Genomic DNA, 143,152 nt, shown 5'->3' on the forward strand with positions numbered 1-143,152 from the left:
GGTGATGATATCATGAAAAGAATCACATCAAATTGTGGGTCGGGTGCAAATATGCGAATTTAATCGAGTTTGATTTGATGTTGTTAGCGTTTTTGTAAGGGGGAATCGAATATTAATGTAGTTTGGCATGTGTAGAATCCAATGACTTTTTTTTTTTTCTTGTATTTCTGAAAATTAAAGGTGTTTCACAACCAAAAGGGAATTAGCCTGGATTAATAAACGTGGATACGATTATGATTCTCATGTTGCCAGTGGGGTTTATCTAGACTGGTTATTTGTGGGAATTAACAGTGCTTAGTATTCATCATCAGTAACTAAGATAAATTTGTTAATGGTTTCATTTCTAATTTTTGATGCATGAAACTCAGAACATTGAAATAATTTCGATCATCATACGCACAATACACCAATACCTTTTTGGAATATAAAATATATGAGATGTTTACAGAAAAGATGTGGCATCAGAAATCCTCCCACTGTAACAAAAATTGTGGAGGTTTCTGTTCTAATATGATGAGATCAGAGATCAGTCAGTACTAAATTCTAAGAAGTTTCTGTTGCTCAATCAATTGCTTTGCGGTGTTATAAAGAGATAAGGCAAGAAATGTGGATGATTAGATTCTGTCACAAGCAAATGTTTCCCTATTGAGCTTACAGCTTCTACCACTGTTGAAGACTTCTTCCATCTCTTCTTTATTAAGGAGGCATATTCTATTGGCTTTCAAGTTTCATCGCAGTTAGACAATTTGGCAGTAAGTTTATTCCTACATGAAACTACTCCAATAGCTGCACGCATCTTCCTTTCTAAGATGCTTTAATTGCTGTAAAGAACAACTCAGGATAATCAAAAGCTGGAGGAGCCAAAAGGGGGCCAGCAGCTGCACATTTCGTTTCTCAATTAGTATGATTCATATCCTTACATAGGAACTTAGCTAACCTCCTATATATATATACAAGGGTTCCATAAGGGAGGCATCCATAGAAGGCATAGAAGCCAACCTTACAAGAAATGAATAATCTTCGAGCGAGCAATGTACGCAAATTGCATAAACGTTCGGTATATCACCTCAACAATTTTTACCTAAATGAGACGGTTTCCATAGAATTTTGGCTACCTAATAGGATTGGTACATTTTTTTGTACAAAATCTTGATCCCTAAAATAGATATGATTTGATTCAATTTTGTTTTCTTACACATCAACCCCATGTGGAGGGAGTGTACCATTATTATAATTATTACGAAAACTATTTTCTTTGCGTGAAAAACTTCTGCTATTATACAATTATGTTCTTGGAGCTTCTAAGATTTTGCCCTGAAAGCAACATAACTCGGTCTGATTGTATTCCTAAATCTTTCTTATCATAATTTTTTGACAGAAGAAACCAAGTGAATTAGAGCCCCACAAGTCCCACATCGGCTTGGAGGGTTTGGGGTTAGGATATTAGTCTCCTCAGGAACCACATAAATTACCGGTTTTTGTGATTTTCTGTGGATTAAGGTTAGTAAACTACTGTAAAAGTCTTTATGCTTTGGTAAAAAAAAAAAAATTAGAGCCCCACAAGTCCTTGGTACTTCCCGAAATTGGATCCAACATGGCTAGATCAATAATCATGGAGCAACAACAAAATGGCCCCAATTTGACATCACCCCATCTCCAAGTGCATTGATTCATTTCATGTCCTGTTGTTCTCAGCTCTCGTGTCTCAGCATCCTAGTCATCCACTCACCATTAATTAAATACAACTAAATTCTTAGTCATCTGCATACAGCTTTTGGTTCTGTTCTGTATATATAGCCCCTCAACAAACATCCCGCAGATGTAAAAAGGCCAATTTTCTTCTGATGAAATTTTCATCTGCAAATTGTAAAGCCTGGAACGGTTTCCAAAGGCCATTCGACGGTTACCTGTCACAAAGGAGAGCTTAATAATCGGAGATTGTGGCGGGATGGGTGAGGGCTAAGAAGCTTTTATGGCGGGCCGTTTTGCTTCACGACATAACGCATGTAACACCGTCTGTAAAGACATCAAGCGGTTACCAAGATTTGATGTCATCTTGCTATTTTCTAGTAGTATTTTTTTCGCAACTCTCCATCACGCTGTTTTGCATGGCTGCTTAGGCTCTGCAAATTTTTGTCCTGATTCCCTTGTTGCATTTCCGATAATTGTAAACTGCTCTCCGTCTTTTTTATTTTGGACGTACCCATGCACGGATTTGAAAGAGGATCCAGAACAAATACTGAAATGAAAAAAAAAATGAAATTTTCTGGCTTGAATTTGTAATGATTGAGACCAATTGGGGCATAAAATGGTTCCAGATTCCAATTTTCCATTCACGTCAGGCATTTTTACCTTAACCATCAGTTCTTTCATCTCTGAAATTGTATGAATCATGCATGCAGATGTTAGGAAAGTTAACCAAGTGATGTCAAAGAAGGCTGCAATATACGGCAATTATTAAAATGGAAGTCGTTGTTGTGATTCTAAAAGTTACAGACCGCTCTCCACTACTTTTTTTTTTTTTTTAATATTATCATTTTCCTATCTCCACTGCTGATTTGTAAATACTAGTGCAAATTTTTTTAAATAAAAAAAAAATTTTTAATCGATGTTACTAACGTTGGAGGGAGTGTTATATACATTATCTAGCTACAATATGAATCTGATATGACTTGAGCCCATAATTTTTTTTTCTCTCTCTCTCAAAAACTCTGATTCCAATATGTCTTTTCTAGTTGCGCATCTATTTTTAGGTTATGAAAAATAACATGCATCTCATTTTTAATATTCCCACGTCTATCCCATTATCCCACCTATATCCCCCGAGTGAAGAACAGATACTTAAGGAGTATCTTCGCATGAAAGTTACAGGAAATCTAATCCAAGGCTCCGAGCTTATATTCTAAAACTAAAAGAAGAAACAGATGAGCCACCTTTCCCACATTATAGCATTTACAAATGAAATTTCATGATAAAGCTTGATCACGTATGATCATCTCGAGGTGGTCTGGATTATTACACAACTTGAGAGAATGGAAAATGGGACCCCTGAAAAACTATGCGATTCTTTCAATGTCCCCTCCACTATAACCATTGCATTTTACTACTACAAAAATAACAAACAGTAGTACGAAGCAGCCAGCCAGCTTGTGTTGTTTACAAAATCAACAAAAACCACCCCCTATCCCTGCGAACAAATTTGTGATCATTTCAACGGTGCGGGCCCTTGAGGTTTGAACTAGTACTCAAAGCAAATTGACCCCACATCCATTTCAGCTCGGGGGATCCCCACATCACATCGTCGATTCGTCACCCTCCACCATTTCGCACTTCCACCACCCCTACGTACACGCCAAGGACAATTGGATATTCTTTTGGCTACGAAAGGTTATCCAAGCCCTGGTTACTTAGTTGGATTCTTGGAGCTTAAACCTTACTATTTTCTATCCAATTTATAATTTCTATAAGAATAAAATAAAATTCCGATACCTGTATCATATTAAACCTCAAATGCAGCAAATGAATAAGTTGTTACTTTTTAGCTACCAGAAATTGGCATTTTGGATCACTTGTGATGTATACCTCAAACTATGACTGCATTTGTTGTTTTTCCATTAATTTCTGGCAAAGTGATTTTCTTAAAAAATACCACTCATAATTTGAATTCTTCTCAAACATAACTCCCATAACTTGATTTCTCAAGTGTACGTGCGTAATAACATTGAACCAAATCGACTCACATTCGATTAAATCCTTCTCTACTATCATCATATTCAGGTTCAAATTTTGTGTCTAACAGTTAGGGATTGGAATGGCGCAGGAGAGGTGGGAAGTGTAAAGCAAATGACAAAGGTACCCTACGATGCAGCATATATCAATTTCCTTTGCGTGTACTAAAATTCAAATCTGTCCCTTTTTGCATTAACATCTCGTACTATAAGATTACATGGTACAATCAATTGAAGGAAAAAATTTTTAGCGACACGTGGAAGCTGTGAGTGTGACTACGCAACACCACAAACCATAAAAATAACTTACTCGAAGAAAAATAAGAATATATTTTTCATCAGTTCATACTGAATCCCACTCACTTGTATATTTAAAGCTTTAAACGAAATTGAATGAGACTAATCTCGAGTTAAATATAGCCTAGCCTAGGGCTTACTTTTCCTTTTCCCGCCTTATCGTTTTGTCCTAGTTAAAGCGGCCTAGGCTTGCAAATTATTGCTTTGTCCGAGTTAATACTACGAATGTGTACCATGTAATAAGAATCCAAGAATAGTGTGAAAAGAGAGATAAGACTTTAATTGTGGATAATTACGTAGATATTCAATTTACACCAACTGGATTTTTTTTCTTCTTTTTGGGAAGCTATGTAGTACCCACTAATAATGAAGTGGGGTACCGCCAATTGGTTATTATTTTGGCTGCTGTCTTTTCTTAAGTAGCTTTTAGTCAGAATAATTAAGGCTAAATAATAGCAAATGAAAAGTTTGTTAAAGCTCAAAGTAAAATAATAGGATCGTGAACTTTGTAATGAATAAACAATTCCTGTGCTGAAGATACTGTGGGCAGAGCACCAATTGTTTGAGTGACTTTCAGGTGGTAGTGATTGGAATGGCTTGTTTCTTGATCTTTTACATATAATGGCCTGGGCATAGTGAAGCACCTAGTATGAGTGTACAAAGGAAAGGAAAATGTTGGAATCTACAGAAAATGCTAAAGAAAGAAAGAAAAAGAGAAGAAGACTGGGAAAGAATAGTCTGATCATCAAATGCTCCCTACTTTGGTGGATGTATTGCTTGTTGCTGCTCATTATTGTGTGCATATTAAGCCATAATTAATTGAGTCGTCTCTTATCTCAATCCTTTCCTTAGTGCTTTAATAAAGGATTGAAAATAAGGTCTAAGTGAAAAGAGCAGGATACTATTGAGTATTGTAGTATGAGGAATCCCATATTCAACATTTGTTAGAGGTTGATCATTGAAGGATGTTGCCAAATAAAGGATTGAAACAAGACGTCACTATCTTACACATCACATAAGTACATTTGATAGAGCCACTACAAAGCCTAAGGTAAATTACATTCATATCAACATATAATCATCTCTTTCTTGAGGTTTTCTGTAAGTATGAAATTTTTACTAATTTAGTTATATATAGATAGTAGAGTTTACCTTTTCGAAATCTCATAGTAACTCACTTAAGCAATTTCTATGTGCTGATGACAACCTACAGAGAGGTGGATTTTTAAGCTATTTGGGTGTACTTACTGATGATGATATTGATTTCTTTTTTTTTTTTTTGTTGGTAAGCAGGAGATCTTAAATTTAAGATTTCTTACTTACAATTTCTCTTACTTTACCGTGGAACCCAACTCTCTCCCAATATTGATTTCTGTTATGCATTAATTAACAAAAAAATTAGACGTCCACGCATGATCAATACTAAATTTGGCACATAGACTTTCCGCACAGCCTAATAACTAATCACTAAATTGACTCTTTAAAGTAATTTTTTAATGGTAAATTACGGAACTATTGCCTCTAGTCAATCTCCATTAGCATCGGAAGTGCTTTACTCAACCTCCATTAATAACAGTAACACAACTAGGAAATTTCATGCACGCAAGCATTTTTGATTGAGCTGTTAATAAAGTTGGTACTACTAACTCGTTCACGTTTCAACTTTCGGTTTGGGCCATTTGGCACTTTGAGATTTAGAGTCCGGAAATGACAAATGATCGATCACGCTTTACAGATATTGTAGAATAATTGGAGTTTTTATTAGAACAAAAGATGAATCTGACCGTTCGAGATGCGTCTAGTTTTGTGATTAATTGATGTTTAATTTTGATATGACTTGTCTAGGTGTGACGTACGTAGCAGTTACTAGGTTTTGTTAGATGGATTTGTCAATTATCATTGCTTGACTAGGTAGCCAGATGCATGGAGAATGCAAAAACAAGCTTTTTTTTTTTTTTTTTTTTCCTTATCATCAAAAGTTTATGAACTTAGAAATGGGTTCCTAACTCATTTATGATGTCAATCCTTCAATAAACCAAGTCCATGCTCACTCGTCACTGAGAGCGAATGATTTCAAGTCAACTGATTCTCTAACGAGCATAAATAATTAATTTCGAAAAGACATGTAAAACATTTTTCTATAACTTTCACAGGTAAAATCCATTGCGCGCGGAAAGAGACTGCCTATCTATAAACCATACAGATTGCTATGGCCATCGCGAAACAGAAGAAAACATAAAACCATAACGTACGTGTTCTTTGTCCAGTAATGGTGGGTGACAAACACAAAGCATTTTTTCTCAAAGACTGAAACCATAAACACATGAACTGGAAGAGTCACGTATATATATATATAGTACAGCGGTGTTGGGGCCGACGAGGAACAGCATATGTCCAAATTATCCTTGCCTGGCACTTATGTGAACAGCATGATATATTCTTGATGTTGGTCCAAGGCCCCCCCAAAATTCGTCCCGTGATTGATTCAACGCAATATATTTCGAAAATGATTTAAATTCGAAATATATTTCCAATCGTTTCCTGGTACTTGATTTCATTCAACAAAGAGAAAAAATATATATATATATAGAATCATCAGGCTGCCAACCAGATGAATAAATTGATTCAACGCAAAGTTGGCTGTGGCATTATACGTAACATGGGTTCATCTCAGACGGTACTGAATGTATGGTGGGCGCATCGCGCATAAGAGATATTTTCTTGGTCTCCCATTTGTTAGATTCTTGACTTGACAGAGACAACCGTCCTCAGGTTGTCAACTATTGTTTGAACGATTTGGTTGTCTGATATTTGGATAATGGATTAAACTAGCCTTTGGTCCTCACTCGAAACAGGACAGAACTGTAGATACTAAAAGGAAGAAGAAGAAGAAGAAGAAAGATCTACCAAAGACGAAATCTTTAAGCCAATTTTTTAGTTGAAATTTTGTTTTTTTTTTTTAATCCCTTAAACTATATTCTTTAAGCATTTGTTGACTTTGATGTGTTTGAGAACTTATGCATTAGTATATGAATTTACTTTTCTTTTTTCAGTAGGATGGGGTTTGGGAAGTTAACTGAGAGAGGGAATCAGAAATTCGAATCCAATACCTCTTATTTTTAGAGTTTTGACTTCAGCTGCCAAATCAAAACTTTCTCTGAGTTATTTCTGTGCTTTTGTTTATCATCACTCTTCTTCAATGCATGACACAAGAAGCAGGCTTGAAATATGCAGTTTCTTTTAGGCAAACTGGTAACTTCAATTCATGATTAGGCATAGAATCAATTTACGCTTCGTAGGGGAACATCCCACGGTCATATATAACTGAAGTTACCATGGGATATTGGATCATTTATCACGTTGAATAGAATATATTTGATAAAGAACATTCAATATTAGAGTGGCGGATCTATTATTTTCTTATTAGTAACGTTCTAAAACGCGGGAGGGGAAAAGGCATTTAAATAAGAACTATTGATGATAAAGATTCCCAAAGTTTGCTTAAGAACCACGACCGCACGGGCCACCAGCACCAACAGCACGCGTGCGTATAACACACCTAATTAAAATTATTAATGACATCTTTGTATGTTTCTGTCTTGGCCTGATGCTCAAATACCTTATATTCGATTTCTAGCACCTGCGTTTTTTTTTTCCTTTTTCTTCTATGAATATGGACGTATCATCATCATCACCATCACTCAAAATCTTCTTAAATTTGAAAGTTTCAAGAGGAAAATATTCTCTATGTATCAAATTGTCGCTAAGAAAAGGATAAAAATAGTTGGGCCGTTACCATTTAAGTTATAGCCGAATCTCAAATTAATCTCTCATCTCTATGTTTCAACTTCTTGACATATCTTTTCCATTATACTTCTCAACTAAGACAAATTTAACACGTGAAATGGCAATTTTATACTTAAAACTAGAGGTGACAATTTGTCCCAAGTCCCAATGGGCTTTGGCTACTCACGTTCAAAGGAACTTTGGGCGGAATGGGTATTGTAATTTAATATTGGGTTCATACCACCCTCAGAAATCCCCGCAGGTATTTCATCCTCATATCCCTTCCTTCCTAATTTACTCCTCGGTTTTCTTGTTTATATTTGGGTATTTTTTTTTATAATTTGTTTCTTTCCCTTTAATACAATAATTGATTTTTTGCCTACTGTCAATTGGCTGTTTCCTATTTGATGTAGTGGGAATTGCTGTAAATGTGTTGTGAAGGATGAGAAAGCTAGACTTTGAACGGGGAAACAATTTGTGTAGCAGATGAATGCTTGTGTTCCATATGCGAATGCATGATATAGTTTAATATAAAGGTTCACATCTTCAGCCAAAGCTAAAGAGTGGCTTAAATGTGGGTTCCAATAACCAAAAACTTTGGTTTGGTTGATTATTTGAAATAATTTTTTGAAAAAAAAAAATTGTAGAGTGTAAAATGAATTTCTGAAAATATAAATTCACAATAAGACTAAAAGAAATTTAATAAATAAAAAATATTAAAGTTATTTAAAAAATAAAAAATGAATTAAAGGAAAAAAATATGTGAAAAATAGATTTGGGTATTGGGCGGGATCAATTTAAACTCATTTCAAAGTGATCCAGCCAAAATTAGTCCCAAAACACATATGGGTAAGGTTAAACCCAAACCCATATGACTCGATTCTATCTTAAATCCAAGCAAATCCCATCCATCCCATCCATGTTACAACCTCTACTTAAAACTTCATGCACGCAATAATTCAAGCGAGTTATGATGAAAACAAATTGTGATGGTTTGCAAAAAACACTAGAGGCTTAATGTGTTCAACTAGAACACGAAAGGTAAACTACTAAAACCAGTCAATTATACTTCCAAGGGGTAATGAACTCTCCGTGTCTAGATCGGTCCGGTTGACGTGATTTTTATATTTTTTGGGTATAATCTCATATAATTTTGACATAATCGTACTTTATAATGAGTTGATAAATTCATATATATATATACACACACACACAAAAATTACATTAATTTGTGATTAATATTCTAATAATTATATAATTTAATAGAATTGGACAAAAGTTCGATCGGAGATTAAGTCTCAATGATGAATGATATTGCTTCCCATAGGTTAAAAACAGGACCTACAACTTGCTACCTAACCATATAGGAACAGAACCCCACAATGTATACAGTCCACCGCGCCCTGGGTCCTATATTTCCCCTCCAATGTCACTTTCTTCATGCACCCTCAGGGGCTGCCCTCCTTTATCGGTCATGCCAAAGCTTTTTCAGTCCACTTTTACTAGTGGATAAACTCTCTCTACATCACCTAGTTGAAATTACCAATTTCAATCATTTTGTACCCAAGAATAGAAATGCAACTTGCATTTCATTTGTTTTGGACTTGTTTACGCCAAAGCTGAATACAAACTTACGCTTCCCACAGCTGATTGTTAAGTGCTGGCAACATCTTCTTCCCGGATACGTGAATATGCAGAAGCTAGCTGATTGTTAAGTCCAAGTGGACCATTTAGTTTGTTGATTAATGAGTTGAAAAACGTCAACTGAAGATCAGAATCATCATCATCAACTTGGAGCACTCATAGATATATTGTTTTCGCAAATCTGGCATCAATATCCATGACGGCTGATGCTAAGCAATATTCCAGCACCAACCTCTGTTGTGACATGTATTTGACAGAACGTCCCAATATTCCATACAAAGAATCTGATGCAAATATAGAGTCAATTCACAGTTAACTTGACAAAAATTTCATCAACCATCCCCTTATCAAGATAGATATAGGCTATGAGTGATGTATTAACTTCGTCCTTACTGTGATGAGTAACAGGCGGCCTAGCTCATTGTTGCATGTCAAGCTGTATATCTGCAACCCCAAAGTTGTATATCTACAACCCTAAAGTCTTACACACCCACCCACCCCCCCCCCCCAAAAAAACAACACAAAAAAAAACCCTAAATCAAGAGTCAATGATATGGCCTAGGAAGCAGAATTCGGTATCGGGGAGAAGCTGCTGAGGACAAAAGTTGGTGTACCCCTTTATCCAACAAGACAAGGAAAAAAAATGTCTACAAAAAAAAAGTTGGTCAATTTTCAACAAAATAATAATCAAAATAACATTAATAATAAGGAGGGAGTGGAGAGGATTGGGTTGGGTGGTGGAGGGAGGGATTGCAAGTAAAATATCTTGGATTTAAGGTATCTCACTTATAAAGAAAAAAAAATTTAATGATAATGATTATAGTTCCTACATCTTGGGGTTGTTTTGTGATATTGTAAATTTTGCAAAAGGCTGAATACTTGAAATTACAAAAGCTACTTTTGGAAAAATTCTTGACTTTAACCTTTTTGCCAACTGAAAATTTTAAATTAGCATTTTTTTTTTTTTTTGTGAAATCATAAGCTAAGATCATATGAGATAATCAAATGAGAGGGCCCCTCCCCCTTGTCTTGAACAAGGAATGATCCTTGGATTCTCATTTTTATTATCTGATGATGTATGGAACAATTATCCCGGGTCGGCATTTTGTTAAAGCCCACATGGTCTAATAAGGAGAACAGCAAATGATCAAGCCCAAAGAACACGAAGAAGGTAGCCCATTTTGTAAGGCTTATTGGTCAGTGGGAAAACCCATGTCACTTATCTGTCAAGAGCTCTCCTTCACCATTCCTTGACATCGCCAATATTTTTCAAAAATAAAATTAAAACAGATTCTCGGCAGTACTTTTTCAATTTTACCAAATTGAGGATAATTTGGCTAAAGAAAGGTCATCATTAATCACGTACTACATTTTTGAAAAGCTATTAGAAAAGTGAACACAAGATGGATATAGCCATATAGGCAAAGAGGAAAAAATGAACAAGAATTAAGTGTAGACTGCAGTATTCCTGATGAGTTGAATATAAGTATTGCATGTTAGGACGGCTTGCATCACCTCTATGATTTAGAGTAGGTTTTTATCCATAGATCTAAGTGTAAAATAAAAAAATGTGGTGTACGTCTATGCCTCTATACCTCTAAAATATTATTGTTTGGACAGTAAATCTATCCCAAATAATATTTTGCTTGCATCATAAACACAATTTTAAATCCATTTTTTTTTATATTTTTAACAATCTTTTTATCTCACATACATCACATCATAAAAAATACTACAGAAATTATTTCAAAAATATAGTGTACATCTATGCCTCTATACCTCTAAAATATTGTTTGGATAGTGACTCTATCCCAAATAATAATAATATTTTGCTTGCATCATAAGCATAATTTCAAATTCACCTTTTTATATTTTCAACTATTTTTTTATCTCATGTACATCACATCATAAAATGTACTATAATAATTATTCTAAATAATATTCAATCCAAACAATCCCGGCCCGCGGAGTATTTGGACGCAAACCAGGAAAAGCAGTAGGTGGGGACTGGGGAGGCAGAGAGATGGCTGATAGGGTGGCTTCTATTGTAGACTGTCACCGTTTGCCCCTGATCCATTTGCAGGTTTGTTGCCCATTTACGCAAAGGGTTTAAATATGATGAATCCACTACTGGCAGGGTGGCGGAATCTATCTAGATGTAAACAGTGCAATGTTTGCCTATACATTTTTCTGTTGGTGGTTATATATTAAATTTAGAAAATCCTATTTTAAAGTCATATACGATTTATATGATAGCACTTACATCGCGTTTTTAAAATCATCTTTTCTAATTTTTTTTTTAACAAGAAGGGATAAGGTGAATTTTAATTCACGAAAACTCAACTTTATTCGCTAAATCGAAACTTCTCTACAACTTTTAAAATCATTTTTTTTTGGTAGGTAAACTCATTTATTTAAAATGTAGTGTGTACATTGTTGTGATCAATTTGAATTACCAATTGTTAATACTCTTTATCTCCTCATCCCATCCCCATTTATAAAAAAAAAATTAACCACCACCATTACAGCTTCTGACATTTTTTTTCCCCCCTTAAAATAATACCCGACTATATGCATTTTATGCGGATGAATACTAACTACATCCTAACAATCAACTCGATCCATTGGCATGAATCAAGAAAAGGTCATTACAAATATTGCAAGTCAATGTCTGAAATTTTTTTGAGTAGACTCAATCAATGGCCGTATACAGATAGACTTCAGAAAAACAATCGAGTAGTATTACTTAAACCAAAATAATACGTGCATGTAGTCCAGGTTTACATAACAAAATCCAGATCACAAAAATTGAAGACTGTGTGTTGTAAGTAGGGCTGCAAACGAATCGAGCCGCTCGCGAGCGGCTCGAGTCAAGCTCGAGTCGAGTTCGATGTTAATCGAACTCGAGTCGAGCTCGAGCTCAGAATATTAAGCTCGTTAGCTCGCGAGCCGGCTCGCGAGCTTAGGTATATATATATTTTTTTTATTTTTATTTTTATTTAATAATAAAATTACGTATATTATATATATATATTTTTTTATTTTTTATTTTCATAGTAAAATTACGTATATGTCCTTAATATTTTATTATTTATTAAGAAAAAAATATTATTTTATTTATTTATTTTTTATTTTTTTTCGAGCTCGGCTCGACTTGATTCGAGTCGAGCTCGAGCTCGAAATTTGCCGGCTCATCGAGCTCGAGTTCGAGCTCGAGCTTGATAAAATTTAGTCGAGACTCGGCTCGATTAGCTCAAAACTCGACTCGACTCGACTCGACTCGTTTGCAACCCTAGTGGTAAGCTATATGCTATGTGCTATATGCTGCTGTGGTCATCCCCGCCGCAAAAATGATAATAAACTGCTTATGCCCATCAGCCTATGCACGGCAACTTGTGTTCGTGACTATGTACCTATTTGTCTCGTAAAAGTAAAGCTAACTACCAGCAAATATCACAAATTGTCACCCAACTATTTAAAATCTTCTCAATTGGCCACTGAACTTTGTTATTTAGCCAAAATGATCATCCAACTAATTAGAAATACATTTGTGACCCAAATGTATATGTTATCATTAGTTGATGAGTGGGTAAAAGTGAAAGTTCTTGTTAGTTGAGGAACCAAACATTTGCTTTCTTATTAGTTAAGCTTAATTTGGCTAAACAAAAAGTTTAGAGTAGTGACCAAAATTTTTTTTAAAAAAAATTCTAAATAGTTTAGTGGCTATTTTTATTATGTACTCGATATTTATTTCCACCAAAAAAAAAAAAACAAACAAATGCCAACTTGAATATATATGTATTGTTACAGTTTCGTCATCTGTTTGTTGCACAAGTGGAATAGTGATGGCTAACCTCTCGGGAATCAATGTGAGGTGGCATTTCGGTCCCAAGCTCAGTAAGGAAGTCAAAAATGGCACGCCAAAACTAGGGCATGCAACGATTAAGATCCCTCCTTTGGGTGCAACTATAAAATACGTTACGATTCAAGAATCGCCATAGCATCAGAAAAGCAAATCCGGGCATGCAATTTAAACAATAGATAGGAATTAGAAGCAGCATGGCCCCCGGTTTCACTTTCTTCTACTCATCTCTGTTGATTGGTTCATACATCTCAGTTGCTGCAACTGCAAGCCGGCGCAATTTTGTGTGTCCTTTCGACTCTTTATACCAGTTTGGAGATTCAATTTCAGACACTGGCAACGTAATCCGGGTACCAGGTGTTGGTCCTACCCTTCCAGCCGCCCGTTTCCCCTATGGACAAACTATTGGCAGACCCACTGGTCGATGGTCCGATGGCCTCCTCATTATAGATTTTACTGGTATCTTTGCTAATTTTAGCGACCCCTCTACCCAAAATTTATCACTACAATACTATTCAGTTCAGTTACTGGTTATAAATAAGTTGTCACATTGTCTCAGATTCTTATGGCCTGCTTGAAAGTTTATATATATGTTCCCCGTACCAAATTAATATCCGTCTGTAGCTGTTCATTTGCATTTCTTAGTGAACACTTCAGCTAGCATGCGGCAACAAATAACTGATATGGATCTTCCTCTCTCTGACTCTTTTTTTTTTTTTTTTTGTTGGCCTGTGGGGCTGCAGCTATGGATCTTCACCTACCCCTGCTTAATCCCTACCTGGACAGAAATGCATCCTTCAACAATGGCGTCAACTTTGCAGTGGCCGGAAGCACAGCCCTGGACTTTGCTTTCTTCACGGCACGAGGAATCGCGGTTCCAATCGTTACATCACCCCTCGGCGTCCAAGTTAATTCGTTTAAACAATACCTCAGCTCTATATGTTGCTCACCAACAGGTTTTTCTTTCCCTTTTCTCTTTTAATAAGGTAAAAACTCGTGCACGGTTGGGGCTCCTACAATCGCAGTTCTGACTGTAGGATGCAAATAACGGTGAGGATGAACTAGATTTGAAATTTGAGTGGATAAGTTGATTGTAGGACATAATATATATTTGTTCTATTTTTATATATTACAGTATTATTTTTGTGCTATTGTCTACACATCAACTGTATGGATGTCTACATTGCACTATACAATTAAAAGACCGGAGATCATAGAAGCTCCGGTTCCCACATGCATACGTAAAATGAGCCCTCAAATGTTCCTTGCCGACCAACATTTTATTAACTCTAAATATGTAATATAGGCATACGACTATACATTTTTATCATCAAAGCGTCAATCTTTTGACATATTTACATTGTATACATTATTAAAAGTTAATCTTTGTGCATACGTGTAAAACTTGAACTTTAAATTCGAATTAAATTAGTTGTCATATATTCAGACGTACTCTGTAGTATGTAAATGATGGCTAAGAGTATAGAAGATTAATGCATACATTATTTGTAATGATTTTAAACTGTCTTACATAAAAATATCAGAATGTTCGACAAAGCTTAGGCAGTCTCTTTTCTGGGTGGGTGAGATTGGAGGCAATGATATCAACTATGCGTTCACACAAGGCAAATCCCTTCAAGAGATTCGAACTTACATCCCATCCATAACTCAAGCAATCATTAATAACACAAGAGTAAGTTTTTTTTTCTTTTAACACAAGAAGAGTAAGTAAATTAATTAGCTACAACCTTACAAATATTCTCATGACGCAAATGAAAGAATTTCTCGTATATGTACATGAAAAGATCTATTATTCATCTCTATCCATTGATATCTGATGCAGCAAATTATCCAGCTAGGCGCAAAACGTATAGTGGTTCCTGGAAATTTTCCACTTGGTTGCATCCCCGTCGCTTTAAACTTTGTTTCCAATGCTAGTTCTCAGGAGTTTGACGAATTTGGGTGCTCAAGAAGTTTCAATGATCTTGCTAGGTATCAAAACAGTTATCTACAAAATGCTTTGAACTCGCTCAGGAAGGAATTCCCAGATGCTGTCATAGTCTATGCTGACTTTTACGGCTCTTTTCGATCGGTTCTCACTCGGGCAAGCTTTCTTGGTGAAACACCCCACTGGCACTGCTCCTCTCTAATTCTTGTCAGATCTTTCCTACATAGTTCTGAATTTCTCTTAATCTTGGTGATTCTGGGGGGCAGCAAACATGCATCACTAGAAATTGCACGACAAGAATAGTTCACTATTACCATATTTACCATGTGGAAAAAAAAAATTAGTGTATGCGTTTGCATTAATCATTTAAATGCGCACGTAATCTACGTTTATCCGGAATAAAATTAAATTATACAGCTAATTATCAAATATTGTGTAGTAGTCCAGGACGTCTACAACTCATGTAGTTGTCCAATGAGTTAAGCTTTTTTTGGGGGGTTGGAGGTGTTAATTGCACTTTACACCCTTAAACTATTCATTTATGGCACTTTGCCCCCTAAACTATCAATTGCACGACCATGATACCTCAAAAAAAAAATTTATTTTTTTGGCACTACTGTGCAGTAACTTTGACATAGATCAAATTTTACTATTCTTTCATGTGCATAAAACCAGAAAGAAGCCTTCATCTTTTGAATAACGTAAGTTACCACCTTCTCAGACAACAACTAGACAAGATTTTTTTTTTTTTTCTTATGAGTTTAATTCCTATTTATTTTATATTAAGAGATAAATATCAAATCAAGATAAAAAATAAAAAAAAAAAAAGAAAACTGTACTTGAAGGGCCGTCTTTGACAAAGCGAATCAACTAAGCAATTTATTGTCTTTTTGATTGTGAAGTCTTGCCAAATTCCAGCATAAATTTGGTTATTGAACTATATTCTCTACATCAAATTGAAAAGTTTGATGCTTTACATCGTTACACTTCATAGCTTAGTGAGCAAATTGCTAATGGCTAATAGTTTCGGGGCGCAAATTACAACTAACCCATTATGTTAAGCAGCTTTTCCTATATTACTAATTTGACTTATTGGTGTCAGTCATCTGATGGAAATTCCCCTCCCTTGCATATATTGCTGAAGGTTTTGACGCTGGATCGCTACTGAAAGCTTGCTGTGGAATTGGAGGACCATACAACTATGACATGAACAGAGCGTGTGGATCTCCAGGAGTACCCGTTTGCCCAAACCCACGACGATTTATCCACTGGGACGGCCTCCATCTCACGCAGCAGGCTTACCGTCGCATCTCGGAATTCCTCATTCCTGACATACTCTCAAGAATTCAGTGCTTTTAGACTTTGATTTGCTTTGTTTAATTTCAGCCAAGATCTTAGATTGGCAAAGAAATAAATGCAACTTGTATTTTCCCCAGTTGTACGCTGCTGAAAGATTGACGTAGTGTAGCATTCTAGCTATCTATGGCGAAATTCAGCCAAGAGAACTGCAATCAATAGCTGAAGCTCGTATAATTAAGCGACCTAATACATTTAGCAGCATCTATCTCCTGTTCATGATCATCCTGGATTATTTACAGCGTCAAAAGTTGTCATCTTGGATGCTAAGGAGAATGTTAGATTGCTCATTTGTGAAAAAAAATTGTGTTGAAACATCAGTGTTTTCAGGGTCACATTGCTGAACTTCATGAATGGAATTTCCTTGATTCCGTTCATTAGTTCGACTATGTCTAGCCGTATTAGTGATTTGGTTTCTGAAATTAGTTCACACATTTTCATCACGCTGAGCCAGTTAAGATGAAACAGAATACAACTTTTAGGCTACAAAAAGGGTGATTTAGAATTTGTAATTTGTTACACCATTATGGCCTAATTACATCCACAATCTTCGGACATCTGCGTAATGCAACTAAAATCATTTTATCCAACTTGTCTAACTCAAGCATTTTCACTACTGCTTGACTCAGGTTGCTGCATATTGCTTGATTCAGATAGCTGAATTTCACTAGTACCAGATGAAGCAGCATTCTCGTTTGTCCTGTTGGATTCATGAACTTCACCTTGTCTCGCTGAAATATCTGCAACATCAACTTCAGCTTCGCGAACTTCCCCAGGTCCATGTGACACATTTCTGTTGTTCTCCTCTGACTCATTAGCCTCTTCACTGGGTGAATCTCCTGTGGCATCTCTGTGGCTTAACGAGTGAACTCTTGATTCTTTGCCACTAGAATTCAGAAATCTTGAACATCTGTGGCAACAATTTGATATCATGGCAGTGAATCTTTGTCCAATCGAGGTCTTAGAGCAGAATAATGCAATCATGGAAGCTGAGAGTATGATTATGAAGAGGCCTCCAAAATTATAAGCTGTAAGACTAGGGCTCTCTTGACTGATTGAATCTTGATCAGCACGGTCCAAAATTTTTTTGCTCAATCACATTCATGGTTGCACCTTGTGTTACGTTAAGGATTGCTCTTGAGAAGTAACTAACCAGTGGTGAGCCCATAGGGAATGCCTAAATGAAAGTAGATTAATTTAGGCATTGTGAATTACTAATGCACCATAAATGTTTACTGCAGAATTTCGTCTTTCCAAAGACAATAAATATGAATTCATGCGAAAGAACTATTGACTGTACATTCATCAAAGATTCTGTCAAACTATTTAGTGATATAGCGGATGCGAAGTCCGAAGACTTCGACATTGAATCTGTGATATCAGTGAAGAGCACAAGTCCTCTATTGCAGGTTCTCTCTCTTTTTTTCTTAAAATTTTCCTAGCCTGAATAAAAACCTTCGAGCATTGTGGCAGTAGATAAATGTTTATTTCAAGGTAGTTGATGTTGCAATAAACTGATCTCCAACTGAAGTGCTTATATGTCAACTCAAGTCTGTCAAAATTCATGCAAACTCTAATACTTCAACAAGGATTTAGGCATTAACTCTCCTCAAGTACGGAAGCCAAGTAACATAAGTTTTATGGAAATTTTAATGTTTCTGACATACCAAGTGAGAATGGCTATAGAAAGTTGAGAAAGAAAAAACTCACAAAACCAAAGCCATCCGTTTTGTGTGTTGGCCCTACAATTCTGTACTCCGAACCATATCTGTTAATCAGGAGCTTCATGTAAGGGATCTCGCCATAGATGGCGTCAATGCCTCCTTTTTTGCCACCTCGACACATAGCATCATGGTATTCCTCAATGGTTGAGTAACTCCTCAACTTTGAGGCATCCAAGTGGAGCTCATTAATCAAAAATTCATGAACAAAAGAAGCATGTTGGTAACCGACATAATAGTCCTTAGAAAATGCAAAATTCAGCTGATCAACTGTGAAAATTGCTGATAGTTTAGCTGTATAGCTCTGCATCAATATGTATGTCACGAATAGCCATACAACCAAGACAAACATTGACCATTTGTTTGCCACCATATTCCCTGTCAACAGTAAGATACATCTGGTGAATTAAGTACTGTGTTGTTGGCTGAAAAAGAGGTAATTATCTTGATCCTGTTCTATTCGTTTAGGAGTGCAAGGTTAAGGGAAAGGCTATGAAGTACTAAGAAATTGTAACAGGAATTTTACATACTCTCAGGGAAGGCAAGAGCTGCAATAGGGAACCAAAAGAATAACCCAAATGGCTGTTCATTCGGTGTCAAAGAGCCAGTATTAGTGTTGTTTCTCTGATGCTCCAACATTCTGACAACAAATCCTATGAAAATGCAGGCCAAGACTATAGTCAGCCATAGGTCCCATCTTAAAGGCTTCAGGAATATCCACATGTCTATGTTCTTTTTGTTTTTCACAACCATAACAACTCCTGATTCAGTATATGGGAGGGTAAAATCGATGAATGTGGATCGATTTGCCAAAATTGTTACATCTCCAACCACAAAATCATAAGTCTTCCTTATTCAAGAGAAACGAAAAGATGTGTCAGTAGATGCCAATCTACATAAACAGAAAAATTATAGAAGCATAGTATAAAGAGAACATATGTACGAGACAAGACAGACCTTGTCAAGTATTTTGTGAAGCATGTGATCATAGCTCCCGTTAAGGCCTGTACTCGTGTTCAGATAAGGAATAAACTCATAATCAAGCTTGAAAGGTAACAGCTTCAAAGAAGCAAGAAATACATCTATAGACAACCCACTGAAATTGAATTGATTTGTCACAGGATCTTTTTGAATATTTGTGAACTCAGTGAACTCACTTTTCTTTGGAACCCCAACTTTAATCTTTCCAGTAGTGGGAATAGACCAACCCTTGGGGGTTACTATTGTATCTCCAGGCCACATAATAGCTCTAAGTTCTTTTGTGGAGGTTGAGTATGTTGACTCACCTGTTGAAGCTAATTTGCCGGATATTCCTCCATCAGGACTCCAGTAACCAACTGTCCTATATCCTGTTCCAATCAAATTAATTATCTCAAAGGCTGAGGTCTGTAGTTGCCCATCAACCAACTTGAATTCTCCACACAGGCCTGTAAATTTAGTATACAAGAGTTCTGCCAATATCCTACTGCCAAACTGAGAGATCGTTATATTTGAAATATCACTTCTGTCATCTCCTTGACTTGACTTCAGCAAATCAGAATCAGGGGAGAGACTTTTTTCGATGGCCAATGCAAGGGCCCAAACTGTGTCATATGCCCACAGACCATAGACATTTAACTCCATTATTTCACTTTGAGGTTTCCTCAAGAGTGCATTTCTCTTCCACTTTGCCCTGAAATTGTTTAGGTTCTTGGACTTGGGTACATGAGGCCTCAACCCCAAAACACCTTCCATCGAAGCAGTATCCACAGAAGATAAAGAGTTGGACAAACTATCGGTAATGAGCCAGGCATATCCTTCACTCATCATTCCGGCTTTTCTTGCAAGGTTAAAGAGCCTGTTCCCAAGTAAAATATTCATGTGCACCAGGAATACCCTGGTTTGTTTTGTCATCAGCTTGTTGAGTTCTTTTGTAATATAAACGTCCTCAGCTGATGTGGATATTGCACTTATGTATGAGAGCTGAATATCAACTTCTTGGAATGCTTTACTTAGCTTAGAAAAAAATAGATTTCCATACTCTGTGTCCTCGTATAGAATAACTACTTCGTGCCACTCAAATCCTTGGCAAATGGCCGTGAGACTTTTGACTTGGTACAAGTCATCTGGCGTTGTCCGAACAAAGTAAGGGCTCGGTGAATGAGAAAAAGCACGGTTTTTCGCTGTGAAGGAAATAACAGGTACATGAGCCCTTGCTCCAAGTTCTACAACAAACGTAGCTTCCTTTGACCATTCCGGCCCCAGGACACCATGCACTTCTTGATTCTTCAGCATTTCTAGAACTGCATTGTATTCACACAAAGCAGAAGCTATATATAAGGTCATTAATTCATGTCCATGCCAATTCTAAACCTGAGTTGCGTAGATTGAAATATAAGCCCTCTGTTCAAATGAAAGAAACCATGAGGTTTAAGTAAGTTTAAGCTAGTATAATTTGGATTCATGTAGCACTTTTGCTTCCGACTCAAGGACAATTTCAGTCATAGTGAAAATAAAACTGAATGGTGGTAAAACAAGTTCTTTCAATAGAAATAGCGGACACCATTATGGTGTTTGGAACTAGAAGTGTGCCGCAGACACCAAAATAGCACTAAGTCAATCAGAATACATGTTGCAGGAATCATTTGAAAAGTAAATGTTAATCTTGTCACGACTTTATGCACGACTTCTGCATTCTTTGGCCTTACTAGTAAGTATCATTAGGAGACATAGACTTCCTCTAGAAACTTTATAATCAATGAGGAACATGGTAAGCAAGAAAGAACATGTTGTTGAAGATAACTGTAATATGACTTTCAAGTAATCAGCAACGACGTCAAAGAGGCATTTCATAATTGGAATGGGCATAAATTTCACCTGCAGAAGCCACGTCTAGCTCCTCCTCAGCACTCTCAGTGTGGAGAAATAGCCTTGTTTTGTAATTTGAATGAATTGAATAGAAATCTGACAGTGCCATGGACATGCATAAATCTATCATGGTGCCCATGGGTGAATTTAAATCAAGAACTGCACCAATGTTGATGGAGGAATAAGTTGACCGGGCAGTTGCATGGATTTCACTACTTGCAGCAACTGATTGGGCTCTAAACATGAGGGAGAGCAAAGTGAACAAGAAGAACATATGACGGTCGTTCTTGATACTTTGCATTTCTGACTCCCCTGAACAGTACTAGTAAGTATGCCCTTTATATTGAGCTTTGCGGGGGAATTTAGATATGTGCAAAAAGTCAGCTATTGATGCTTAGTTACAGGTCCTTTTAATTGCCGCGGTCTCCCTATAACACTTTATTAGGAGAAAGGCAAAATGTGGGGCGCTTCAGAAATAAAATTAAGTATTATCAACCACACGCGAGCGCAAAGGGATTGAAGACCATGAGGCACAAATGGGAAATTTTAAGGTCAAAATACATCAGAAACTTATCTCTGCAAATTTTGTTAAAATCTTAATCTATTCTGTACGCTAATGTCAAACTATGCTGGAAGACTTTGTTAAAGAATTAGATGGTGTTTTGAGCCTTGAAATGACTTGAACTAGTCATTTCAGTAGTATCACACATCAGTAATTTACAATTACTGGTACACATTGAAGTGGACAGGAAATCTTGAATATGTACATGTCAAAAATCCAAAGAAGTTTCGAGGAAGTGATTTAGATCAGAAGCATGATTCGTAAGCACCAAGTAAAGCCATAGCTGCAAATAAGTAGAACCAAATTCCTTCTAGCTTTAAAACATAACTTAACCTTTGAGGTAAACCCATTTTTTACCTCAACTTGATGGTGGAAATGCAGTCAAATCTAGAATCAAGATGTAGTGATCTAAATCATCTGTTTCGCTATCTAAATCCGCAATCAAAAAACTTGCATTATGCGTTCTTTTATCTTCGGATTAAAAGCGCACATGAATCATGATGTTTATATCTGCTCACGATATCTTAAGGATAAGACAAATTAAGTGTTGAAAATTCTACGGACACGACCCTTGGCAAGACCATTGCATTCGCCACACCTCAATTTCTCAGGAATTTCCAGCTCCCTCCGTCCTTAAAACCACTAGTTAACGCATTGAAACACAAATATGACCCATCGCCCCTGTTAGAAATTTCTCTTCTTTTACTGTTGCGTGAGAATTGGCTTAATATTTCCGTTGTCTTCTCCTTCACAACCAAACATCTTGTTCTTGCTTGCCCCTTTTTCCTTGTCTTTCCTGTCTTTCAGATACAGCTGAATCTTGACAGTTTACTTCAAAACAAATACTACTCCAAAATGGGGGCCATTGAGCCATTGGCTGATGACCGCTAGTATGCTAATCCAGGTCAACTTACTAAATACGTTAGAATGTTCTGTTGGCACATATGTCCAATATTACTACATCATTTGATAGACACTCCTGTACTTATAATTTTGCATTTAACTGGTTGGCAAAATGTTTTAAGCTCGAAGAATGTCAAAATCGATGGCTTCAACTCTCGTGCTCCCATCAAGGTAGTTGAGTTAATCTCTTAATTTAAAAAAAAAAAAAAAAAAACACAGAGAAATTTTCACTAGAAAGGCGCAGATTTTTTATTTAATTTTTAAGTTTCTCGATTCAACTAATGAACACAAAATTCCTCATTCAAACTTTAACAGCATCTTAGCAAGACAAGAAAGCCCTTAAATTCCAATATTACTGGTCTTTTCAGCTGTCACGTTCTTCGTCCAAGCCATAAACCGGTCCTGCAATCTTGTTGCTTTCAACACATAGATGAGCCGAAAAAATTAGGTGAACTAACCCATTTGTTTAGATAGATTATTATTTGAAACAATTACTGTATCACTTTTTATGAAGCGTTATATATAAGATAAAATAATGATTAAGAATATTAAAAAATAAATTAAAAAATATATTTATAATAAAAATGAAATATTATTTAAAATAATCTGCTATCCAAACACTCGCTCATAATTGATTATTCAAGCCGTGCATTGATTCGGTCCAACAATCCCAAGTCGACGACCCCTGACTTTACATCTATCTAATGTCAACGCCCATGTGTGCCCGTGACGCTTTGTCAAGTGTGTGTAGCCAAAAATGAAGTTGGGCTGAGTCGCACCTGTGCAAATCAAGTTGGGCTGATTATTAATTACTCATGTCAGATTCCCAAGCTTAATTATTCTAGCTTTTTTTTTTTGTGTTTTTTCCGAAAGAGGCTAATTGGAAAAGTTTAAGAATGAAAAGAAGATTTGAACGAGTGTTTATTGCTAAATATGGCAATTTGGTCCTCTTACTCGTCTTCTCCTCGTTTGATTTTTTTGTATTGTCCTTTCATTTCGTCAGGTCAAACACCAAAAATTGACAGAAGGATCAAAAACTTATGCAGCAAATTGTTAAAGGGCTTAAGTATTGATACAAAGTATAGTTTAGGAGCCAAAAATGCATAAAAGTAATAGTTTAGGGACTGATTGGACAATTTACTCTAGAATTAATTATTGCGCAGCTGAAAAGGAAAAAAAAAAAAAAGGGACAAGCAAATCGGATTCGTAGGGACCAAGGAAGGAAGCTATCTCCTATAGGTGGCTTGTGTGCACATGTCCAGATATGCAGGACTGAATTTAGATACTTACTAGGGATTTTTTTTTTTTTTTTTTTTTTTGGGGTAGAAATGCTAGAAAAAAGTTGCAATCTACTTGTTTACTTTGTGTTGATGATGCTCCGCATTTTCTGATTCAGATACATCGAACCGACTAAGTCGTTCTTGTCACTGTTCCATTAACATTTTTGCTGCATGAAGATATACAGAACATTTGAAACTTTTGATAATCTTTAATTTATTGCTGCAGTCTCTCTGCAGAACTTTAAAAGGAGAGACAGAGAGTTTCCATGTTGGATGCCTTCTGATTTGAATATACCATAAGCTTTAATCAAAGAGAGAAAGAGAAACTTCCTTCCTGGAGCCAAGAAGATAGCTTTAGAAAATGAAAAACTTGATTAGCAAGATACCATCAGTGACGGCTGACGCTAAATACATAAAGACCACGCCAAAATCCATTGTTAGTATCCAAAATAGTTGACAGAAGAAAAGATTAATTTCAGGTATATATATATATATATCCACATTCTACAGATGTGAACTGGCTTAAAACAATATAGTGAACGGCATATCTTGGCTCTTGGCCCTGAGTTTGACAGGAAAGTCAAATTTTTACGTTCTCAAAACTTCAACTCCCTGAGTCATTTCCTGGAAAAAATCCATGCTAATGCACGAAAGGAAAAAAAATTTTGTTTACAGTGGCTGAAATTGTATAACAATATTCATGTTGTACCTTTAGAGTACAAGAACGTCGGCCACTTCAGGGCTGAGCTTCTACAATTCTATGGTATGTCGTTTTAGGATAGCATGTTCGTCGGCAACAGAATAGCGTTCCTGTTGCTTAGGAATTGCTTTGAATTTGTTCGATTCCCAAACCCTTTTATAGTCTTAATATTGGAATGAATAATAGTAAAATAGATGGTTCCTTCCACAGCGTACCGGTCCATCATGTTTGTCTGTTTATTGCTTGTGTTTGTATGATAGCACGCAACTGGGAAATCTTCTCGTTAGATGGCATGCATGCAAGCGGTAGATGAGTGGAAATTAACGATTGATTCCTAGTCAATGTAGAACATTGGAATCATTCGATGTGAGTATGTGCCAAGTGTGTGTTTGATTGCATTGTAATTAAATTTCCTAAGTAGTAATTAACGCTAATAAGACTGGATTGATAACCATGAAAATTAACACTTAAAGTGACAGCGTAAGTAATTTATAACTTTCAGTCATTTGAGTTCAACAAGTGTGTCTCATAAATTGTGTATTTTACTCCATCTCGGGGGTATATTAATAATTTTATATTTTATTATACCATTTTTCAACTCAGTTAAACACACCGCATTTAAATTTTTGTGACGCCATTTTCCAATCCAATTATACCAAAAGCCAAACTTGATCGAAAATGGAATTTGTGAGGCCCCCCATCCATCCGCGTAGTTTCGGTTTCAAGCCTTTTCCGAACGCACTTTTCCGAATGAGTTAATCTTGACAAGATCCGATACTTTATTCATCAGCCAGCGAATACAATTCCGAACGAAAAGTCTCTGCATTGGATCTTTCTATATATTAATTCACACACAATCTCCTGTTCACATAGAGCAGGTTCATTTGTTGTTTATGATATAGCACATAAATTGTTGTGTACTGTAATAGCCAAGATATAGTACGTAATAGTTTCATAGACAGTTTGTCGGCAATTTCCTAAATTGTTGGCTAGCAACCAAGATTGGCACAAAGTGTCGTGGGATCAGGCCAACCACATCCAAACACTTGTATCTATATTAAAAAGGATCGAAGTCGCAAAATTCTTGTTATCGTGTCTGGCTAAAAAGTAGTAAAAACAACACGGTGTTCTATAATAAAGGGGTCCATGACAATTCTGGCATGAAGCCATTTTGTCCTAGCTTGGCCAAAAGCAAGCAACTGGTAATTGTGCTAGAAAGTTCATATTCATATTGTTAACTGGAAATCAAAATCGCCCATCCATCCAGGGCCAGGTCTCTTGTGCACGTACTGATAGCAAAATTAATCTCAACATGCAGTTTCAAAGTTCCATTTCGTCGTGATCAGATAGGTTTTCTAGCGATCACAAGTGCGAAAGCATGAGAGAGTGAAGGGTGGCGATAGGGTCAGATAGGTTCTTTGGATGATGACACAGGAGATGTAAGAGGGGAGCTAAATTGGGAGCAAAATCATCTAATCCAAGGAACTTGAAGAACGCCAATCTTCTAAACCAAATTACTTAATTTCCACAGACAACCTCAGCTCGGGTGAGCTGCATGCATAGACAATTCCAATTCCTACATGCTGCAGGAAAAATCATTTTACTTGTAGTCCTTGTTTGTTTGTGTTGCACTTGCACCTAAAATCCTTAAATGTACAAATGATATAACCATCGTTCTTGCATTTTTCAGTAACTAAGTTAATATCAGCATTCCCCATCAAGCATTTCAGTCTTTGCAAGATCAGTCAAATCTGTGTCGTTTTGACTCTACTTTTGCTTTTCTGAGAACAATTACAGTACCATTTACATCCGCATGCATCGTTCAGCTTACGATCTGATTACTCAATTCAGATGTTCATGTTTGTGTCGGTGGATTCAGGAACTTCCAACTTCTCCCGCTGAAACATCTTCACTGCTGCTCTCAAGTACCTCAACTTCCTCTGGTCTGTCAGACGTATTTGTTTTGCTCTCCTGAATTTCATTAGCTTCTTCACTGGAGGACTCACCTGAGGCATCTGTATCACTTACTGAATGAACACTTGATTCTTTGCCTCTAAAAATTGGAAAACTGCAACAACATCTTTGACCATAATGTGATGCCGTAGTAGTAAATCTTTGTCCAACTGAGGTCTCTGAGCAGAATAGTGAAAATATGGCTGCTGAACAGATGATTATGAAGAGGCCTCCAAAATTATATGCTGTAAGATTTGGATCGTCTCGATCAACTGAATCAGAGGGATATCCAGGTCCAAGGTTTTTCTGCTCAATTGTAGTCATGTTGGGACCTTGGGTTATGTCAAGGATTGCCCTTGAGAAATAACTAACCAGTGGAGAACCAATTGGGAAAGCCTAAATTCAGAAGAACAATATGTAATTCCATGTCAACTAAATGATATCATATACATAACTCACACAATGGCATAAAGAATGCTCGTACGTGTTTAGAAGTTTTAGATATTCAGCAAGAAATTAGATGTGATCACTAATTAAATGGAGCCAATGGTATCAGAGATGGGGGCATTTCCAAGACCTCTGGATTAGCGTAAGCAAAAGGGGTCATACATAGAAATAGGGAACAAGGAAACTCACGAAGCCAAAGCCTTGTGTTTTGTATGTTCGCCCTACCATCCTGTACTCAGAACCGTACCTGTTCAGGAAAAGCTTCATGTAAGGGGTCTCACCAACAATGGCATCGATACCACCCTTCCTGCTACCTCGAGACATAGCATCATGATAGTCCTCGAATCTTGTGTAGCTCCTCAACTTTGACTCATTCAGGTGCAGTTCATTAATCAAAAAATCTCTGGTGAAAGAACCATGCTGGTGACCGACATAATACTCCTCCGAAAATGAAAATTCCAACTGATCAACAGTGAAAATTGACGATAATTTCGCTGTGTAACTCTGCATCAATATGAATGCCACAAATAGCCATACAACTAACACAAACCTTGACCAGTTGTTAGAAACCATGTTCCCTGTCAACATCACAATATATGGCCTGGTGATTAAAGCATTTAAGAATTGGTTCATCATCTATTTGTTTATAGAAGTGTAAGGGAAAGCAAAAAGCTTGGAAAGAATTTAGTTACATTGGAAGATAGTCTTACTTTCAGGAAATGCAAGAGCTGCAATAGGAAAAACGAACAAGCCAACTTGCTGCCCGCGGGGCATTGAAGAGCCAGCATCAGTGCTGTTTCTTTCACGCTCCATTAATCTGGGAACAACTTCTATGAAGATACATGCTACAATGATGGCCAGCCAAAGATCCCACCTTAAAGGCTTTAAGAAAATCCACATATCTATGCTCATTTTGTTTTTGACAACCATAACAACTCCTGATTCAGTATATGGGAGGGTAAAATCAACATATGCAGCTCGATCAGCCAGAATTGTTATGTCTCCCACCACAAAATCATAGCTCTGCCTTATCAAAAGAAATGGAGGAATGTTTCAGATTGTTTCCAATGTTATTCCTAACAAAAAAAAAAAGCATCACTGTTTAAACACTAAGATATTAACAGCATGAACCACACAAACCTGATCAAGTATCCTATGAAGCAGATCAGCGTAGCTCCCATTACGATGTCCACTTGCATTCATAAAAGGCACAAACTCATAATCGAGCTTGAAAGGTAATAGCTGCAATGAAGCAATGAACACATCTATAGAAAATCCACTTACTTGAGGCTGATTTGTTAAGGGATCTACTTGTACTTTCACAAATTCAGTGAAACCTTCTTTCTTAGGTACCCCAACTTTAAGTTTTCCATTTGAAGGAATAGCCCAACCTCTTGGTGGTACTAATGTATCTCCTGGCCACATAATTACTTTGAGTTCTTTTGCGGAAATTGAACCTAATATTTTGGAAATTCCTCTACTTGGAGTCCAGTATCCAACTGTCCTATCTCCTGTTCCAATCACATTGAATATCTCAAATGCTAAAGGTTTCAGTTCACCATCAACCAGTTCGAATTTCCCACTCAGGCCTGTGAATTTTGTATGGGAGAGTTCGGTCAAAAGCTTCTGGCCAATCTTGGAGATTCCTAAATTGGAAATCTCACGTTCATTTTCTCCATGGCTTAGCTGTAGGAGATCAGAGCTCACAGGCAGAAGTTTTTCAATTGCCATTGCTAAGGCCCAGACTGTGTCGTATGCCCACAAACCATAGATATTTAGATCCATCACTGTAATTTCCGGGTTTCATCAATAATGCATTCTTTGTCCACCTTTCTTGGAAATCCTTGAGCTTCTTGGACTTAGGTACACAATGCCTTATGCCCAATACACCTTCCAAAGAAGAAGAATCCTCAGAATTTAGGAAGTTGGAGAAACTATCAGTAATGAGCCAGGCATACCCTTCTGTCATCATTCCAGCTTTTCTTGCAAGGTGAAAAAGCCTACATCCGAGTAATGTATTCATGTGCACCAGGAATACCCTGGTTTGCATGGTCATCAACTTGTTTAGTCCTTTTGTAATGTAAACATCATCAGCTGATGTAGAGACAGCACTCGAGTATCCTACACGAATATCAACTTCTTGGAATTCTTTATTTAGCTTAGACATGAATACATTTCCATGGCGACTGTCTTCATAGATAACGACTATGTTATGCCATCCAAATTGTTGGCAAATGGCCGCGAGACCTTTGATTTGGTACAAGTCATCTGGAGACATTCGAACAAAGTAAGAGCTCTTAGTATGGGAAAAGCCTTGGCTCTCTGCAGTAAAGGATATAACAGGCACATGAGCCCTTGCTCCAAGTTCTGCAACAAATGCAGATTCAGTCAACGACTCTCGCCCCAAAACACCATGCACTTCCTCATTCTTCAGCAATTCTAGAACTGCAATTAATTCACAAACAGAAATTCTAAAGCTGCATTTTATTCACAAAAATCAGTTTCTATCCATACGTTTAGTAAACACTATTCTAAAATTGGATTTCATACTTCGAATAGATTGTTGATTATGTTCAATCAAGGGCAGAAAACAAACCTCTGATATTCTTTGTTTGTTTACCTATCTGTTGTTTTTGCACTTCATCACCAGTTTTAGAAGAAAACAAACCAATTTGTGACATTACATCCATCAACTGTGTCCTGAAATTGCTGTGAAAACCAATTATAAATATGATCTAAATTCTGCCTAATGAATGAGCTTCTTACATGAAGAGAACTCTAGAAAGATAGCTGGCATGGACACCGTGACCGATATAGGAAGTCAAGTAAAAGCCGCATTGAAATGATTATCCATAACGACTATATTACAGAAAATTTTGAAATAAAATGCAAAAAGGATTTGGGACAGGATTTGCATCTTTTTTAGTCAGTGGCATACTATCTTTAAAATGGACAAGACTTCACGATTTGAAAAAACTTACTTAATTTGTCTTCTGAGGGTCACTATAGCTTGAGTCAGTTACTTCCCACCTCACTGGTGGAAACGAAACAAATGGTGAGCAAGCAACATCTTTTAACAAGCTAAGTAAGAAATCTTTTATTAACCTGAAAGATTCAACCGCTGGCAATAATTCAAAATTCAAAGAAAATGAACTAGTACCACCTGCAGACCCCACTCCAAACTGCCCCTTGGCATTCTTGCGGTGGAGAGATAACCTTGTTTGATAATTTGAATGAACTGAATAGAAGTCTGAATGTGCCATAGACAAGCACAAGTCTAACATGGCTCCCATGGGTGAATCCAAATCAAGAACTACACCAATGCGGATGGAAGAATGAGTTGATGACAGTCCAGTTTCATCCGTATCATTTCTCGAATCAACTAGAGACGTGAGGGAAAGCAAGAAAACAAGGGCAAACAAAAGAAGGCTTTTAATAGCCGTTGCTGGAAGCATCTTAAAGGAATGCATGCTCTGAGCTATTAAAAGGATTCTGAAGAGAAACTTCATGGCAGCAAAAGATGGCAAGGGAAGACTTGAGTAGCAAGATAAGCAGAAAATATCTCAAGATTGAAGCTATTTATACACCGAGGGACAATATCAAATCAAAAACCATATTTTAGTCCCAGTGTTCTACTGTAAACTAAACTGGAAAGGAATTCAACAATGTATGGAAACTCTAAAGCTTGAAATGGTCATTGAAATTGTACATGAAGGTGACAGGAAAGGATAAATATGTCTATGGTTAAAACTTATGCTCAAGGGGGATTTCCAGGAAATACCCAGCCAAGAAGCTTATTTACTACTCAGTACCGTATCAAAGAGGGAGCTAGGTAGCTAGACAATGAAAAGGTAAAACGATTTAACAATACAGCCAAGTTTATTTGAGCTTTTAGAATAAAATAACACCCAAATCAGTGTGAACCGTAGTAAATGATTCAAGTGGTGGTTTTGGTGCCATACTATATCTGTTTTTTATTAGCATCCAAAATGTCTAGGCATTACATTGGAAGTATCAGCGTTCATACTCTATCTGTGGAGAATATTCCCAACTCGATCTCCTTTGGCCTAGCTCACGGACTAACTCTTGATACATAGAAGATTCTCCTTCTCCTTGTCCTTCTTTATATAAGACAGATCCAAGAACTTAGGTTCTCCTGCAGAATCCGACATCTCCATCTCCTAGTGAAGTTTCTTTTATGTATTCCTTGTCTTTCCGCTTTTGTTATCAATAGTAGCATGAGTGCAACTGGCGGATCAATAGATTAGTAATCAAACTAGCTAAGCGCAGAATAGCCGGATCATTTGCAAGCCCATCATTGAAATCCCATTTTACCATTCAAAGAACCTTGATTTTATGAATATAGTAATGAGCATTGTAACCATTATTAACCCGACCTTCCTTTCTGCAGTTGGCACAGACATGTTAGTAATTAATTTCTTGTATCTTGTAGTATTTGTTACCACCATTCAAAAGAATTTCTCCCATTGTTAGTCATGTCAAAACTAGAATAACAACAAAATCATCGAAGGCAACAATGGCATTTTTATTGCCCGAGCTCTGGACTGTTGTGGACTAAATAAATCACCAAAGTTTGACTTAACGGAATAAGGTAGTTTGTCACAATTCTTTACTTAAAAGTAGATGTCATACCACATCAACCTTCTTGTATCTTTCCCTGTATTTCACGAATTGACTAGCCAAATTTTTTTCTTAATCTAAATGCTAAGAGTCTCTATTAAGCAAAATGTACTTTTGCGTGAAAACTAAGTCTAAAATCTTGGAGTTAACCTGGCCACCAAAACCAAGCTCAAGATTTGCCTTGCTCCCATAAACCATAGACCTCTTTCTTCGTGACACTGAAGACGGACAATTTTCCAGCTTCCACAATGATGTATTCTTGACATGGTTGATGGAGAGGAAGAGAATCCAAGACTAGAGAGATGGAGGAGGAGGAGGAGGGGAGGGGCGAGATGCTGAAGAAAGGAAAAAAAGTTAAAAACAAAGTGGGTGCTTCAAGGGCGTGACTTATATCGGACAGGTGAGCTAGCGCCTTCATGTTTCAGTGGAAGAAGCCGTCGTCACATTACATGGTTGAGTATAACGCCTTTTAGTGAGTACTTTATGAGACCCCAATTTTGGAGTCCGTACATCTTGACAAATCAGAAAATTTTCCTGTGTACCAATAGGTGCACTTCTACATTCCTTTAAAGAAGGACGCCCCAACCTTTGCATGATTATTTGGTATTAAAGGAACAGCATCCATGTTTTTTGACATAAAAAATGCTTGGACGCTTTCCTAGATCATATGTGAATCAGTATGGATTTTCTGCATAGAATAGGGAAAAAATGAAAGACTAGATAAAGTAAATTTACAACTAGGAGCTGGAATATGAATCAACTTAATCTACAATATGTTGCTGTTGTTAAACAAATAATCGAACCCAAATAAACAAAAAATTAACAATCATGCAGATCCCCTCATCGATTCACAGACAGGCGAACCAAAGCTTAGTAACTAGCTAAAATAAAAATCGATGAACCATAAGGAATAGCTTCATGCAACATGTTCAGCCCTCTAAGTTGTGACTTGAATAACTTTTTGCTCAAAAAGCACCAAAGAAGCCTGAGACAAATATTCAGATTATATCCTACTTGCTGAAATATTTACATGCTTCTAGTACTTCATGAACTGATCTGTCTTGCAGAAACAGCAATGTCTTTTTGCTCAGACTCAGATTCATTTGCTTGACCATCTTTAGCTGAAATGTCCGCATTTCCTTGCTCAGATTCACGGGCAGGTGTGCCTGGTCCAGACGAATCATCTAAATTTAGCCTATCAGAGACATCAGGCCCTTTTTCTTTTTCACTGGATGAATCTCCACTACGATCAGGATTGACTGTCGAGTTAACTTTTGGTTCGTTCCCCCTGAATGATAGGAAAACGGAACATCTGTGGTGATAGTACCTGACCCTTTCAGTCAGCTTTTGACCAACTGAGGTCTCAGAGCAGAACAATGCAAATAACAGAGCTGAGGCTACTAGAATAAAAAGTCCTCCAAAATCAAAAGCTGTTAAACTGGGGCTTTGCTTGTTGACTGAATCACTTTGATTAAAAGGGGAATACTTAGGTCCAAAATTCCTTTGCTCAATTGCACTCATATTTTCATCTTCTGTCACAGATAGGATTGCTCTTGAGAAGTTAACAACTAGTGGAGACTTCAAAGGGAATGCCTGGAGAAACATTGTATGACATTTTCAAGTATAAATATAGAAGTTGTTGTACAGAAATAAAGAAACACGTGTCAATGCACACAATTGCAATTTTCTCAAGCAATAAAATCTGTATTTAAAAGTTCACATCTTATATTGTACAAATGTTTCCGAGCATGTGACTGTGTTGAAGCGTGCTCATATACTGTCCTATTATACCTGAATGGAACACACAAAGAGGGAGGGAGAACTTACAAAGCCAAATCCATCTGTCCTGAATGTAGTGCCAACTATTTTATAGTCGGAGTCGTATTGATCAAGAAACAGCTTCATATAAGGGATTTCATCAAAGATGGCATCAATTCCTCCATTTTCGCTCCCCTTATTCATGGCATAATGATATTCCTTAATAGTTGAGTATTCCTTGATCTTTGACTCATTAACATGGAGACGATCTACCAAGAAATCTTTTGTAAAGCTACCTTTTTGGATGCCAATGTAATAGTCATTTGAAAATCTGAAATCTAGCTGATCTACTGTGAAAATTGCTGATAGATTTGCGGTGTAGCTCTGCATCATGATATAAGCCATTAACAACCACACTACCAACACAAACCTCGACCAGTGGCTGGCAACCATGTTTTCTGTTAGCAGCAGAACAGATAATATTACTTGAGTTGATAGCTCAATACTTACTATTCATTTATATGTAGAAGATAGGGAAATACTAATCTCTGCAACTTCTACAACATTTATACTGGTCAAGGAGCAGCACGTTTAGTAATTTCATTAGAAAACGTGTCAAGGAGAACTTACTTTCAGGGAAAGCAAGAATAGAAATTGGAAACCAAAAGAGAAATTCAAATTTCTGATTATTTGTTCCAGCAGAATCAGACTTCTCATTTTCTCTATGCTCCAAAAGCCTGAGGACTATCCCAATGAAAATGCAGGTACTGATAATTGTCAGCCAAAGATCCCACCTAAAAGGTTTTACAAAACTCCACATGTCTTTCCCCTTTTTATTTTTTACCACCAAAACAGTTCCTGATTCAGAGTATGGCAATGTAAAGTCAACATATCCTGCTCGGTCAGCCAAAATCGTTATGTCTCCCACAGCTATATCAAAAGCCTATTGCAGCGTCAAAAGAAAGAGAAAGCAATATCAGATTGATGCTACACTGGTTCTCTGTAAGTCTGTCACCAAGCAAACAGTTCTTAAAAGCAAAGAGAAAATCTAGAAACAAAGACACAGAAATGAGAAGAAACCAACCTTGCCTACATTGTGAAGAAGATCATTGTAAGTTCCATTACTGAATCCACTTTCATTTGTAAAAGGGATGATCTCATAATAATCAACACTAAAATTCAGCTGCGCCATTACAGCGTGGAATATATCTAGTGAATAACCAGTGATCTTAGTCTGGTTTGTGTGAAGATTGTCTGGAACATTGACAAATTGAGTGAAACCATATTTCTTGGGGACCCCTACTCTTAATTTCTGAATAGCCACTCCTTTTGGCTGTTTTACTGAATCTCCAGGCCATATAATGGTCTTTAGTTCCTTTATGGAAGTTGAATATGATTGTCTAGTGCTCGAAGAAAATTTTGGCATAATTCCTTGATCAGATGTCCAGTAACCAATCGTTTTATCCCCTGTTTCAAACACATTGAATATCTCCCAGGATGAAGCCTTCGGCTGCCCATCAATTAAGTAGAACTCCCCAGTCAAGCCTTGAAATGTTATATTCTGGAGTTCTCTTACAAGTTTTGGGCCAATTTGAGAGATTTGTACACCGAACATGTCACTTCCACTCTTGCTGTTGTTGATATCCAAGAAGTCAGGGTTTACTGGTCCAATATTTTCTACTGCCATTGCCAGTGCCCAAACTGTATCATATGCCCACAAACCATACACATTTAGCTCTCTCCCTGTACTGTCAGGTTTCATCAGAAGCATATTCTTTTTCCACCTGTTTCTGAAATTGTCTAGATTCTTTGTCTTAGGTACATGAGCCCTTAGACCTAAAACACCTTCCATGCATTCAATGGCGGCAGAATCTATAGAGTTCAAGGAGTTGCCCAAGCTATGAGTGACAAGCCAGGCATATCCTTCACTCATCATGTCAGCCTTTTTGGCAAGAATAAATAGCCTAGACCCAAGTACGGCATTCATATGCACTAAGAAGACCCTAGTTTGCATTTTCTTCAATTTTTTCAGTTCGTTCATGATGTGACGGTCTTCAGCTAATGTTGAGATGGCAACCACGTGTGCAAGCCGGATATCAGCATCTTGGAATGCTTTATTCAGCATAGACAGAAACCGAGTAGCATAATTAGTATCTTGATACAAAACGACTGCTTCATGCCATTCAAATCCTTGGCAGATGGAAGCAAAAGCTTTTGCTTGGTCTAAGTCATTTGGTGCAGGTCGAATGAAGTAAGGGCTTGGTGTATAGGAAAGAGAACCGCCTCTATCAGTAAAGGATATTACAGGGACATGAGCTTTCCCTCCAAGTTCCGGTACTAATTTACCTTCTGTCCATGTTTGAGGCCCTAGAATACTATGCACTTCTTCATTCTTTATCAGTTCAAGGACTGCATTGCATTTGAAGAAAACAAAAAATTAGTCATCGTGATCTTAATTTCTTGGCCATAATAGTATTTTACCTTTTTATTGATACTAACTTTGATCTAAATAGCCACCCCTGCCATTATCATCTTTTTCACACTTTTCAGTTGTAGTGTTATCTATAAATTTCACACTCACAATAATATTGACCATGACATTGAAGATGCCATTTAAAAATACTTAAATCAGCAAATAAATATGTTACAAGGGGACATTAGATTTGACTTTTTGATTATCAGCATCAGAAAGGACCTTCAATGCATATTCTTCTACCTTAAGCAGTATATTACAGCAGTAAAAGAAAAGAAGGATATATGACAGGAAGATGATACAGACCACAATTTACTTTGCATGTGCTACATGGAGAGTTCTAGCGGAAATGATGTAACAGCAAATTTTAAAAACGAAATGCACATAGATAAAACCTGCAGACGTCATATCGAAATCATTGTGAGCATATTTCCTGTGGATATCCAGTCTTGTTCGATAATCTGCATGCGTGGCATAGAAATCCCAACGTGCCATTGAAATACATACATCTATCATGGCCCCCATGAAAGAATTGGAATCAAGAACAGCACCAATGCGGACTGAGTAATGCGTTGGTGCTACTGTTCCATTTGACCCATCTCCAGCTGCAGCAGCAGCGCCCATTTTCCACGCAAGGTAGAAAAGGAAGCAAGCAACAGAAACAAACCCTTGAATTCTAATCATTGTGAATTTGTAATTCCTCTTAAGTCCTAACACGGTAGGCTATTCTGAACTCCTGGCCAGTTTAATAGCTGTTTCTCTTTTGATCTAGGTATCTGATACCAAAATGTAGTAGCCCTGTAAAGGATAATGGTTTACCTAATAGTAGCTATATTTATTTGAAGAAATTTGACTTTGAAAGATTGTATACTTTTCCTTGAGGAAGAATGACTGAGTAAAATAGTCATGGATTACATGGATCTATGAGAAGTTTGATTAGTCCAACTTGACTGCAAGAAGCAAATGAGAGCAGCACAATGACGAAGCTACTTAGAAACTGATTGCTTAGCAAACACAAAGTTGCTTAGAACATTCAGAGAGTCAGGTCAGGACCTGGGAAAGTAAATTGGTCAGATAAATTGCTAACATGAATCAAGAACAAGTTAATTTAACGGGACGGATAAATGCTGTATATAAAATCTTGAATTCTTGGAAACCACTAGCCAAGAGATATCTCAGGTTGTTGAGAAGCCCTTAATCTAGTGACTAAGATTGAAAATCTTGAGATTTTAGAAATTAAAGGCCTTGGATTCAATTCCCCTCTCCTCCCACCTCGCTTCTTAAATCCGCGTAATAATACGTCCCACCAATCAAATTTTGCACAGTAACACGCAACCTTGCTTGAAGAGTTGCTATATAAGATATTTTCTCTATCTTTCTGTGGAAATTCACCATAGAATTAATTGAGGTTGAGAGATGATATTGAAGTAAATTATGAAGGATGCCATGATCTTCACATAGTAAATTCATTCATTCAGACTAAGTGATAAGACAGGGTATCAAAGTTGATTCTAGTGATTGTATCCAAAATTTTGTTCCGGCCGCCACGCCAAAAAAAAAAAAAAAAAAACCTCAATATCAAGTCTCCAGTAGTTCTGCGGGTACAGTTCTGCAGGTGGATACCTAATAATTAGCTACCGACGACAGAAGCAAAAAGTTAAACACCTGCTTGCAGTTGACTTAATAATCTTGCTTCTTGTCAACTTTGATTTCCTGGGTAAAAGTGGAGCTAAGCGAGTAATGGAAAAGAAACTTTCAAAGTAACTAATGGTAGTGTGTGTTTTACGTACAGTTACCTTCTTTTTAAGTATTTATTATCTTCATGTTGTCTCTACATAGTAATATTTATTTTTACTTATTTTCCACTCTTTACCTACCATACCATTAGAGTGGACTTTCATGAGAATACGCGTCTGTAATTGTCTTGAACATTTAGAATTCAACGCCAAAGATACAATCGCAAGAATTAATCTCTGCGTCTGAGTCACTCACTCACTCTTTACGTGGCCATGGCTAAAAATCGATTCATTTTTTTGCCTTGTTCAAAATGCATGAAAGCATATTGCTTTTATGATTGAATATTTCCCAGTCAACATCCCACCAACCTTACGGTCTAGATAATCGATTAAGGAGTAAAAGAATAGCAATAATTTTTTGCTCGTGAATAAATAAATGTGTGAAAACGAGAAACTGTTTTGAGCCAAATTGCTTCTAAATGGAAGTTGCATCTACGAGAAAATTCCTCATCTTGAATCAAAATAGAACATTGGCCAAGAAAAAAAGACAATTAATTCATCAATAAATATATACGACAAGCTAAAATCAAACATAAACATGACTCCAAGCCATTCCATTTGTTAGCTGAATGACTCCAAGCTACTTATTACACTATTAATTTCATTCCATTATTAGACACAAAGGCAAAATATGTGCCGTATTATGTAACCACGCAATCCCTTTTTTTTTTTTTTTGGTAGCTGCTCAAACCAACTCGACCATGGTTACAGTGCAAGATAAAGTAGCTGTCTACATGTATTGTACCCAAAGCTCTATTTAAAAGGCTAGAGCACAGGCGCAGTTAAAAGGTCTACAGATTAACCAGCATGAATAACTCCCGCTCATGTTTGTCCCGGATCATCTGCATCCCAAAAGCTGGCTGCAAGAACTATTTGCTGAAACCATTGAAGCCTGGGATTCCCTTTTCTATCCTGTCTGAAATATTTACATTCCTATATGCTTATTCAAGAACCAGTTTGTCTAGCTGAAACATCGGTGCTTGTTTGATCAGTTAGCTGAACTTCCTGGATTGAATCACTTTCCACAGTTTCATTAGCTTCACCATCTCTAGCTGGAGTAATTAGATGGCTTTGCCCTGAATCATGATGTATGCCTGGTCCTGACAAATCATTTACATTGAACCGGTCAGACCCTCGAACTTCTTCTTCACTAGATGAATCTCCATTGGGATCAGCATGGACCATTGAGCGAACCCTTGATTTGCCGTTTCTTCTGACTGATAGGAAAGAGAAACATTTGTGGCCATAAGATGTTGCCACTGCGAGTCTTCGACCAACTGGAGTCTCGGAGCAGAACAGTGCAAATATCAATGCTGAGCCTATTATGATAAAAAGCCCTCCAAAGTTGTAAGCAGTTAAACTGGGGCTAGCTTTGTTGATTGCATCATTTTGATTATCAGAAGAGTATTTAAGTCCAAAGTTTTTCTGCTCTATTGCAGTCAGGTTTGTAGCTTCTGTGACTGCAAGGATTGCCCTTGAGAAATGGACTACCAGTGGAGATCCTAATGGGAGTGCCTGGATCAACATTGTTAAATTATAATGTTAAATTACTGCATATCATCAGATGTATTTCAGAAAGAAAAATGATTTGGTGCTGGCAATTTTCACGAACAATAAGAATTAGAAGAAAATTCTCTAGATTTAGAAGTAAATTATTGCCATAATAGATAAATCATCAACATCGAAACGGGAAAATCGACCTAACAGGAAGAGAGAAAACGGTTAGATTACTCACAAAGCCAAATCCATCCGTCCTGTATGTAGGTCCAACTATTTTGTATTTGGAATCATATCGATCAAGAAACAGTTTCATATAAGGGATTTCATCAAAAATGGCATCAATTCCTCCATTTTTGCTGCCTTTAGACATGGCATCATGATATTCATCAATGGTTGAGTATTCTTTGATCCTTGACGAATTAATGTGGAGACGATTTATCAAGAAATTCCTCATAAAGGTACCTGCTTGGCAGCCAACGTTATAATCATCGGACAATCTGAAATCAAACTGGTCTACTGTAAACATTGCTGATAAATTTGCTGTATAGCTCTGCATCAGGATGAAAGCCATGAACAACCATACAGCCAACACGAACCTCGACCACTTGTTGCCAACCATATTCCCTGTTAGCAGCAGAAGGTAAAAGCTATTTCATTTATTTATTTGCAGAAGACATAACACAGAACATAAAATATGTTCTTTGTGTAATAAAGGCATGGAAAATGAAAAGAACAATTTGGGATGTTCACTAGAAAGTGAGAGCTATGGTAACTTACTTTCAGGAAAAGCGAGAGCTGCAATTGGAAACCAAAAGAGCAAGCCAAGTTGCTGTTCATGTGGTCTAAGAGAATCCGAATCCTTCTTTGCTCGGTTCTCTAATATTCGAAGGACTATTCCAATAACAATGCAGCTACTGACGATCGTTAGCCAAAGATCCCAACTAAAAGGCTTTTTGAATACCCACATGTCTTTCTCTTTTTTGGGTTTAACCACCATAACAGTTCCGGATTCAGAGTATGGCAGTGTAAAATCAACATATTTTGTCCGGTCAGCCAAAATCGTTGTGTCACCAACCACCATATCAAAATTCTATTTCATCATCAAAACGAACGAAAAGCTATATCAGAATGATTGTATACTTATTCATCGTTTATATATGTCAATTTACCAAGCATCCCAAAACTGAGTAACAAGTAGAAAGAAAGAGAAGTAGAGGTGAGAAGATACCAACCTTGCCTAGTATGTTTTGAAGAAGTTCGTCATATGTTCCATTACTGAGTCCACTTTCATTTATAAAAGGAATAAATTCATAATCAACACTGAAAGGTAGCTGTTGCAATGCAGAAAGGAATATGTCTATTGAATAACCAGAGACTTTAACCTGCTTTGTCTGAGGATCTGTTGAAATATTGACAAATTCAGTGAAACCATTTTTCTTAGGGATCCCCACTTTTAATCTCCCTGTTGAAGGAATAGACCAACCTTTTGGCTGCTTTACTGAATCTCCAGGCCAGACAATGCTTTTTAATTCCTTTGTGGAAGTTGAATATTTCAGGCTACCTGTTAAAGCTAATTTTCGTGTTATTCCTCCATCCGGTGTCCAGTAACCTATTGCTCTGTCTCCTGTTGCATAAACATTGAATATCTCCAAAGGTGAAGGTTTCAGCTGTCCATCAATTAAGTGGAACTCTCCAGACAAGCCTTCAAATGTTGTATTTTGGAGCTCTCTTAGAAGTCTTGGGCCCAGTTGAGAAATTCTTAGATTAAAAATCTCACTTCCATTCTTGCTGTTGCCTGACTCCAAGAAGCCAAGATTTACGGGTCCAATTTTTTCCACTGCCATCGCTAATGCCCAAATTGTGTCGTATGCCCATAAACCATACACATTTAGCTCTGTCAATGTACTCTCAGGTTTCATCAGAAGCATATTCTTCTTCCACCTGGTTTTGAAATTTTCTAGATTTCTTGATGCTGGTACATAAGGCCTTAGGCCTAAAACACCTTCCATGGAATCAACAGCATCAGAATCGATAGAGTTCATGAAATTTCCTATGCCATCAGTAATGATCCAGGCATACCCTTCACTTGTCATTCCGGCATGTTTGGCAAGAAGAAAAAGCCTAGATCCAAGTTGGGCATCCATATGCACCAGGAAGACCCTAGTCTGCATTCTCTTCAGTCTGTACAGTTCTTTCCGAATGTGATGGTCTGCAGCTGATGTCGAGATTGGGACCACATAAGCTGCTCGAATGTCATCCTTTTGGAATGCATCATATATCCTGGAAAGAAATTGACTGCCATAATCAGAATCTTCATACAAAATGACTGCTTCATGCCATTCAAATCCTCGGCAGAGGGCAGCCAGAGCTTTCGCTTGGTTTGAATCATCTGGTGTTGTCCGAATGTAGCAAGGACTTTGTCTTGAGGAAAGAGATTGAGTTCTAGCACTGAAGGATATAACAGGCACATGAGCTTTTCCTCCTAGTTCCACCACAAATTCATCTTCTGTCAACATTTGTGGGCCCAAAATGCTATGCACTTCTTCATTCTGCATCAATTCAAACACTGCATTCCATTCCAAGAAAACAGTGTTAGTCCTGGTAAATTTTTGTATTTTACATCATTGAGAACTGTTTCAAATAGTACGATTTGTATGCTCCAACGAAAATTCAAGGTTATGTATCAGAGTTCATTTTCTTTCATCCTGGATTATATAGGGGAAGACTTTGACATTTCTTTCCATCAATAAAATCTTTTGGAGGCTTTCAAATCCAAAACTTTGATAGTATTAACATTTCAATCACCAAATTGAACACGTCAAATAAATATGCTTCAAGTTAAGGAGTAATATGTATGTGAAGGAAAGATGAGTTTTAGAGTCATAATCAGAAGAGAAAGAACCTCTATGCATACCATTATGCATCGAGAAGCATTATGGAAACAACAAATGAACACAGACAACTTCAATAAAAAGGTGATACATAACCAATGCTGAGATGGAGGAACAAATATTTGCAACTGCTAAAAATAGGACTTCAATTATGACAATGACGTAGCAGCAAAAATTTCAAAACTAGAAGCAAAAATTTTCCATTATAACCTGCGGATGCTCCATCCAATTCATCATGAGCATATTTCGTGTGAATAACTAATCTCGTTTGATAATCTGAATGCACAGCATAGAAATCCGAGAGCGCCATAGAAATGCATAAATCTGCCATGGCTCCCATGGAAGTATTGTAATCAAGAACTGTTCCAATGTGTACTGAGAAATGAGTTGGCGCTGCAGTTGCATTCTTTCCTTCATCTCCAGCTGCAGCAGTAGCAAACCCTCCATCCCACATCAGAAAAAATATCACGTACTTGAAGGACAGGAAGCGTTTGACAGTAAGCATGTTGAAATTGCAATTTCTCATTAGAGGCATTTTTAACTTTTGGCCCTGTTGTTCAAAGTCTTTTTCTTAGTCTTATAAAGAATTAATGATGGTGTATTTAATAGCCAATCTAAGGTTCCATCAGACAATTTTGGGATGATATATATAGATTGAACTTCTCCTCTTCCTTGAGGCAGAAGAGTACTCAAACCACATGGCAGCCCTGAATTCGATTCTGAGAGCTGTGGTAAGGGAGTACGAGTCTTTTTCTGCCCTCCTTCCTACACCCAATCCCCCCGGCGGGGCCCCTTTTCTCCCTCTCTACAAGTTGACTGGGAGAAGTTTGACGAATTCAATCTTCAGTATGGACTATGGAGCCCGTAGCAATTAGAATGGTACAGTGCGAATGCACTTGGAAATAGGAATGGGATCTCATGGAGCTTGAAGTTTCTTGGAAAGTAGGCGGAGTAAGGTTTGGACCAGGGAATTAACACAATCATTTCTGAAACTGGCATTAGACAATTCATGCTGTTCTACAAAGAGAATTTGGAGTAAATTTTACTGGGCATTTTGATCATGTCTCCTTTAGGAATATTTCAATTATAGTCTAGTCAAATGAAGAGTGTGTTTGGATAGCCAATTATTTGGCCAAATATATTTGCTGACATCACCATTACAATTTCCAATACACCTTTTTATCTTCCCAATTAGCTTTTTATCTCACATACATCACATCACAAAAAATGCTACAGTAAAAATATTTCAAATAACTTACAATCCAAACACACTCGAAATTTCCGGCAGCAGGTAGAACACATTCTAGAAAATAATATGGCTCAAAATTCAAGAAATTAGTTTGACTCCAAAATTTAGCCTAGAAAGCGTGGCATGCAATAGATACAACACTTCAGGGACGCGGACACTTGTGTTTGGAATGCACGTTATTTACACCTTATTTAACATACACTGACTAACTTGCACCATCAACACATTTTTCAATCACTTTTTTATCTCGCATACATCGCATCAAAAAAAAAGTGTTACAGTATTTTTTTCACAAAATTATCTCAAATAATTTACTATCCAAACACACAACCAGGACCTGCCTTCTTGGTGGCACACTTGTTTCGTGCTAACCTATTATGTCATCCAGGTCGCGGTCGCAATGCATTGATAATTAGTCATCCTTTTATTTTATATTCAAGCAAAGTTACAATTAATGAGCCAAAGATTCCACGAAATTTGATCCGGCAACTCCAAATTCTATGCATCAGTAACATCAACAAACTAATTTGTTCTTGATGCTAACATCAACTACTCCCTTGTCACAGTTGCATTGGTGTTGTGAAATGGGCAGTCAAAACATATACATGGATGGGCTGGTTGATTTGATGAGAAATTTCCACAGATGTTACCCCATCATTAATTGTCACGTACGTAACTACAAAATGATCCTTCCTCTCCTCTCTAGCTCATGCATTCGTGGTTGAGATTCAAAAAGTACATATTTTTGCATTCGTAGATAGGACAAAGAATTTCTTTCCCATCCAGATCCACAAGATGTTTTAAACGTCTTGATCTTCAGGCCATCATCTACAGAAAGCCTTTCAACATCGTTGGAGTTTGGAGTGCCCAGGCTGTCTTTAAGAATTAAGAATTGAATGTAATGCTTCTGACTGCCAATGGAGATTGGCCACACTTTAGCAGCTTGATGCCATGGAGCTTCATTTTCTTTGATGAATTTCAGTGAAGAGATTATTTGAGACGATGTATGTTGTAGATCTTTTTGTGATAGGATGGATGTGAAATTTAAAAAAAAAAAAAAAAAGTAATTGAGAAACGTGTTTGTTTATAATTAAAAAGAGGTGCAAATCCAAACAAACCAAATTTGTACCTTGGATTGCGTAAAGTAGATGAATAGGACTACATCTACATGATGGAACTAACTATGGTATGAGCCTCCCTAACTCGAACCGGTCTAGACACGATCCAAAAGTAAGGATAAGTCAGAAGTCTTGATGCAACTGGCTATCCATGATCCAATGGCAAGAAAGAAACAAAAGAGTATTTTTTGTCATTTATATCTCCAAAGATTCCAAACCGCGTATATACCCCACGTCCCCACCTACGGATGGGTTGCTTCAATTCAATATTTACTTACCTAAAGCGTGTGTTATAAATCAGCTAGACTCAAACTCAAATATTCGATTCTGAGATATTTTAAATCTATCTATCTACTCATATGTTTTTATGCGGTCATCAAAAGCAGCTAAAATCCTTCATAAAAGTCTCTGTAGAAGCTGCATTTTGCATTCAACTTTTTCGGTCATTTCTTGTAGAACACATCCTCACAGTCTATGTTCTAGAATCTGCAAAAAAAAAAAAAAAAAAAAAAAAAAAAATGGCGTACCACATTAATTCTCACCTTTGCACGGAACTGAAAAAAAGCTCCGTTCTCTCGAGAATTTCTCTACTCACGATATTATTTTTCCTATAATCACGTTATTATTGTTTTCTCGAGAATTCACGTTATTATTTTTCTGTGCGTGTTGCAGAATTGATTACAATAAAAGAATGGACATATGTTTCTTATAAAAGAAAAAGCCTACCAGCCACAAAAAAAATCAGCACACATGATGGTAAATTTAATCGATCCCTTCCCATACAACCAAACTGTACAAGTTAGACAAGAGTATGAAAACTCATCGTACCAATAGCCTCTGAGAAATACTAAATTTATGAAGTAAAGCAAGAACTTTGCAATTCTTTGATGAAATTATATAATATTACAAAGTCTAATGCAAATGTGAAACTGTTGCAGACAAACAAGCGTGCAACGGGGACTTTAGTTACAAGGGTTGAAAACTGCGGTGTTTGTACACAAATAGCCAAGGCAGTAAACTTTATAACATTAGGTTCAAAAAAAAAAAAAAGATTTACAATAATCACAGAGGCAGACAAGCTCTCGCAATGTCATTCATAGTTGTCCAGAAAACCAGAGGAGCTGTTGAATTTAGTCTCCATGAACCATAACTGACTGAAAAGGTACCCTCTTCATTTCAACAAATGTCGAAAAATCTTTGTTTATTGGCTGCTTCCATGGCTCACCATCCATCTGCATGAAAGCTTCTTTCCATTCTCCCCCTCTGAGCTCAAAACGAATAGCTGAAGCCTGGGAAAGCCATTAGAACTCAAGACTTAGTCGACCGTCAAAGCAAACATTAACTCCAACCAGCAAAACCTAATTAAAGTGCGGATGTCACGACCATATTATTTTATTTGTGCTGACACTCTGCTTGCAGTACCTGTGCAATGTGTTTGGCAGAGATCACTTCAGCCATAACCATTGAAGCATGCCATCCATGCTTCAGACCAAAAATTTCTAGCAAACCATCATCAGCATGCGCTTCAACGAAGCCTTTCTGAAAAGTAACAATTGAGGAGAAGGAGACCATATCAACATGCAATAACATGCGTTCTTTGAGAACTATCTACGAAAGCTTCAAGTCAAACAGTGTGTGTGTGTGTGTATTTCAGGTGAACTTATGATTTAGAAGCAAGAAAAAGGCAATGCAGAAGCAGCAATTCAATAGTCGAAAACAGGGAAAATATATGCAAATATCTGCAATCTACAGCAACTGTATATAACCATTTTAAAATGTGTTAAGAGAAAAGGTGAAAGTAGAAATAATTACACAATGGTATATGTTGCGCTTCAGGAAATAGGAAGAAACAACAGTTTTGCAAGTTCTACTTAATACTCTTAATCTGGATTTTAATTACAATTATAGTCACTAATGTTAAAGAGCTCACAAAATAATAAATAGATCAAACGACTACAACATGTCAACAATTAAAATAGAAGTCCAGAATGGTCAACCGACCAGGTTACCACCATTTATGGTGATAGATGACCTACAAGGGTACCATTAGCCCATTACAGTGCAATCGATATAATGTTTATTTGCATCAAAAAAAAAATACTCAATTATAAGAGAACCATTTAGTCTTGCCAACCTTCAAATCTTTTCTGCAAGAGAGATGGTGAGAGGCACATTACCGTTCTATTCTAAGCCTTGGGTTGGAACGACATTTACCTTTTCCAAATAGTCTGGCTTCAAATTTCCCCATGGGTTTCTTCCACTTCCATAACTAGGAAGATTTAGAGCAACTACAGATCTAACACTGCAACAAGAAATCATTGTGAAGCTGAGCATATGCAAACAACAGCCACAAACTTCAGTTATCAGTTGAAAATTGTGCTACATGAAGGTTAATAAAGATAAGCCACAATAAGAAATAACCGAATTGGCAAGGATGTGAAGTCAAAATTGGGGGCAACAGGCTCGCAATCCAAACCGACCCTACTACAAATAGTGTCCGCTAAAAGAATCATCTAGATGAAATGGCTTCTTCACACTGCCAGAATCCTTTGATTTGCTTACTTATCACTCGAGATCATATACAAAATTTGCATGAGAAACTTATATCCCAGAAATCTGTTGGCTATCTTTGTGGATGTCACTTGCTTTGGAACAGCTTGTTGCAAGTAGCCGGGCTTAGTGGGGCATAAAAATCTTTAGAATATTTATAACCAATGCATGTTGAATTTTTATACCCAATCATCATGTAGGCATAAGTCAAGATGGTTAATCACTCATGTAATTTCATTGAAGTCATTACTCATCAATACTAGTTAGATTAACTTGCCTTGTATATTCAAAGAGATCACTGTACTTCAACGAATCCTTAAGAAAAAAAATAAAGATAATTCTATATTCTGTATCTATGCATCTTTTTGTGTTAATGACTCGGGTACTTTTATTGACAGATTTCTTATCAACACTAACCATTAAATTTGAGTTCTGCAACATCTACAACATAATCTTAGACATGCTAAATGCAATTACATATCAGAGCATGAACAACAAACTGAGTTGTCAGAAACAACCATTAAAATCACCAAATATTTATATAGTAAAACAAACCTAGCTGGAATAGGGATTTGCTCCCAGTCTGAACAATTGACCTTCTTTATGTGTATCCTCAAAATGTTCTTCAGTCCCCTAAATCGAAAAATGAATGGCAAATATCTAGTTAATTAACCAAGACAAACATACCCTATATGACTAAACAGCCAAGCTATAAATAGCCTCAAAATACTTGTACAATAAGTAAAGCAACAATAGTATCAGATATCATTATTACAGCTATTATACTTCCCAATTCTGGATATGTCAAATATTGATTCTCAGAAGAAAATACAGGAAAAACTAACACAAGGAGTACACAGGAAACTATGGTTCAACCAGTTAAGCTGCAGGTTTTACAGAGCATTGTGCTATGCTGACATGAAATTGTGTATGAAAGATATGGAAAACCAAACAAGCAGAACTGCAAACACATGAAACTCAATAATAGTAAAAGACCTACTACTGCAAATATGGCAGATATAGTATCAACATACAAAAGCTACGTCAGTTAACAACCAAAAAGCCCTTGTTGAGGATGCTTCTTTCTCACAGCAGAAAGGGGAAGCTACTTTTAGCATTTGTTAACAATGCATCCAAAGAATAACCGAAGAAAAACTCCCCCCTCATCTCTTCCAAATTTCAAGTAGAATATAAGATGCATTAGCATAATATGAAAATATTGACATACATTGTATAAATTCAGAAGAGAGTAGATAGCAAAAGATGACTTTAATGCACCACTCCATAAAACTTTCAGACTAGAATTACATGTGAACATAAAAGACAAGCAGACAAAACAAAATGGCAAATCAGAGGAAATTACATCCTGACCTCAAACTTGGATCACTGCTGCAGGGTGTGAAGAACCATCCTTGCTTGCAACTATATCCTGAGTAAATTAACTGCAGCCGAAGAGGTAAGCAAAGACTATTAGTATTTGAACATGCTAAATTTAATAAATATAATTTCAGCATCAATTATAATGAAGCTTCAATTACTATGTCACCTAATAACTTTTATTTTCATGAATCAAGATCAATAATGCTAAAAGAAGCCTACAAAATTTTTAGTGCCATCTATATTCAAATAGATATCACAAAAAATTTAATACCGTTTTGGAATTAATACTTCATAGCTGAGTTTATTGACTAAACTTTTTTGTTTTTGGACATTTATATATTCTGAAGGAAACTGAAGGACTGCAACTCACAATTAGATGGAAAAATTAATAGGTTTATATATTTACATAAAGCACATATGTATATGTGTAAGCTATAAAACCACCAGAGACAATAATATATGAAATGAATAGTGGATAGACCCACTGAAACCAGAAACATTCCAGTGACAAATTCTCAGAATTTGATGTATTATCTCATATAAGCTGAAGCAACTGAAAAGCCCCATTACCATATGGAGCTAAAATTGAAGAAGAATCTTAGCGGGAAAGTTTAACATGCATATATTCCCAAAATGATCAAAAACATAAATTTACTAGCCATTCATTTCACCAGAAAAGAAAATAACTTGACAAACAGTCATGAAACTATAGAGGATGAATTAGAACAGAATTTACAACTGATTTCCTTCAAATAGTTAATAGCAACTGTGATGTATCATTGGATGATGCCAGTTTATTTAAATGAAGATACATGGGCAATTGATCCTATTTAAAGGCAGAAAAGGTAGCCAAAACATGACTGATATCAGAAAGACAAACAATGGGGCTCTTGAGCATTCTTAAGAATAGACTCCGATTACCTGTTGACAACAACTTCAGAAAGTAATTGATAGGCTGGAAAAATAACTCAAAAATTTTGTAACTGAAGCCAGAAAAGTTAAGTTTTACATACATTATCCTAATTATGGAATTGAACCTTTTAACTAAACATAGAAGGGTGCCACTAACCTTGTTAGAGAGAGGACCTTGAGCAAGATAAGGCTTTTCATTGCGTAAATGGTGGAAGCCATAGGCAACCTGGGCATCCATCCCTGTAGTCAAACTGAAAAAGTGAATAATTTTACCATGACCATCTGTTTTTTCCATAAAAAAGACACAGATGCAAAAATATATCACAATCATCATCATCATCATAGCAATGAAAGCAATGGAGAAACTTTAACGTCATTAATTTCAAAATAGTTCCTGTTTTTCTTTTTTTCTCTCTCTCTTTTGTTTCCAATTCGTATTTCCTCAGCTCTTCAAAAGGTGTCAGACTTAGAATGCCAGGAAAATAGTAGATCTTTTGAAAGCAACATTCGTTTGAAGGAAAAGAAATACAGAAAACAAAAAAGGAAGATGGCTTAAGGTATAGGAATGTTCTATGGCTGTTTATTAGCAAATTAAAGATTTGGGCTTACTAGGTTGAGGATATATTCAGTAACAACTGTAACATCAGGAAAAAGCAAATTAGCTTCAAGAAAATCAACTTAGTAAAACAACAATAGTCTAATTTTTTTGGCCTATTGAGGCTTGCCTCTAGTTTATCTTAGAGACAGCTACAAGCTTCACCTTGTTAGAGAATATGACAGAAGAAGACGACATACAAGGAAACCACAGTACAAAGTGGATTGTAAGATACAAGAGATCCATCGTACAATATGATAACTGATGAAGTCGTCAGAAAATTAATCAGAAGATCAAACACTCAGTAGAATAAAATCACATGCAAATTTGTAATCTTTCTTCAGATTAAACAAGGATACCTATGCTAAAGTAATTATAGAAGACCCCTTGATAGCAAGACATCCTCTCCGGCAGCTCCCCTTCAACCTCCAATCCCTTCACAACACAGAGTAAGGTTGAATCACGAAGAAAAAAGAATGCAGGCAATAATTCAAACAGAGCTAATTTGGACTAACAACTCAAAGAAACAGGAAGGGAGACAATAGAACACTTAGCAAATTCAAGTTTAACTGAAACCAGATAAAACCAAAAAAATGAAAATACAGAAAATGATCTTCACCATACACTTATGCATATCCATACTTCTGTACATGAACATCATATCTATAGACACAAATATACTCAGATGTCCACCTATGCACATGTATGTCACTGATAAACAGCTTGGTTCCCAAAAATCCACCCTTACAAATTCCACTTCCCACCCAAGTGGACCCAAGACAGCGAGGGGTAGAGAGAGAGAGAAGATGAAGAACGAAACGGCAAGAAGGAGAGCATAAAAATGCATTTATATAGTGGACAGATACATCTGCATTGAAAAACCTTACTAAAGAGTGCCGATTTACACTGTCATGTTATCGCCAAAGGAAGTGCACGAGGAAAAGAATTCAAAAGAAAAACCAAAAGCAATCAAACAGTGAACTTTTTCTCCCTGAAAATGGGGCATCATAATTGTGATAACTAGGTACAAGGAAAACAAATCAGGACCCCAAAAGTCTTGGATGTATTATAAAAACCCAATACTTGGCTTAGAACTCTTCTACTTAAATGAGTAAATAGGAAGACACTATCAAGTGCCTAAGTTTCTTTTCAAAAAGACTGGAAAGTTTCAAATCTCTAAGGTCCAGACCTGCATTTCATACAAAACTTCCCTCAATGGGACCGGTAAATAATCTTCTCACCTTTGAGCATACTTTCCAATATATACTTGAGCGTCATGAGTTGAGTCATAAAGAAGCAGATGAAAATGACAGGACAATTCTGTTCCTTTTGCCAATGGCAGGGATCTGCATCGTGATAGTCAAAACTGTGCCCATCTACCTTTCTTAGTAAGGTACAAAAGTATACAAGTATATCAATATTGTCTCCAAATTACTTAAGTTCCTGAACCTGTGGAAAAGCTGAAGGCCTTGTGCAAAAGTTTAAGCTTAAACCTCCGGACAATATTATTAACATGACAACACGTGGATTTCGATTTATGGACTCAGGATTAAAAGAGGCAATCACTATCTACTCGACATGATATTCAGCAGATCTAACACTTGCTATCAACTATATTATAACATCCCATAAAACATTTCTCATCCTACTCTTTCTAATCTTAACACTAACATGAAAGGATTAATGAACTCCTACACATCTAAGTGCAACAGCATCATGACAATTTGCAGCCAGGGAAATGGGTTAAACTACACCGGCAAAAAAAGCAAACAATCAACACTAACATATTTCTAGTGCAATTTTTTTAACCACCTCGTCAAGAGCTATCTCTTCACACTGCTTCAAAGAATAAGGAGTCTCCAATGCTTCACCAGCAGGCATTGATAGAACAAGATTCCAACTGCATATGAAAGTACATTCAGAAAACGTCTAGGAAGAGCATATTTAACGAGGTATTTTGACTGAAAAAGAAAGGATGGTTACAGAAAATGCATAGACCCATAAACAGAAGCTTCTCAATTCCATTATGAGTCATAAGCATCTATATAAACCATTAAAGCAGAAAAAGGAAACCAAAAAAGATGCCGCTAGGTTACTTTTGAAACTGTTTTCTACTTGTCAAAATGACGATGCAATCAGCAATCAGATCCATCAATAGTTTTACGATCCATTTGTAGTTTTGCTAGTTAAACATATAATAAGTACAAGAGACCTCTATTGACAATATTTCAAACATGGCTGCAGAGATACAACCCTTGCACCCCCTCCCCCACTCCAAACAGAAAATGGAAGAAAACATTTTAAAGTAACCTAAGGCTCTAACATATCTAATTGGGCTGTTAAATTTCAATAAAATAAAGTTCAAACATGTAAAAAGTTGTTGTGAGAGAAGCAGCAGAATCAGAAGACAGAATATACTAGGGGGCAAAGTAATCACAATACTAACCTATCAAGCCGGCATGTTGGACCATTTGGAACGCTATCAAGTGTTCGTTTGATGGCTGATTTCCAGTTAAAAGGAAATGAACCACCCTGGAACAGTTTAAGAGAAAACTCAGGAATGACAGAGAAGAGAAACCCTGGAAAGTAGATGCAGATGAAAGGCTTACCCAACCAAAACTCCTTGATAGATCATTTCCTGTACCGAGTGGAATAATTGCTGTAGCTGGAACTGGATTGCGGCCCTGTTTATGCAGCTTCCCTAGACATCCAAGCACCCATCCTACAGTTCCATCACCACCTGCAACCTGTCAAATTAGCCTACCAACTTAATCTCCTGAAACTGAGATATTCAAAATCTTAGGACAATAGAATACGCGGCATTCTAGCTGACAAATTTGAGAAAAATTTCAATGCTTAAACAATATATTCAAAGTTCATATAAAGAAAAACTTTCAGTTTGAAAAAGCATCCATACCACCACCCTAAGCTTCTCTCGGACCTCATTAGCACAGCTGTCGCCAAGAGTAGAGAACTTCTCCAGGCAACCCAATCCGTACTGAACAAATTCATGTGGCTTCACACGGGATAGGTCATAAACCTGGCAGCATTTCAGAGAAAGGAAGCAAATTTATACCAAAGAATAATCACAATCGAGGAGAGGACACAGCAACATAAGGGGATAGCAAACAAAACCTATCTGGTTAATGTTCAAGCTGTAAAGTTTTGGGTTCCAGCTCGAGATGAGTTTAATGTTGTTGACAAAAACTTCATGGGAAATGGGAAGGCCACTTTGCAAAGCAAACCATAATTTCAAATTATCTCCCGTGGCAGAGAAAATATTGATGATGCTCAGTGAATGGCATGTTCTAAATTGAGAAATACCAAATTTCAAGAAAAACAGTTGGTACACCAGACCTTTTGCTTTCCTAGAAGTCAAACTAAATTTTTGATATTTAAATCTCCAAAAATGAGCGAAAGTAGATAGATTTCACTAAAGTTCATGAATCTATCCAGGAAATCAATCGAAGATAATAAAAAAGAAAAAGTCTTAAAGGTTTTTTTTTTTTCAAATATAGTCTACTAATTCAAAGTACATGATAAATTACGATGTTTATTCTTAAAAAAAAAAAAAGAAAAAAAAAGAGAGAGAGCTTATATGCTCCTGGCGCAAATTTAACGCTTTTCACTGAAGATTGAAAAATGCATTGCTTATTCCTGATCCTACAACGGGTGGTTAGATACTCTCAGTCCCATGCTCTAATCCTGCTTCCTCCTTCATCCTAAACAATTTTTTTCTGAAAAACAAAAACACCTTTTGCCTGATACTTACCACCAACTAGATATAGCAAAAATTCCATGACAAAACCTTAAATCTCGATTTCAATAAAATTCCACATCTAAGTACAAACCCACTACCAAACCACATTCCACCTACAAACCGAACTGTCCTAAACCAACCTCCTTCCCAAGAATAAGGCACAGAAAAAAATGTAAAAGTAAAAAAAACAAAACAAAACAAAACCCGAAATCACTAGTACACTAGGACCAGCATAAATCATTCTGATAACTAATAAATTCAAAAATAAATCTTTTTGAACATTACTACTTCAGCAGGTGCACACGGCTGGCTTCCCAGGTAGTAAAGAGAACTAAATGAGAAGACAAAGCAGTCTCCGTGTACCAAACCAGCTAGTGGACCCCACACAGTACGTGATTACGTAAAAAATACACAAAACCAATCATACATAAACGTATGCAAATGCCAAAAAGGAACAACCAAAAATCGGGAAAAAAAAAAGAAATACAAAAATAAATTTAAAAAAATTGAAAACAAATGAAGGAGGAGGAGGAGGAGAAAAAGTCAAAGACGGAGCGACCTCTGACCTGTTCTTCACCCATGAGACACTGCAACCGGTCTTTAAGCTCCGGCCCATGTCGCCCACCGCTTTTGGAATTAATAAAAACAATAAGTGGGCCCTCCGGCGGGGTCGAAGCCTCGGCCCCGGCAGCATGCGCGGCGTCGAAAAGAACCTTGGCGGCGGGGGCATTAACATCTTTAGCCAAGATGGATTCTTTCATGGCTATCCGTAGATATTCCGGAATAGTGATCTTCTTCCGTAGCTCCTCTTTTGGGATCCGGATACCCGCCAGAGTGCATCCTTTCAAGGACTCGATGACCGACGACCTCCCCGACGACGTGGCGGCACCGGCGAGAGGTTGCCGGGATGTTGCTGACGATGAGTTGGTGGTATCTCGCGCCGAGGATGCTGCTGCTTTCGTCCTCGGTGAGTCCATTTGGTAAGGGGTGGAGCAGAATTACGGTTCCGCCCTTGCTTAATTTTGTGGGAATGGGAATACGGGGGGTATGCGGAGAAGTTTGATGTTAGATATTGGAATGAACAAGTTCGGATTCTACATATAGAAGTCAAGTATCTACTGTATTCACAGAGACGAATTCTACGTATCTCTGTATATCTGTACGTCTATTACTAGTATAATATAAGTTAAGAGAAGAGAAAGAGAAGAGGAGAGGCAGAAGAGGGAGATGGATAGGGGAAGAAGAAGGCTGGGAAAAATGGTCGGACTTTTGAATTATGGTTTTGTTTGTTTTTAGTGGAGATTTGCTGGATTAGATTGACCTCGTGGACACAGTTATCTACGGAAATGACACCATTCTGTTTCTAATTAACAGTGTACTAAAAAACTTCTTTCAGTTCTGGTTTTTTAACTGCTTTTGCTTCCAACCGTCATCCTTGCGGAGTGGACGCGGTAAATTCAGGCGTCATTTGCTCGTAATGTGGAGCACAGCTCGTTGGATTCTGTGATGTGGGTAAAGCATGCAAAGATTCTACTTAAGTTTGGTGGCAAAAAGAAAATGATGAAGAGGAGATGTTTTTCGGGTATATATGGGATGGTACGATTGTGAATTAATACGTGTTTTTACAAAATCACGTGCACTATTTCGGGTTTGGGATTTTTTCTTGTGTTATTTGGCATGCAAGTGTACAACGTTGTCTAATCAGTGACTGATTAATTCATTCGCGTCCATCAATGTATCATATTTCACATATTTATGAGTGCATTATATATTATTTGATTTTGCATCAAATACTGTACTGATAAATACAATAACTAGACGATATTGAACAGAACATAATAATTTGCATTTTCTTCAAGTCTGTTTTCTTTCTTCCCCACCTGCCACATTTTGGGCTATTTGCCTTCCACATATTCCTTTTGTGTCTACGGTAGAAAAAGTAGCGTAACTAGCTAGGGTATAATCAAGTTGAAGGCCAAGAAATCTAGTTTGAAAATTTTCGCTTCATTATGTAGTATATGGACTATACAGATTAGGATGAAGTTTCTACTATACGTGGCTGTCTGCAAAGGTTTTATTCGATAGAGTTTTTATTCCCATCGACTCCCCTTTCCCTAAATTATGATAGATTAGAGGTTATAAGAATGTTACCGCGTTACGATAAAAAAATATATATATAATATATGCACTAACAGGAGATCTCTCAATTTTGCTCTTTTTATGTAAACTTAGGACAAACTTTTGTGAGCTCCAAACCCTAAACTTTATAGCTAGCATCATATTTTTTTAGCACATAAGGTCACCACAAGGATGAAACATGACCACATGGGAACGTGGATCGTTTCCTGTTGGAGCATGATTAATTTGACATGGATTATTTTATTGGTTGTGTAGTTACAAATTATTATCTGGCTTTTAATTTGAAATGATAAGGTGTTTGTACATAGTTGTTACAATCTTGTGCCAAACCAGGATTCGCCCAGTAAGGAAAAGAATCACGGTACATTTTAATAAATTAATGTTATTTCATCTTTCCTATTATTATTTTGTTTTTATAAAACAAAAGTCAATATTATTATTAATAAACTAATTGAAAATCGTCCAACACGATTTATTTGACAAAAAACTGCAATAATAATAAAAAATACATAGAACATATCACAAATTCATTTGATTTGAAAAATTATTAAATTTAACAAGAGGTACAAAACAAGAAAGATTAGGTTGTGTTTGGATTGCATTTTCCGTCATTTTTCATGGAAAAATTGCTGTAACAATTTGATATATGTGAGAAAAAAAGGTGATAGGGAAATGTGATCACGGAAAACGACAATATTTTTCGACGAAAGCAAGCAATCCAAGCAAGGCCTTGCATTATGAATTACAGACTATCACAATCTGATTAATTACAAGAATTGCACCATAAATATCTGTGCATGTATATTCTCACGGATCTACAATTCAATTGGTTCAAGTTCAAAAATGTTAAAATCTGACGAGAAGATTTGAAAATTTTCAGATCTAACATATAGAGACCATTGATTAAGTAGATACAATCTATATCTATATGTATTACAGAAGGGATTTTTAGCAGAGATCCTCTCAATGGTTTTCAAATTTCTCATTCTTTTTTTTCTAGATTTTTGTATTTATTTTAATACATAAAAGTAGTGGGTTATAACAAACCCGATCTCCAATCAAATTTAAAAGTAAAACATTCCCACTATCTATTTCATAAACCGTTTATAATTTGTTATTTATACTTTAAATCCTTTTTACTCCTCAATTAAAGACAAATGCTCATTCGTATGCTATTTTAATACAATGTTACATTTTTATAATTAAAAAATTTTTATCACCGAACTAACCCTATAATTACCCCTACAAATGAGCTTTGCAAATTGTAATCACGTTTCAAAAAAATCACAAATGTGCAATTAAATGTAAAGTTGAGGGGGTAATGTACAACTAAATGTAAATATACAATATATTGTATATAACATTTTATTTGTTAAATAGGTACAATGTTAACATACAAATCAAAAATTTCAGTGGTAACATGCATCTTAATCTACAGAACAGACATGCACGATTCGTATTTAGTTGTGATGCTTATTATCTTAGAGAATTACAAAGGAAGGTAAAATTTCTTGATATATGTTTATTTTTTATAATGCTATTTATAAACTATTTAAAAAAATACACTAATTTTGAATTTCGCAGTACTTAATTCTCAGGACAATGGTGATAAATTGTTCAACCAACGAATCAATTTATGCAAAGATCATGCATTTTTATTTGTAGTACGCACTTCGCAAAATTCAATAGAATTAATTAAATCACCAATTTTGACTTTCGTACTAAAAGTTGATTGGTGTAAAGAGTATTCACACCTTCATGCAAGATTATCAAATCGAATGCATAATATTTGTAAGTATTTCATTTTAACAACATTTAATTATATTCATTTTTATTCATATATCATTCATTTTTTAATATAAATTTATTTTATTTTTTTAGAATCTATCTTTCGAAAATATGGGTTTTTGAATGATATATACATTCTATTATATTTCAAACTATTGTTAGATAGATATTACATTTTAATTAAGTTGATACAATTTTTTAACTTTTTTAATTTATCTTTTTATTTTTTTTCAATAATATCAGTACTGTGCGTAGTACGGGTATTCACACTATTTGGTTAAGTAGTCATTAGGGTACAAGAAGATTCTTTCTTTGTAATAGATTCCAAATGATGTATTTGTTAAAGTGCTGGCAATAGAATGAACTGTGTGGGCCACAAGCACTGATGGTTTGGTAATGACATCGGTGGTGACTATTTGAGCGCATCTAAATTTTGATGCAATTTAAAATCGTTATCAAACAAGGGACTTTCGTGAATGTACACATATCCTTAGATTCCTTTCCCTAGCGGAAAATATTCACGGACCTCATATTGTTCACCAAAAAACATAGAGTATTATTTGAAATATTTACAGTAGTACTTTTTGTGATGTGATGTATATGAGATAAAAAATAATTAAAAATATAAAAAGATGAATTGAAAAATGTATTTATGATGTAAGTGAAATATTATTTGGACAGTGGGTTATTTTTTCAAATATCTTTGCTTGCATCACCATTACAATTTCCAATACAGCTTTTTATATCACATACATTAAATCATAAAAAAGTGCTACAATAAAAATATCTCAAATAATTTATAATCCAAACAAACCCATAATATTTGGGATAATTTAACAATCCAAACACACTCGGTGCCATTTATTTGTTTAAAACAAGGAAGAAAAACACCATTTATTTTAGTACAAAGAGAGGTCTGAAGAGAACTCCAAGTTTTGAACGGAGAAGGGGGGAAAATTAAATTTGAGAGTCAAACCAAGAAACTCATAATTTCCTGATTAATATCTCCATCAAGTGTAGAACTCGAAAAATTTCACCAAAAATATGTAGGAGATATATTTGATAAAAATTAATGTATATGTAGAGGCAATTTACACACATACATAAATGGCATATGTCAAAAAAAAAAAACGATAACAGCAGTTGAATTTATGCCTCAAATAATAAAGATCATCATTCTTCATCGGTTATGTTTAGTAATCAGAAAATTTTTAGAGCAATGTAATAGAGCATTTGGTGACATATTATTGTATTGTATAGGCCATTTGGTTTCATTGGCCTATTGTATATGCCGTGAACACGAGGCCCACAGGTGGCGTTTATCAAGGATTGAGACGGCGGTCAAGTTGTACCGCATTAATATCGAATAGTGTGGCTAATACATTTCTTAATCATCCTTTGAATGGGTCTGAAAAATGGAGCTGTTGCACAGAAAAAAGAATAGTAGCAATAAGTTGGTTATTAAACGCCCCCCAACTTAACCTCCAACATCTAGAAGCAGCGGCCTTTCACAAAAATGAATCAACTCTGCACTGCAGGCTTCCCTTGTACGCGGAATTATGGATATCTAGAAAAGAAAAAATTGAAGCTGAATTGCCAAAGTCTATAAGTCGAGTCAATGGAACGGGACGGTCTTCCTCGCCAACAGTAATTTCATGAACACTAATTTCATGAAACTTCAAGTCCTCATATTTGATCTTAAACACAAAAAGAAAACAATTGATAGAAAAGTTCGTATACACCTTTCCTCCAGAAATCACGCGGGTCCGTTGAATGGAACTGTAGTAAGTTCTGCATAATTTTCAATTCAAACGGACTCCGGGTATGACAGTTCGATTTAATCGGTCCAACTCATGCACTACAAAAGAAAATGGTGGAAAGAGGGGTATTCCTGTAGTTTGGTTGAGAATGTAAGGATTAATGCGGGAAAGGGACCAAGGCAAAGACGGTAACAAGCTCTGGCGTGGCGGGAGAAAGTGGATTTCCGGCTTTCCCACGAGTTGGCAGCCGGTACTGAGTTCTGAGTTCTGACACGACCCAGGTGTGGTGATGAAATGATTGTTTAGTCATCAGTCAAAGAAAGTCGGCTTTCCAGTTGCGTGGTTTCAAATCCGGGAATCATTCCCTTCCCTTCTCTATCTGCTGTCTGTTACCTTTTCTTGCATATTTCTTCTATTGTTTCTTCTTCTTCTTCTTTTTTTTTTTTTTTGGGTAAGTATCTATTTGTTCTTTCTTTTCTTCCTCTGGGGAAATCGTTACTGTATCTAATGTATTTTTAATTGGGTTAAATACCAAAAATTCCCCTGTGGTTTGCCTAATGTTCACTTTACCTCCCTATAGTTTGGAAACCTACAATTTGACTCCCTGTCGTTTCAACTAAAGTATATTTAACGGAATTTCTGTTAGATTTTCACTTTAGGTGAAACGACAGGGAGTTAAATTATATATTTTCAAATTATAGGAAGGTAAAGTGTACATTTGACCCTTATAGAGGGGTAATTTTGACATTTTCCTTTCAGACTTTAGTTTAGATGTTTTCCGTTAGACTTTTACTTTAGTTGAAACGACAGGAAGTCAAATTGTAGGTTTCCAAACTATAGGGAGGTAAAGTGAACATTAGGCAAACCACAGGGGAATTTTTGGTATTTAACCCTTTTTAATTCATGCTTTTCCTTCAGGGTATCTAATCACTGATGAAATATTCTGACCTTATTCATGGGTTTTGGAATGTTGTCGTTTTAATTCAATTCTTCTAGAGAGGAATGAGGAAGCGTGACTCTTGCCAAATCTATTCAAATACTAAAATGTGATTTTGCTTTAATAACTTACCTTCTGCATTCAACTTTCTGTAATTTGAAGTATTAAACAAACAAACAAAAATGTCAACAAAAACACCTGTAGTCACATAACATCAAAGTATGCATTATTCATATTAAATCGATAAGAAAAGCAGTAGAAGAACGCAGAAATTTGTTTTTAATCCCTAAGCTTCCCAATTTTTCCTACAAATTGTGTTTAATAATCATCGTAAGTAAATTCCTTCCTCGTGGAATCTCTTATGCCTAAACGAATTTGAAATCAATTTTTAGTTTAAATTTACTCATTTTAAAATCCATCATCTAAGATCCTTTTTCGGATCCAAACGCAACCTCAATTGCGTGGTAATTTCAATGCTTTAGTAGTACCATTTTGTTTATTAAACCTTAATTAATTCACTTCCAAAAGTATAGGAATATTCCATTAACCAATCACAGTTCACGTGCATGACTTATCTTGCGCAATGAATGAGGATATTTGAGAATTAGAGTACACTTTTTTTATATATATATATTGCAGCAAATCTGTTGGTCCACGAAGTACTAACAAACACGTAATGAGATAAACTATCTTATCAAAACCAAATAAGTTACTGAACTCTTATTAGAAAAACCAAATCCATTAAGCATATATCCAACTACGAACCAAGAATTGTTTAAATACGAAATCCCGTGGGCAAGATCCATGAATCATCATGAAGTCTTAAAGGTGTGTTTGGATTGCAGATTTTGAAAGAAAAATTGCTATTTTTTTTTTATAAACATATTTTTAAATTATTTTTTTGTCTCACGTATATCAAATCGTTTAAAAAAAATGCAGACAAATGCAATTGAAACAAAGTCTAAGTTTAACAAGATCGATAAGTCACTGTCTGATTTTGACAAAAAAAAAAGAAGAAAGAAAAGAAGTCACCAGCTGACTGACTCACGTTACTAAATGCCTTTTATATATATATATATATATATATATATATATATTAACTACTGATGAAGGGGTTTGTTTGGATTCACATGATTTCAGATAAAAAAATTTATTTTATAAATTTTAATTATTTTTTATTTTTTCAATCACTTTTTCATCTCATATATATCACATCATAAAAAGTGCTACGGTAATTATCTCAAATAAACTCCTATTCAAACGAACCCGATATTCCATAACGACATTTGTCTTGATTCCTGAAGTATCATCTCCTTTTACGGAATAAAAATGTAATGTATGGTTGCAAACCAATTCGGAAGCCAGTAGTTTTTTCAATATATAAAAATAATATAGATTGCATAGGTTTTCCTCCGAGATTATTTGTTTATAAATCTTTTTATCAAAGAACAACATGCATGAATTCCAAAAATGGTTTTCATTTAAAAGAAAATTTAAGCACAAGTTTCTTACCATTTTTTTTTCTCTTTTTCTACTAAGGTAGTTTAAAGGTCTTTCTCTCTTCCTTTTTCTTTTATGCCAAAAAATATGAAACGGACATTTCATGAATTCATTTATGAGCAAGCCAAGTAAGATGTTCTTAATGGCTACTGGCCCTCTTGTCGCTCAGAATTCATCTAAAAAGGCTGCAATTGGATTGAATACACGGTCAGAAAGTGATACACATATATATACAAAATCCCACTTCAACACAAGGTGCAGTCAAAATGGACCATAAGCCTCACAAGTTCCCGTTTAAACCAATTGAGGTAGAATGGTTATCTTATCATTTTTTTTTATACCACAATTCGCCTCATTGACGCCCTGTTTAAATTTACTTATATTATACTTTTACTTATTTACACCTCCAAAATAGAAAATACTGAAACTAGGAGAGGGCAGCAGATCAAGTTGGCTTTGCCCAATCCCAAACCAAACCCCGGCTAAACTTTCAATCACGAATTTCGTTGGGTGGTGGGGTTCATAGTAAAAGCTACAAAGGCAAAGTACCATCATGCCTTAAATATTGGAACTCCCGCCCACCGACAACTCAAAAAGCGGGTCCAGCCAGAATAAATTCCTGTCGCCTTTCCGTCTTCCTACTTTGGAAGACATTAAAGGCGTTAGGTTCTGATGCCTTTTTTTCTTTTAAAGTGTCTACGGGTTCTGATGCCTAATGCCATGTACCAAAATAGTCGAATATTAAATGGGTGCAATAGTCTAGTACCTGTCTACAGGTTGTTTGTGTTTTTTTTTTTTTTTTCGACTATGATAATATTCATTTTACTTTACGGGAGTTTAAAGAGATTATAAAAGGAATTAATAGATATACAGAGTTGACTATATCAAATAAATGATTTGATATTTTCTTTGAATTTTTTTGAAAAAAGATCAAAGAGGTGATATAATACCTCCTTTTAAATTTCTTTTTAAAATAGATGACATTCAAACTCCTGTCTATGGTCCAAAGACAGACTTAGGTTTGATGGCCTCTGAGCTTTACAGGTTGTTTGTGTTCAGAATTTATCAACTGCATTCGGTTATATAAAGTTCCAAGGTAATATCGCACGTGAGACAAGAAGCTGATCATTTTGGTGCAAACGTACCGGCTGATGTTACTATCATCAGACTAATACTTTCTAATATATATCATTTTGGTGCAAACGTACCGGCTGATGTTACTATCATCAGACTAATACTTTCTAATATATATATATATATATATATATATATATATATATTATTTTTATACACGTACTATAAAATAATAATGTAGAGTTCAATAAGATATTTCATTGAATAAATTCCATTACAAATATGAGAGACTAAAGTTTATTTATAAGATTCATTTATAAAGGTCATGATCTTATATTTCATAGAAAAGAGTTGAATTAATGTGGAACAGATATTTAAAAAAATGTGTTACTTATTTCAAACTTTTACTAATTTTGAATTTTTAAAATTTTTGTCCTTTATCTTGTATTCTCTTCGCATACTTGTTTCTTGGTGGGAGACTTATTTTGAGAAAAAAAATCTTTATTAAATTTTATATGAATGTGTAAAATATAAAATTAAATTAGTATAAATTATTTTTTTAAAAATTAAATGATAAGTAGGGCGGGTATCCGTTGATCCGACCCTATCTCAACGAGCATACTATAATTAGGTACCCATTGATGTATGGTGTGAATATCAATAAAAAAAATGATTGACTTGTAAGGTACGGGTCGGATCAATCAAACAGTGGACAGGTTCGACTCGCGCCCACCCTTACTTACTTTAAAGTAGAAGATTTCTCCACTACGGGCACTTAGTCCCAATGTGATCCCCAAGAAGGTGGGGTTTAAAACATTGAGAGGGTTCCAACTGGGTAAACGTAGCTCCGCCCAAGTTTTGAATGGCTAAGCTAAACTCCCGTTTTCAGTACAGAATATCATGTGTAGCATATATATTAGATGCACCATTATAGAACATTCTAACACTTCCTCAATTTTGTGGGTCGTGTCAAATGGATGGCATGAGCAGATTCATTAAAACACAGGAGACCGCGATTCCAAGGAGATTTTGTCATCATACTCAAAAGTAGTTGCAATATTTCAGATAAATTGGGAAGACGGATCAGCTCAAGCATATGTACATGTAATCGGAATCGGAATCTCGCTACACGACAGTTAATGTCTTTTTTATATTTAAAATTTTATTTTTGTACATTTAACATATGTATTTAGTTTCCCCAGCACAGGACAATCTTTATTACATTGATAACGTGCATAACATTAATCCCTCTACTATTGTTATTGAAATTCACAATTTTGATCAGAACTGAACTACGCATGAATTTACGAGCAGTAGTAATTGGTTAGTCGATCTGTACAACTATGTGCTTGCAATTCATAAACAAGGAGAGAAAAAGATGAAAAAAGAAGAAAAGATACAGAGCCTTGCACTTGTATGTCAGGAAAAGCTGGACTTTCAACATTTGGTGGGTTGGTCGGACAGTCGATGATGGTACAAAAAATATGTATATTTCCTGTCAATCTGGCTGGCTGAAGGAGGATAAAGTTACTTTAGTGAAGGTGGAGCGGTAACATCAACCGCTTTCATCTGTGGGGCTACAAGTTGCATCAAATTATAGCATGTGGAACTACTGAAGGAGGAATAATGGACAAGGCACCAATGAAAAGTAATGGTAGTGTGATAAATTTGTCTTTACACAAGTAAGGTGAACCAAGACAAGACCAGAACAGGCCAGACCAAACCAAGAATGGTGTTCTTGAAAAAAATGATGCTGTTTTATCATGTGTGTTTATAAGAGAAGCTATCATGACTGTAATGCTCTTCCATAGCTTTTCTCAAGAATGCAGAGAATTAGAGATGCAGCTCTTCACACTAACAGAGAATCAGAGCTGCAATAATTTTTTTTTTTTTACTTTTATCTTTTTTGAAATCAATCAAAGGTACGAAGAACTTTGTAGTTGAGATATTGATCATTGAGTTCTCCGGATACTGTAATTCCATTTCCCTACCAACATGTCGTGAGTGTTTATTATCCCAGTTTTGCTTTGGGCTGCAAGCATCACCTTGGTCTATGCTATATATCTTGTATTGAACGGGGCTCTTTCAGGTTATCTTGGGTGTCAGCTAGTTGCTTCTTTTCCTAGATTCATCAATTTCTGAGTGTATCCAAATATCTACAAAGCGATTATATGCATTAAGTATGATCTTTCGGATCCATACCGATCCATGCCCTGCTTATACTCATATCAAGCATGTTTGGCCCGTAAACATGGCAGCAATATTCATGTCAGTCCAACTTGCAAGATTGAGAGTTTTGCTTGGACTTGGACCTGCGTCGGTATAATTCATTGGAGACCTCTACAACTGTAAGTGGTATTGTAACAAATAACTCAATGGTTGAAATTTAGTCCTTCTGTTCTTACATTGCAGTAGATATTGTTGGATTTTGGCGTGTAACCCAGCCCAAATTGTTGTTTTGCAGTTGTTATTCAATTTTACACATTTGACGTGTTCCTGTACATAAATGTATTTCTTCCAGTTCATGCATTGTATCAGAAAGGGCAAAAGTGAAACAACTCATTGCAATGGGCTGGATCAGTTAAGAGAAGACAGGACAGGACATGGCTATCGCCTTGGGGTATCACCAGCAATATAAATTCAACAAAAGAGCATTCAGTTACATGTATTGATGCTCATTTAAGCTCAATAACTGCAAAATGCTACAAAATTTTCGAGTATTCCCACTACACGGAATCATGTACGCTGATTCTATTGGTGGTTTCGTTTTGAGATAAACATAAACTGGCTTTCTCAACTATAACATTGCTGTCGCAGTCAATTCTGTAAGAGACATCCAGGCCTTCCAAAATAAGGTGATAAATTACATCGTCCGAAGAAATAGACTCCCCCCCACCTCCCTGTCCAGAGATTTCATCATCTTCATGGTCCTCCAATTTTGCAGCAGTGTCATTTATGCTGTCAATTCCAGTCCTAGTTATGGAATTATGTGGTCGGCTTCTTTGAGATACTGATCGGATATCCCATGATAGCACCTGCTTTATCAAACCTTCAAATTCATGTTGGGAGGTATAGAGAGACCTTTTTTCCTGTAAAGGGAAAGTACTAAGCTTTTAGTAGTGGCAGGAGACACAGCATGATCCCAAGTAGATGAGATATTCACTAACAAACGTGTCCGAAAACTGGTTGAATGAATCTTCCATTTGATGGCTAGTTTAGAAGAACAGCAGTGTTTACAAATATCCATCGCCAGACTTTCTTAAAAGTCAATAGGTTTTTTATTTTCTACTGGAAAATACCTTTAGTGAAAGTTGATTCACAAGAGTGCAGTTCAAACCCAACACAGAAGCATATAAACCAAATTTACAACTGTATCTTATCGGGGGAGGTCACAAAGTGAATTAGTAGCCAAGCGAGATACATTCACCAAGCCAAATAAATGGAATTTTCAAATCAATGAGTTATTCTTGCAAAAATTTTATGGCGACAAAATTGCCTAGTCATTTCCAAGACTGAAGAGAACAACTTCAAGGCCATGAAATAACCCAGCAGCAGTAAGACAGACAACAATCATTGAAAACAGAAATACGAAAATAGAAAATAAAAAAACAACATAAGAAGTCTCACCACAACTGGCCAACAATCAGCTAGACCGTCAGAAAACCCCCGAGAGAAATTAATGGAAGCTACTGCCAACAAGTTGTCTGCCTGTAAATCAATTTGTTATGGCTTTTTAACAAGAACAAGGTAACAGAACAAAATTTCCAAATTGGCAATCCTTTTTTTTCCCCTTTCATCAACAGGACAGATAGAGGTTTTCTTATGTGCTGTTTACCTTATTTTGGTCATTGCACTTTATAAATTCATCTAGACTTTTTTGTGCTCCTTGAAAAACTATGATATGACCAAAGTAATTCCTTAGCATATATCACTGTCTTCATAAAATATTTCCATAATTTTGATGTCTAAAACCAAAATCTGTATCCATTATTCACACTTCACTGCAGTGCCAGAAAATTAAAGCAACTATTCGAGCCTGCTGTTTGAAAAGGAAACTACCATTTTTAACCTGGCTAGCCTCGACAATGACACCTTAATCAAAACATGAGATAAGGCATGGCAATCAAAATGTACCAGCAATGTTAAACAATCTTTCAAGTTGCTCATCAAGTAAGTTGATTCAGGCCTACAAAGGAAACTCGTTTCATAAGGATGCTGTACACTAATTTAAGACAATCATCTAAACTATGCAAATTGCATCAATAAATGGTTTATCATATTAACTTTTTTCTTTTTTGGTTACATCATATTGACTTACATTAACATACAGATTGTTTTCAGCTTTAACAGCCATATGACTTGTAAACCTAACTCCATACTGAGTGTAATTAGTGTAGTCAAAAGGTTTGCTTTAGTGCCCAGTAATAAATGACTTCCAAGTACAAACGCACCAACCAATACATCTTCACTACCAAATTTTAACTTGTATTTTATACTAGTTCAGTTGCTTTCAGACTAATATACCTGGTGAACGTTCTTCTCACGAGAGATTTCAAGAATTGTCTTAGTCAATGAGATCGAAGGCACTGTTCACCAGCAGTAAGATAAAAAGTACAGGAAAAGGCCCCAAAATCTTAATGAACTAAACTACAGTAAACTCAAATCTGCTAAAAAATTGGAGCATCATAGCACCTCACTAGTACAAGCTATATCTTCCTTTTCTCTTTGTTTCTCTCCTAGTTAGAGCTAAGATATTCACACCAGAGGCTCATACTAGCTGTCGGATACCTATTTCAGCCTAGCTCTATTTCTGGTGAAGCATCAATATTATGTTTACAATGCAAATCATTACATCAAACCAGAGCTAAAGCATTTTATGCCCAACTGAAATATTTTCAATGTGTTAATTGTCCATGCTACATCTGATATTTGACATCTCTAACGTATGAATAGTAATGGAATATAGGCATGCTATCAGAGGAGAATTTCAGGAGTACATCTAATGTGTGGCTGAAGACTAGTAATAGATAATTCACAATGGTACCTTCACCCATTCAGGAACTGCCGCTTCACTTACGCTGTCACAGTATGGAAGGTAGGGCTTGACATCCAGAACAGGCTGGTAATGATGTAGAAGTGATAAGCCACACTAGTGGGATAGTGTTACATATAAATAGAATACTGTACTGTGCATGTAGAAGTAGTGTATATCGAGCTGAAGAATAATGAAGAGAAAATGTAACTTGGTTTAACTAGTAATGAAGTAACAGAGAAACTAACAGTCCCATCAACTAGGTCCACACCAGAAAGTAAAACTGTTTGTCCTTCCACTGAGTCCACCTAAATCATAGATAGAGTGCACTGACATCAGCTATTAAATTCTCCATTTGCCACACATGTTTAACTTTTCCCTACATGCATCAAACTTTAATAGTTCTGTTGCAGAAACAAAAGACAAAAGGATATCTTTTATTTCAATGCATCATCCAAAATTTTCTTTTGAAGTGCCATTGGAGACCTGAAGAAGTCTTTTGGAGTGCCAAAAGAGTCATTCAGGTCTCTAAAAGTCCTTCAAAAGAACATCTGCTTCAAGAAAAGTATAGGTTTCTGTACTTTTGGAAAAGCTTCTCAGAAAGTTAGGTATATGAAAACAAAAGCAGCCTTCAAAATAGCAGTGTTTGTTAATTTCCATGATGTCAACACAAACCAGAGATGGTAAAATATGAAACCAATTAAGCCTGTTTCTTCAGCTTTGGTTATACATTTTTGGTAACTGCTAATCATCATACTGGGATGAAGCCCACAAACTTCAAATGCCCATGCAGCATAAGCACATGAAAGGGTGAGTTTGCTCCTGTTGATTGTTTGGAGCATATGACCTCTGACATACATGATGTGTTAGTGTAACAAGCAGAAATGATTGTACCTTTGCCACAGTGAGGCCAATAGGGCATGGGCGATGAGGAGATCTAGTGGCAAAGACCCCTATCCTCTCACCTTTCAATCTTGGCACTCTTACCTATTTATTGGATGGACTCTAGTGTGAGTAGAAAACATGCAAAAAAATGATTAATGCAAGCAAAAGAGAATAAATTCATAGCACAAAACCTTAGCCTTGAATTTTGACTGGGATGGATGCTTCCACAACTTTTCCAGGTCTGTGTTGAGATGGAACACATAAAGAATCCAGCAATGAGAATACCTTTCAAGACCTTCAAGAGATGCTGAAGGAACCCGAGCAGCATCAAACTTTAACCGTGCCCTTGCAAGAGGTACAAGTAAAGGTTGTCTTGGTGTCCCATTTCTGGAAAAACAAGAAACATACATTAGTGAGAAAAACCAAGATAGCAAGGTTATTATGGCACTATATCTATTTGCATTTGACAATTTGATGTAAAAAGCACAAAACAGACACTGGCATAATAAACTCCAGATTGATGATGGATAAAACATTTTAATTAGCTAAGCTGGTGACGGTAACCCAAAAATTCAGTCACTGAAGAATGTCCAAATCTGTTTCAGAAATTTTCAATCTGCAACTTATGAACCTGTGTTTACAGGATTTCATTGTCCCTATCCTACTGCTCTCTCGGTCTCTACCTGGTCATTAGAATAAAAATGCACCAACTATTGTAGCATTCTTTTGAAACCATATCAGATATAGAGATGGAGATAATGGACATAACATCACCATCCAGTATTAACAGACAATCTTAGCAAGTAGTTAGCCATTTCCTTCTTTAAGTAGTCGACATAATGTCAGGATTTTAAGTACCTGGATTTTTAGAATGAGGGAACCTGGGGACTTTTTACTGTCCTTCACAACTATACAGTACAAATAGCTTTTTTCCTTTCTTCCTTCTTTTTGCTTATATACCCTGCATTTACATAATATTTGTGTTGTCAGAAAGATTCAATTTCCTCTTTCATGGTTCTTGCACATCTCATTCATTCTTTCCAATGAAGGATTCCAAACAACATATTACAAGATTGTAGCAAAGTACGAAAAGCTAACATTGCAAACTCAAAGGGTTTGGTGCTAAATATCTGAACAATGCATTACTCAACAGGCAAAATTTTACAGTTCCTTGCTAACAAAAAATTTCACCATGCATACTTCTCCTGATTACCTTGTAGAGAAGCAAGACTGGATTACTGCAATTGGTGCCATGGGATATGAACTCAACTCGTAACTTTCTGAATTTTGCTGAACCAATGCTTTCCTCAAAGCCTACAACATCAATTATGAGATAGAAACACTTCACGAGACAAAAGACAAAACGTATTATGTACCAGAGATCAGAGTATCACATGAATTTAATTAGCCACAATTTTCATTAAAAAGATTAGTCTACATTACGAAGGTATGATGTTCTCCTCATATCTGAGGTTTCTTTCTTCAGTTTTATATCATGGAGAAACAACCTCAGAAAGGCATTATGTAGCCATGTAAATATAATCCCTCCCTAAGAATTACCCCTATAGCAACAAGTTGTCTTTCCCATTCTAGGTGATCAATATCAGCCAGATCAATGAAGCAACTACAGAGTCTACAATAGAAAACTTCCAGACACACAACTAACAAAATTCCCTTAATCAAGATTATACTGTTGAAGACTGACAAGCAGAGTGGAGCATCGGTACAGGAGGAGCCAAAAGAAGAATATATAGCTACTTTTTATTGATTTAGAGCATTTAGCAATAACAATCTGTTAAACGAACTAAAGGGCAGCTCTTTCCCCCAAAAGATATTTGCTGTGATGTAACTGAAATTCCAACCTCTACATTCATCATTCTGGGCATGGAAATTTCTTCCAAATTTCTGTTAACTGACGGCAATCAATAGTTAAAACTTAAAAGTCCATCCAAAAAATTCACCCACATTAGTGGGTTCTGATGACTAGAGAATCTATTATACCTGCTGAGCTTTAATTCGGCCTTGCCTCTCGGCAGCACACTTTTCCAACGCATTCTTAAGGGATGCTTCAAGTCCTTGAATTCTTGCTTCCTCACCGTCCTTTGACTTTCTTCTCCAAAAATACACTGCAAACCCCAACGGCCACAATAAAGACCAAAACTTTAGAGGGTTCTGTGCATAATGACCAATACTAAAGAGAAGATATAGGAAGAATACCAGTGGAAGCAGAGAGTGTTGCAACAGCAAAAGCAATGGTGAGTGTTAACCATTTGGGGTTGTAGACCGCCATGAACTCAACTGGTTAATGGTAATAAATAATAATCAGAATCCTCACCTTCTAGTTTATTAGTTAAGAGGTTGCATTAAGCACCCTTTGATTTGCTTCAAATCACGCTTTTAGTTTATTAAGTTAAGAGGTTGCGCATAATTACATTAAGCACCCTTTGATTTACTTCAAATTATGCTTCCAACTGTTCCCCTGAACCTTTCTGGGACAAGAACCTTTTCACTGGCCCGCTACTGCACTAAAACTATTGAATATAATAATATCCGCTTGCATTTGAAAACTCCGTCAGCATTAAAATATTTAACTTTAATACCATGAAGTTTGTTTGTTTGAATCATTTTTTCCCCTTTTTCAGCACATGATCAGACACACACCTACGGAGCAGGGTTAATTTAATATGTTTTTTCTCTCTTAAATCTGGTATAAATTCCGCCTAGTACTGCTTCTTTTTTTCTTTTTTTTTTTTACTTCTTCTTGATACAATATGCAAACGTTGAATAAGTTGATATGCATCTGGGATTGGAGGCTTCAAAATGTCTACAATTTAGCAAATTTCTAGTTATGTGGCGAGTGGTATCAACCATTGTGTTTTTTCTGGTATTGGTGATATTGTCATTCTTGCAAAATAGAGGGAAAGAACAGGTTGGTAGTAGGTGAGTACACAATAAAATAAAAATCATGCCTTTTCATCTGAGTTTTGCATCTTTGTATTCTTGCAGTGCTAAACTATCTCACACACTGAAACAAGGGAACAAAGAGAAATCCATAGTTTTATATGCATCAGTTTTCAGTAAAGTAGTTAAAACGTTGACTGCAGGAGGTAATGCTTATTATATCGTTAGACATTTTGTTGATATTTCATATTTGTGGTATTCATATACGCATGTTGGAGTCTTTATTAGTGAGGAGGAAAATGCAATGATGTTTGTCAGATGCTTCTGAGAAAAATCTGTTTTGGTACCTAGGCTGTGCTTGTGAAATTCAAGATTCTTTCTATCCTTTGAATTAGATGTTCACAGAGATGAGAGAGGAAGACAACTTATGCTGTCAACATCTTTCCTCGTTGTTGGCTCTGTTGCTGCTCTTGTCATTGTTGAATTGCTCTGATTGGTACGATTGTTCTTCTGGGGGTGAATAATTTTATCCTCAAAACAAGTTTTCAATTGCAGAATCGAAACTTGCTTCGTACTGTCCCTGAAAGTTGCAAAGATTTTCGGCTTCAGTTCTTCATTTGTTTCCATGAGGTCAACCTTGTTTGTACTGATTTGAGCATATTTCAAATATTCTCCATCTATAACAATGATTGTTTCATGAAGATTGAGAATTAATGTAACTAACAATTTGGTGATTATTTCCCCAAGTTAGGATCCTTACAAAGTTTTTCTTGTTTTCTCTTTTTTCCCCTCATTTGTTAAAAGTTTCTTACACTTAGAATTAACTTTGCTCATTTGAGAACCCTGCATTTCCTCAGATGTAGATTTTTTTTTTTTTTTTTTTTATTGTGATGCAGTAAGTTAGAAAGTGTCCAAGGTAACACTACAGTCTGTTCAGAAATGAGAAAAAATAATTGCTCTTGGGTTCCAGTATTGGAGGAGTTCACTTTTATTGCTAAGTCTGCACCGTTTAATAACTGTCATGCTTCTACCATTGTTGAGGTAATACTGTTTAAATTGACATTATTCAGTCAAATATAATATTTTCTGTGTTTACCACTAATCGATTGTTAGTCCGATAGGTTGATAAAGGTCATTTTTTGGTTGCTTATTTTGGTGGCACGGTAGAGGGAGCTCCTGACGTGAAAATTTGGATACAGACATATAAGGTAATTATATCCTCATCCAAGTAGACTTTGTCAGTGAATTGTGTTACATTTCTTTATAGTGCTGAAGAATGATGATATGGATCTGCATTTGAAGGATGTAAGTTCCTCTGTCTAATCTCCAAGGTTGAAAAGATGAATCAACTGTGTGTTTTTTCTATTTTCTTCTTGCTTTATTGTTTTTAGAGGTCTTCACTTGAGAATGACTAAATGGTACTTGAACGTGGGCACCATTACCTAGATTGCTGTTTTTTCTATCATACAACATCAGAACTTAATTCAACTTAGTAAGGATTGCATCAATATGCAGCTTTCTTCTTAGCATGCCTCCAGTCAAAACTGATTGATGTCTCTATTAGAGAAATGTTGATGTTGGTTTTTGTTCTAAACATTTGGCAGAGAAGAACGAAACCACCTGCCATCAATTACAATTCCAACTGCAATATAACGTTTTCCTTGATTATTCAGTGCATAATGAGAGATTATTCTGAACAGGATGGCCTTTGGAACCCTCCTGTTATTGCAGATGAAGAATACAATGTTTCAATGTGGAATCCTGTATTATTTAAGCTCACCTCGAATGAATTGCTTTTATTCTACAGAATTGGGCAAGACGTTCAAAAGTAAGTACGCAGGCTTTTCATGTACGGCAGTACTGAATGACTTTTATTTTCATACGATTAATATAAACCCTCCCATGATGTTTGGTGCTTTAAATAGTACTACCTGGGTACACGCTTGAAGCCCATAATGGTAATCAAGGACAGGGTGAAAGGATGTTAGAGTTGAAAGAATAGTTTTATAGACTGGAGAGAGGTTGGAAAATAGTATGTATAAAGAGCAAGCGCTAACTTGACCTAGATAAGATTGGAGGTCGAGTAGAATGAATGCTGGAGTGTGGAAGTGAAGGGTCCCTGCTTTGTATGGTCTTGTTTAAATAGGAATATGATGCATGAGAAGAAATTGTGGACTTTTGTGCTAGGAGAGCAACCCTCTTTCTTCTAATTAGCAATTTGGCTCATAAAAGAGGACATAGATCACCCAAATATTTGTACAACCTGCATCTGATGTATCCTAGTATGAAGCTGATAACTCCAAATGTTTGAATTTGATTATGTTACATGCGTTCATCAACACAGCACTACGTTTCTTGTAAGAGAAGTACCATACTTGGTAAGCCAACTAATACATCTGATATCTTCTGTTTTTCTTCTTTTAACCTGAAATAACACTGGAAATAGTTACATTTGCTGCTACATGAGATTATTTAAGCACGTCTGATTAGTTGATAGACAGGACAATCCTCTTTTTTTCCCGCACCCAAAATCAGCAGGGTCTAATCTATATTCGTTGGATGGTCATGAACATAGGCTGTACTAAAAAGCCTCTTTTGGTAGAATCTTTTGTTGTTTTTGCAAATCAGAGTTGAGGGAAACAATAAGCCACTTGAGCACATTATCACTTTTACGTAGTTGCCTGTTCCTTTTACTGGATCTGCGGCTTGGAGATTGGACATGGGATGTTCAACTTAATTGGGCCCCTGAGAGACAAGAATTGAAAAGACACGGAGAATTTATCCACTTTAATTTTCCCATGTGATCCATGCGTCTTCAGTATTCTAAAAGTATCAAGTAACCTTCTGCTTATGATTTCATAAATATCAGATGGAGTGGATTCATGAAGCGGTCTGATGATGGAGGCATTACTTGGAAAGAAAGGGAACAACTTCCTCCCGGTATTTTGGGACCAATTAAGAACAAGGTACTGCCGAATTCGCTGCTATTATGTTGATTCTTTTGAGCTGTGCTTTCTTCACGCACTGATTAATGTTTCTCAGCCCATCTTGCTTGCAAATGGGGACTTGGTTTGCGGATCTTCTGTTGAGAGTTGGAATTCTTGGGGTGCTTGGATTGAGGTTGTAATGATATTTCACTATGCCGTGACTTCTATCTCAATCTTGTTTCGAAGGAACCCATAGAGATAATTGTTAAACAAGTTTTTCCTCTGAAACAGATAACTTCAGATGCAGGTAAATCATGGAAAAAGTATGGACCAATATACATTGAGAATAATCCTCTCAGTGTGATTCAACCCGTTCCGTACCTGACTGCAAATGGAGCCTTGCGCGTGCTGCTGAGATCATTTACAAACATAAGTAGAATTTGTATGTCAGAATCTGAAGATGGAGGTCACAGCTGGAGCTTTGCAAAGCCTACAGAACTTCCGAACCCAAACTCAGGTTGTTATTGAAATAGCATACCTGCGAATGGACATAGATGATAGATCTTTTTAGATTATGGTGAAAGAATGCAAGTAACTATACATAACATCCCTGTCCCAGGTTGAATGTCTTGCTTTTCTTTTCAGTACATTCCAAAGTAATCGCCACTTTCCTTAATTAGAATATTACCAGATCCCAAAAATGTAATGATCTCCTGTGTTTCCCATTGTCTTTATTAGTTTCAGTAACCTACCATAAACTTAAACTCTTTCTCTTGATATAGTATCCTAGCTTCTCCAGTCAAACTCAGACACTAATTAAGTCTGAGGGGAGGTGACTAACCTGTTATAAGAATTTTGTACAACTCAAGGTTATGCACTAGAATACTATCATGAGAACTTAAATTAAGATGAGTATGAAGTTGGGAACTAGCTGATAGAAAGTAGGAATACCTTTTCTATGACATACACGTGTTGGTCCATTTATTTCACAGTTTGCAGGCATTATGTTTTTGTAGATTTGAACCCACACAAGAAGCAGATGTTGCTCCAGGTTTAAATTAATTCCATCTCTTGAACAATTTACTTAGAATGCAACCTATTTGATATGAAATTGTGAAATTTTAGTTTATCTTGTTAATGCTCTTCAATCAGGAGCGCCTTAAACTCTACTGGAAATTATGTTTGCGCGGATTGGACGATGCTACATTGAATATCTGGACCATGCCATTCGTACTGGAAAATGATTTCTAATTTGTCTTGCCCGCTAATGTTTTGAGTTTAATGGTTAGGTATTGATGGGGTGAAGCTGAGAGATGGACGTCTTTTGGTAGCTTATAATACAATCTCGAGGGGTGTCCTCAAAGTTGCTGTCTCCCCTGATGATGGAGACTCATGGCAAGAGGTGACAACGCTAGAGGAGACTGAGGGAATGGAGTTTTCATATCCAGCTGTTATCCAAGCTAGTGATGATCTAGTTCACATCACATATACGTACAACAGGACACAGATTAAGGTAACAAAATTTTGTACGATCAGGTGATGCATTATTGTTGTCGATCCAATGTTCATTCCCTTTTTTGTTTTTTCAGCATGTAGTCCTTAATCCCATTTGATCAAGTGGCGCATTTTAAAGTCAACTCTTGGATGAAAGAAGGTACTTTGTCTCTATGCAAATACTAGAGTTACATGTTATTAGCATTTCTAACACCTGCTTCTTGAAATTTTTTTTTTTCTTTTGAGCGATCATTATATTAGCCCATTTAGATGCAACTGTATTTGCTTCTGATTGTTGGCTGGTTATGAATTTTGTGCCCTTTCAGCTTAGGACTGCCACGCCTTGTGAAATGATTTTTTGACTGTTCATGCAAGTTCTTGAATTTTACCCATTGGATATGTAAAGCTAAAAGTTATGGTCCTAGAGTAAATTATATTCGTGATATGGTGATATGAATATCTAGTGGATGTTCTTCATTTTAGATTTCCTTGCTTTTTTGCCCCTAAAATTGTCGAAATCAGTTTTGGTGATGTTCACTTCATACAAGTGAAGTTGGACAAGCAACTTCTAAAGCCAACCAACTTGGGTCAATATCTAGTGGATCTTTTGATAGCCCAAGTCATGAAGTTTTAGTTACTTTGGGAGGCTAGTTTAGTTGCTGGCTTGTTGCTTCTCCATGTAAGCTACTTCATTTTCACATTGGTACGGTTAGTTCAGACTGAATGCAACGGTAAAAGGATACTCAAGAGACTTAAAGTTGATCCTGAGCAGTGGCCACTGGATGCTCAAACAAAGAGTTGCTGTTTATGAATCTTGGATCTTCCTTTGTTCAAATGATGATAGACCCTTAATATGCTTTGGAGCTCCCTTTTTTTTTTGGTGAAAATTTGGATTGAAGTTGTTAAAAAAAAAAAAAAAAAGTGATGATATATGTGGACCTTGTGGTGAAAGATTGGTGTCAAATACCTCAATGGATAAATACGCAAGAGCGAGCTTTTTAGTACAAGAATCTCTTGCAGGAACTTCTAAAGATGTCATGAAAGCTCAGTTAAGTTGGATGTTGGCTCTTAACAGAGTTCGAAAAAGGGATTCTATAAGCAAATGGATACCTCTTCCACCAGCAAAAGATGCAGCCGGCCAAATCCGATAACAGAGCTGTTGCTTTTGATTTTTCTACTTTTAAATGCTGAGAGCTCAAGTCGATCAACATCTGCAGCATCCCACAAGTTCAGGAACTGATCATGACAAATAGTCGGTAAATTATCATTATCCCAATGGATAACTGACTGGAATTTTGTAGTTTGGGGTGTGGGGAAGGACTTGTCCGGCAGAAACACCCCATTAGCCGACCTTAACAGAGGAAGTTGAATAAAACTTTTTTGATTGTCTGCATTTCACAGTTCTAATGGCATAAACCTGTTGATCATCTTTACAAGTAGGATAAATATTTGAGTGAAATTTGGCTTCCAAGTAGGTAATAACACAGAAACAAGCATAACACAGGTCATCCCTCTGTCACGGTGACCCGAAGAGTATTATAGGTTAGAACTGACAAATAAAACTTAGAAAGATCCACTTAAAGCTCAAATAATTCCTTCATTCTCTGTCTGTAGCTATTAACAAGTACACTATTATTACTCGTGCAAAGATCCTTGTGTTCTTTAACTACTGCGCTGCATGGACATTCTGGTTATATTTTTCTTGGATAATTTTACCAGTTCCTAGCACCATCTCTTCTTAATGACTTCCAACTTTTTAAATTGTGTTCAACAGCTCAAGCGCTTGAAATTGATTTCAGAAATGGTCCTTTTTCTTTTTCTTGTGCAGGTTTTTATCGTTTTCTCGCAGGAGGGAGATGAGGATTGGATGCATGGAAAGGGGCTGCACTTCTTCGAGTGATGAACTTTTTTTTTTCCCTCTGGTTGTAAATCAGTTAACCTTATCCTGAAATTCAAAATACTACTATTTTCTGAAAAATCTATTTCTAAATAAAAATAGAAAACTGAAGGAAAAAAAAAATATCCAAGGAGACAGTTATGTATAAGAAAAGGACATGCCGGTGGAAATGATCTGGCCTTCTGTTGGAACTGGGTTCAGCCCGTGTGTCAGGTGCCAGGACTCTCTTCCAAATAGACCAATAAAGGAAGATTGTTGGTGGGCCAAGCCCATGTAACGTTGTATTGGCCCAATACATTCAGGTTAGCCTATCTGAGGAGCCGCTATTGGGTCTACAGGGACAAACCAAAATGGTGGGGTTTACCTTTTCCTGTTTGTGGGTCTCGCTAGTTCTTCTGGGATAATTATATGGTACAAAAAAGTCAAAATCATGGGAGGCAATCCGTAATCGCTGGTTAAAGTGATTGAAGTTTGACAAATTCCGTAAAGAGAATAAATAATATGCTTTGCATTTTTCTTATGGGTAAATCCATGCCTCCACTTTAGTCGACCAGTGACTTGTATCAACCTTAGGTCGGTCTATGTTTGACTCTACTTTCCTCTCCCAATCGAGTAGTCCTTGGACAAAAGTAGGTTATTTGGGATAATTTTTTTTTTAAAAAAAATACTGTAATATTTTTTTTTTAACGTGATGTATATGGGATAAAAAAATAATTAAAAACTAATAAATTTTTGTAAATAATCCATTATTCAAACTAACATCCGCTATAAGTTTTATACAGGTTCTTGAGACCACTTTTTAAGATTTCGAGCCGCCTTTGAATGGAGCTGCAGCATGCATCCACATTACAAATAAAGTATATGTTATGATGTTATGTCTCTGAAAAAATGATTAATAACACCATGTACGATTATGTAAGCCTAATTAGATTACATAAAAAAAAAAAAAAAGACCCTACTATTTGTTCTTCGATTTGTCTTCCCTTTTATTTGATAAATTCAAAGGAAGATAAGTTGTAAAACAATTTTGCGATCCCAGAACTCGCATTGTTTATATATATATATATATATATATAATTAGTTTACAAGTATGATGCCCATGTTGTTGCCTCCCCAATTTTAGTTCCAACCAAGATTTGGGAGTAGCTGGGAAGCCGAAAATGGAGAGCAGAACATGTTCAACAACCAATAATAAAGTTCAAAAGTAAAAAGAACGCGTAAATGGAAATTGGAAATCGATCTTCACTTTGCCTGAAGAAGTCAGCTGCCTCCAAACGTTCATATGTACTCTCCCTCACTCACATGCTGTTGCGAGCATCTAACCAAAACTACACCTCGGATTCCGGGGGGGGGGGGGGGGGGATAGGGATCGATGCATGTTTTCCGCAGACCTCACTTTTTTGCATTAAATGAGAAGTGTCACTTTTGTTTCTTGGGGTTTTACTTATTCAAAGACCAGAAATAAAGGCAGACATACACATTTTTATTGCCTGCCCCTTTCTACTGAAACTGCAGGGCCAATTAATGGGGTAGGAACCGAAAACGAAAAGGAGAACTTAGATCCCAATACGTTTACCAGCAGCCTCTCGTAATGCCAGGGAGTCCCGGAATCGACATTGTTGACTTGCACATTTCTTTAGGCAAATGCTAAACAGTAATCACACAGAAGCCACAAACTCTTACCAGTCCATTTCTCCAAAGTCCAAACCATTCCTTGCATCCACATTGCACTGGCTTTTAACAAAAAGACTTGGAAGAGGTGAAAGAAAAACATAAAAACTTTCGTGACTTCATCATATGCATTTATGCTTGTGCACCTCCATTCATTGTATTCTAACCACCCAAAATAAATGAAGTAACTAAACACAAGCATTTTTTGTCACTAGTATTGACTCGCATTCTACGGGTGGGACAAAGATTAAGGTGATAGAAACATAAAGACCAAAAGATAAAACATAAATGAGAAAAATAAGAAAGTACTAGAAACTTTAGAGTTGAGATTATGCTGTAACATTTTTTTATGTGGTATATGATAGATAAAAAGATAATTTAAAAAATAAAAAATTAATTAAGAAGAATACATGTGATGAAACGTAAAAAAAAACAGGACCTATCCAAACATAGTCAATTGTTGAGCATTTCAACGAACAACTTCACATGATACTATACTACTATCAGTGAATAGGACTTGTATTATTTTCCCTCAAGATATATGCCTTTCCATGTTAGGTGGTTTATATAGACTGTCTAATAAGGAATTTTCTCACTAACAGATTCATTATCATCTTAAATCTTAATCTCCTTAGCAAATGGATTATATTGATTGTGAAACCATACCTAAATGTCTCAATAATTATCTCTCTTTGAAACACAAGAAGTTAACGAACGGAAGTTTGTAGAACGTCTGGAAGGGAAGTTTATTGTTTAACTAATTATAGCAAACCCCAGATACCTCAGTGCAATTCATTAACTCCCATACAATTAAACTGACGTGTTATTTCCTTGAAGTGCCACTTGGTGCTTGCTTGGCTTCTTAATTGCCTGCCAACTGTTTTTGTCTGGATCAAAGTTCGGGTTTCCGTCCAAATTGGCAAGTTCCAAATTATGGTCGAATTTCCAAGTTTCAGCGATCACAGGCATTGAACTTTGTGTTTGCAGCTGGGAATTCTGCTGTCTTTCCCATTTGGCTGCCTAGCTTGCCAGCTACTCCTCTTGGGGGCTTGATCTTTACTTCTTTTGCCACTGGCCTCAAATTTCAGCAAAATCTGTTGCTAAAGATCCCATCCACACATAACCCTGCCTAAGTATTGAAAATCCCAACTTCGCCTTCTAAAGTTGTGAATGGTCATTTTGTCTTCTTGATTTGTTGCATGCATGCAACATGCCAAGTGTCCTGTGTCGTAATTGTTGTGTGTGTGTTTTTTTTTTCTTTTGTTTTCATGCTGCCTTGGTCCCGCCAATGAAGTAGTTGTTTTTGAATTTTCTTTCACAAAGATTGCTAGATCGTTTTTCCAGCAACTTTGATTTCTTGGCATCTAATTTGCATGCCAAATTTCATCAGGAGCAGACTCCAATAGAGGTACGTAAGGGTAGGGTTTTGGATGTATGTTTGTTGCGGGTTCAATGTCTCTTGACTTTGTTAATGGCTCCAAAATTTTTCTGTCGACTTTGCTTTAATTTCGTGGCTTGGTATTTGGATACAGGAATCATTTTGTAACGCGATTTGGATCTTATATAACGTTTCTATGCTGGTTGATGAGTAGTTTTACGCGTGAAACTTGTCGATTTTTGCTGAAAGATACAAAGGAAATAATGTTTGGATAATATGCTACAACTAATTAAAGAGTACTCAACTTTCATTGTTCTTCGACAATAAATTTAGTTGAGCTGATCAATGCATGGCAAAAAAAAAAAAAATTCAGGACAATCCACTGGTCGACAGAAATTGTGAATATTCTTATAATAAGTGATATACCTTCTGGGATACCAAGTAATTGAGGTTTCAATAAGTCTTAATAATTGAATTTATGAGCCAAAACTTTAGTGTTTTTAAACCAAAGGTGTTTGAACATTGGGTGTATTCAACTCTTTTCTCTGTCGAACCCATCAAAAATTTTTTGTATTTGTATTTTTGTTTTGCTAGTTTCGAATGATGCTAGATTTTTAGTTGAGAGAAAACAAGTGGAAGACTCAGAGGAGATCTTTACCAGTACTGAGCTTACAAAATCCTAATAGAAAATTGAGGATTTATTTTTTATACCACCTATATATGTGAAGGATATTGATTATGTTCACTTGTATCTTTTTTCATTTCCTCCATTAAACAAAGCATAAGTGGATTGTTGCTTTTTAAATTGCTTTAATTAGTTTTACAATATCAAAAGTGAATGCATTATGAATGATGAGACATGGGATTCCAGAAGAATGAACTTTCAGGAACTTAAATTTTCAATTCCTCATGCTTTTGACTATAGAACTAAATTCCAAAACACCTGCAAATCATTGCAATTAATTGGAATTCCTAGCAACTGTGACCTTTAGAGATAGTATTGATTGAAAATGGAGATCCCAAATCGCAATTATGTCAGAGTTTTGTCCTTCAACTCCCACCTCTATAATCCACTATTTGTCTTTTTTTTTTATTAAAAAAATTGCACAATTTGTCCAAAAATATATGTCAAGCACTTGGGATACAGAATATTAGGCATTAAGATATATAGCAAATCTCAACCTAATCTCTTTTTTAGTGTATCATTTGTAACTTTTGAAACAGCTTAGTAGAATCCTCTTTCCTTGTTCTCCAGTTATTTGAGCAATATCCACTGCATATATCAATAGGAAGTCGAGAATTCCACTTCAGTGGTCTTCATTTCAAAGCCATTTGACAACTTATCATGCCCCTTTGCACTCTGTCTCAAAAACTACATACAAATAAGGATTGAAAATAAACCATTGAACAAGAGAGTTAAAGTTCATGCCAGTCCAACAAATTATTGTTCAGACAAGTTATATAGACAGACATCGGAATTGGATTATAATGTGCAAAAAAATTAACAATATTTTGTAGATTTTGATATTTTATGCGTATCCCATTTTAATGGTTTGGATGTGTTTTTTTTTTTTTTTTTTTTGAAAAAACTTATCTTTATTGAATCATAAGAAAGTCACACATAGCAAGAAGCAACATAGAGACACGGCTATCGAGCCCTCCTACGGAACCTAGGGAACCCTAATCTATCCAGTCGGATATCCCCCGCAGACCAGCCCCTAACATGATTTGGCTGACCCGACCCTAATATATCGGATCAGCCATTTTGCGACCCTAATCCGCTCCTAATATTTTCGGGTACCCGAATAGCGGGTACCCGAAAAAAAGGGGCGGGTCATAGGGTACCCGCCCCTAAAAAAAACTATTTTTCAATAAAAAAAATTTATTTTCTACTTAATATCAACATGTTTTTCAATAAAAAAAACATGCTTTTCCAATTAATATTGGTAGAGATATTGTAATTAAAGTCCATACATCACCATTCTCACACATTTCATTCCAATAATCAAATCGATCTCATAAATTTAGTACATATTAGAATATCTAATAGACAAAACGAAGTTTCATAATAATTTTGAGTACATCACCATTTTCACACATTTCATACTTCTACAACACAACAAACACAAGGATAATAAGTATTTGGTAACTTCCCCAAGGATATTATGGTACAAGACCGCATCTCAAATAAGTCAATTGTGAAATCAAGTTCGGAAAAGAATTGAATAGAACTAATTATTTCTGAAAAAAATATAACCAAAATAATGTTAAAAATCTTCCCCAACTTTTTTACATCTTTGGAATAGACCTTATGGTATTAAGGTGATGAAAAAGAAAAATAAATTTCTTACACTAAATAAAAGAGACAAATTAAAGAGATATAATTGCAAATGAATGACACAAATATTTTAATTATCTAGCTAACAGAAAATTGAAACTCCAAACAAAAATCTTTGATTGAATTGATGCAAGATTTGCAGGAAAGATCGATGGAGGTAGAATAAAAATAAAAAAGATGAAAGGGATGAACAATTTTTATAACAGAGTTTCACAAATTTTTTTTTTCATTTTGTTCATGTTTCACCGAGAATATTCGCTTTCTTCAAAAAAAATGAGAAGAGTAGATCATATAGGATTAGAATATGAGGCTGCGAGCCACTTCACTTGCACTTAGAATTAAAAATTACAAAATTATAAAATGATCCCTACTTTTTTAATATTTATAAAATATACCCTGCGGGTCGGGTACCCGCGGGTTTATATTTTTCTGATCCGTATCCGTACCCGATTTTTCGGGTACCCGACCCTCATCTGCCCCGCTAAGAAAAATCGGATCGGGTATCCTATTTTTTGGATCGAATCGGATCGGGTTCATCGGGTTTTCGGATCGGCGGGTTTTTTTGCCCACCCCTACTGTTACTTATATACCTCAATCACTAGTATAATTCCATCAAACACAAAATATTGTACCATGTTTTTTCTTTTCAATGTTGTACCTTGTTACCGGTGAAAATAATCAAGATTATGAAAAAATATATATATAAATGTATTGGCTGTGAAAGACACACTTTGGAATCTGCTATTCAAACGTGAAATAGAAGTTCCAATGAGAAACAGCACGAAGAAAAATAAATATTCACCCAGTCAAAATTAAATCCATTATTTACAGGTTTTCTAAGTCTACTTCTCAAATGGAAGGAAGAATTAAGTCTAAAACACTATTGTCTTAGTTGTTCCCTAGACGCTAAGTCTTGGTGTTATTTCCACGTAAGCACTTTTGACTATAGGATGAGAATCATGGAAAAGTTGTTATGATAATTAGTGCTCAAATCTTTTGAGCCTTAGTGCAGGGTGATCAGACGTTGTTTGATTAATGCAAGATTAACGCAGGTTTAGATTCTTTGAGAAAACACAAAAAGAAGACAATCCAATCAGAGAATAAATCATCCCATCTGTTAACGTACGTAAGTTGTTCTCTTTTAGAGAAAAACAAACGTAAGGAGCAAAAGCTTTAGAAATTTTACCTTGTTTGGATTGCGGTTTTCCGCCGAAAAATTGTGTTGTTTTCCGTGATCACATTTCCCTATTATCTTTTTCCCTCACATACATCAAATCGCTACAGTAATTTTTCCATGAAAAATGACGGAAAATGCAATCCAAACGGTTTTTCCAATTCAGATTCTTCAATAGGAAGATATGTCTGTCTCCCAACTATACCCACTTTATACATAAATCCATGACTACAGAAAATGCATCATATGATTCTATATATATGTGTGTGTGTGTGAACTGCATTGACAAAATATACAATTTTCTTAGTGAAAACATGCACTAGTATAATGTTTAAAGACTAGTTTAAACCACCACTTGAGTACATTAAACTTGATTAAACAACACTAATTAATCAAGCTGTTATTAGGCTTGCATGATGCTTCCGACATGGCTTCAGTTTGTTATCATGTGAGGGAAGTACGGGATCTGCATTAGAATACAATGGCAAAATCTACTAGTTCTCCGACAATGTCTACTTTCTTATTATTTGCTAATTAACCCATCTCAAACTTTTAATTTTTATCATTTAATTATTTATTGTTAGAAGAGGAGAATTGGATGAGGGAATCACAATTCTTTTCTCGCCAACTATCAGAGCTTTACCATGAATTTACCAATTGTCAAATGAACAATTTCTACATTTAATTTTAACATTTAACATAAGTACGTATTTTTTATTCCTTTATTATCTGCGTGGTTCGTTCCACTCCTAAAAGTGTTTTCGCATGAATACAGAGCCCAAATTATGGTTTCAAAAGCTGATCAAGCATAAGAATTTATTATCTCGAGAACATCTTCAACCTTATATATGACATATATCTTAATTTTTCCAATGGATGATGTGATTGTTAAAATTTTACCCTAGAATAACAAAGAAAGATGTCCACCAACTATTATGAAAGCATTTCTAAGAAAAGTTTTTACCTAAGAACTACAAAGAAAGATGGTCATCTTAGTATTTGAAATTTTATTTAAGAAAATATGTATTTTCTATGAGATCAATTTTCTAATACAGAAAGATATTGGATCACAAACCAAATTGACTCTAGAACACTATGTGCTTATGGCATTTAATTTCTTCTGCTGAAGGACCTTTTGAGGCAAACATATTGATCAACTAAAGAAATCATGAGGAATACATGACGTCGGCTCTCATTTAATTTTTTTTTTTAAAAAAAAAAGGTAAAACGAGGAAATCTGTCACGGTAGAGTAGATGAAAAGATCGAGAGTTAAAAAAAAAAAAAAAAAGATTCGAGATGTGTGATTTATACGCAATGTTGTTGATTGAATATGTATAGGACCACTTGTTATTCACCCTTCGTAGCTTCTTAAATTGTGGCCTAAGATGTTGAAGATTGATGCACAGTTGTGGGATTTCATGCATGACCTCCTGATTCACAATCCTTAGAATCAAATTTCTAAAGCCTTGTCAATTGGATTTAGAAGCTTTTGCATCAAATATTCCTCACTTTTGCACGTGTGGGAAGCTAACTGATGACTTTCCCTTCGGAATCTTGTTCAAAAAAAATTGCTATTCCCACTGAAAACTGTAATATTAACACTTCACATCGTACGTATAGGTTTGGAATCAGATAAGACTCCCTTTTCGGTCGTCATCTTTGATTCTTTGTATTAATGAGCATTTTTTGTATTACCACTCCACATATGTTTGTGTAGTGCACTCGTTTGGTCTGATGGTGATTCAGTCCCGTCAGGTTCTCCTGACTCAATTGGATGATCCCATAGAGTAGATTCCCCTCTTAGGAGTAGGAGTAAACTAAGTTAAAATAGGTATGCCGTTATCACCAAAAAAAAAAAAAAAAAGAGCATTTTTTAGTTACAAATGTCAGCAATCCAAGCAAGCCAGTATTCTTATCTATTCAGCAACAGCATTAGACTGAATATTTACTAATTTTAGGTGAATTCTAACTGGATTGATTGTAAGGTATCCCCACCAAATGTGGACATTCAATGGTGACCCATCGCGGGCCGTCAATAGAGAGTGATATAATGCAATGAAACTTTCCACATAAGTGTTGATTACTTTTGATCCTTCATTTCTTGTATTGTACTAAAATCCTGGGAGAAAATAATCCCAAGATGGGGCCATTCTAGACAAGGAGAATTTTCAGATGCATGTGGCTTTTTATTTGGTCATCCTTGTGGCTTCGACAAGAAGTCGATTGTTGTCTCCCGTGTCAATCTTTACGACTAAAGTTTCTCTTATTCTGATTCGAGATTGTTTGTTTTTTTTTTTTTTTGGAGAATAATATTATAACAAATTTTGTAACATGACACATTTGAGATTAAAAAAAAAAGGTACTAAAAAAACGTGTTTAGTGAATTATACAAAAGAAAAAAATCTGAATAATGGCCAATCCAAGTGCACATGGAGTTTGGATTGTGTGTTTTTGAAGAAGAATAGAATCTTAGAACCTTTTAGACAACATTGTGTTAAAAAAAAAAAATACAATTAGAAAAGGTATTTGAACTTCTTCAAAAATAAATTTTTGAAAAACAGTCAATCAACAGATGTAGTTAGAAGGGTTGAAATTGAACATCTGATTGTTCTCCAATATCTTTTGAATGCAACGAGACATTAACAAAAAGAACTTGTTAGGGACAATAATATTTGGAGTTGAGTAGTTCTAAATCAACTAAAAAAGAGTAGCTTGCTTGCTTGTCAAGAATTTGACTGGGAAAACAGAAATTACTTGATAAGTACACTGATTCACTCTCATTTTTTGGACTTAATTTTTCAAGTTACATGAGCTGATCGAGCATCTTTTTCCTTTTTTTCCTTTTCCTATTTTTGGGTATATATTTAAAAGAGATCCACACTTCTCCTAGTATGCAAGCAACATTATCTATATATATGCTGAAAAACTTGGTTCAAGAATAAGTATAAGAACATGGATGTGGACACAAAAGACTACTTTTTGATTGTTTAACAAAGTTCCTAGCATTGCATCTGCACCTAATATTTAGACAACTTGGATGTGGCGGATAAGAAGAAAGGCCCATTGTGCAATTATAGTGATAGACATCTCAACAGTGAATTTGCTCCTCCTGATTATTAAATGCATTTTCAATAATGAGTAGTACTTATTGAAATATATATATATATATATGTTTATAATGATGAAATACATCCACTCATATCATGGCAGATATCTTCCTGGACGAATCTTGAGTAACTTTGTTCATGGCTTTATCAGCAACACCATTCCACCTATATAGCAAAAAAAAATTAAGCACCACCAAGTAAGAAACATTTACATGCATGATCACATAGAACTTCAATTCTGCAATTTTCTGGAATGACTTCTATCTAACTACAATTCTATCACTCCTCTTCCCTCTCTCTTTGCGTCTGATAGCTAGGGTGTTAATTGATTACTTTACACGAAGAGGCTAACATTCTCCATGTTACGTGAAAAACAAACAATTCGTACGTCCCAAAGTTTTTATATAATAGTGCATTGGGACCATAAAACTTCTAAAAACAACAAAACTACGTTACAATCTAATGCAGATTTATGCAAATAGTAATTTTCAGTTTGCTGTATTTGTGCATGATATTGATCCTCTGAGAAGTTTAACCATTTTGGAATAATTCAAGCCAATTTCATTTTGTCAACATTCTTGATGAAATTTTTGGTGAAAAGGCCAAAAATGAGAGCCAGAGGTCATAGTGGACATGTGAAATTGACATAGCTAGAAACTTCAAGTCGGGAGTCATTTATTGCTGTGGATCGACAAATATGCAGCTTGTAGAAAATGGGAATAACATTTACATGCATGTCATATTCTAACTATGACACCGACGGATGGAAACGATGGTAGGCATTTTGCATCAAATTAAGCCAAGTGCCGACATTCTTCAATATGCAAGGGAAAGACCATTCTTGATAAGCGAGATGATGGAGGAGTTCTTTTTCTTTGGCGTGCATAGACCATGACGGCAATAACATGTAAAATTGGAGTTATAGATAATTATCCCATATAATTTAAATAAAAGTGTGAAATTGACATAAGTAGGTTGACAAAGTTGCTATTTATTCTAATTAAAAAACACGAGTAATTAGGTTTATCTCATAAATCTTTCCTTTTAACATCTTGTGAGCACAATATGTTTTGTTTCACTCTGCTCTTAAGTAAAATATTTCTTATCCTTCTTCATGATAAACTAGGAGATGAGGCACTCATCCTTGTTAATTTCTTATATATAAGGGCTCGGTCAAAACTTTACAATTTAAGGATAATTTGACTTTTTTTTTTGTTAATCTTAATATGGCTAATAACTTAGAGAGCAGATCTGGTCACACGCTGACAGGTTTCAAACAAATGTTTTGATGGTTATTAGCTAGCAATGGAATCATTTTAGTTAACAACTAGAGGAAGATTGAAACAAAAAAATAAAAATAAAAATAAAAAGAGAATAGAATTCAAGAAGTTGCTGATCATTGGTACAAACTTTCACCTGTGGATTCAAGAAAGCGTTTTCTTCCAATTACCGCATAATCATTCAACGTAGGTCCCTTGGGTAATAAGAATAACATGGGATACAAGGTAAGACTTCCTCACAACTTTTGAAAAGAGAAGAGTTTATACCCTAACTTTAAGGCTTCATTAAGCATTAATCAATCTAACTAATCAAACCTAAACTTTTGTTTCCACGCTTTGATGTAGGGTTTTAAGTATCTTACGTTTGCTTGTCCTCCTTTTACATGCCCATCCAAAAGGGTTAGTGACTCATAGTGGTTCATTCTGAATTTCTCCTAGAAAGTTGAATTCTTGTGTGTAAAGCATACAGGTTTAATTAGGGACAAAACACCATTAGTGGAGGAAAAGTTGTTGGCTTTTTCCTTCCAGCTTATTTTAAATAGGATTTTTCTATTGCTAGTAACTCTTAAGGATAGTTTTATGGAACTTAAAAAAGTAAAGTTTGAGGTGCCATGTTCTTTTTAACTAAGCTTTTGGCATCTCTTCATTGTCCCTAGCAGTAGAAGCGGAAAGGAACTTTGAATAGATTTATGATGGGCCGGTGCTTTCATCATCACGGACATGCAGAGCCTTTGGCATATACAACACCTGTTGCAAAAGCATGGATTTGAATCTTGCAAAAAAGTATTTATCAATGCTAAACGTTATATCTAGAAGGTGTTAATTAACACACCCAGCTAAGACTTTAACTTAACCAAGTGATATCATTGAAATAACACTTGTTGGACAAAATTAAATTGACCTTTCTTAATAAAAAGTAGTAGTTTTTCTGATTTTTTTTTTTTTTTTTTAGAATTAAGCTAGTTTTCTTTCAAGTTTCACGAGCGTCACATGTTGTTTCTTGTTATCATTGACAATCACATATACTGGTAAGAAACTGGAAAGATCAACATCAAATTTAATTTTGTTATGTGTTTTGTGCATAACAGCCACAATATTGAGAGAGAAGATCATTGATGTTTAACAAACATTACCAACTAATTTGGAAATAGTCTTCACAGGAATCACTCACGAGTGAAACAAAGCACAAGAAACAATTCACCTATAAGAGGCATTAGTAAATTCTCATACTAAAACATTCCCATTTTACACGGTTCATCTTGTTTTGGAAATAGAAATAAAAAAAAAATTTGCGGGGGGGGGGGGGGACTTCAATTGTTTTTTCTCCATTTTCCTTTATAAGGGGCTAATGTTGATTGACGACAGAAATAGGATGGTATCCAGCGTAAAGAAGGTTCATTAAAGTATTATTGTGTAGTCCCATCAAAAAAAAAAAAAAGAAATTTGAGAGAGAACTTATAACAATTAAAGTCTACACCTAAATCCTCCCAACTTTCCTCTATTTCTTTTTTGCAATGATGACACAATACTTCTATTGTAAAAAGGGGGAACCAATGGTCATCTTTTGCTTGATTGGTGCGTCTCTCTTGCCTAATATCATCTGTGATCAAAAAGCAAGGCCTCTTTTCCCTATTATAGACTAACAATGTTCATGAGAGAGGGAAAAGGACAGACTTTGAAAGTCTACCACTTGCTTTGAGTATAAGAAGCTACCGAAACCTTTTGGAGGAGAGGAGAGGGAATGGCTCTCAATTCTCCCCATCTGTGAGTAAGTAGTTGTTATGCATATGTTTGCTTAAAGTTTGACCTTCATGCCATGATTACACACACACACACACACACACACACACCAAGAGATAGCAATGTACACACATTTGCATAAAGTTGACGTGGGGCTTGGCTTGCACTAGTGAAAAGAGTTTTGGGCCCTCTTGTCTCATGATATTCCATCAATTAGCCTTTAGAGAAGCCTTTTAACGATCATAATCTGATCAATTGCAAATTTGAACTCGAGCTAGGGTGGTTGCTTATAAAACTTGAAAGCTTAATTATGGGACATTGGCCATGTGGAGATCATTTGATGTGTGTGTGTGTGTATATATATATATATATTCGTCAAAACAATAATGTTTAATTAAATCACCAATTAGGTACTAATTAACTAGCATTTTGGAATCACTTTTGAGCAAGAAAATTAAGTGCTAACAAATTGTTAAAAGTCTACATGCGCTTTATGCGGCTAGCTAGATGTAGAGGTCATGAACATTAATCAGTAGTAGAAATATTTGCTAATTTAGCAATTAGATCAAAAGGGGAATAATCCTTCGAGCGGAGGGCACTTGTTATTCTAGCAATCTTTGCTTGGATTAGAAAGGCATTTCATTGAATCATGTTCCTCCATTATTGGCAATGTTAGATGGCATGAAAAGGCAAAGGTGTAGTGGGAGAAAAGTTTTCTGTTATGGATGACATCCAAGTACAAAGTAACAGCTGTAAGTGATGTTGGGGTGAAATAATATGGGGAGAGAGTTTGTTTCAATTTAAACTAGTTAGGAAGGAATGAAATGATGGGAAGAAATCTAAGGATGCGTTAAAAGTGGGAGTTGGAATTGAGGGTGGTGAAGAAACCTCAGGAGCTTTTTACAGTGGAAGAAATTATTACGGTATCATGCTTAAGATGTAGGTATGTTTGAGAAGAAAGCAAAGCTTAATCAAGAAAGGTTCCACCAACCCCCTCTTTTGTCCGGAACTTCCCTGGTTGATCTCCAAAAACAAACCACCCCATCGATCCCCACAACCCAAAAAAATCAACCAAAAAAAAAAACACCAAAATAAGAAGAAATCCCAAAGAATGAAAGGAAAAACTCAATCGATTGTGCAAAAACTTTATTTGAACTTTTGCATCTCACGTACAACCTTATTCAATACACAGCTCTAGCGGTCATGCATGTTGCAGCTACCTTTTATTTGCTTCGCCTAGAGCCAACATCGCCATGATCAACTTGCATAAGTTTCGTATGTATACAAGTGATCTTTTCTAGCTGTAACTCTTGTAAGGAAAAGAAAAGATAATTGTAGTACGTACTCAACGCCCGTATCGACTTCTCTCTTCTCCTCCCAGCTACCATTTTGCGCCTAAAGACCTACAAAATATTGATGGAAATGGAAGCTAACAGAAGAGAGGTTTTCATTTAGGAAAAAATTAGGTAGAAGGTTGGAATCTTGGTACAGAGCACTTTGTTAAAGTATAGAATATGGAACTAATCCTAGAAAGGTAACGCAGTGTGCTTTAAATTCGCAATATCGACAAGTTCACGCGGAAAATTGAAATTTTTGTGCAAATAAATGTATTGCTCAAAGTCACATCCTGTGTAGTTTTCAATAACCCTTTTCAAACACCACTGACCACCCTCAGGAAAAAAGGAAGAGAAGGAAAGAATATTGAACGATGGGGAGGAGGGAGGAGATGAATTTGTTGTCTTTTTTCTACTTCATCTAATTTAATCATTCTTTACATTTATGCATTTACTCTGGGCTGCATCTCAATTTGTCCAGTTTTACGTCCCCAGAAAGAAAACAAAAAAGCATATGTTCATTCTTGATCGGCTGTGATCATGGTTTGTGTTTTCATTTTGAATAAAGATATCGAAATGGGAGACAATTCTTGTAAAATTTTGTCATTCTTCAAAATTATTCAGCAAGGCACACGGTTCGTGGAGAAATTTGAAGACAATTTTTGTTTTGCCGAAGCAAAAGAGTGCCCAACATATAATTCTCCCTAGTCAACAATAAAAGAAACTGATTTTCAACTTTGCATACAGTACAAGTCAACCTTGTCATGTGGACGAAGGAGCAAACCCCATTGAGTTATTCTTCCTCTTAAATCATTTGACCAATTGTTTCTGATTTAACAGAGACGAACAATTTACACTTCAGATATATATATATGTGCAAAGGCAACTTCCTGGAGACTTGTTAACTGAAAATGGTCAAATTAAATTGCCATAATGCATCACCATTTTTTTCATCCCAAAATAATCCTGAAAAGAACTTTTAGAATAAGCATATGCCAAATAATTCTGAAAAGCAAAGAAATCCTTTATAAACTACGTCCTCTAATTGACCGCCAATTCAAGGGCAGTTTGGGTATTTTCTAAGCAGTAAGAGCAGCTTAGGTTGAGTAATAAGGGCAATTAATCACATGAAATAGGCACAGGCTCTAAATTGATTCTTTTTCCTTTTCCGTTAATGCATTGATTAGATATTTGATGTAGAGATCTTCTTTTTTTTTTTTTTTGGAAGAAAGATATTTTTTTTTTTGATAAGGTGGAAGAAAGATATTTGATCTAGAGTTGACTCATGAATCAATTATCAACATTGGATGTTTGATCGATACTTCACCTACAAATTAATTTGGTCCTCAAGTTAACCATACCCCTTATATAGTCCTTATCCCACCAATTTGACGAGAGTATTGTGGTCAAATCATCAAATCCACGTACGTGTGAACCTAAAAGAAATTTTCAAAGTGCAAGTAAATTTTTTTTTTTTTTTTTGACGAGTGTTCATTGAAAACTATAATATATAAACAATTTATCATTTAAATGCATAAATTTATATTGATCACTCGATTTGCATGTATTTTTATTATTCTTTTTTTGAACTTGTCTAGCGAGTGTTGATTGAGTACTAGACAAACCTAATGTAATTATCAACGACTCTCTCGCCAAAATAATTACTACGAAACGAGAATTTATTAGTCTTTATAAATCCACACCTCTAATGTATTAATGACTTAAATCATAACCAGTAAAACTTGTATAAAAATTCCGAATCTTGCATAGAAATGGACCAAGCAATTGGATACACAAAAGGGACAAACAAACAAGAAAGCTATGCAAAGAAAAGATACGTGAATGGTAATAAATGTGGAAAGTTGATAGTCACCATCGCCGAGAACTCTTCCTCTCTCTTTCTTTCAACTTTTTCACACTTCCTTTCCTTGGCCACTGGCCACTGAAAAAGGGGATGGACTATATTTCACGCCTAACATTGCTTTTTCCGTCTGTCTCTTCTCGCCCACGATATTTTCAGTGCCGCGATGGTCTATTATCTCGCGAGAATATGACAGTAGTGCGTGTTTCGACTGCAAACAAAAGGGGTGGAGACGACGATATTTATATTTATCGTCACGGTATTTTGAAAAAGGTTGGAAGAATAACAAGTGTGAATGTGAACTGACGGTCAAGATCATCTGACATTACATCTAACCGCTAGATTCTCTGCATGGCAGTGAAACCTGCTTTTTTGGACATGCAGCATCAGATCGGGCAGGGGAATTTTGCTTGGACAGGCCAACATAGCCCGCAGGCTTTCGCATAAAAAGTTAGGATATGATTCTCTCTTCTTTTTTTTTTCCTTTTTTCTGTTTTTGCCTTCTAAATTCATGTGTAGTCTTTTGATTTTTTTTTTTAAAAAAGTTGTTCATTCTACGTAATTAATTTAGTGGTGACTCACGTTGAATTTTTTTTTTTTTTTCCACTCTTCAAAGAAACAACCATATCCGACTTACAGTCAAATACTCTTGAGGGTCCGTTTGTAAAAGAAATAATATTTGAAAAAAAATTATCTGAAATAATACTGTAATACTTTATATGATGTGATGTATAAAAAATAAAAAATAATAGTCACTAATCATGTTCATAATATAAGTATAGCAAAATTTGAAAATCATTTTTGCAAATCCGGATGGATGACCATCATTCAAGACTGATGATTTTTTGGTTGACTTTGAACGAAAGGGAAAAGCACAAATAAATCGAACGCACCTGAATGTTTGTACATCATTTAAAACAAGAAAAACACGTTATTCTGGTTGGTATCTCATGCATAAGTGCGCCACGCTGAGTTTGAAAAGTATAAGGTTAAAAATGAAAATTTGACAAATGCCAATTTCATGATGTCTTATGTCTTTTTTTTAAAAAAAAAAAAAGAAAAACAAAAAGCCACAAATAGGATGTGAGAAAGTTGGAAGGTCACGGAACCTACGTTCATGCCTACTAACTATTTTCGTGGTATGTACATGTCCTTTTGCTCTTTTGACGTCCAAGTGTGTATCTGTTCTGAATGAACCCTGGGCACAACTTTTTGTTAGTGCGTCAAAGGAGGCCAAGATACTAATACTAAATTTTTCCAACCTTATTGCTCCGATTACTTTTACCTTCGCCCCCCCCATGTCCATATATGGAAAAAGCCAACGTCTACAATCCTAGCTAGCTATGAGGCAAACGGCAGCGTTCAAGTTCAACATCCATGTTAAAATAGATTTACTTTAGATACACTTGAAAGTTAGTATTAAACAATCTGCTTAATGACTGTTTTTGTACTTTAGTTATGACAGGAATCATTTGTATATGCGGTTGATTGATTCCTCACAGCCCCAAACAATACTACTTATTAATCGCTACTTATAATAAAAGAATAAATCTTATATACTGACAGTGTATACATTATCACCACCGTTTGATTCTTGATATGTGTGTAAAAGTTGAATATCAAATTCAAATTTTACATAATTTTCATTCATCTAACACTGATACTGTCTGTGTATATAGAAAAGATTAACCTATAACAAAATATTGTATCAGAATGAAGATCAAGATCGAGTTGGTCAATACTCGAGGGAAAAAAAAACAATAGATAAATAAGTCTAACTACGTGTGATAGTACTTGATGACTATGACAAATTTCACTAAACTTTGGTAGTATTTTTCTCGGAGATCATAGAAAAGTGAAGATGACATATCTGTGACTTAAAGATTAGAAAGAGAGAGCGAAGTTTGCGAGAAGCGATAGAATAGAAGGGAAGGGACAGAGGAGAGAGGGGGTGGTGGTGAAAAGGTGGTTATAGACTCGAAAAACGCGTAAAAGGCAAGTGAGAGCGTGCGTTACCAAAAGGGAATATGATGATGATGATGATTCATTCTTTTGTTTCTCAAGTCTTTGTACCAACAAAAAAAAGAAAGAAGAAAAAAAAGGGTCTTTTTACAAAAGGTGGTGAAGGGAAAATTATGAAAAAGTTAAGAATCCCAAAAAAGTTAAACCATTTGTATCATTTGGTGGAACTTAAACAGTACGACAAGTAAAATATGCTTTAAAAAGTTTCATAGGGTCCACATGAAAATTTTAATTTATTTTTTAGTTGGGAGGAACCTTTTCTTAATTGATGTTTGTGAATAGAATAATCTAATAATGAATAGGGCGGAAAGGGGGTGGATTAGAAACCCCCCAGTTTGTATACTTTTAAAGATAATTCCTTTGTTTCTACTCTCATGATCTCGTTGGGGGATGTTTCTGCCTTCCCAATGATCTTGAGGTACTCTAGGTCATTATCGTCTCCATCACCTATGTATCTAATCCAATTACACAATTTTTTATTGATTCATTCCCAAGTTTCTATACAATTCCTTTGGTGTTATTCGAACCCTTTTGTGCTCTAATAGTAATATGACCATAACTTATGATGCTCAAAGAGATTATTATAGCATCGGAATGATTGATTAAACAAGACTAGTGCTAATATATTCGGATTTAATGTTCTAATTGACATAATCTAATTTTGTTGACAGTTCAATTTCAATTACCGCTAAACGCTAAATGTTTAAATATTTTGTGACTGGCAAGCAAATTAATTTGTGATCAAAATTACACCTCTTCACGCATGATTCGGATCTATTGGAACTGTTTAACATTGTAGAAAAGTTATAAAAAAAAAAAAAGGGTGAGCATATCAAAGCTAAACCTTAATTTGGCACTTGTGTGTGTATAGGTCACAAGCATAAGTATGAAAACTAAAAGCGCACTTTTGTTGTGTACGGTTCATTTTTTAATTAATTCGTTTGCTATTTATTCCTTCGTATTCACGAATATACTTGAATCAGGCTGAACAAACAATAGGGTAGCTGTGTCAGGATACAGTCATTATCTCAAATATTAATTTGCCTGTATCATAACACATTTTTAATCCTTTTTTTTTAATATATTTTTAACTATTTTTTTTACTTAACTTATATAACATCACAAAATATATTACAATAATTATTTTAAATAATACTCTATACAAACACTCCCAACAGTAGAAAGGAAACATATACGTTCTCTGAAACCAGAAAAAATTTACACGATCTTTATTATGTATATTTGGCTGTGGAAAAGAATATGAATCCCTTCCCTCCCCCCCCCCCCCCCCCCCTCCCCCTTATTTTCTTTTGTTTCCGCATTCCTTATTTTTTTCAAATGAAAGTTGAAAAAAAAGGGAGTGATTAATTTAACATTCAAAAAATCAAAGGAGAGATCATTATCATTGCCTTATGTGAGGTTAATTTTATTAACCGACTTCTTTATGAGGTGTCATTTGTTGAAGAAGAAAAGTTCATTTTGACTACTTCTCAAAAGTTAAAACGCCCAAAAAAAACAGTTAGGTGCATTAATTTCCAATTCCTGCTGATTCGGTATTACTGCTGCTCCTACAATTTGTTTACACGGCTTCTCACCTTTAGCCTTTAACTAATCGGGACACGAATCAAATAACCGGAGAAAATGGTGTAGTCAATACAAACCCAATTACCAAAACACTTGTACGACATAAATTATTCTCTCTTATTGAAATTCCATAATAACTAGCAAAAATGGTGTCGTCAATTAAGTTGATAAGGACGAATCATTTACTCACAAAAAAGATCATATATTTTAATTTCTCTGTCAATTGTGTTAGCTAGCGAGCAATTCCTAAGAATCCTTCAAATCCTACAATCAATTGTGTTGATAAACAAGTCCTTCGAAAAAGGGGTTACATGCATGAAATGAGAAACGAGCGAGAGAGCCACGCTCGTGCACCTTTTGCAGCATTTGCGTGTGAAAAGCAGAAAATTTTGGTTTAAAGGCAAACAAAAGAAGCCATTTCAATTTTCTGACACCGTCGAAGCCACACAAAAAACGCATTCGCTGTCTCTCACCATGCAAGAAAAGTTGAAAACCAACTCTGTCCTTCTAGCGAGTTGTGTACACGAGATACGATTGAGAGTTGGGAAGTATACACCTTTTCCCGCGGGAGGAACATTAGACCGATGAAAACTAATGCAAGACAAATGAAGAGCTAAAAAGGCAGTCAATCTTTAGTCATCAGAGAAGATGGAGAAAGTAAGTTTTGTGTGTGTGTGTGTCATAAAAGTAAAGTAATCTACTCATGAATCCCCTCACCTATCTAAAAAGGTTCATTTATCTTACTTTACACCCTCCCCTCTCAACCATCCCCTTCCTCCCTCGCCCTCTCATTATCTCCACAATCAAATAAAATAGATACATTATGCACACCTCTATTTTAATAATAATAATAATACTAGTAAGAAATTTTTTTTTTAACTGACACCTTGCCTTGTTAGATATTCGTCAATACACTTAAATTAAATCCGACTTATCATACGAATTCAAACTCACATTTAGCACGCCAGTGTATTCACAAACTCTTTTTAAATTAATCTCAATTTTACTAAAAATTTAATACTTAATATATATATATATTTATATATCTTAACGAGTGCTCGTCAAATGGACAAACAAGCGTTAGTCAAATCATATCGGTAAAAAGATAAAAAAAAAAAAAGAATTTAAAATTAAAAAGTGCTAGCAGTAAAATTGAAAATGGCGAAAGAGGACACAAAAAGGAGAACAGGTTGCTCTGCCCAGAAAGCATTTTCCAGAAATCCTTGCAACTGAAAGTACTTGTACCTTTTCTAATTTCCATAAATTCCCGTCTCTCTCTCTCTCTCTCTCCCACACTTCACAGTAAAGGACAACCAACAGTGCAAGCCCCCCTTTTCCTGCCACCTCACCATCTCAACTAAAACCCTTTTTTTGTTTTGTTTTTGTTTTTTTAACCTCACTTGGCTTTCTCTGTTCTTCTTGCAGGCCTAAAAAAGTTGTTTTATAGTACTATACTACTCACATTTTGATTTTCATTCATCCTTCCTCCTTTCTCTCTCACACACCACACGCACTTTTTATTTAAAATTATTTATTTATTCAATTTTTTTTTGGGGGTAAATTTCTTGGGGAGGTTTATAATTATTTCTCTTTCATCATCATTATGTGGGGAGGTTTGAGATGAGTTGATATTTTCCTCCCATGTATTGAATGAGAAGAAAGAGACGGTGAGTTAAGAGTCAAGTGTGTGTGTGTGTTCTCATTACTTTTCTCATCATCATCACCATCATCATCATCATCATCTTCTCTACACAAACCAGATGAGTGTATACATGTGAAGAGTTTTTAGAGAGAGAGAGAGATAGAGAAAAGAGGAAAACCAACAAAACCATAAGTTAGATATGAGAAGAAGAAGAATTCGTCTGTGAATTTGAAGGGGGCATGATCTTTCCTTTTTCTTTTTTTTTTCTTTCCATTATTTTCCCTCAAGAAGACAAGAACCCGAAACCAAGCTGGAAATAAAAGAAAGATAGATCAATTCATAACCAAAACCAGGAGCTCTCCATACCCTGTATTGGATACCCTTCTTTTCTTTTCTTTTTTTTGATAGTTTAATTTCTTCTATTCGTTTTGGATTTTTCCTTTTTATTAGTGTTTCCAATAATTGGGTCTGATTATTCTTTCTCCCAGCTCCAAATTTTTGTCATTTCCATTTGGGCGTATCAAAATTTTCTTGCATTCCATTGGGTTCTATCTACTATTGGTGCTATTAGTTTTCTCTAGTCATTCGAATTAGTGTTAGTACCTAGTGAAAGGAGGAAGAAGAGTGTTAGTATGAGGGCAGGGTTGAATACTATCCAACAGACCCTGACCCCAGAAGCAGCCAGCGTGCTCAACCACTCTATAGCGGAGGCTGGCCGCCGGAATCACGGCCAAACTACTCCCCTGCATGTGGCGGCGACGCTTTTGGCCTCCCCATCTGGGTTTTTAAGGCAGGCATGTATTCGTTCTCATCCCAATTCTTCGCATCCTCTGCAGTGCAGAGCTTTGGAGCTGTGCTTTAGCGTGGCATTAGAGCGGCTCCCAACAGCCCAGAACATGGCTCCTGGGATGGAGCCGCCGATTTCTAATGCGCTAATGGCAGCTCTGAAGCGGGCTCAGGCGCATCAGAGGCGTGGTTGCCCCGAGCAGCAACAACAGCCGCTTTTGGCGGTAAAAGTTGAGCTGGAACAGTTGATAATTTCGATCTTGGATGACCCAAGTGTGAGCAGAGTGATGCGGGAGGCGAGTTTTTCTAGTCCTGCAGTTAAGGCCACCATTGAGCAGACGTTGAATTCGACCAATTCGCATCATCATCCTCACGGCAATGTTAATTTGGGAACGTTCGGGGGGATTGGGGGCCCTAAAATACTCACAGCTCCGGGCCCGACTCCGGTGCCACCTCCAGCCCCATCAACTGCTATTCCAATGCCCAATCGGCACATGTATCTGAATCCAAGACTCGTCGAAGGGGCTGCTGGGCAATTGGGTAGTCAGAGGAATGAAGAAGTGAAGAAAGTTTTGGATATTTTATCGAGAAGCAAGAAACGAAATCCTGTTTTGGTAGGGGAAGGCGAGCCACAGGCCGTGGTGAAGGAGCTGCTGAGGAGGATTGAGAAAGGAGATTTGGGCAGTGAGGGGGTTCTAAAGAATCTTCAGGTTATCTCCATCGAGAAAGAACTTCCTTGGGAAAAGAATCAGATAGCCGAGAAAATGAAGGAATTGGGAGGGCTAATTGAGAGCAGGCTAAATGGAAATGGTGGAATTATTCTTCATTTGGGGGATTTGAAATGGCTTGTGGAGCAGCCTGGTGGGAGTTATGGTGGTGCTGGTGGGGTTCAGCAGCCTCAGCAGCAGGTGGTTTCCGAGGCCGGCAGGGCGGCCGTGGTGGAAATGGGGAAGTTATTGACCAGGTGTGGGGAAAATAATAGTGCTAGTAAGATTTGGTTGATTGGAACTGCAACTTGCGAGACTTATTTGAGGTGCCAAGTTTATCATCCTACCATGGAAAATGATTGGGATCTGCAGGCAGTCCCTATAGCTCCCAGATCGCCTATGCCGGGGATGTTCCCGAGGTACGTTAGTTTGCGCAGTGCTTATTGCCTTTCTTTTGGTGGTAATGATGGTTATCAGAACTACTAGTTGATGGGTAATTCATTACGGATCAGGCTAATTTACAGAATCATCTTTCTGAATTGTTGCGGAAACTCCTGAAGATTGTGTTTATTGTTTTTCACTGAAATGGCCTAATTTGGTGGTTAAATTTGCATATAAACTGCTGGCTTTCTCAGGCTTTCCTAGGCTACTTTATTAGGGGTATCCAGGCTGTAATAGCTACTTTTGTGCAAAACTAAAATGTTCATTCAAGCTAAATAATTAAAGAGGCTTTAAACTGCTATCTTCTTCTGGATTTGTTTAAGCATGAACTTTGTTTCTGATAAGGAAGAGATTTGGCTGGTAGGAAATCTACCCTTTTCTCTAATTCTTTGTTTTTTTTTTTTTGTTTCCAAAAGGATGACCTGGTATGGTAGAATATCTGTAGTCTTGAATTTTCTTTCCCTAATTTGCAATGAGATTTCTTGATTGTCTAGGTTGGGAACTGATAGAATTCTGGGCAATCACGTTGAGCCTCTAAATGCATTGAAGAGTCTCCCGACTGTGAATCCTGCTTTGTCAAGGGTTGTTACGGAGAACCAGGATCCTTCCCGCAGAACCTCCTGCTGTCCTCACTGTCTAGAGAAATTTGAACAAGAGCTAAAACTTCTGAAGAGGCAGTTTGAGAATTTAGCCCCCGAAAATAAATCAGAATCAGCTAAGGCTCCTCTGCCACAATGGTTGCAGAATGCGAAACTCAGTAATGGTGACGATAAAATGACAGATCAGTCTCAGGTATGCTTTGCTTATAGTATTATGTTCAGGAGACTGAAAATTTGGTGCATAATCAGAAAAAGATTAATTTTGCTATTTTTGTATTTGCAGAGGAAGGAATCAGAATTGCTTTTAAAGCAGAAGACCCAAGAATTACAGAGGAAATGGAACGAGTCGTGCTTGCGCATGCATCCTAACTATCATCAAAACGTGAACTCAGAGAAAATTGCTTCTCTAGTTCTCCCCACTATGGGCTTGTATAACCCAAACCTACTTTTACGCCAACCTCTTCCACCAAAGTTACAGCCTACAAGGGTGTTTGGCGACGCATTGCAAATGAATCCAAATCAAGTGACTGTTCAACCTTTGGATCGTCTTGCTACTCCAAATCAATTGGCCGTCCGACTTTCAAATCGTGTTGATACCCCTCCTGGAAGCCCTGTGAGAACAGAACTGGCTCTTGGACGGAAAGTCACTGAAACAACCCCTGAGAAGACTAGTGAGACCGGCGAAAACCATGTAAAAGACTTGTTGGGCAGCCTATGCTCTGCACCTGAGACAAAATTGCTTGACAAATTTGCTAGTGCATTAGATGCTGATACATTCAAAAAGCTTCTCAAGGGTCTCATGGCGAAAGCTTGGTGGCAGCAAGAAGCAGCCTCTGCTGTGGCTTCAGCTGTGACGCGTTGCCGGTTGGGCAATGGGAAACGGCGGGGTTCTGCATCAAAGGGTGATGTGTGGTTGTTGTTCACGGGTCCTGACAGAATTGCAAAAAGAAAGATGGCATCTGTTCTTTCGGAGCATGTTTGTGGTGCAAGTCCAATAATGGTATATCTTGGTTCGCGAAGGGATGGTGCAGAGCCAGATACAATCTTCCGTGGGAAGACAGCACTGGATCGAATTGTTGAGGCTGTTCGAAGAAATCCATTCTCGGTTATTATGCTGGAAGATATTGATGAAGCAGATGTGCTGATGCGCGGGAACATAAAACGGGCAATGGAGAGGGGCAGGCTCACTGATTCTCATGGCCGTGAAATTAGTCTTGGTAATGTCACATTCATTCTCACTGGAAATTGGTCAACAATCAGTAGCGACAATTCAGTTGATGAGAGGAAGCTTGCCTCTCTAGCAAGTGATAATTGGCAGCTAAAGCTATCAATGGGCGAAAAGAACGCAAAGCGAAGAGCGCCCTGGTTACGAGATGGGGACAGAATGACGAAACCTAGAATAGAAGTGGGTTCTGGTCTTTCTTTCGACCTCAATCAAGCAGCAGCAGACGGTGAAGATGATAGAACAGATGGATCTCACAATTCAAGTGACCTCACAGTTGATCACGACGAAGAGCACGGCCTTGAAGGCAGCAGGCAATTCTCCATTACATCAGTGCCTCATGAGCTGGTGGATTTAGCAGATGATACCATAGTGTTTAAGCCTGTGGATATGGCCTTTGTTCGTCGTGAGATCAGGAAAACCATTGCTACGAAATTCTCCATGGTTGTAGTGGATGACAGGGTGTGCATTGAAGTTGGAGAAGACGCAACAGAGAGAATCCTAGGGGGGCTATGGCACGGGCGATCAAGCTTGGAAGAATGGGTGGAGAAAGCTTTAGCTCCAAGCTTCGAGGAACTAAAAGCCCGGATAGCGTCGTCCACGGCTGAAAGTACCTCAGTGGAGCTTCAGCTGGAGCTGAATCCCAGTTTGGATTGCCGGAGCAACGGAGATCTGCTGCCTAGTAAAGTTGCAGTCAGTAACGGTTGACTGGGTGCGAACCTGACAGGCGATGATTGGTATTCCCGAATTTCTCAGGGGGTGATGGTGTAAATATGAAAATGTCATAGGCAAAAAAGGGGTAAAGAAAGAAAGAAACCGTTAGAGGGAGTGGGATGTTGATAGATTAACAGAATCCTGAACCGTTCTCACCTTTTTCTTATTATTATAATTTATTTATTTTCCTTTATCCTGCTTGTTATACTAAAATTTTTGTCGTCATAAATATCTGTAGTATTTATTCCTATGAATATATATATATATGAAGAACAGTTAATAAAGACTTGAGAGCCATTCCTCATCTCTTTCCTTCTTTTTTTTTTTCTTTGTCGAATTCTTTATTGTCTGAATCTGAAATTATAAAGAACTCGTGGGGTCCATCTTCCGTGGAGAGTGAATAATGGTGTTTGAAACATACATTATTTGTACCCCACGGATAAGGAGTAGTAGTAAATTAAATAATACATACATACATATATATATATGTCTTTAAAAGCCGTTATGAATGATTGTGTCATGCACTGTGGGACACGATTGATTGTGGAATGTGGAGTAGAGATCTGATTGATGAAGGTTCTGAGGAGACTTTGGTTGAGTAGGATCATACTCCGCGAGCACTAATACTAATACTATACTAGTAGTAGCTGGTAGCTAGTGGTATTGGAGGCGTATAAATCGTGGGTCAAAATCCAACTTTTTGGACTATGGCAATCGTTTCTAACGATTTTGTGCATTTTACCTACCGTATAATTTTATTTGCATAACGTGTAATTTTAGAATAAAATTTTATAAATCTCACACACATTGTTAAAAATAAGGTATAAGAAACAATTTCAATCGTGCAATTTTTTTAAATCAAATTTTAATTGTGAGCAACTCAGGAGCGATGCTTCTGATAACCACTCCCCCCCCCCCCTCCAACTTTTTGGTTTGATGATGATTTGGGCAAAGAGGGTGGGACCTAGGAGGAAGAAATATGGGTGGTACGAGCCGAGCCTGCACCAGACACGTTTATGCATGTTCAACGTGTCGCGCCCCAACGGTTTTGGCTTTGCAACGGGGCCGCGAGATTATAGATTCGGGTCGGTCGGGGAACCCCCCATATTCATCTCAGTTTTCACTCATTTCTGCCACGCCACACCACCACCATATTAATTTAGCTCTTTATGCTTTGTTGATTTCTTTTTTTAAAGGGAGAGAAGAGGGAGAGACCGAGTCCAAGCGCAAAAGGGGAGGTTCTGAAGTCAAATCAATCTTTTACTTTGAGTAATGTCCATCTTCCATCTAAGTTGGATTTTGAGGACGTTTTGTTTTGATTTAACAGAAACTCAACATCAGGAATTCACCGACCGAAGGTAACGTAAGTGTAGACAGACGCTTCTATCATTCATATGTGTCTTTTTTCTTGGTTTCAAATTTTACTAGTTGCGGAAAATCTTTTGATATCCTAGTGGGATTTGACAAATTTAAAATTTAGCGGACTACGATGAATCAAGCTTTCAAGCAAGGTCTTGGCTTCAAATTCTTCTGATTTTTTCTTAAAGCTGAAAATGAATAAAGGAAAAAAACTGTAATGAACCATTCATCAAGTTTGTTCGATTATTTTAACGAATTTAAATTTTTGTTCAAATTTATCTTGTTTATTTACGTAATAAAGTAGAATGATCTTATATTGAGTCTAATTTAAGTAGTTTGAAATTTTTTACATATAAAATCTAATTTTATATTAATCAAATCAAACTTGAGCTGAGTTTGAAAGTTTATCATCGGTGTATTGCTACAGTTCAGTTCGACTCAAGTTTAGTTTAGCTAATTGTTGAACCAAACTCAAACATATTTTTACTAAATCGAGTTTGGTTAGAATATCGTGTAATTTAGCTCATCTTTCAAACATAATTAAAAGAGAATTTAAAAAAAAAAACTAAGTGATATCTCCCCCAAAATCACAAAGCTGTGCGGCCACACGCTTAGCGGATGCTTGATAATCTACGGCTTTTCACATTGAGAACCAAACTCCGACGACTTTTCCTCCTTACGTTGATTAGAAACCATTTCGGACCAGATTTTGATGGCATTATTGCTATCACAAATTTGGACCCTACTTTAAATTTACACTATCATTTCCCTTCCAAATCAGTCAATGAATAAATATGCCTATAAAATCAAACCATTATGTCATTTCCACGTTTGCCTCTCCATCAATTGAAGATCTTCTCGTCACGTGATCCCATTGAAATTCTTTAATGAAGAAGAATAGATTGGTCACGTAAAGCTAGACCGCAAAACGTCTTTCAATACAGACGTGCCTTGCTCTCATCCAAGCACTACTAGAAACATTAAAAAAATATCATGCAAGTGTGTGAAAATTTCGAGTATGAACCACATAAATAAACGAATCACATGCCCTTTATATCTTTGCTTGTATTGTTGTATTTTCTACGTCAATAACCATAGTTTTGTCATCTACAGTTAGAACTTAGAATAGAATTGGTGTACGTAGGCGATAACCTCTCATTCATGCCAATGCCAGAGAAGAAAGAAGAGTGAAATCCATGGAGACCACCACTTCACAACTAACCGACAACCCACCTCTTTAATGCTGCCAACTTCAAACTCGATGGCCAAGAACCCAGTTCCAATTATGTCCAATCAAAAGCCATCGATCCCACCCCCCTCCCCCCCTCCCCCCACAACAGGAAAAAAAAAAAAAAAAAACCCCCACCAATTAATGCATTCACGATGAGGGCTCTTCAGTTCATCCCCAAACACTGACAGACATTTTCTCTGAATCTGGACACGGAATTAAGAAAAGCGACGAAGCTTTTTCTAGACAGTCAAGCTACAGTTGCAAATCAGGACAAAATACGTTGCAATTTGACCGGGAAGCAGCCGAATTTGCTAGCGTTCTCATTTATTAATTTCTTTAAACTCGATCAATCAATACTGCTTCTACGTTTGTCCCCCTGCCTTATACTCTACAAGCTTGGACCAGTGGCCACAATTAGTTGCCAAAACGAGATGCCATTTTCTTTGAAGTTTCATTGGATATGGGACTACTTACTTCAAAAGGAATGCAGAGATTTCAAAACATCCCGAACCATTTCTTTCTTTCGTTATCAGGACGGTCAGGCTCCTTGTGTTTGTGTTAGACCATTCGATATGGTTGTCGACATGGCCCCTTGTTATTAACAAAAAAAGAAATTGACCGAAGTATCAAATCCCAAAGGCCGGATTAAAATTTCTGGAGTCGTCAATCTAATTAATCGTTAATGATTCTCATGCTTTGGAAACAAACAGACGAGAGTGCTTGGATGCAGTATTATTATTTGGAATAACTATTGCGACACTTTTTATGGTATGATCACATACGTGAGATAAAAAAAATATAGTTGAGAAGGTAATTGGAAAACATGTTTGTAATGTGAGTAAAATAATATTAAAAAAAATTTTTACATCTAAAACATTCTCCAAAAAAAAAAATATGAAGATTTGAGGTAGCATGTAAATGAATTGTGACAGAAAAGAAAAAAAGAAAAAGGGTAAAAATCTTGCATTAAACAAAAATAAACCCTTTTATGCACTTTATGATAGAATTTGTAACTTTTAATTCTACCCTTTACATTGACGAAGAAGATTATTTCTATCTTAAAAAAAAAATTAGGGTGGTACTTTGAAGGTGTATTGTTTTTTGCTCCAAAATTAAAAGTGCTAGAAAAAATTTTTTTTTTTTTAAAAAGAAAATGATAGTAAATAAAAGCGGTTGCTAGACTAATTTGTCAACAACGCCACAAAAGGAGACAAGACAATTTAGTGAATCACACGCTCCGTTTCACTTTCACGTCTAGCTAGTTACGTGTTAAGAAAGCCACAAAATTGCATAGATGTCAAAATACGAAGAAGGCAATTTGAAATTGTATATAGTCTTTTGAGAAAAAAAGTGCACCTAATTTTAATTATGTGAAAATAGTCGTCTTCTTCGGCCTACTTGGACTTTTAGACTTCAGTTATTGGATGAAATTCCTTATTTTCTCATTCTAATCATGCATGCATGTTTTTTTGGACCTTTTATCGATCTTTCCCATTGGTTCTTTTCATACATAATGGTCATATTCTTTGTGTTTGGATTAAATCTTTGAAGCAACAATCTTTAAAATGTGAAATACAGAAATTTTTACGTCTTCTATGAACACATTGCTTAATCGCCTTATTACGTCGTACACGTCAACTCGCTACATTATATTTTTCTACAAAAATTTAAAAAAAAAATAACAATTCAGATGGGCTCTAATTATGAAAAGAAATACACTAATACTACAATTCCTCTCGGTGTGTGTGTGTGTGTATGTTTTACTGTAAAGATAGGACAAACATTAATATAGTTCTTCCAATGATGCATGTCCTGTTGAATCACAAACTCCTCGTCAATGCTTAGTTCCAAATCAATTTGCCCTCTTTTCCCCCAGCTTCTAGAAGTTCAAAGTGTCGGGGTGATGATGTCTCGTCTAATTCAAGTGTAAGAACAATAATGCCAAAATTACATCCTAACGTGAAAATCATCATATCCTTTTGTCTTTTAAGCATCTTACGTAAATGGCAATCAAGCGCTAGAAAAGGCCGTCACCAGATGGTACTATAATCCAAGTTTCAGATTTCTTTGTTAAAATGATTTAAGTTTTGAGACTAATGACTTTTTGGTACTGGGACGCGCTCGGTAATTGAGATTAATTTACTTGGACACAAGTGGCTTACATCTGTTTAACAACAAATTATCCCGGCCCCCATAGCATCGCTGTTAATTTTCTGAAGCTAAAAACACACAATTTCCGAACCTTTCTTTTCCACGAAGGAAAGAGAGAAAATAAAATCAAATCAAATTTCAAAGGGAAAAATGGGTACATAATATCAAGCAGTTTTTTTTTTTTTTTTTTACCATTTCATAGTTTTTTGACTCAGATAATTAACATTCGCAATGAAAATCGATGAGGGTGATCAAGGTCAGAAATGGAATATACTTCGTCAAAATTTGATGCTAATCAACTCCTTGTCTTCGTTTAAACAGAGAACAGAAGAGCTAGGCGTAGTGTGATCTAATCAACTGCTACCACTACAAGATTTAAAGAAAACTTAGCATGGTTAAGAATGTTAAACGCACTCACTAAAAGATGACGAAGGATGTAACTTTTGTACCCGAGACAAACAAACAAGTACAACAACAAAAGAACTAATTTGTTATTACGTACTACTTAAAGACCAACTACTGGATTGATTGTCCATTACAACATGATCGAGCCACGATGGAAATCTTGATTAGATTAATGCTTCCTTATACTACCAGCTACTCCAACTTCGAGAGAATAAAAGAAAAAAGGGCGGGGGATAATCGAACTATTAAAATTTGTAGAATAACATGCATATTATTATATGCTTTGTTCAGAAGGAAAGCTCCACCTGTTTTGTCCGCAAGCACAAAAAGCGAAAGAGGAAAAGTAGTCAAGAAGGGGTTGGCGTTTTCCTCTCCAACCCTACAACATCAACTTTACAACTTTATGCTACTTGTCTTTGTCCCCATGCATGTCAACTCAACCTTTTTGGAATAAAGACAAGCAACCCCCTCCCCCTCCCCTCCCCGCCCCTCCCAACCACTCTTCATCCACATTAATTTTAATTATATGTAAGATCAGAACCCTTCATGTCCAAATCGCAAGCGGCCCTACAGCTTTTCGCATGTATATAGTATTTTTAAAAATCATTAATGTATGTGACACAACAAATTAATAAAGTATTACGCATTAATTAATTGTTGTTTATCATCACATTAAAATTGCATTTGGTCTGCAGGATTTTGTCAATCCATAATGTGGGTTTCAGCGCTTGCCTCGTGCGAGTTCTACTAAGGTCCAAGGTATGAAGTTTAGTTAAGGATTAAAAAAAAAAAAAAAAAACAAAAGAGCACGCAAGTAATTTTGAAGTTTTTGATGGTATTAGCATTCGATATAGATATGCATTCATTTGTTTTTTTTTTTGGAAGAAAAATGTACCATAACAAGGGAATGCGTGTAAGGTAAATTAGAAAATAAGTGGGAGAGATATTTCAACAAGTTCAATCAAAAAGTCACTATCCAAACGCGGTTGAATCAACAAAAGAAGTCTAATCCATAGAAAATTTGAGTAAACTGGTTAATTTGAATGATTTGATCAAGAACAAAGATGAGAATACTTGAAAATTTTGGTGGGGAAGAATCCAATAAGTTGGTCAAAAGTCAATTAAGTTGTTCAAGGAAGAAAAAAGAAGCACTCGTAGGCAAATCAATTCCGTTAAGCACAAGTGCACGTTTATGATAATGGCCAAAAGAGGATAAGAAAGAGCCATCAAAAGAGAGGATTTGAATGGCAGAAAACAAAAGAGAAACGGCAAAGGAAACTAATAATAAAACCTTTTAGGGATGGTATAAAAACGCGTTCTGAATCTGCCTTAAGTCAAAACCTACTCGTAAGTCGTATCTAAAGTTGCGTGTACCAGACTGCTAAGTTGATGCCAAATTTCTAAAGAAAAAAAAAAGGAAACAAGGGAGGAGGGGGATTTACCTAACGTTGTTTGGAAAGGGATTTTTTTTTTTTATCAAAAAATCTTTTATATTTTTTGTGAATATATTTTTTAATCATTTTTTGTATCTTATATATAAAGTACATTTTCTACAAAAAATTTACAATCCAAATGCAAGTGTCCTGACAATAATATGGATCCAGAATAGTAGCAGGTACTCCCTCCCTTTTTTTATAACTGACGTTTAAGGTTTTGCACACCAATTAAGAAAAAATTTTCATTGCTTAAATCTGTACACTACTTTCCTTTTATACTCTCATTAATTATCCAATTCACCCATGTTTTCTCTCACTAGAGTACTAAATGGTGTTGTTTTACTAGGTCAAAAGCAATGCAAATTAACTCCCACCAAACTAAGAGTAGTAATTAAGAACCCTGTATTGAAAAAGAGAGATAAAAGGGTAAAATTGTGAAAAAATAATTAATAATGTATGGGGATAATAAAACGACAGATAAAAGTACACTAGAGCAAATTTCTTAAATGTCAGTTATAAAAAAAGGGAGGGAGTAAAAGGTTGTATGAAATCCCCGTAACATTTTGTTTGGACAGCCATTTTTCGTCGGCAAAATTGTATCGTTTTCCGTGATCACATTTCCCTATTACCTTTTTTCCTCACGTACATCAAATCGCTACAATAATTTTTCTAAAAAAAAAATCCTAGAAAATGCAATCCAAACACAAATAAATGCTTTTGCCATTCTCTCGATAAAGTGATTTGAGGCAGAAAAGATTTTAGACGACGATATCAATTAGCACTAGCATTATTGTGTTATGGACACGTTACATCCCATTTTCGCAGTATAAATAAATTATAGCATCATGGACGTCCAAGTCTTTTAACTCTGAAGCAAGCTCTGCTCTCAGTGCTCTGTTGGAGGGTCGCAAAAATGTTTGTTTCAGAAGTTGTCACCTTCTTGCTTCTACACAAGTAATCATAAATTAATGGACTAATATCTCTTCATTCGTTTTCTAATTGATGGGCCATGTAATTTAATTCAGGACCGAAGGGAAGCCCTTCAATATCACGCTAGTTGAGCACGATCAAGATCCTCCCTCGATGATTCAGGCCGGCTTCTTGTGTTTTGACTAATCATTTTTATGTTCGATGATCTTCGCATGATGGATCTACATATTCTTTCTTCCAAGGAAAAATAAAAAATTTGCCGGCTCGTTGATTAATGTATATAATAACATTTGCAAGCATATTCCAACAGATTTTTAAGGATTAGAACAAAGCAAGCAATTATCAAGTATCAATGCAGAATTTGCCAAATCATGTTTCATTAATGGGAGTTGCCCCAGCCTCCTACATTCATGATGGACCAGATAGGCATCTTCTTTGGTCCAATTCTTTCCGGGCCACACAATGGTCAGATAATTAAGGGCCGGCATTATTGAGAGAACCTTCTTAGGTTTTCCAATGCCACGTGATATGGTACAAAGGGCTAGCTAAGATGTGGACCGCTGTGAAAATTTGATTCAGATAGGAATCTCAGTGGGATGAGATTCCAACCTTTTTACTTTCTTTTGTATTTTATTCAGATTATGGAAGTCGTGGATTACAAAATCGTAGCTCCAAATTCATGTGAAAAGTGGTAACTTTTTAGCTCAAAGGCTACCCGCTTTATTAAAAGATTCATTTTACACGCTTTATTCCATTCATTTGTGGCATCCACCCATGACATTCATTTATCTCTCACCTTTTACCTGAAAATTGTAAAGTTGAGTCACGATATTCATTCATTATGCAAAAGCCGGCAAAAGTTTCATCTTAATCTGTTCAGAAGATACGCAGACGAGCCCTCTGATTTTTCAGTCACTTTTTTATCTTATATATATTTAATTTTTATAATATATTTTTCTAAAAAAAAAAATTCTTAAAATAGCAATTCAAACAGGTCGTTTAGATGATTTTGTAGTGCATATTTTCCTTTTCTTTTTTCTTTTTTTTTATTTTTTTTTCTTTCTTGAATCGTTTCTAAAGTATGTTATTGCACAAATAAACACACTCCGACGTCCAAATTTTGTGAGTTTTTAAATCGCCAAAGTCACCCTAATCCAAACAAGCTCAAATACTTTAGCATGATTCCAGAATGAAAGATGGTATCAATTTAGAAACACCTTTGTCAGAAGTGCCTTTCACTTTTCCAATACGAAAATAAGAAAGCAGCTTCCCACTTTTTCCCTACTTCAACTCGTAAAAGATAACGATATGATTCTCTAACTTGCCAGCGAATAACAATTTCTTAGTATATCACGATCGTTTATATATCTTTAATTTTTTTTTTATAAAACTGTAGCTAATATTATTAATAAATTAGTTAAAAATCATCCAGCACGATTTGTCTGACAAAGAAAATTACTACATTGATGGCGGAAGTATATAGATCATATTACAGATATAGCTAATCTCAAAAATCCCCAGATTAGATTACAAAATAAGGAAGATTACAATAATGTGAATCATAAGCCGTCATATATCTCTTTAATTGCTATGTGCATTACACGGTTTAATACGTTTCAGAGTGAAAACTTAATGGAGGAGACGAAACTAAATGGTATGCAGTGCTGGTCTAATTATTGTGACTGCTTTCGTTATGAACAAAAGAAGAACATGATTTGAGGTTTGACTATTTATTTGTCCCTTTTTTTATTATTTTTTTGGTTTGATCATCTGGGCCTGCATCTTATGCATTGAATGGTGAGCAATTCGCCTAAGACCAGCTACTCATTTATTTGCCTACTTGCACAAAATATGCATATTTTAGAGGAGAGTAAGAAACTTGACTTATTTTGGCCAAAAAACGAAAAGGGCTAATGAAACTAAATAAATGCTGCAAGGTAGTCCAATTTTATGAAACTAATACATCAGCAAGACAAAGTCAGGGGAAATTTTCATTTGCGAGTTATAATTCATGGAGAAAATTGTTATCAAGTATATAAGCAGTTGAATGAACTAAAAGTGAAGCTGATGCAAGGTGGTGTGAGCCTCACACAGAACTAATTTTGATTCAATCTTGAACCTCAGGAGTGGGTGGAAAACACGGGCAGGGGGGAATTAAAGTGGAAAAGCTAATCCATTAACCCCCAAGCTCTAGCCTGGATCAGTCAGGTAAGATACATCCAGTGCCCAAATTTTGGCTTTTGGAGCACCGTACTTGCATAAACAATTGATTTGAGATCTGGGCTCCTACAGAATCAGGGGCAGTTTGAGGTTCCTTGATGACAGTGTTGGAAAGACTTGAAGCTTGAATTGTTTAAATATGTTTAAGACTGTGTATTTATATGAAAATGGTTCTTGATAATCTGTCATCCTGCACTGCAACATGATGCAAGGGCAATCCTGTAAAGTCCTATAAATAGTGCTTGATGACAACGATGAATATGCTGATATGGGAATCTATTTGATAATGTCTTTAAAAGAAAGGCGTGAGGTGAAGGAGGATAATGTATTTTAAATAAAAAGCAAGCAGAGCAGCAGAGATCTCCACCATTCCTGATTGGGTTGTATTTAAAGGAAAACTATAATGTCTGTTTGGGTAAGGTTTTCCAATAAGGGGACAATGGCTAAAAGGGCAAGTAATGCACTAAGCTGCCCCCACACAAATCTCAATTATTATCTTTTCCCAGTGTTTGTTTGTACATACATACATACATACATGCTAATTAGGGTTCTAGGAATGCCAATTACCATGTCTGTGTCTGTGTGTTTTTTTTTTTTTGTTGTTTTTTGGTGGTGTTTGGGGGGGGGGGGGGGGGGGGGGGGGAGAAGAAGAATGGATATTGATTGATCTTCATGCATGTAAATGAAATGATACACATAGAGATGAGGATCTATAGACATTATGAAGAGCTGGCATAGCTTGGCATCACTCGTCAACTTGTCTCTTTATAGCATTTGGATTGAAATCAAACAACTTGATATGGCAATTGATGCTATCTTGGACTCCCTCCACATCATATCTTCATCTTCATCTTGATGGGAACGTGAAGTGACCCTAATTGGCCTACTTCACGTTGCCTTATGGAACGTGACTCTGCATAATATTCAATTCTTCATTAAGAAGGCAGGCTGCCATGTAGTCTTGACACCTTCGATATGCTCTTACATTAAAGAATCCAAGCAAAGCTCCAGAGTTGAGTTGATGATAATACACTAACAAGACATCTTTACAGTCCAAGAAAGTCAACTCCACCCAGCCGCTGCAGCTGGGATTACAAGAAAATGCTTTGGTTGGTTTCTTGTTGGGCCAGAGAGATGGTGCTTGCTCAAGTTGGATCTTGAATGTGCAACAAAATAAAAAAAAAAATTCCATGTTCTGTCCGGAAAGGTTTGAATAAGCAACACCCCCAATTAGAGTGGCGTTGTTCTGCCTGCTATCCATTAGATTGAGCTCTGCTCTCCATTTTTGAGATTCGGCATCAGAATGGCCTTTTCTGATAATACTCGGATTGTATTTTGTTGCGTGATAATTTACATGGGCCAAACTACAAGCCCTTAAAATGTATGTCTACCCGTATGAGGGCTTAGGGGCCTCGTACAAAACTCATTTGTACTCCTGCTATTTCTCTCCATATATGTTAATGGTACCTAGCAAGACAAGAGAGAGAGAGAAAAAAAATCACTAGAGAGCTCCAAGATATCATGGTCCGATTCTAGAACAGATTAGTCAAAATCTAGAATTGTGATAGTTAGGATTAATTTGATATTTATACTTTGCCCTGTGCAGCGGGTCGCTAACCATGGGCCAAGGATGAGATGGATATCCTGTCAAATGTTTTGTGCTCATCGGCTCCTAACCCTAAAATGTGGATCAACTGATCCATATTTCTATAAAAGGAGGGGCCTATGGGCCTCCTGCTTTTATTGGGTCCTAAATTCAGTCACTATCTGTGTCTGATGTGGTTGGGCTGAATAATTGGATCATGAACTTAATTGTGTGAGGAAGGGGGTAGTGATTTCTGGGATCTGCAACTGCAAGTGAAAGGCGCAGAAGAGACTGGTCCCTAGTTTGGAAGAGGGAAGGGATAATGTTGATTACGGTCAGAGAAGTTTCTTCGCTTAGCTTCAACAGAACTCTCATTCCATTCGGATTCTCCAAACAAAACTTCTCAAAACCCAATTCCTATTGTTACGATTGTTATAGGACCAAGGATCAGAAGAAAAACAGCTCCATTTCAGTATGTAGAGCTGCTCTTACAGTTCCAACGAAACCCGGCGTTCCTACCAAATCGTCATCGTCGAGGTACCCCCCCTTTTTTTTTTTTTCCTCTCTTTTGTCTTTACAAATTTTTGAGTTTTTTCTTGTTTAGCTTTCCTGCAAATGGGTTCTCTTGATTATCCTCCACTTATGTTGTTCCATCAAATTCTTGGCTTTGCCTGCAATTTCAGCTGAAAATCAAGTTTGCTAAAATGTCATTACTCTGAACTTCAAATTTGCCTATACCTTAGTACACACTGTGACAATAAATTACCCATTACGACTTCAACAATGTCAAATCCAAAGTGAAATTTCTTCCTGGAAAATTACAGATATTATACTTTGCTTATTGCCAGTTATGAGAGACCGCTATAATCATGCATATAAGAATTTTTGATATCGTAAAGCAAGCTTTTTTTTTGTTAAAGCAAGGGTGTTCTATACAGCAATTTCAACTATTCTACAAAGACCTCACAAATTCACCAGTAGTATACATGTTATGGTTTGGGGGTTGCAGATTGTGCTCAGGAATTTTACAACTGACAATCTTATTTGTATGTGTATAAACGGCTGCATTGTTTCAAGCAAGCCATTCTACTGGTAGTGGCGGTTGATTAGTGGATTGAAAATTTACATTTTTGTTAGCAAGTATAGTAGCAGAATGACTACCAGTATAGTGGAATTGTAGCACTGTTGACCTTTCTGGTGGAAATGGTTAATGGAGCTTGAAAGTTGATAATTAAATTAGGTAGAATGATGCAAAATATATAAAAAGCCTTAAAGAATCAGAGATTTTGTAAGAAACTGAACTACAATGCCCTAATGACTTAAGTCTTGAATGTCATCTCTTGAAGACGATGGTAGTTAACTTGTGGAGATCTTGGCTGGATTTTGGGAAGTTTTTGTCATCTGGTGTTTATAAAGTATTCTTCCTTGGGAAGGAGTCTCCTTAGTAGAATTAATCAGTGGGAAATTAAAATCCCATGATCAATGATCATGGCATTTAGTGTAAAATGTCCTGCTGATGGACATATGAGAATTTGCATGGGAAATTAGAATGTCCTCCATTGTTGGGTAGATGGTTTGTATACATGTCTATCTTAGACTATTACTTTCTTTTCTGATTAACTGTTAATAATCTTGATTAACTTGGTGTTGCCTGGCAGTTTGGTCATTCTGATATTTGATTATCTTAGATGACCTCTCTTTCGATGAACATCTGATCATTACTTATAATGTGCCAAAAAGATGGCGCTATTTTGCTCAGAACATTGTCTTTGTGCTCTGTTTTTGACATTTTGTTGCTTTCAGTTTTGTCCTTAGAAATCCTATCCCTGATTGGGTTAATAATTTGAGAAAGTTTCTCCTTGGGGCTGGAAGTGTTAATATATTGGGCTATTCTTCTTCTATGAGTGATTTTTCTCTGTGAATTGGCTATGTGTTGATATGATTTGCTCATGCTGATGGTATATTTTTGTAAACCCAGCTGTGAGATTTCCTCATTTGACCCTTTGGGCATTAGTTCAGATAGATTATCAGAGCTGTATGCTGCTTGGGATAATGTTTTGGGCTTCCTTTCTCAAACATTTGAGAGTTCTTCAGGTACCAGGAAGGATAGAGCTTCGCCAAAAGGGGTGGCAGGTTTGTTCATAGCTTATAAATCTGGCATGCAATATTTAAATCACACCTGCAGCTCTTTGCCTATGCTTAGGGTTCTTTAACATTGCCAGCTGCAATTGAAGACACTAGCATCGACTTTGGAGATTTCTTCAAAGGCCCATTGCCGGGAAAATTTCTCAAACTCTTAGGATTTTTGGCCCTGTCACGTCTAGGAATTTATATTCCTCTCGGTGGAGTAAACCAGGAGGCTTTTGTTGGCAACTTGGACCAAAACAGCTTCTTGAGCACTTTGGATTCGTTTTCTGGAGGAGGCATTGGTCGACTTGGAATCTGCTCTCTTGGAATTGTGCCATTTATCAATGCACAGATTGTTTTTCAGCTTCTAACTCAGATATACCCTAAGTTACAAGAACTTCAAAAAAGAGAAGGTGAAGCAGGAAGAAAGAAAATTCAACAGTACACTCGTTACGCTTCAGTTGGATTTGCCATAGTACAGGTAACATATGTACCAAAGGCCTGATTTGTTCCGCATGTATCTTTACTGATGTAATACAATTAAAATTTCTGGCACATGTCTATTGCAGGCAGTTGGACAAGTCCTATTCCTTCGCCCTTATGTCAATGACTTCAGCACTCAATGGGTTCTCTCTTCTGTTATATTGTTGACTCTTGGCTCCGTTTTTACAACGTACATTGGAGAACGGATCACTGACTTAAAACTTGGAAATGGCACATCTCTTTTAATCTTCACAAATATCATCTCTTACCTGCCAGCATCATTTGGAAGGACAGTTGCACAAGCGTATCAGGATGGTAACTATGTTGGTCTTGTTGCCATCATCATTTCCTTCTTCCTTCTGGTCCTTGGCATAGTGTATGTTCAAGTAAGTGCTTACTTTTAGGAATTATTTAGCAGTTTTTTGTGTGTTTGCTTATGTGATTGAGTTGATAAAGCAATGAGTTATAACGGTTTCCCAAACAAAATCTCAGGAAGCTGAGAGAAAAATTCCAATTAATTACGCGTCCAGATATACTAGCCGAACTGGTGGACTTAAAAAATCTGCATATTTGCCCTTTAAGGTTTGTATCTTTCTTTTGCATGTTTCTTCCTTGTAATTGTGAATGTGATGGTTATACCAACTCAAACTGTAAGCCTGTTGTACGATTAACAAATTGGTAATGATATTCAAACACCCATTTAGCTTTTCTAAATAAGCCTTTCATTTAAAGAAAGAGATGATTCTCTTGAAGTTATTACACACAGAAAAGTTAAGCTCTGCATGGAAACAAAGCCTTCTGAGGTTTGTATTCCAGCAAAGTAGATGTGCTGTTGAAGGGATTTGACAACTTCTTCATTCAACCTAAGGCCAGCCTTGACATGAATGGAAGTTCGATCTGCTCTTTATTTTTTCCCCTCCTAATCAACCTAAGAAATAAGCCATGGTAGTTTATAGACCCCCATCTTAAAAGGATACAAACAAATTTTCCCGCGCTGTATTCTTGGTAACGCTTCAGTGTTGTATAACACTTCCAAATTTGCTCTGATGCTTCGCCTCCTTCGTTGTTTGGGTATACACGTACTTATGACTAGGTCTATAAACTGTAGATAACATGTAATGGTTTGCTGTTCCAGTCAATGGTATATTGTCATGCCCTTTTAACTTTGTTTGTTCTTGCGTTGTTTTTATGTATGCAATTTAGACTACAAAGTTCTTTTTGTGTTATACATTATGATCCTGCATCACATTTATTGTACTTCTGAACCAGGTCAATAGTTCTGGAGTGATGCCAATTATCTTCTCTACATCTTCATTAGCTCTCCCTGGTACACTGGCTCGCTTCACTGGTTTAGAAGCGCTGAAAAAGGCTGCATTATCCTTGAATCCTGGGGGTAAGATGCCTAATCTAAGTTTAGCCATGCAAATGCAGAGTTAGTTCACCATGTTTTTAACTGCTTATCAAGTTTTTGGTTTGATTTTACGTGTATCTTGCCAATAAAACTTTACTCCTGAGAAGTTACAGAATGAATATTTTGTTATAGTTTGGTAATTGTTAGTTTTGATTGTATAGAGATTCTTCTTGTGACAAGGAAGGGAAAGAAGGTGCTTTGGACCAAATTAGGCAAAGGGAAGAGAGAAGAAAAGTTTCAGTGTGGTACAGATATTAGTTTAATAAAGCGCTAACTTGAAAGCATAGAATAAATGCATGGAGGAGTTGCAAAATGAGTTTGATGATTAAGATTTAAAGTGAATGCTTTGGTGATTTTCTCATTATTCTAATATTTGTAATCTTGTTTTAGTGGACTTGAGAGCAAAGGCAAGGGAAAAGATAAATATAGACTAGCATATGTCACAAAAGAAGAAACAAAGAAAAGAAATTTGTTGATAATCAGCATCTTGATCAAGCTGGTTTCTGTTTCTGTAAATATATCATTGAGCTTGTCAGTGACTCACTGAACCTTTTTCTTTTAGGTTCTTTCTATCTCCCAACAAACATTCTTCTGATTGCCTTCTTCAACTACTATTACACTTTCCTACAATTAGACCCAGATGATGTTAGTGAACAGTTGAAGCGACAAGGAGCCTCAATCCCACTTGTCCGTCCGGGTAAAAGTACTGCAGCAGTTATAAAAACAGTAAGCTATAACCACATGCAACTTTTCATCGTTAGTTAAATGTCTTCTATTAACTGTATATTTGATTATTCAAATAGTAGCATCATGTTCCAGCAGAATTCTGACCTTGTCATTTACTAACATGTAGTGCTGAGTCAAGAAAAAGAGTTGCTGAGAAATTTCATAGTCTCTTGTCGTGTAAACAGTTGTGCAAACTTTCTAAGTGATTAGTCAATTGAAAACTAAGAAACCTGAAAAAGTGCTTTATCCCGTTTAATGGTCGAATTGTTTTTTGCTAATTTGGTTAGTATTCATTTTTACATCCTTTGAAGATCACCATCACCAACGCCTCTTGTACATCCTTCGAGCATGTTTAATATAGAGGCAAGTTTAAGCATATCTAATGAGAATTATTTTTGTGTTCTTGTAAACCAAATTTGATACTGCTTGAGGGAAACTAAAAGGTTTTCTCAGAAATTCTTAATGATGTTTAGATTTTTGCATAAATATAATGAACAATGATGGAAAAGGAGAGTAAAACAGTACTATGCGTTGTTCTAGCTGAAAGCTAGTTGGTTGGCAGACTACCAAGAATGATCTCAAAATTTGCCAGCATTTTTATCTGGCCATATGTGTAAGCATAAAGTACAGATTACTGTAAGACACCAGAAAATGAAAATTAAATTTTCATAGTGCAACTCTTTCCTTATAACTTGTACCTCTGGTGATTAAAAGGTGGCAGATTTACCCCATCAGTGAACATAATATGGGTTAAGTTATCCTATTGCTGAGGTCATTGTCGATTTTGTGATTCCTGCGCACAAATTATAGTATGTTGTGTCTTTGTCTTGCACAAGGTTTTGATAACATCTCTATTGAGTCAGAAAAAAACTAATTGATGTAAATTTGTCCCTTACCATCAAATTCTCAGGTCCTCAGCCGGATATCAGTTCTTGGTTCAGGATTTTTGGCAATTTTAGCCGCCGGTCCTGCTGTGATTGAACAAACAACACATCTGACTGCCTTTCGAGGATTTGCAGGAACGTCAGTTCTCATCCTTGTTGGTTGTGCTACAGACACTGCAAGAAAAGTTCAAGCAGAAATAATCTCGCAAAAGTATAGGGACATTGAGATCTATGACATTGGCAAGTACTGATCATAAGAGAACAGTCAGAGCACAGCTGGTAAATGCTGCAGATATTTGCATCTTAAAAGTCAGAATACAGTTACGGTAATCAGAGTTTCAACTGAAGAGTTCATTCGTTGTGTCTATGTATAATTCTTGCTCGGCCGATGGATAAATTTTCCTTTAAAGCTTTTTCCCATGTATCTTCATTATTGTGCTTGAAGAGAAGCCAAGCCCTTGAACATGTACGTAGCATTGGCGTATAGTTCCCACATCAACATTACAGAAAATTTGATTTCTAAAGTTTGATTGGATCTTAAAAGAGTGTAGAGATTGAAGACCTGTGAACAGAATTACCGCTCTCATTCGAGATCAAATGATAGCTGGTAATTTATGATCATAAAACCAAAGCTACTCGTTACCTGCGAGGAAAAAAGTCTTGTGGGAAGCAGCATGCAAAGTTGGGGAGTAATTTGATTACTTCAACTAATGTCTAGCTAAAATTAGTGAAGACTAAGCCGTGAAATATACAACAAATGACATTTTTCTGGAGATATCAAGTTTATTCTATAATTGAAAATGTTACTAGCGTTTTTCGAAATTCCTGTTACTAGTGATTTTGTGGGAAGGTAACACTTCGCTCCGCATGAACATATGCTAAAGTCTATTTACTTATAGCATGTAAACTATTATCACTTAAATTTCATACAAATGCATACATGTTAAGTCTACACTTCTTGCCAGACGCAAAAACCAATGTCAGGCATGCAGTTACAAGACCGATGGCAGCTCAGTATTCCTCCATTTTGCACCAAAATATTCTAATGAGATTTTTACATCAGTTTGAGCAACAAAAGCCAACGATCACATTGAAGCACTATACTTAAACGTCCTTATACACCAGGGTTGTGGATACCAGATTATGGACCTCAAATTGGGATATTTCCATCTTATGCAAACATCTGTATGTGTCTGCCTTCGGCATAAACTCTTGCTGGCATAAATATCTAACGGCTGAAGACACACTAATCTTCAAGCTCAGCGGAAAAGTCAGGTTCTTCGGGTTTCTGTAATTTAGGCAACCCTCCACCTTTAAGCTTCTGAGCTCCTCTCCTTGTGCTTGCAGCGAATCTTGAGGCTAATATTGTAACACCAAGGTGTGATTTTGCCGGAGTGGAGTTTGAATTGGCAGCCGAATCACCTTGTTCCTCTTCGTGCTCATTTTCATCTTCTGTCCTTCCATCTAGAGCAAAGGATTCCATTGCAAGAAGATCTTTAGCCGTCATCCTCCTCTTATGTCGTCTCCAAGCAGCCTGTATGAAGCAGGCAGCCCATGTTCTCCAGTGGTGAGAGTAGAACCGGAATGTATGCTGTAACTTCTTGCTATGAAGTCGTCTAAACTGATTAGCAACAAACTTGAGATCTTCTGCTCGCAATGCAAAGGCCTCTACTTCCACAAGTGCTCTAACTGTCCTAGTTGAAGAGGGCAAGTTGATAGTTGACTTAGGAAGTAAAGCCCAAGCAAGTAGCTCCTCCCCACAAAAATCTCCAGGCCCCAATCTAATGGAATTGAAAAACCCAGTCCGTCCCCCATTTGTAGTTGAACTCTCAAGTCGCCCTCTGATAATGAAGAGCATCTCTGTCACAGGGTCACCCTCCCGTTCAATGTAAGTACCCTCGGTGCTCAAGGAGGAGACTAGACGTTCACATATTGCATCAAGCAACTGATCATCCATCTGGGAAAAGAATGGGACCTGATATACAATACAAGGAAAAACACAGAAAAGGGTAGATTAGCTGGAGCAGAAGTATTTGACATGGATAATTTAAACGAACACAAAGAATGCCCTATGACATGAATGGAAGGATTAGGGGACGTGACCTGTCCTGGACAGGCATATTTCGTACTAACCAACTATGAATGGCTTAATTATTTTACAGTTTAGAAGTTAATCATGAGATGATAAAAGATATAAACTTGACGGGAAACTAGTGATTGAGGATTATGCAAACTAACTCTTTAAAACATTTTAACTCTTCTCTAAGGCTGCTTTTAACTCATTTCTAATGCTTTTCAACTGGACTGCAGTAGCAAATTATGGAGCACATAGTTTCTTCCAATATAATAGCTTAATCCCACGCCTTTTATATTTTAACAAATTAAGTTTTCGAAGGAACCTTACACGCCGAACAAGGTCCAAGCAGAGGTGGCGCTGGATGTCACGACGAAGATCAGCAGGTAAGCCACGCAGTGTAGCTTCTTCATCTACTCCTCGAGTTGCAACCCACTTATATTGAACAAATCGTCTGACACGCTGTCTAAGATCTTCAGGGAGTTGACGATGTCTCATCCACTCTTCAGTGTCTCTTCGCTTGAGTCTCCATTCCTCAAGACGTACTGTTAATGACTGTAGATATGTCTGCATGAAGAAAGATCAATTATTCAATTTACTTTCCAACACAAAATAGATAGAGACAATGAAAAGCAGGAATTCCGGTTGTTAGTTATTTGTTCATTTACCTTCGATGCTAACCAGCATTGAGTTGATTTTCTGGACTAGTTATCAGATATTAGGATCTCTTCAAGTGTATTATCCTACTAGTCTATCTAGACTAAGACTTATGCTTGAGCTATAGATGCCAATTCTACGCGAACCAGCTCAGCTAGAAAACATTTAATGCACAGCCTTCTGTATGTTTCAAAACATCACAAACTAAAGTAAAAGCCAACCAGTACATACTCCAAATTCCAATCACAAGAATTGTGCAGAACACCTTGTCAAACATCAAGACTTTGACTGTGTTTCCAAAGTTAAAGAATCAGCAACCATACAAGTGCAACCAAACCAAGAACCAAAACCATTTTATACAATAATTTAAGATTTTATACGATTATTTAAGAAAATATTAGGCTATGCCCTGAAAAATTCATGTCTGAAGGATCACCATCTCTCATGTCAAGGTAAACTTTAGTGTGTTGTTTTAAGTAAAATGAGAGAACAGCGTTTAACATGATAAGATGGTTGTACCTAAAAGTTGGAGATGCCAAAAAGACAAAGCTGCATTAAAAGCAAGAAACAAATAATAAACAAAACAATAAAACAACATTCTGCCAACTATTTCAGATATCATCTAAAGCTGCATTTGACAACTTGATGCAGCAGGAGCATAAAAATAATTCATCAGAGGATCAGATAATCAAAGTAAGCAAGCATCAAATGAAATGTAGTCAAAGGTAAGCATTATTTATACCTGCATGTTCCCAATAAGATGTGCAAATAAAACCAGACCCAAAATGGCAATAAGTATGGCAAACAACGTCTCCCCAATAAACGTACTTGTTGACAAGTTTTGGCCATAAGAACTGAAAATGAGTAGAAAATAGGGTTGTTAACATTTTCCCCAATAAGTATGGCAACAAGTATAACAAGCAGAAAGCACACGTAGCATGTATATATGGTGCGCCGATCTGAAATTTCCATGATCTCAGTATCTGGTTCTTTTGTATAGCTGTGTCGGATTTGATGAAAAGATTAATAATTCCGTCCTGCATATTTTCCTACCCAAACATTATGCAGCATCAACTATTTTGGCCATTGAAACAAACAAGACTGCCAAGCCCCGTCTTGAGTACTTTTTCCTGGAATTTTATGCTGGTATATTTACATGGTATGTGTTACACTTGGTAAAAAAGCATCGAATGTTCAATCAACATCTAAATTGTCTTTAAACTTTGTTTATTCTGATGTTCATTGCTCATACTGAAAGTTTCTATAATCAGCATCTTCTGCTGTTACCATACCCTTACAAGTCCGGATGCTTATGCATGTTATAATAGCATAACTCAAACATAATATCCAAAAAAAAATGATGATGATGAAGAAGAAAGAACAGAGGACAGAGGACAGAGAAACATTAACTTAATATGCGTTATGTGTGTTTCAGGATGACATGGTGACCTCCATATGGGCTGATGTGCTTTAGCCCTTGGCAAAAGGTCAAACTTCGAATCAGTTTTGTGTATGGCTTAATTTTAGATTAATCATAAAGCCTAAAGGCTAAAGCTCAATTCAAGCAACCACAAAAAACTGAAATTTTTTCACAGGGGCATTTGATGTAAACTATCTCAAAAAGTAAAAGAATAAAGATGCTTTTCCTTTTTTTTTTTTTAACACTAGAGCATACCTTAAGTTCTGCAAGCCCCACCACAAACAGTAGAAATACTTCTCGACAAAACTTGAGGAGACAACATTTTTATCTACTGCTTTTTCAAATATTCCATACTTGAAATCAGTAAGTCCATTAGGATCACAACTGCTGAACACACTTGTGTTACTTGCCCAAGTGATAAAATCATTGGATTCAGGAGCATCACAATCCAGATAACCAAGCAAACATTTAACTGGACTATTTTCCTTTCTGCATTTTGATTTCCAGCAAGACGTGTATCTATCAACAGATAGTACATACCATGCTGCCCCTAGAACCTAAGAGAACAAGTTTAAGTCATAAACAGGGTGAAATAATCAAAACTCAAAACTTTTGGGGAAAAAAGAAGAAAAATGTAAACATATTAACACAAAAAAGTATGAGTCAGAGTAACCTACATGGCTGGCCAACATGTAGAGTAGTAAATTGTATGCAGCTCCAGCCCAAGCAGTTTTTGTGACTAATCCAGTTGCTTTAATAATTTGTGAACTTAATGGGAAAATAAGATATAGCCTTGGTATATATTGGAATAGGACAATCAAAGTAAGGGCATTGTTCTTGTGATTAGCTTGCTGACTTCTTGTTGCTGGTATAATGAACCAAATGACAATCTGCAACAATCATGATTGTAAATCAGAAGTGTTTCATTATTGTTTCACTTTATACTTGAGACTCAGAGAGAGAGAGAGAGAGAGAGAGAGAGATGAACGAGACAACCAGCTCACAAGAAAGTAATACCAGGTATCAAGTTACTTGCGCCAATTTATCATGATAGTTTATTAAGAGGAATCAACTTGATGCCAGCTTTTCCCCAAGGCTAGAAAGTTATAAAAATGGAGGCCTGATGTTTAAGATTTCTTTCAAATTGCTCTAAACCCTTTCATGACTAAAAGATCTTATACAAAAAGGCATAAAAAAGATGGAGATGCCGACCCAGGTACAAGCATATTAGCTGGGCACTTTCAGGGTGCTCTAGCTTTAATATTAGGACACTATAGACCACAACACCATCGTTCAAGATTGACAACCGCCCATTCAGAAGCAACTATGTACTATACAAAGGGAATTCTGGTCCCAACATATATTCTCAAGTGCTAGCTATTTGGTGTTAAAGGGAATTCTGGTCTTACATGCTGTATTCAACCAGGAAGCTTAAAAAAAAAAACTATTTAAGTGCACCTGTCCTATTAAAGTTACTATTTGACACAAATTCTTCTCATCCCTTAATCACTCTATTCTACTCATCCAGCTTATCCAGCTTAAAACCACAGTTGTAAGCCATTCTATAGTTCCCCTCCAGTGAGTTCCATGTCTCCCGTAATGATACCAACAGCTATACATGCTTCCTCACAAGGGCTTCTAGAAGGTATTGATGTCAATCAGACACCACCCTAGAAGGTGTTATGACAATTTTCCAATCAATTACTTCGTACTTTCTCTTTCCATCTGGTCCTTTTTACAGGAACACTCTTTCCATTTTCTGATTCTTTCATCCAGTGAAACAAAATTTGCAAAAGCAAAATGTCTTATCCTCCTCTTGACCAAACCCAAAAAATGATGCTTTGAATTAGACCCACAAAATGTCTGTAGAGATGGATTAATTACGTGCAACTTTATTCTTCTGGTAGTTAACATCAGTTAAAGTGGCTGAAAATACATCCCACATGAAAGAATTGATTTCACAATAATTATTTAATCATTTTTCTTTCTTGCATGATGAAATTGTCTTCTCATACTTTAGCATGCTAGTGGGAGATGGACAAATGCAGACAGATGCCAAAAAGGAGTTTACATACTTCCCCCTTATTACAGGTAAAGTATTTGCACAATCTTCTAATAACAGGAGCACCTAAGCAATGTGCGCCCATGGAGAAAAATTACAGGGCATTCACAACTATGTTGTTTACGCTCAACTGTTATACTCTAAGGAAGAACATGCTTCAAAAATATTATTTGGCAATTTACTAATTTGATTAAACAAGTAATCCGACATAGCCCAGTAACTTCCATGAAACTGATTTTAACCCAACAAGGACAATGCAGACAATCTATACTAACAGAGCCCTTTTGACGCCAAGCAGAGCCTCACACACTTGGGCCCTGTTCTCATTTGTAGTGGATTTTGCAAAAGTTGATTACTGAGAATTTGCAAAAAGAAAGAGCAGATTAAAGGATGATTGTGTGACCATTGTAAAGAAGCTGTAAAAACTGATTGTTGATATAAAATGACTGAAAGTGTCCTTAGATGCTCAAAATCATAATATTTCAAGTTGTGCAAGTAAATGTCTTCTACTTCATATGTTTTTTGTATAAGATTGAATTTAACAGTTATACTTCTTATATCAAAAAGAAATAATAAAAAGTTAGACATTAAATATTAATTTTAATATTACCCTCGATATTTTTGTAGATTGAATAAGCTTGGAATGGTAAAATTATCCAATGAAAGTAGATCAACTTAAGCTTTTCTTGGGCAGATTTCGATTTTTAGGTTTTTTGGCCAATGAAAAAATAAAAAATCTAAATGCAAAAGCAAGAACAATAGAAAGAATTGATTTTTCAAACCCAATGAGGTGAAATAAATCAAATGATAACAATCCCTTAGGGTCCATTTGGTTTAATTGAAATTGTTTTCCATTTGAAAAATTTTTAAGCCAAAGTCATTTTCCAGTAAATTTTTTTTAATTATTTTTTGATGTTTGGTTTATTTTTAAAATATTCCTCCACGAACTAATTCTGAGAATTATCTTCCGCATTTCCTTCTCTTGCTACTCCTTGACACCAATAAGTCCCCTTCTTCTCTACTTGAATCTCAAATATACACCACTCTTTTGATTCCTAAAACCACCACCTCCACCTCCTCGACTACTTTTAAATTAAAAAGTGGGAGATATTTGACAAAGCTTTCTTCAGTGGAAGAGATAGGAAAGCATGGGGTTCTGGGAAAGACTGAAGAGAGAACCAATACTTTTAACAAGGATCATTGGGCCAGTGGCAACAGGATTGGTGGATCTCTCGCCAAAGGCACAGTAGTTTCTCACCTCTGTCTCAGAAATAGCTGCTCCCAAGGTTGAGAAGAAAGTGAAATTCGCTACAAACAATGTTTTTCTAGTTTTTCTATGAAGGGTTTCAGGTTTTGTCTCAATCAACCAATTTGTAAAGAGCAAGATTGGAAAACAACTTCACGAGATGCTTTTGAAAGCTGATTTACATGGGAGGATGTGTGAATTATTTTCCTTGTGAAAAATTTTAAAGAATTCTAAAACAACCAAACCAATGAAAAATGAGAAATCATAAACGAAACTAAAGATGTACGTATGTTAATACTAGACAGTGGGGTCTGAAATCATAAACCAAACTAAAGCTGAATATGCAACGATTTATGAGACAAAATGTTATGAATTAGGCTATTTAGATATGATTAGAGTTGAAAGTCCATGTTGTAACAAGAAGTACCTGTGGGAGAGGAAGTGTCGCAACAAGATCAATGAAGAAGTCTGATCTTATATATCTTTGTGCAATCTTCTTGGGATCCATGACAAGCTCACCCCTACCAAAAACCCTTGAACTTGGTGCTACATAAGCTGTCCTAAACTTAATAATTACATGTAAAAGGTAGAACAAATCAGCAATCGTTCGGAAAAAGGTTACAACAATTCGCAGATTCAAATCCGTCTTCACGCACAATATTTTCTGCTTTTCTCCTATGCTAGGCAAGTAAAAATACAATGGATCAACGAACAATGCCACCAGGCAAGAAACAATGAAAATTCTATTCCATGTTAGCACAATGTCACTGCCTGGATCAAGTATTCGCTTTCGCAAAGGTTCATGGTCCTCACTGAACGCCTTAGACCTCCCAAATCTAAAGCTTTCACGGATTTTACCTCCGCTATTGTTATTCAACAAAGATGATGAAAACCTATATCCAGAAGTTGACTTATCTATTCGGGAAGACTCTGTACTTCCACTCCATGAAAATCCCTTCAGTTGGTTTGCATCAGAATAGAACCTAAGCCAACAAACAAGCACAAACTTCAGCAATTTTCTCTATAATTGCGCCAAAATCCCGGACAAAAATCGGATCTTTCCCTTGAAAATGTACAGCCAAAAGGAAAATCTCTAAATAAAACACCTCTTAAACTTATACTGCCAGTTACAGCTTCAGTGTTCTCAGAACCAAAACAGGAAACAATTGAAGGCAAAATTACCGGTTTTACATTTTCTTTAAAATTCATTTCCAGAACACTCAAAGAAGCAAAAAGATTGCAACCCTATTCGGTAAGAGGAATCAAAATCCAATCTTTGGATTCTCCAGTGTTAACAGAATAAGATTTTCTGCCAGAATATAACCAAAAAAATTCTAGCTTTTCAGTTCACTTTCCATTTTCAGCTCAATTTCCAGTTCAACGATTCCTCAAATAACTGAACAGAGAATAACAAGGAAACACAAAAAATTGCTAAAAGTTAAGAAAATACCTCACAAGCTTTTCTTTTTTCAGCTCCATCCCACAATTATTGCTCTGAAACTGAAACCCTCTATCTTTGTTTGGTGTGAAACTGAAAACTCTTCTCTCCCTTTGAAAAGAAGTTTCGCAACAGTAAAGTAAAGAAGAAGAAGATGCTGAAATGGCCCCAAAAAATGGCCCTCTTAACACTAACTAGTATTACAATTCAACCCAAAAGAAAACGCAAAAAAAAGGGAAAAAAAAAGACATTTATTTTGGAAGTGTCAAACTTAGTTCTTTGTAGGCTCCAAAATATTGCGGAGAAAAAATGGGGTCGAAAAGTGATGACTGATGAGTCTGACAATATTTTGGACCTCTTGAGGTGTGTTTGGTCGGTTGGTTACTTGGTTGTTTTACGGATTAATTAAGGTAATTGACAGTCATTAATGGGGTATATTTGTTGACTAGCACATATATATTTAGTCCTTACTCCTTAGGCAGATGTAATTAGTCAAGGATTGTTGACCAGTACCATTCAAATGAAGTAGGAGCATAAAAGAAGAGTAAATTGTCTAATCGGCCCCTAAACTATTATTATGATCCGTTCTTGACCTCTTAACAATATTATGAAATTTGTAACCCCTCAAACAAGTTAGTGCATAATTTTTTTGGTTCTCATGCGACTTTATACCATTTTAAGCCAACGAAACGAAGGAACAATTTTATCCTATTTTAAAAAATGAACGTAGGAATGGCGACTAAAAGGATCATATCATTATATTTTTTGTCATTCTAACTTATGAAATTCAATTAAAAGAACAAGAAATATGGTGATCTGAAGATCTTTTTAGTCATCGTTTCTTCATTTGTTTTTTGTGGTGAGATAAAATTTTTTCTTGGTTCCATTAACTCAAATGGTAAAAAGCGATGTAAGGACAAAAAATTATGCGTTAATTTTTTTAAGTGTTTAAAAGTTTTATAATATTGTTAAGGGACTATCATCGAAATAATTTATGGACCGACTGTGGAAAGACTAACCAAAAATGAAGTAATCAAATTGATTTGTCAGTGAATTATATTACAAGAAAAGAAAAAACCAAAAAAATTGATCTGCCGATGTCCAATGGTTTTCTTTGGCACCTTCTTGTTCAGTCGCATTCACGTCTGGGACCCCGCAGAAATTGTGAAAGATTGGCAAGGAAAAGGAGAGTGCTGGCAATGGCAGCTTGACCCCAAAAGTGGGGAGTCTTTTGCCCTTTCCCTCGATTTTATTTTGGTGAGATCTATACTAACTTCCATGAGATTTGTCATTATTGAGACAATCTCCACATGTTAGCTAACAGGGAATGGAACCATTATGGATTTGCTAAATGAGATACGGATGAATGAAAGATTTAATCGCGTGTTTTCTAATACAATAAGTTGTGTAAATTAATGAATGGCATTTGTTAAAGAAAATATAATTGAAGTATCTCTCTCATTAAAAGAAGTAAAAGAAAGATCTCTCTCATTAACTTCGTCAAAGTTCTTGAGCCAATTTGGAAGGAAATGGTCAAATTCTCATTTTAAAACGGTAAATTTCATTGTGTCATTTTATTATTTAGTACTTCATTACCCTCTTATTGCTCTGTACAATCCTAAAAAGTCAATACAAGCCATTGTAGTTGTTAGAACTTAGAAGCTCAGGGGTGATCTTTTTTTTTTTTTTTCCCCCGACGGATGGGGTATTCAGGTTGCAACCCGACTAATCCCCCTTCGGCCCGAAAGGAGAAGAGATTCTATTCCCTCAGACACGATAACCCTGGGACTCGATCCCTGGTGAGGAAGATGGACAACGAATGTTGAGGAGCTTTCGTGACCAATTGAGCTGCCCAAGAGGGACTCATGGGTGATCATTTCAATGTAATTTTTATCCTTTTCCCCTTTGATTTTGGGTTGTACCTTTTAAGTTGAACTTTTAATGTGCTAATTAAAAGCACAACTAATTCGAGTTTCTTTAAATAATTTCCAGTCACTTGTTATGTTAGTTTTTCCTTAATACCATAGTACCAATACATCAATAGGTAATTAGAATTTTGGAATAGTCATCATCCAATATGTTTCTCAAAGGTTTTTCTAACGGGTGTCCATCACATCTAAAATTAATTTACTCTTGCATTTATATATTTTCTCTATTTAATCTTACATACCCTCTCTTGTATTTATTTATTTATTTAATTAATGTTATATTTTTTAAAATATAATACCTGAAATATATTTTAACTAATGTTTAATTGGCATCTGTTAGATAGATCATTTTTCCAAATGCTCAAATATCAAGTCTGCATGTGAAAATGCCAATATTTACAATTTTGACTAAATAAGCGCCAGGATTAGTGATTAATGGCGTAACAGATGAGAAAGTGGGAAATGGGTACTTTTAAGTGCATTGGGCCATCCAAGTCTTTGGGTCACCACTCACCAGCCCATATTGACTTAGACTTGCCATAACTGCCTCACATGAATTTTCTCCATTGACTTGGATTAAACTACCAATTGGTTGCACAGTAATTCTTTGTAGGTCCGCTTTAGATTGTTTTCGGGCCGATTTCTCGATTAACTCCTGCATTTTTTAAAATTAGTTGGGTGTGTGTATTATTCCCGTTTCCGGAAAATATGCTTGGATTGAACTATGAAAGTTTTAGAAAAATTAAGAATAAAATTCTTTTTCTAACTTCGAACTTTTTATTCCAATATCAATTTCTCGGAGGGGAATGATATTCACATCTCAATCCGCACATTGAATAAAATACCATTTTCAAAGAGGGGTGAGAACTTACTTTTCCTTCTTTCTTTCTTTCTTTCTTTTTTTAAGCTTCCTTTTCTCTTCTTTACCAGTTTTCCAAAACCAAAACGGGCTTAACAATCTATAATAGCTAAGAAAGGTTCGAAATTATTGTGCATGGAGGGGCACATTCTTGTTGGCTTTACCTTTGTATAGTTATTTTAAGAAACAGTAATCCTTCAGAAAGACAATTAGCAAAAAATTTGCAAAAACTCCCGTACTAAGAGAGTAAAACCATGGTGGAGAAGAAAAAACGCTCCTTCAAAATTCACAAGCTACTTGAGACACTTCTTTGAATTTCAAAAATGATTTCAGAGAACAGCTATCTACAAGCAGATTAATAGTACAAATGATCCTTTGAATTCCAAAATCTATTAGCAAAAACTTCTACAAAGTTTTGCAGTAGTTTTATTTAGACTATGAATGATAAACTAGTGATTTTGATGGAATATACTCGGCAATTAAAAACAATGTTTATATAATTAGATCCATTGCACTGCTCCCCTTTCCTTCCTGCATTCCAACTCTTTTTTTTTAAAAAAAAAAAAAAACTTTTGAGCAATCAACTATCCAATTCGTTTTAACCGAGACATAAATTGTTCTAAATATTATTGGTGCAAATTTTTTATTAAAAATTTCATGCCAACATAGAGTTCAACCAAAAAATATATGATTTAGAACTTTAATATGCAGTCGACACTTGAAGTAAGTTAGCAATCATAATAAATGTAGGGTTTGAACTAGGGAAAAGGGAAGAAGAATAGATGGTTTCCTTAAAATTTTGAATTGGAGAATGGATGAAATTGATTTAGAACGTAACTAATTTGGCTTGGACGAATTACAAGGTAATAGAGAATATGGAGTTTCCTTCTATTTTTTAATTTGTAGACTGTAAACTTTTTAATTCTTTGGTAGGGATGGATTCAAAAAGGAAAAAGAAAAAGAGTAGACAACTGTAGTGTACGTCAATCGTGGACAATGAAAGCAATTCAGATGTAAATTTCTAATTTGTTTAAGGGATAATTTCAGAAACCCCCCCTAAGGTTCTGACAATTGCAGAGACCTCCCCTCAAGTTTATTAAATTATGCCTACCTCCCTTGCTTTTACTATTTATATAACAATATAGGTCCAAAAGACTATTTTTGTCTCAAAAATCCTAAACTACCCTTTTTGTACAAAAATAAAATAAAAATTATTTGCCAATTGTTTTCTTCTATATTTCAACAAAACCCACTATACTAACAAACTAATCTAGCAAATAGTCTAATTCCAAATTCTAAACCCAAGCAATTCCATTATCATAGGAATGGATGGGATTAATCAAGTTTAAGAGAAGGAAATACATAATTATAACTATAAAGATCTTCAAGAAATTCATTTTGCCAAAACAACTAAAATTTTATTTACAACTAAGCACAACCCAAACTTCAAACCCAATGCCCACATCTTCTCAAAAAAAAAAAAAATCTAACATACTATCAAATCTGCAAACATGTTAACGTCTTAAATACAAAGGAGAAACTCCATCTCCATAACGAAACCACAACCAACAATTGTCAAGCATAAAAAAATATAAATATATTTATTAACATCTTAAAAAGTTTTTTGAATGGATGATAGATAAATTAGCAAATTTATCAATTTCAGTCCCTCTTCCTCTTTTGGGCAATGATTGCATTATTTGTTCCATTATTATTGTGTGTCTCTTCATCTCTTTTTAGTTTGACCATGAAATTGAATTTTACTTCAACCATCAAATCTAATCCCTTAACTAAATTTGTGATTTGGCAATTCTAAAGAGAAGAAAGGAGGAAAAGAAATATATAGTAGAGTTTGAGGGGGATCACTTGTGGTGTGATTGGTTGCAGCTATAGACAATGGTTGGTCGGTGGTAATTTGAGAGCGAGTTATAGAATGAAGGGGTTGATGGATAAGAACGAAGTGACAGTAAGTAAGAGGGAATCGTCGTTAATTGTAACTTGTAAACAGGATAGTCGAAAGATTATGTTTCTTTTTCTTTTTTTAATCTCATTTCATTAAATTGTGAATTATTTATTAAGTGAAGGTCATTGTAGTCATTTTATTGTGATAAGGGAGGTAAGTGTAATTTGTAAAATTTGAGGGGAATTGACTAAAATTATTATAAACCTCGGGAGAGGTTTGTGAAATTATCCCTTTGTTTAAAGAATGAAAATTAAAAAAAAATAATAGAGAACTCGTCCGTGCATAATTTAAACGCGAACTCGGCCTTTATATAAACAAAACATGATGATAAAAGATGGTGCTTTCTTGCCTTGGACGATTTAATTGAGATTTTATCACTTTCCGGACACATTTGGCAAAATTAGTGCATGAAAACTAGGGATGGACTCAAGCTCGATCAATATCGAGCTCGAACTGGTTGAGCCAGAGTCGAGCTCGAGTTCGAGCTCAAAACATTGAACCCGACTCGCAAGTTCGAGTATATATATATATATATATATTTATTTATTTATTTATTTTTATTTTTAGTAGTAAAATTACATAAATATTCTTAATATTTTATTATTTATTAAGAAAAAAATATTATTTTATTTATTTTTTAAAAAATAAAATAATTATTTTTTATTTTTTCAAGCTCGAACTTGAAAATTACTAACTTGTCGAGCTCGAACTCGAATTCGAGTTCGATGAAATTAAGTCAAGCCTCGACTCGATAAGGCCAAAGTTCGACTCGACTCAACTCGTTTGTAGCCCTAGTGAAAACTGAAACGCAATCGGTCCTGCCTTGGTTTCCTTCTACTATTATTATGTTGCAAGACAAGTGCCTTTTGTTTTTTTTTGCAAGAGGTATCTTCTATCAATATCACCTTCCTCACGCAGCCGTTCTTAACTTTGCGGTGCAGAAGACAAAATTACAAGTTGTATACAATTGGCATTCCTTTTTGCTATGCTTATTGAACCCTTTATCTTTTTCTTTTCTTTCATTTCTTTATTGAGCTCTTACATTACATGCAAAGTACGTAATCTCTCTCTCTCTCTCTCTTTTCTTTTCATTTCGGAGGAATCTGCTTTGGTCTTATTGTGTTCGTGGGTTTGGTCGGATGGATAAGGGGGTACGCTGTTGGGGCACATGGCCATGGAGGGCTGTGTGAGTACTTTTGCATACAGATGCAGAGTCTTCAATCCTGAGAACTTGGCCCGTTTTGAAACGTGGCTGCTCTGGACACTTTCATGTACTAGTATTACTTTTTTTTTTTTTTTGAATTCCCTTTGAAGTTTCTTCAGGCAATCTGCTTGCTTCAGTCGATATATAACTGATGGAAGGTTTTTGTAAACAAATATTGATTGTTAAATCTAGTGAAAATTACGAGAATTTCATGAGATGATAGGCTCCTGAAATTACTAGTAAATTAGATTGAGGGAGGATTGAAAAGTTAAAGAGGAAGAAGAAGTGAGATCAATTCTTAATCACGCCTTATTAACATACCTATATTTATATCTGTATTATATACATGTATTTATACCTATATTATCATACTTATATTTATACCTATACTATATATAGAGAGAGCGAGATAAAGGGTTTGGTGTAAATATTTTGTTGTCATTTTGTGTGTTTTTATTTTTTTTCCCTGTAGAGACCGATTTTACTTTAACTATCTAAATACATGGCGTCAAAATTACTGTCTATGAGCGTCAAATTTAACTATTTAAGCATGTTTCTTCTAAACAATATTAATTACCAACATAACGATCATTTTGCAAAACCAATTTAAAAATTTGTGAGATAATCATCACTTGTATATACATACAGTCCGCATGCGAGATTAATCATTTTTCTTGTGAGATATTTTACGGCTATACGGCTGCTTTTGACAGAAGAGAAGCAAAGAATAACATCGGGACCGGATCAATCAAATCTTGGGGAATTAATTGTCGTGTGCTTTTGACACTGGGAGTACACGGGAAAGGGGAGACTCTGGTGAGTTATTTCTTGATTGCTGTAAGCAGCACGTGCTTTAGGAAAGGACTAGAAAGCCTGGAATTATATGCGGATTCCTGAAGATTGTGATAAATTCTGCATTTCCTTTTGCGCGATGTACCTTCATTGCGCATCCTCCTGTGGTTGCTTGTCAGATCAACATGGAACCTACCTTGCCTTACTGATGAATGCGCTGTAAATGAGCCTAGCTGAACTTGATTTAGTTAGGTTCGAAGTCAAAGTTCAAATTCGACAAGCTTTTATTCTAAAATTTAGTCTCGAGCTTGAATATAAGTTTGAACGTAGTCGAGCTTGGATGTGAATCTATTTAAGCTTAAACAAAAATTTTAAAAATTCATTTTTTAAGTAGATAAAATAAATACTTGCCCTAATAAATAATAAAAATATAGGAGACATACATGTAATTTTATAACACTTAAAATATAAAATATTGAGTTCGATTTGACCTGATTGTTAATAACTATATGTATATTTAAGCTCGACTCACCTGACTCTCTAAGTCAACTTGAGATTGAATCTAGTTTTGATCGAACCGATTCACGAATGCTTACAATTTGGCTCGACTCGTTTGCTGACATATTATAATATGATGATCACAAGCATGTAACTCATCTTGCTGATCCACGAGGAGGCAATCTTTGTTTCGTGCTCCACACATGCACGGGGGATTCCAAGAGAGATCTGACATTCGTCACGTTTAAGGTTTCAAAATTAGGTGAAGATGGAGCCGTGGAAGCACTTTCAGATTCTATGTTTTAGCGACGTGAGGATGTGAGGACATTGACTTGGTCCATCGCCAGCACATTTATTCCTATTTTCTTCAACTTGTGCGGACCTGTCCAGCTTGCTGCACTGCAGTACCAATGGCATAGAGAGTTCTTTATGCCAAAATTGTCTTCTTCCTCTCATCCGCCTGGAAGTTTCTCTTCGTCATTTATACCTCAGTATCTAAAGCATATGGGGCTGAAGATTTCAAAATCTTGAAGCATTCATCTTATGTCAACCCTGCAAGTCAATGTAAAGCTTGAGACACTTGATTTTGAGCTGTAAGAAGTGACTACCAGACTTAAATAGTTTTACCGCCATTGATCTCTTTTATTATCATTGTGGTACGAGCTTTGAATTTCAGCTCTGATGCTAGAAGATACAAAAACGGATAGACAGCATTTTGCCATTTATTTCCTTTTTCTTTTCTTTCTTCATTTCTATCCAATCAGCCTCCTATTCAACCCAGTCTCCTGCACCCAAAAAAAAGAGAGTAATATTAATGAAAATATAGAAAATAAAGTAGGATAACTAAGACTGAAAATGACTTTAGTAGCAAGCAATATAACGTTTAGTTGTAAAGAAAATGTAATGCAGGGAGTGAACGTTATGCCATGTTGCAAATGGAGCTGTGTTTAGGGGGCATATGAGGTATTAGCATTACAATCTGAAGCGGTTCCCATTCTAAACCTTCAGGAATTACGCAGATGGAATACAACTAATTCGTATTATAAGAGCTACCATTGAACTGAAGTGACTGAAGTTGATCGACTCCAAGATATGTTTCAATATGCTTTGTTTGGTGATGGTTCAGTTATATGTTTGGACTTGGATTGCATGCATGAAGAAAAAAATACATAAACACCGCTACCATTGCGTATCAAAATTTATTAATCAACTGTAGACGACAGAAGAAAAAAATATATACGTTTTAAGGACTTTTGCAAGACAGACGTTGCGTCACAAACTCAGTTACAAGAATTTAGATGAATCTGAACAAAAGATATCAAAGAATACAGAGCCCAAAAAGATATCCATTAGGATTAAAGCCTAAACAATAGAAAAGTGTGAATCATAAGACACCTGCCTGCTCCCTTTAAGGTGTACAATAGAAAAGTTTCTTTTGTTACTTTTTTGGTGATAGGACTTCCTTGTTCTGATTAAATTTGCTCCACGCGAGCGAAAAATATTACTTTCTTGTGTTGTAGCTTTAAACCATGAAGCGCCCTGCAGAAGTAGATCATGGAGTACTTGAATTCCTGCCCCCCACCAAAAACAAAAACAAAACAGAAAAAAAAAATGGAGTACTTGACTGAAGAGAGATTAATAAGTCAATTCCTACAGGTCAAGCACAACGCTAGTGCATTTCATCACATTGAAGGATGGGAAAATTGATTTCCAAGTATGGTTAACTTTCCTGCTATTGGCTTTAGGATTACCTAATTGAATGTACTTTTTTCTGTACAAAGCTGTATTCTCTAGCTCTAGATGAGTGCCTGTACAGGCAATTCACAAGGAAAAGCAGAACTTTAGACATCCAAGTCCCTGGTCGATCCTCAAAGAAGTCGTTCGAATGAGACCTGATGATGGGAGGGCTTTGGCAGCAGATGTGCTGATGCCACTGAGACGCCTTGAAGCATTTTGATGACTTCAGAAGTATCATCAAGATAGTATTTTGCCATACTTGGTTTCTGGCCAACAGTGCAGGCAAACACTTCTGCTTTATCAGGCAAGGAATGTTTGGCAACCGAGCAAGCAACGCTCTCAAACATGTCTTCATCTGATCTATCATCCCCAATGCACAACACAAAATCTGGAGGCTTTCCTCTACCACTCATGGTTGCAATGAGTTTCTCAACGACGACACCTTTGCTTACGCCCTGCAATGTAAATATGTCAAATGACTTGGGAATCTATGAAACGGAAGCCCATCAGTTGGAGATTTTGTATCATAAGAGTCAAAAACTCAGGACCAGTGATCGCGCATAGCAACAAAGAATTGTGTTTAGTGCTATCATTTAAACAGCAAGAGATCGAATGCATCAATAAAGAATCGTGCCTTAGCCGTTAAATTGCCAAATAACTTGTTACTGATAGGAATTTGCTTAAAAGCTTATTGAGCCAACAAACGAGAGTAGAGAATCAAGGCATGGCCTGTACCTGTGGTTTCACCTCAACAATATGCTGGCCTCTTTTAACCACCACGGGATCATTTGCGAGCACGCCCTCCAAGTGATCAAGAAGCTCCTTTGCTTGCCATGTGCCAAAGTCTGGATCAGCTTCTTGGTGGTGCCACACGATGGCACTTTCCTTCTGCTCAATGGAAGAACCGTCAGTTGCTTCTGTGTAGTGCTCCATCACAGGTAATGCTATCTTCTTCCAGTCTAAGTCCAACGCTTCTATGCAAGACTCCCATGGGGAATCCTTTGTCCACCTATCAATAGCAAAAGAGAAACAAATAACAGAGGGATGAAGAATATATTGGCAAGTTGAAAAAAGAATCATAACCATTGGCAAATAAATTAGGGGAGTAGAACTTACCGAGTAAAGCAACCATGTTCCGCAGATAGACCAAGCTTCTGACATGGAGAGAACCATTTGCTCAGAGAATCTTTTCCTCTGCCACTCACAATGAACACAATATTTTTTGGATCACTGCACAAACTATTCAAGACTGCAATAACTTCATCACTAGGACTTTTATCCACTGTATCCTGAGGCATCACTGTACCATCATAATCCAGCAGTATAAGCCGACTTGAAGTCCTGTTATAAGCAGAGACAATATGCTCCACAGAAAGCTTCCGGAAATTAGGACCCAAAGCAACAACCCTGAAACCAAAACCAAAGCCAATGCCCCAACACCTCTTGAGATAATGCTCGGAACAGGCTCTTTCGAGGTCCTGATTGAAACTCCTAGCCCAATAAGCTACATCATGGGATTTGATGTACTTATAATGCTTTTCATGGCGCATTTCCTTCTCAGCATCTGGCATTGTAACTGCCAAATGCATTGCATCAGCCACACTGTCAATGTTCCAAGGATTAACCCGGATTGCGCCACTCAGAGATGGAGAACATCCAATGAATTCTGAGACAATGATTACGCTCTTTCTAGGTGCTGCAGATTCAAGCCCCAATGCCTTGTCCATATAGGAGCTACCCTGCCTAGACACTGTATAGTTATAAGGCACCAAATTCATACCATCCCTTACAGCATTCACCACAACACACTCAGACACAGCATAATATGCAACCTTATCCTGGGTTGAAACTGAGCCACTGACACAGACAATGGGCTCATATCCTGGCTCCCCGTACCGGTGGTTAATTTCACTAGCAACTCTACTGATCTCATTTTGAACCTCTTGGATATCATTGCCCTGACTCCTCGCAGGATTCATAATTTGAACCAAGACCACCTTTCCCCTATATCTAGGATGGTAATCTAACAACTGTCCCATAGCCATAAATTTCAAGCCAATACCCTTAAACATATCCATATCATCAACCCCTAACATCACAATTTTCCCCTCATATTTTTCCCTCAGCTCCTTAACCTTTTCGGCAGTGTCTGGCAGTGACAAGACAGACTCAAGCTGTCCCATATGGATACCAACAGGGAGGATTTTAATACTCACAGTTCTACCATAATAATCAAGCCCAATGTAGCCCCTTTTTGACTGATAATCCAATCCCAACATTCTACTACAACAAGACAAGAAATGCCTAGCATAATCAAATGTATGAAAACCAATAAGATCACAGTTCAACAAGGCCCTCAAAATCTCCTCCCTAACAGGCATTGTCCTAAAAATTTCAGAAGATGGGAAAGTATTATGCAAGAAAAATCCAAGCTTTAAACGATGAAACCTTTTCCTTAAAAAAGTCGGCAAAACCATGAGGTGATAATCATGTATCCACACATAATCCTCGTCGAGATTGATCACCTCCATCACTTTATCAGCAAAAATCTTATTTGCTGACACGTATGCCTGCCACATACTCCTATCAAACCTGACCCCATAACTAGATGTAACAGGCAACATATAGTGAAACAAAGGCCAAAGGTAATGCTTACAAAACCCATGATAAAACTTGTTCATTAAATCCACTGGTAAAAAAGTAGGCACACACCTAAACTTATCCAGCAGTAGTTGAGCGACTTCTTCTTGCTCCACCGGATCAACCGGCACGTTCAAACACCCGACATAAACAACTTCAACATCAGCAGGGAATCCATCCTTGAGTTGCAAAACCAAGGCATCTTTGTCCCAATCAAAGCACCACTTTTGTCCATTCTTACTTTCATCCCTATAAGCCTTGACTGGTAACTGGTTAGCCACAATGATCCTCCTTTCCTGATTCACCGATGAAACAGTTGTCTCAGACAACTCAGACTTTTGATCGTCAGCAACATTAACGCTGTCATCATCAAAATCTGATATAATCCCAGGAACAGTCATGACTCTTGGTAATCTAGTCCGATCAGCAGCACGTGAATAATCTTCAAGATTGAGAAGATTGAAACAAGATCTTGACAGCATAATGAGAAGCGAAAAGAAAAGAAAATCCCACAAACAAAATCTTGTTTTTCGGCCAAGAAACACTAGAACAAGGCTCAATCAAAGTATAGAAATAAAAGGGTTGGTGGCTATGCAATGAAAAAAAGAAAAAAAAAATTCTACTATCTTGCTGTTATATAGCTACGGAGGCTGAGGGGGGATTCTTCTCTATCGATGAGTATTGCAAACGAAAAGGATATGGTACTTCATGAATATATGAATGCAAGAGTTATTATACGGAATTTTCATCCAAGAGTTAAAAAGGAAGGTTTGGGAAAAATCTTCTCAGCTAAATAATATATGGTACAAGTGAAGAATATTGTGAAATATATATGTAACGAAGGAAAGAAGAAGTAATGAGAACTAAGGTGGTGGCAGAGGATAAGAACGAAGGAGGGCGGACCGACTTACCAATATCGGGGGGGAGTTGAGACGATACGTAATTGAGTTGTTTGGACGGCCAAGATTGACTTGTAGACGCCCTTCAACGTCATCATATTCATTTATCCATATCCCACAATTGTCTATCTTACCATAAATAATAAATACAATCGTACAAAGTAAAAAAGAAATTGTTAAAGAATATGGCAATAACTTACTATGCCTAGATTTTCCCTTTTTGTTCTTCTATCATTTACTTCCTCAACTTTAATAGTCTGATCTCACCTTCTCTCAATATATATATATAAATATATATATACTTTTATTTGATTTGATTAGATAGTGATATTTTTTTTTATTGCGGAGAAAAAAAAAAGAAAAAGAATATTCTTTCCGGATATCTTACTTTGAGGCACATTAATGACGTATTTATTGAAAATTTAATAAACTTAGGGGTGAAAATTACTAGCAAAAATTTGGATGGTGCAATGTTTTGGATGTTTGGTTTGGTACTTGTGTTGAGACTATGTGGGTAGAAACAGGCAAATACGTGGCCTTAATGTGACATGTAGGAGCAACAAGGCGCGTTAGGTACTAGGTTCTTGAGGCATTTTCTGAGATTTTTAATTTAATTTGTGAAGTTTGAGGTTTTGTTGTTGGAGAATTACCGGCTATAGCCGGTTGGTTGAAAGGATAAGAATGGGATTTGGGTAACGGAACGGAAATGGTAATCATGAAGGGGAATTAAGGAAATGTGTATTGGTACTTTTTTTTGTTGGGGTGGGGGGACTAATTAATGACTTAATTAATTTTAATTAATTGGGAGGCAATAAGGGGGAAATCCGTGCGTGAATTAAGGGTGGGATTTTAGATTATCGTGGGTGTGAATGAAAAGGGGAAGAGAAGAAAATATATGGGCTTTGGGTTTTGGATTTTGTTAATAAAAGCACGTGGTAGGATGTATGGGAATGTCCTAAAAGACTTTTACAGCTGTGAGAGATTGAAGGCCGACTTGGTCATGGGATGGAGACAACAGCTGGCTCGGACGGAGAAGAGTGGTCACGGTTCAAACTATGTATCTAATATACATTATACTATTAATTGCTCCGTGTGACTCTTTCTTTAATTGGCTCAACTATGGTGTGAATGCCCTCGTCACGTATGGATTGGGGATGACTCAAATGTGATGTCAACCAACTCAATTTGCAAAATC

At 36.2% G+C, this 143,152-nt stretch overlaps 11 protein-coding genes and 1 long non-coding RNA gene across 22 annotated transcripts; 4 read left to right on the plus strand and 8 right to left on the minus strand.

Annotated features, from left to right (window-relative positions):
* Positions 1-17,155: 17,155 nt before the first annotated feature.
* Positions 17,156-21,490, minus strand: LOC113692237 (glutamate receptor 2.8-like). Its single transcript, XM_072053456.1, has 5 exons — positions 21,199-21,490; positions 19,286-20,624; positions 18,873-19,192; positions 18,332-18,720; positions 17,156-17,798 (listed from the first exon to the last, which is right to left on the minus strand). The coding sequence occupies exons 1-5, from the start codon at positions 21,488-21,490 to the stop codon at positions 17,688-17,690; spliced, it is 2,451 nt and encodes an 816-aa protein (XP_071909557.1). The 3' UTR covers positions 17,156-17,687.
* Positions 21,491-26,509: 5,019 nt separating this feature from the next.
* On the minus strand, positions 26,510-31,212 carry LOC113692944 (glutamate receptor 2.7-like). The gene is made up of 9 exons (XM_072053457.1): positions 31,119-31,212; positions 30,140-30,416; positions 29,655-29,734; positions 28,925-29,479; positions 28,319-28,779; positions 28,175-28,276; positions 27,745-28,057; positions 27,260-27,612; positions 26,510-26,983 (listed from the first exon to the last, which is right to left on the minus strand). The coding sequence occupies exons 1-9, from the start codon at positions 31,210-31,212 to the stop codon at positions 26,510-26,512; spliced, it is 2,709 nt and encodes a 902-aa protein (XP_071909558.1).
* Positions 31,213-32,401: 1,189 nt separating this feature from the next.
* On the minus strand, positions 32,402-37,411 carry LOC113692112 (glutamate receptor 2.2-like). The gene is made up of 5 exons (XM_027210473.2): positions 36,302-37,411; positions 34,518-35,842; positions 34,064-34,376; positions 33,503-33,891; positions 32,402-33,268 (listed from the first exon to the last, which is right to left on the minus strand). Exons 1-5 carry the CDS (start codon positions 36,588-36,590, stop codon positions 32,720-32,722), a joined length of 2,865 nt encoding a protein of 954 aa, XP_027066274.2. The 5' UTR covers positions 36,591-37,411; the 3' UTR covers positions 32,402-32,719.
* A 775-nt stretch (positions 37,412-38,186) lies between these two features.
* Positions 38,187-42,796, minus strand: LOC113692048 (glutamate receptor 2.2-like). Of its 2 annotated transcripts, none has more exons than XM_027210386.2 (5): positions 42,304-42,796; positions 40,435-41,768; positions 39,980-40,292; positions 39,438-39,826; positions 38,187-39,217 (listed from the first exon to the last, which is right to left on the minus strand). In XM_027210386.2, exons 1-5 carry the CDS (start codon positions 42,626-42,628, stop codon positions 38,648-38,650), a joined length of 2,931 nt encoding a protein of 976 aa, XP_027066187.1. In that variant the 5' UTR covers positions 42,629-42,796; the 3' UTR covers positions 38,187-38,647. The 2 variants fall into 2 exon arrangements, with proteins under 2 accessions (XP_027066187.1, XP_071909054.1); XM_072052953.1 differs by having other exon boundaries at positions 38,976-39,217; positions 39,665-39,826.
* Positions 42,797-45,312: 2,516 nt separating this feature from the next.
* On the minus strand, positions 45,313-54,920 carry LOC113692178 (diacylglycerol kinase 4). The gene is made up of 12 exons (XM_027210548.2): positions 54,224-54,920; positions 52,815-52,937; positions 52,507-52,644; positions 52,344-52,429; positions 51,710-51,797; positions 50,257-50,332; positions 49,460-49,542; positions 48,382-48,452; positions 47,566-47,643; positions 46,675-46,762; positions 45,883-45,999; positions 45,313-45,749 (listed from the first exon to the last, which is right to left on the minus strand). Exons 1-12 carry the CDS (start codon positions 54,632-54,634, stop codon positions 45,591-45,593), a joined length of 1,518 nt encoding a protein of 505 aa, XP_027066349.1. The 5' UTR covers positions 54,635-54,920; the 3' UTR covers positions 45,313-45,590.
* An 8,821-nt stretch (positions 54,921-63,741) lies between these two features.
* Positions 63,742-66,079, plus strand: LOC113692246 (uncharacterized). Its single transcript, XR_003448893.2, has 2 exons — positions 63,742-65,203; positions 65,320-66,079. It is a non-coding gene; the product is annotated as an uncharacterized lncRNA (long non-coding RNA).
* On the minus strand, positions 65,450-71,266 carry LOC113692245 (uncharacterized). The gene is made up of 10 exons (XM_027210635.2): positions 71,205-71,266; positions 70,990-71,070; positions 70,774-70,898; positions 69,986-70,086; positions 68,964-69,159; positions 68,782-68,874; positions 68,136-68,195; positions 67,900-67,974; positions 66,483-66,563; positions 65,450-65,944 (listed from the first exon to the last, which is right to left on the minus strand). The coding sequence occupies exons 2-10, from the start codon at positions 71,060-71,062 to the stop codon at positions 65,582-65,584; spliced, it is 1,167 nt and encodes a 388-aa protein (XP_027066436.1). The 5' UTR covers positions 71,063-71,070; positions 71,205-71,266; the 3' UTR covers positions 65,450-65,581.
* Positions 71,267-71,458: 192 nt separating this feature from the next.
* LOC113692243 (uncharacterized) lies at positions 71,459-78,268 on the plus strand. 9 transcript variants are annotated; one of them, XM_027210629.2, is made up of 11 exons: positions 71,464-71,479; positions 72,069-72,169; positions 72,570-72,714; positions 72,795-72,881; positions 73,374-73,501; positions 74,543-74,639; positions 74,716-74,793; positions 74,892-75,117; positions 75,890-76,113; positions 76,190-76,254; positions 77,923-78,268. In XM_027210629.2, the coding sequence occupies exons 2-10, from the start codon at positions 72,069-72,071 to the stop codon at positions 76,211-76,213; spliced, it is 1,110 nt and encodes a 369-aa protein (XP_027066430.1). In that variant the 5' UTR covers positions 71,464-71,479; the 3' UTR covers positions 76,214-76,254; positions 77,923-78,268. The 9 variants fall into 9 exon arrangements, with proteins under 9 accessions (XP_027066434.1, XP_027066430.1, XP_027066426.1 ...); XM_027210625.2 differs by lacking the exons at positions 71,464-71,479; positions 72,069-72,169 and adding exons at positions 71,495-71,712; positions 72,229-72,303; XM_027210627.2 differs by lacking the exon at positions 71,464-71,479 and adding an exon at positions 71,497-71,879.
* A 20,636-nt stretch (positions 78,269-98,904) lies between these two features.
* On the plus strand, positions 98,905-103,896 carry LOC113692591 (protein SUPPRESSOR OF MAX2 1A-like). Its single transcript, XM_027211015.2, has 3 exons — positions 98,905-101,035; positions 101,552-101,849; positions 101,940-103,896. Exons 1-3 carry the CDS (start codon positions 99,756-99,758, stop codon positions 103,584-103,586), a joined length of 3,225 nt encoding a protein of 1,074 aa, XP_027066816.1. The 5' UTR covers positions 98,905-99,755; the 3' UTR covers positions 103,587-103,896.
* Positions 103,897-115,155: 11,259 nt separating this feature from the next.
* On the plus strand, positions 115,156-121,083 carry LOC113693881 (preprotein translocase subunit SECY, chloroplastic). 2 transcript variants are annotated; one of them, XM_027212641.2, is made up of 8 exons: positions 115,157-115,446; positions 116,888-117,042; positions 117,132-117,517; positions 117,606-117,905; positions 118,012-118,101; positions 118,789-118,912; positions 119,493-119,656; positions 120,567-121,083. In XM_027212641.2, exons 1-8 carry the CDS (start codon positions 115,232-115,234, stop codon positions 120,789-120,791), a joined length of 1,659 nt encoding a protein of 552 aa, XP_027068442.1. In that variant the 5' UTR covers positions 115,157-115,231; the 3' UTR covers positions 120,792-121,083. The 2 variants fall into 2 exon arrangements, with proteins under 2 accessions (XP_071909058.1, XP_027068442.1); XM_072052957.1 differs by lacking the exon at positions 118,012-118,101 and having other exon boundaries at positions 115,156-115,446.
* A 333-nt stretch (positions 121,084-121,416) lies between these two features.
* On the minus strand, positions 121,417-129,777 carry LOC113693880 (cyclic nucleotide-gated ion channel 17). Its single transcript, XM_027212640.2, has 7 exons — positions 129,450-129,777; positions 128,427-128,982; positions 125,369-125,581; positions 124,947-125,248; positions 124,014-124,125; positions 122,945-123,181; positions 121,417-122,515 (listed from the first exon to the last, which is right to left on the minus strand). Exons 1-7 carry the CDS (start codon positions 129,476-129,478, stop codon positions 121,787-121,789), a joined length of 2,178 nt encoding a protein of 725 aa, XP_027068441.1. The 5' UTR covers positions 129,479-129,777; the 3' UTR covers positions 121,417-121,786.
* Positions 129,778-138,332: 8,555 nt separating this feature from the next.
* Positions 138,333-141,912, minus strand: LOC113693980 (probable alpha,alpha-trehalose-phosphate synthase [UDP-forming] 11). The gene is made up of 3 exons (XM_027212800.2): positions 139,535-141,912; positions 139,154-139,427; positions 138,333-138,873 (listed from the first exon to the last, which is right to left on the minus strand). The coding sequence occupies exons 1-3, from the start codon at positions 141,538-141,540 to the stop codon at positions 138,550-138,552; spliced, it is 2,604 nt and encodes an 867-aa protein (XP_027068601.1). The 5' UTR covers positions 141,541-141,912; the 3' UTR covers positions 138,333-138,549.
* Positions 141,913-143,152: the final 1,240 nt, after the last annotated feature.

The sequence above is a fragment of the Coffea arabica genome, chromosome 6c (genome assembly GCF_036785885.1).
Source record: "Coffea arabica cultivar ET-39 chromosome 6c, Coffea Arabica ET-39 HiFi, whole genome shotgun sequence".
NCBI classification, from domain to species: Eukaryota; Viridiplantae; Streptophyta; class Magnoliopsida; order Gentianales; family Rubiaceae; genus Coffea; species Coffea arabica.

Coding starts and splice junctions, on each gene's coding strand:
- LOC113692243 (XM_027210625.2), top strand. CDS start 71,567: ATGCATCTGGGATTGGAGGCTTCAAAATGTCTACAATTTAGCAAATTT. Junction 75,118..75,889: donor ACTTCCGAACCCAAACTCAG/GTTGTTATTGAA, acceptor TTTAATGGTTAG/GTATTGATGGGGTGAAGCTG. Junction 76,114..76,189: donor ACAACAGGACACAGATTAAG/GTAACAAAATTT, acceptor TTGTTTTTTCAG/CATGTAGTCCTTAATCCCAT.
- LOC113693881 (XM_027212641.2), top strand. CDS start 115,232: ATGTTGATTACGGTCAGAGAAGTTTCTTCGCTTAGCTTCAACAGAACT. Junction 115,447..116,887: donor ACCAAATCGTCATCGTCGAG/GTACCCCCCCTT, acceptor TTGTAAACCCAG/CTGTGAGATTTCCTCATTTG. Junction 117,043..117,131: donor TTCGCCAAAAGGGGTGGCAG/GTTTGTTCATAG, acceptor TAACATTGCCAG/CTGCAATTGAAGACACTAGC.
- LOC113692112 (XM_027210473.2), bottom strand. CDS start 36,590: ATGATTAGAATTCAAGGGTTTGTTTCTGTTGCTTGCTTCCTTTTCTAC. Junction 34,377..34,517: donor TTCTTCACAATGTAGGCAAG/GTTGGTTTCTTC, acceptor ACGCTGCAATAG/GCTTTTGATATAGCTGTGGG. Junction 33,892..34,063: donor TATTCTTGCTTTCCCTGAAA/GTAAGTTCTCCT, acceptor TGCTGCTAACAG/AAAACATGGTTGCCAGCCAC.
- LOC113692178 (XM_027210548.2), bottom strand. CDS start 54,634: ATGGACTCACCGAGGACGAAAGCAGCAGCATCCTCGGCGCGAGATACC. Junction 50,333..51,709: donor AAGAGATAGCTCTTGACGAG/GTGGTTAAAAAA, acceptor TGTGTTGTGAAG/GGATTGGAGGTTGAAGGGGA. Junction 49,543..50,256: donor CTATAATTACTTTAGCATAG/GTATCCTTGTTT, acceptor GTTTGACTACAG/GGATGGATGCCCAGGTTGCC.
- LOC113692048 (XM_027210386.2), bottom strand. CDS start 42,628: ATGCCTCTAATGAGAAATTGCAATTTCAACATGCTTACTGTCAAACGC. Junction 40,293..40,434: donor TTCAAAACATACTAGGCAAG/GTTGGTATCTTC, acceptor ATGATGAAATAG/AATTTTGATATGGTGGTTGG. Junction 39,218..39,437: donor GGACGGATGGATTTGGCTTT/GTGAGTAATCTA, acceptor ATGTTGATCCAG/GCACTCCCATTAGGATCTCC.
- LOC113692237 (XM_072053456.1), bottom strand. CDS start 21,490: ATGCAAAGTATCAAGAACGACCGTCATATGTTCTTCTTGTTCACTTTG. Junction 20,625..21,198: donor GCTAGACGTGGCTTCTGCAG/GTGAAATTTATG, acceptor AATACAATGCAG/TTCTAGAAATGCTGAAGAAT. Junction 18,721..18,872: donor AGCTCTTGCCTTCCCTGAGA/GTATGTAAAATT, acceptor TACTGTTGACAG/GGAATATGGTGGCAAACAAA.
- LOC113693880 (XM_027212640.2), bottom strand. CDS start 129,478: ATGGAGCTGAAAAAAGAAAAGCTTGTGAG. Junction 128,983..129,449: donor AAAAAAGAAAAGCTTGTGAG/GTATTTTCTTAA, acceptor TTGTTGGCTTAG/GTTCTATTCTGATGCAAACC. Junction 124,126..124,946: donor TGGGGCTTGCAGAACTTAAG/GTATGCTCTAGT, acceptor ACTCATTTTCAG/TTCTTATGGCCAAAACTTGT.
- LOC113692591 (XM_027211015.2), top strand. CDS start 99,756: ATGAGGGCAGGGTTGAATACTATCCAACAGACCCTGACCCCAGAAGCA. Junction 101,036..101,551: donor ATGCCGGGGATGTTCCCGAG/GTACGTTAGTTT, acceptor TTGATTGTCTAG/GTTGGGAACTGATAGAATTC. Junction 101,850..101,939: donor AAATGACAGATCAGTCTCAG/GTATGCTTTGCT, acceptor TTGTATTTGCAG/AGGAAGGAATCAGAATTGCT.
- LOC113693980 (XM_027212800.2), bottom strand. CDS start 141,540: ATGCTGTCAAGATCTTGTTTCAATCTTCTCAATCTTGAAGATTATTCA. Junction 139,428..139,534: donor GAACATGGTTGCTTTACTCG/GTAAGTTCTACT, acceptor TGCTATTGATAG/GTGGACAAAGGATTCCCCAT. Junction 138,874..139,153: donor TTGTTGAGGTGAAACCACAG/GTACAGGCCATG, acceptor TTTACATTGCAG/GGCGTAAGCAAAGGTGTCGT.
- LOC113692245 (XM_027210635.2), bottom strand. CDS start 71,062: ATGGCGGTCTACAACCCCAAATGGTTAACACTCACCATTGCTTTTGCT. Junction 66,564..67,899: donor CAGTTCCTGAATGGGTGAAG/GTACCATTGTGA, acceptor ATTGATTTACAG/GCAGACAACTTGTTGGCAGT. Junction 65,945..66,482: donor CTGATTGTTGGCCAGTTGTG/GTGAGACTTCTT, acceptor TTCCCTTTACAG/GAAAAAAGGTCTCTCTATAC.
- LOC113692944 (XM_072053457.1), bottom strand. CDS start 31,212: ATGGAGATGTCGGATTCTGCAGGAGAACCTAAGTTCTTGGATCTGTCT. Junction 28,780..28,924: donor GGATTCTTCTTCTTTGGAAG/GTGTATTGGGCA, acceptor CATACGACACAG/TCTGGGCCTTAGCAATGGCA. Junction 28,277..28,318: donor CCTTAACAAATCAGCCTCAA/GTAAGTGGATTT, acceptor GCTTCATTGCAG/CTATTACCTTTCAAGCTCGA.